Source organism: Patella vulgata, chromosome 8, assembly GCF_932274485.2.
Source record: "Patella vulgata chromosome 8, xgPatVulg1.2, whole genome shotgun sequence".
Taxonomy (NCBI): Eukaryota; Metazoa; Mollusca; class Gastropoda; family Patellidae; genus Patella; species Patella vulgata.
The window spans coordinates 54,748,600-54,866,578 of NC_065886.2; the positions used below are offsets into that span (position 1 = coordinate 54,748,600).

General features: G+C 34.0%; 6 protein-coding genes across 29 annotated transcripts; 3 read left to right on the plus strand and 3 right to left on the minus strand.

Moving 5' to 3' along the window:
- Positions 1-9,450: 9,450 nt before the first annotated feature.
- Positions 9,451-31,138, plus strand: LOC126829781 (dixin). 2 transcript variants are annotated; one of them, XM_056102989.1, is made up of 15 exons: positions 9,451-9,600; positions 18,848-18,977; positions 19,978-20,103; positions 20,646-20,782; positions 21,141-21,247; positions 21,583-21,800; positions 22,226-22,365; positions 23,542-23,583; positions 23,696-23,749; positions 24,087-24,326; positions 24,878-25,057; positions 25,801-25,882; positions 26,107-26,224; positions 26,861-26,969; positions 27,310-31,138. In XM_056102989.1, exons 1-15 carry the CDS (start codon positions 9,526-9,528, stop codon positions 27,391-27,393), a joined length of 1,842 nt encoding a protein of 613 aa, XP_055958964.1. In that variant the 5' UTR covers positions 9,451-9,525; the 3' UTR covers positions 27,394-31,138. The 2 variants fall into 2 exon arrangements, with proteins under 2 accessions (XP_055958964.1, XP_055958963.1); XM_056102988.1 differs by lacking the exon at positions 9,451-9,600 and adding an exon at positions 15,620-17,485.
- Positions 31,139-33,357: 2,219 nt separating this feature from the next.
- Positions 33,358-44,677, plus strand: LOC126830140 (uncharacterized). Of its 8 annotated transcripts, none has more exons than XM_050560405.2 (12): positions 33,359-33,532; positions 34,614-34,949; positions 36,081-36,398; positions 37,577-37,864; positions 38,846-39,199; positions 40,069-40,179; positions 41,143-41,205; positions 41,583-41,642; positions 41,909-41,983; positions 42,464-42,535; positions 43,090-43,144; positions 43,332-44,160. In XM_050560405.2, the coding sequence occupies exons 1-11, from the start codon at positions 33,472-33,474 to the stop codon at positions 43,140-43,142; spliced, it is 1,791 nt and encodes a 596-aa protein (XP_050416362.2). In that variant the 5' UTR covers positions 33,359-33,471; the 3' UTR covers positions 43,143-43,144; positions 43,332-44,160. The 8 variants fall into 8 exon arrangements, with proteins under 8 accessions (XP_055959038.1, XP_050416362.2, XP_050416363.2 ...); XM_050560406.2 differs by having other exon boundaries at positions 43,656-44,160; XM_050560407.2 differs by lacking the exon at positions 43,332-44,160 and adding an exon at positions 44,299-44,677 and having other exon boundaries at positions 33,360-33,532; positions 41,927-41,983.
- A 788-nt stretch (positions 44,678-45,465) lies between these two features.
- Positions 45,466-58,001, minus strand: LOC126829324 (phytanoyl-CoA dioxygenase domain-containing protein 1). 8 transcript variants are annotated; one of them, XM_050559120.2, is made up of 10 exons: positions 57,978-58,001; positions 54,609-54,696; positions 51,273-51,410; positions 50,174-50,320; positions 49,126-49,232; positions 48,386-48,437; positions 47,644-47,778; positions 47,037-47,149; positions 46,616-46,715; positions 45,466-46,010 (listed from the first exon to the last, which is right to left on the minus strand). In XM_050559120.2, the coding sequence occupies exons 2-10, from the start codon at positions 54,666-54,668 to the stop codon at positions 45,954-45,956; spliced, it is 909 nt and encodes a 302-aa protein (XP_050415077.2). In that variant the 5' UTR covers positions 54,669-54,696; positions 57,978-58,001; the 3' UTR covers positions 45,466-45,953. The 8 variants fall into 8 exon arrangements, with proteins under 8 accessions (XP_050415077.2, XP_050415071.2, XP_050415075.2 ...); XM_050559114.2 differs by lacking the exon at positions 57,978-58,001 and adding an exon at positions 57,689-57,794; XM_050559118.2 differs by lacking the exon at positions 57,978-58,001 and adding an exon at positions 57,703-57,770.
- A 160-nt stretch (positions 58,002-58,161) lies between these two features.
- Positions 58,162-84,110, plus strand: LOC126829323 (vang-like protein 2). 4 transcript variants are annotated; one of them, XM_050559108.2, is made up of 4 exons: positions 58,162-58,276; positions 65,256-65,324; positions 77,049-78,300; positions 79,743-84,110. In XM_050559108.2, exons 3-4 carry the CDS (start codon positions 77,085-77,087, stop codon positions 80,213-80,215), a joined length of 1,689 nt encoding a protein of 562 aa, XP_050415065.1. In that variant the 5' UTR covers positions 58,162-58,276; positions 65,256-65,324; positions 77,049-77,084; the 3' UTR covers positions 80,216-84,110. The 4 variants fall into 4 exon arrangements, with proteins under 4 accessions (XP_050415065.1, XP_050415068.1, XP_050415066.1 ...); XM_050559111.2 differs by having other exon boundaries at positions 79,788-84,110; XM_050559109.2 differs by lacking the exon at positions 65,256-65,324 and having other exon boundaries at positions 58,198-58,276.
- Positions 84,111-85,523: 1,413 nt separating this feature from the next.
- On the minus strand, positions 85,524-100,778 carry LOC126830042 (high affinity choline transporter 1). 4 transcript variants are annotated; one of them, XM_050560256.2, is made up of 11 exons: positions 100,609-100,778; positions 94,365-94,562; positions 93,100-93,290; positions 91,999-92,109; positions 90,725-90,880; positions 90,111-90,259; positions 89,259-89,384; positions 88,385-88,538; positions 87,449-87,562; positions 86,875-86,981; positions 85,524-86,186 (listed from the first exon to the last, which is right to left on the minus strand). In XM_050560256.2, exons 3-11 carry the CDS (start codon positions 93,284-93,286, stop codon positions 85,668-85,670), a joined length of 1,623 nt encoding a protein of 540 aa, XP_050416213.2. In that variant the 5' UTR covers positions 93,287-93,290; positions 94,365-94,562; positions 100,609-100,778; the 3' UTR covers positions 85,524-85,667. The 4 variants fall into 4 exon arrangements, with proteins under 4 accessions (XP_050416213.2, XP_050416215.2, XP_050416214.2 ...); XM_050560258.2 differs by having other exon boundaries at positions 94,441-94,562; positions 100,609-100,777; XM_050560257.2 differs by lacking the exon at positions 94,365-94,562 and having other exon boundaries at positions 100,609-100,776.
- A 1,985-nt stretch (positions 100,779-102,763) lies between these two features.
- Positions 102,764-117,448, minus strand: LOC126829907 (high-affinity choline transporter 1). 3 transcript variants are annotated; one of them, XM_056103004.1, is made up of 10 exons: positions 117,345-117,448; positions 114,806-115,051; positions 112,678-112,785; positions 112,327-112,482; positions 111,377-111,525; positions 110,337-110,462; positions 109,760-109,913; positions 108,326-108,433; positions 108,136-108,242; positions 102,764-105,468 (listed from the first exon to the last, which is right to left on the minus strand). In XM_056103004.1, exons 2-10 carry the CDS (start codon positions 114,981-114,983, stop codon positions 104,959-104,961), a joined length of 1,596 nt encoding a protein of 531 aa, XP_055958979.1. In that variant the 5' UTR covers positions 114,984-115,051; positions 117,345-117,448; the 3' UTR covers positions 102,764-104,958. The 3 variants fall into 3 exon arrangements, with proteins under 3 accessions (XP_055958979.1, XP_055958980.1, XP_050416030.1); XM_056103005.1 differs by having other exon boundaries at positions 117,330-117,448; XM_050560073.2 differs by lacking the exons at positions 111,377-111,525; positions 112,327-112,482; positions 112,678-112,785; positions 114,806-115,051; positions 117,345-117,448 and adding an exon at positions 111,337-111,351.
- Between the last annotated feature and the right edge of the window lie 531 nt (positions 117,449-117,979).

A 117,979-nucleotide genomic window follows, 5' to 3' on the forward strand; every position in this document is an offset into this window, starting at 1 on the left:
GAGAGCAATATGGGACCAAACAAGTAGGGAAAATAATTCACACCAATTACTTTATATAGATTGTAAAGAGAAATATGGGGCCAAACAAACTTTTATTTAAAGATAAATTGTGGGAGATTCTATAATGAGTTGGCAGTTCTCACTATAATAGTTAAAAACTAGATAATGTAAAGGCAATTTGCTGAAAATTTCATTCAAATTGATCCACTATGAACCGATAATTAAGCGATTGAAATTTCCACCTAGCCTCAATCATCATTACTAAAGTCAGTACGATAAAAAGCATAATCTCGATTATCCACTTAATCGTTAAATCGTGAAGGAAAGTTATGCAGTAAATCGGCTCATTATCCACTATAAAGGTCGCCGGAGCGATGCCATCTAGAGTTGATTATGGTCTGGATAGGTTAATTAATGTCTAATTAATCATTTAGATAACATTTCAGACCTAAAGAAAGACCTGCAATAGGCAAATTTAGCTGTTGAATAATATATGTATGTTTAAAGATACATTATGTAAGATTTAGATAAAGAACTAGCCATTCTTGGTATAATAGTTCGAAAGTAGATGATGTAAAATGAATAATTTGAAAATTTCATTCAAATTACTCTATTTTTTAACCCACGGTAAAACATTTTCAAGGAACTAAAACGGTGTGTTTCACTACTTTGAATATATCATCCATAGTCAGGCTGCAGCGATGAAATCTGGGGGGTTTTTTCGGACAGCCCTAAGGGTCCATTAATGGTTGTTTCGTCTGAATCTTTTTGAGATCCCAATACAAAAACAGCTTATCTTTTATACTGGGTCAATTCACAATCTTTGTAATCGAGCATGCTAATTCTAAAGACTATTGTGGATTTTACGACCAATGGAGTGAATTCTTTTATTCATGAAACACCGAGTTATTCATCTCTATATCTTCCGTGATTCGTCTTTGATATAAAGATCGAAATGTGATATATTTTCCAGAACAAGTGAACTTTGACATAGTGACCGTCGTTACCTTGAAGGAGAGGGGGATTCTGATTGCTAACTGGTTTAGCTTCTTTTTTTTTCACAGAGAAAAGATATTTGTATGTAAGAATATTTAAACGGTATGAACATTGGTATACATAGACCGAGATAAGAAAATAGATTTACTGTATTTGTAGTTTCACGACCCTTTGTTATTTAGCTATAACAATGAACAAGTAGGTCTTTATTGCCTCGAGTACCATTGTTTCAAGATGGCGCAGTGTTTAGACTATGTTTAAGCTTTATTTACGTATCAACAAACGAATACTGGAGGGCTTGATCAAGTGTCGAAAAGATGTGAACAATTTCCAATATTCCTTCTACATGAAAGGATTGAAAACGTGTCCGTAATTTACATCCCCCGGTCGTTACCCAAGGGCCACGGGAAACTGCGTAATACGTAATTAACGCGCTTGTGTTGACCTTTGCTTCCTTATTAAGAAATTTTAGTTAAGGGTGCAGACGAGCACCACTCGACCATCGCAGATTACAAAAGTTCATACAGTTTACACACGCTTACATTTTTAGTGTTTTGGGTTCAAAGAGATTATGCTTTCATTCTGCGGGACATCTTCGTTCTTCGGTTTCCAGGGTTTTTAAAGATCGACGCAGGGTGGAAGAGCAATAGATTTATCTCAAATGGTTCAAGTGGATGTTTAAAAATATTGGCGCCTGTTTTAATATTGAATGACCTTCAATCAAACTTGAAGGGTTCCCAGCTGTTGTTTAAATTATTGTTATGTTATTTTTATGAACACAAACCCCTTTATTCTACGCTAACATATAATTTTTAAAAGAAATTCTTGTTTTAGATGAAAATATTGATCTTATTGGCTTGAAGTTAAACCCTTCACACCATATGGTGTAGAGCTGTGGCTCTTATTTATTCAATGTTTTGTTTGGGATTTTGAAAAAATTATTTAAAATCCTTAATTCACAACGAACTCACGCATACTATTTCTGATAAAATTATAGATTTAAAAATGACAGATTGAAGGTCGATCATGTTGTACTGAAAATCTTAAAAGCTTTAGCTATGTTTATGAAAACAATATACTGGCATTGTTATAAATTTATACATTTGAATGAAGCTGTAAAATTAATGAGATATTATAGTGTTTTTGATGAGACGCCTTTGCTTTATTTGCTATGTTGTAGACCTTCTTTTGTTGTAAGACAAGGAGTAGGGTCGCCTGTCCAACCTCGTGGGTTTTCTCCGGGTCTTCCGAGTTCCTCCCACTGCTAAAGACCCCTACGCGCAAGCGAATTATTGACACAAAATTAAAAAAAATAAACCATATGTTAGTCCCGAAATGACTAGTTTGTGTCAAGTGGACGTTAAACCCCATCTCTCTCTCTCTCTCTCTCTCTCTCTCTCTCTCTCTCTCTTTTGTTGTACGCTTTATTATGGTTTATTATAAATTTAAATGAGACTTAAAAAATTCACAAGAGAGTTTGAGTGTTTTCGAAGGACGCACACATTTTGTGCTTGTATCCTTAAGAAAGAAGGCCTGGTTTAATTTGTATAATGAAGGTATGTAGGATGTGTGTTTAAGGAAATGGGGTGTGTATATTGGAGATGAAAGTCTGTAGTATAAACCACAATTAAACCAATGCTGAGAAATTCATCACATGTGGTAAGGTTTAGGATTAAAGAAAAAAATGCATACTGACTTTTCAGGTATCACGTTCGCAGTTTTCAATACACCCTTATAAGTGAAAGAATGCCTAAACCTGTGACGTAATGCAAGACTCCATGATTGATTATTTCAATGATTACCAATGAACGTGTTATCCATAGACAGTAGACGATTATCACTTGACAAATGTAGAAACACAATCTAGGCTATTGTCTTTCACAAATACAAAGAACAGGCTATATTTCATGCTGGTCAGGACAACGTGTTGAAATATTGGGGTTGAGAACGGGACGACCTAGTAAATGGACACTTTTAGAAATGGACACGCGCATGATATTCAAATGAACTTACTGTAGTAGTAGGAGGAGGGGGTATTAGGCTTATATGGTAAAAAAAACAAAACATTTTTAACATCCCCAAAGAAAGGCTGTATGTAAACACGACCTAGCAGAATGCTATTGGTTTTTGTAACGCATTGAATGAACTTGATCAGCACACATGAACAGATCTGAATAAACTCTATAACATTACACCACAAATACGTATACAGTGTACGTATCTTAAAGGCTCAATGCCACAAATTGTACTATTTTACAATATTCCAATTATTTGATGATAAAAATTTCATCTTGACACACCTAATTTTAAAAATTTGAAACGTAACGTAAACGTAAACCTTTTCAAATGTGACTTGGATTTAGAAATATTTTTGAACCTCTGGACAAGTAAAATAGGATTTAATGGATAATTTACACAACAGGTAGGACACTAACACATCTAGTACTTAGAATAAGGCTATTTTTTTATTTTCTGGAGCTGTCAAGCCAGCAAGAGTGTTATGTCCCTTTAATGTGTTATATGTGTAGATATAAAGCAGGTACATGTACGCGTATAATGTATAAACTTTTAAGTAAGATATCAAGTAGGATTATCTGGATTAATCATTGTTTCCCAGGTATTTTTACCTGTATTTACCGACGATAATGAATTGTTAGTGAAATGTCTACACGATTGCCTGGGGCTGATGACAAAAACACACAATAAACAACTCCACTAGTCACATTTAACAGGGAAACATTTAGAATTTTACCTTGATAGATATATTTGTTAAATGATTAATACGTTATTAATATGTCTTGTGGTATTTCAAATTAAAGAAAATATTTAGGAATTATTTTATTTTAAATAAAAAGATGGTCGATATTACATTGGAATACAGAAAATGTCCGTGATCGATTTGAAAGTAGATCGATTAAACATACATTATGACGTCACATTAATAATGATGTCATTGTAATAATCATATTAAACATACATTATACAAGAGCTAAATCTGCCTATTGCAGGTCTTTCTTTAGGCCTGAAATGTTATATAAATTATTAATAAGACATTAATTAACTGATCCAGGCCATATTCAAGTCTCGGTGGCATCGGATTTCCCCGATATTAAATAGATTAGAACAGTTCAGCCATATTTGGATTTAATTTAAAAATGGAGGAGCAAGATTTAGCATCGAACAATCAGTGCGGTTGTTGCAGTTATTGCACACACGTCTTGTCAAACCTTCAAAGGCTAATATTTTCCCTCGGAATAGAGTAATTTGAATGAAATATTCAATATATTCATTTTACACTATCTATTTTCGAACTATTATAGCAAGACTGGCTAGCTCTTTATCTAAATCTTACATAATGTATCTTTAGTTTTATAATATCCCATTCAATATAAACGCAGTCTTGTCTATTATGGAAACTCTTTGAAAACCATTGTAGTAAAATTCATACGAAATTTACGCTGGCAGTCTATAAATAGCCTCGTTTGTGAAGGAGTTCCCTGTATGCGTAGAATGAAATAAATGTATAAATCTGACGAATAAAATATAAAATATCCCAGTAAAGGATGGGTTAAATAATACCGGCGAACCTGATCTTCAAAGTGTTAAATACTCTTTTAAAGTGAAATAATCCATTGCTTTGCTGATTTACCTTAAAACCCTAAAGTTCCTGTTCTAACCAAATTTACCTTAATACCCTAAGGTTCATGTTCTAACCAAATTTTCACCAATACAGATGTTAACGGGAAAAGCAGGGCATGAATACCTGAGAGACTTGAATACATATAGATGTTGCATTATTGGTTTCTGTTTAATAATTCTCGTTTTAAACCCTCTGTTCTGAAAGTATAAAAGTTTAAAAATAATTATTTTTCTACAATCTCAATACTTTGTTTTATTCTGAAAATAGAAGACAGGTATATTTTACTGTGATATAAAGGGGTATTGTAGGTGACAGGTATATTTTGCTGTAATATAAAGGTATATTGTAGGTGAAAACAACCAACAGGTTATATTACAGGTAACACAGAAGAAAACACGGTGTAAAACAAGATCTCTGTTATAATAATTTTCCCAGCTTGTCTAACCTTAACAGTATACAATATCTAGTATAACTCAATGGTCAATATACTCAATGGTCAATAGAGGTGAAATTATAGAAACTGTCGAGAGTTGTGAAGTTGGCTGATTTATGTTTTCATGTGATAAATGGTCAGTTGTGGACATCCTGTGGTTTTATTTCTCTGGTCAGTTTCAAACTTGAGATATCGACTGACCACTGACCACACGCTGAGCAATTTCTCTTCCCTGACCAAAATTAATGACTAATTGACATTTGACCCGACAATCGTTGGGAGGAAATGGGCTCACTTTACGAAGTCTTGTTGTTAAAGATAATTAATGGTAGTTTATATTTTGTGTGATTTCGTATCGGGTTTTGTCAAGTGGTGTGAGTCCAGTTTTATGTATTCTGTTTGTTTAGGTCCAGGAATAAATCTAAAGGCGTAAATAATCAGATCCGATTACCAAAAACTTGCTAGAATTCTTGTACCGTTTTAATTGTCTTGCACCTGGATCTGTTAATTGTCTTGTATGATGCTCGCTGAAATGATAAATAAATTATTTTCTTTGCTCTGGCACTCGAGCCATGCCCTGAACATGAAAGTAATGGAGATTCCGAGTGCCAATTTCCTTAACCACTAATACAGACTTTAATTAATAATTAGTCTTTTCCTCGATCGGAGAATTTTATATTTAAATTAAAAAGTACAATTGCACATTGCGGCCATGAATATTTAATTAGAACTTGGCGATGTGTTTTTCGCTTACACGCATTTTATACAATTGTGTCAAATTTTAATTTTCAATTTACTGGTTTTCAAAGAGTTTAATGAACGCCTATTTGAAATTTATCCAAATTAATTATATTTATTTTGTTGGCGAGAGTGATAATGCCTCTTTCATTCTGTACACAAAGATCCATCAACTTCATACTTCGAGAATAGGTCTCTGCACTGAATGGCCGCCATATCCAAAAATTTGTCTACTTTTTTCTAATGCAGTTTTACTCCGTTTTACATCTGACAAAGACCAAATTAACATTTTTAATTTCATTTAATGGAAATGGAATCAATACTTAACAAATTTCTCGAGTTTTTTTTTTTACTAAAATCGTCGATTTAGGACTTAAAATGTCGGTCAACTAACCTATAGTGTCTGTTCTCAAGCGGGGCTAACTGTAGATAGACAGCCTAAGGTTAGTATGTACCTCATTAATACCATATATATGCAGCAAATATGAGATTCCATTGCATCGACAAATCATTATATTCGCTCATCAATATTAGAATAACCACAAGACCGGAAATTATGGATATTTATCGAGGAATTCTGATTGTTTGTCATTTGTTTCGTCAGGAACAAATAAACTCACTTATTCCTCGTTTTTATTATCATTTAACACACACAAAACAAAAATCAATAAATTGTATGAAAATATTTATTTATAATCAGGTTTCCGCCATCTCCCTGTAAACACGAAGATTTGATTAGAATACCGTCCACGTTGTTAGTACTATGTTCCGCTCCATGATGCATGTTACAACAAACCAACAACATTTCAGCCTTATCTGTCACTCTTGATGACCAAGCGATGTGGGTGCATGTTGTACGGTAAATCTATCAAGCATCTGTGTAATGTATCATGGCCAGAGTGGACCAGCTATTAATTTAATATGAAATTTTGTGACCATTAATGTCATGGACAGTTCACAGACGTGCATTTTCACACGCTGTACCAGATGTACAATTTCTTGTTTTATTTGATGGAACTTCTCTTTGTGAAGAAAAACAAGCTGTTGGGTGGTCTCCTATAAAATATTTCTTTAATTTTAGAATAAAATATTGAATAAAATAAATTGCTTTTGAAATGCAGTATACAGGTTTAAGTATCACAGTGGTTGTAAAAACTATATTTTGTATAGATTTTCATATAAAATAATTTATTTGGCTTATATCCCAGTATTTACAGCAGGCTCGTAGACCAGGGGTTGAAAGTGAGGCGTGGTAAAACCGATCCAATGTTAAATTGCCTCTATCATCGACCACAACGTGCACCCCAATCTACTTTAGCTTATTCTTATTCTTTATCACAAACGATAGCCTGCTATATTTCCCCCCCCCCCCCCAAAAAAAAAAGTATATTTTACGACCATTTACACTGCATATATAGAAGACGTAGCTGAAAACGCTGAGATATACTGATGTGCTTGATTTTAGCTACGATTTTGGTGCTTTTGGTTCCAAGTGGTAAACTCAATTTCTTTATTAATGCATGTAACATCTTAAAAATAAGATGATTTTATACTATTATGACTGTTTAATAATTATTTTGACTATAATAATTCAAAAATAGATGATAAAAAAAAGAAAATGTTGAAAATTTCAGTCAAATTACTTTGTTCTGAACGGAATTGTCACTTTTGGAAGTTTGGACTAGAAATAGGCAGGCATCAATTGTGTCTGCACCATCTATGAGAATTGGCGATCGTTTGATTGGCAGACGATAACTCCACCCACATATTCTCGATTATCAAGTAACATAATCAATGGCTATGGTAGCCTCGCTTGACAGGCCTTTCATCTCCAGTTTCCGGTAATGACGTCAGCGACTAACGGTAAACGTTAGCTTGGTCCGCCATTTATTGATTTAATCTTAAATGGACGACTGTTTAAATCCAAACTGATTGCAAGCTATCCGTGGCCTCCAGAGTTGATTTTGAGCTTGTCGTGTAAATAAAGGTCTAATTAATAATTTCTATTACATCTGAAGCCTAAATAAAGACTTTCAATAGGAAGATTTAGCTCTTGCATAATGTATGTCTTATCTGACGTACACCGTCATAAATCTCCCGTTTAAAAATGGTGTTCCTAGCAACGGCTTAACGCCTCCATTTTAAATACCGGTACGATGATTTATACCCGTTTCAGGTAGGATTATATGCGTAATAGTAATTGGATGTGGCAGAAATATTATAAATAACAATAATAAATCGTCGTTTTGATGAACAATATTGTCAATTTTGCTTATTGCTTACCGATGTGATTGCGTTGGGATTTGCTACGTGGAGCTATATAGCACCATGTCTTATCTCGAAACACGGAGGGTTGAGAGATGTGGTTTGTTATCTAAGAAGAGTTTAATATATTATAGTTTGATTGATATACAGAAGACTATAGTTACCTTTTCACCAGAAGAGTTTAATATAGTTTGATTGATAATCTAATAAATAAAAATGGATTCTACTTTAACCTTTAGCCTGAAGAAATGACCCAAATTATTTTAAACTGATTTATTATCAGAATGACTGACATGGTTGGTTAGGAAATATACCCAGCAAGTCTTTTTAATCTTTGTTCTGGTGCAACTGACATGGTTATACCCAATAATTCTCTTTAACCCTTATTCTGCCGCAATATTTTATTGAAATGAAATAAATCGGGTTTTACGTCTTGTCAACTTTGAGTGATCATCTTCAAGTGCTTGTTTAGTCTCTGTCACCCAGAAAGACTAGGAGCTTCTGGTTGAACGAGACTTGTGCTTGTTACAGTGCAAAAGCGGAAGTACGTCATTAAAACACATTCCTTTCTTTATATCCGTATTATTTCTAATATAGGTGTAAATTCACTACGTATATCTGATGGAAAAACAGTGTTTTTACCCATATAAAATATTTTTATTGAAGCTTCAACTTGCCAGAATAAATATTAAATGTATAGAGAGAGAGAGAGAAATGGGGTTTAACGTCCACTCGACACAAACTAGGTCATTTCGGGACTAACATATGGTTTAATTTTATTTACATAATTCGCTTGCGCGTAGGGGTCTTTAGCAGTGGGAGGAAACCGGAGGACCCGGAGTAAACCCACGAGGTTGGACAGGCGACCCTACTCCTTGCCACGTACAACCGGGGATTCGAAACCACGCCAGTCGACTCAATGACAGACTTAATGATACAGCGCGCGCACGCTAACCATTCAGCCATCCAACCCCCCTATTAAATATAGTGTTGTGACAGTAGTAACAGACTATTAAAAATACTTTACTGAAAAACATTTTAAAAACAAAAATTATTCCATTGATTATTTCAAAGGTACCGCCATTTAAAGTTTACATTAGTCTATGCAAATTTCTCGTGGTCAGATTTTGTTTTACTCTGATGTTTTTAATTGTATAATAATAACAATAATATTTACATAGTAAATGATGGACCATCCCTTTAATGCTACCAGTTTATTAAGTGGTTGTTCATAACATAGACTATTGGTCATAGTTTGTTAAGGATGTCTGACAATCCGGAAACATATTGTCGTATGTTGATATCGATATAGTTTGTCGTAATTTAATGTTAATATTATGTTGATTAGAAAGTCAACAGATTAGGAAAGAGACCGAACCAGTAAATCACGTTTGGTGCATTGAAATTGTGCGATACTTTTTAAATATAGCCTATTATTAACTGCACAAATATTATGATGTCAACAGAACAGTTTGTAGATTTGAACGTAGCCATTGAAAATATTACGGACTTGTCAACACCCTCGAAAGTAAGTTCTATTATATTGGTAAATGGATGTACATACGTAGTGGTACTACGTTTCTCAAATATAACCATTGGACATTATTTTAAAGTATAAGTTACGTTAAAGATACATTCTGGGAGATAAGATAAAGAGCTGACGATCTCATTATAATAGGTAAAACTAGATACTGTAAAGGCAATTTACTGAAAATTTCATTCAAACTGATCCACTATGAACCGAGAACTAAGCGATTGAAATTTCGGCCTAGCCTCGATCATCATTACTAAAGTCAGTACGATAAACAGCATAGTCTCGATTATCCATTTAATCGTTAAATCGTGAAGGAAAGTTATGTAGTAAATCGGCTCATAATCCACTAAAGATCGCAGGTTAGCGATGCCATCTAGAGTTGATTATGATCTGGATAGATTAATTAATGTCTAATTAATAATTTCGATAACATTTCAGGTCTAAAGAAAGACCTGCAATAGACAGATTTAGCTCTTGCATTATGCATGTTTAAGCTATTAGACTTATTAAAGCAATATGTTAAAATATTAATAGTGTCTATAGCCTGGTTATTTCCAATAAAACTATGGCAAATTTAGATATGGAAAGTAGAGACACCCAAACGTATTAGCAAAATACTGGACTCTGCAATACAATCTGCCTGACAATGGACCCCGTACCCCCCACTCCCAACAACTCCAGTAAGACTGTTTAAAATAGATTTTCGCGGCTTGGGGTAGATAAGTTAGTTTTGATATGTTTTAGTCCAAGTATATCATCGAATTACACAGTTTGTACGTGGACGTGGGAAGGTGCCTTTAAGCCACAAATTAGGCGTCGACGTTTTTATTAGCCTTTATTACATTAAACTTTTCATAACTTTGTTCGTATATATAGTTCACATTCAGGGCAAATTCTCTTTTAGGGTATTTTTATAATATTAATAACCCCTGTATTATTGTGATATTAAGTGTAACGATAATCCAGGGATTAGTAGGGGTGTGTTAAATCTCCCCATCTAAAGTCCTGACCATGACACATCTTTAGTACAGTGTAATTACCACCATATTGTAAATATACCTTTGAAGATTTATTACCTAGATTCTACACAAAGTGATTGTATTTTTAAACTATGATATGCAGAGATATAATTCATCGTATTTTATTCAGTATTTTGTGGTCACAGATGTGTTTGGGTGTGAATATTGGTTGTGTTTATTTATATTCAATGACACGTACATGTATAGAGTCTATTAAAGTCACGTATCGATGCGCCAAGCGTCTGAACTTCTGAGTGTGATGTACTGAATGTGAAACAACCGTCTAACAAAAAGCTTGGATGGCCACCATTCATAATGATTACTATGATCCTTTATTGGTTAATACTTACTCACTTATTAAAATAGTCTGAACTAAAGAGACCCAGTGATTATTGTAAAAGGTTCATACAAACAGACCAATATATTTGATTTATATAAAGAATTCAATGACGCGCTGTTATACTAGTCGACAGTTTATATAGTTCAAGGGGTAGTCATTAAACAGTTGCATGTACCACACGTACTTGTACACCATACCCACCAAAACTACTTCAAGAAAGTGCAGGTCAACCCGGGCAAAAAGTCTTTCCGATCGCTTCATAATGTTACAATATATCAATCCGGTGTTGTCGAAATTGATTTATAATTTGTCGTATTTCAAGATGCGACGTTCTGGTGACCGGGTAAAAGGTGTGCCCACAATTTCCCACTACCTAGTACCATTAAATTAAAATAGCATTATTTGAGATATATCGTACAACTCATCTTCCTCCATTTTATAGTTAGTTGATTGGTAATTTAATTTGTATAACAGACAAGTCTACCCGGGCAAAACGTGTTCCCGGGTTGTACCAGTTTCTGGGTTATTGCCGGGTTGTATCAGTATATTGGGATTACTGGGTTGTTGAAGGGTTGTACCGGTATACTGAGATTACTAGGTTGTTGAAGGGTTGTATCAGTATACTGGGTTGTTGAAGGGTTGTACCAGCATACTGAGATTACTGGGTTGTATCAGTATACTGGGTTGTTGCGGGGTTGTACCAGTATACTGGGTTGTTGAAGGGTTGAAGATATCGTGTCTACTTGTTATAGGTGGACATACCAGTTCTCTACTGACCAGTTGTCACATGTTACAAATTGGCCTGACTTGAGCTTATCGTGTAAACGATTTATGTTTGGGTGTTAGGACAGTTTGTATGCTGAACGCCTTGGAATTGTTGTTTTAATGGGTGTAATGTTGATGGTAGCATGGATTGGAATGGACATGTTATAACTTCTCTGGCATTTTTATACACATCCCAACATCACCTTCGTTTTTAAGGACTTGTGATGGACAACCCTTGTGCGATATATTATGTTATAGTTTAAAATGGCCGATTCTTACGTTACATGTTTCTAAATTATTGAACATCTTTTAAACTTATATATCATCTAAAATTCCGTGGTTAACAATGCCACTGCCCTTGGACAAAACTTAATACAAAAAATGAATTCGAATCTAGTCATCTTCCAAAGTTGAATTTTATCGACATATTCCTGATTTTGAATTAAAATGGCTTCATGGACGACAGATTATCGACTGCTCTTATAATTTGATTGCATGGCGATTGATTCGTATACAACTGTGTTTAATTTGTTAATCGGCTTGACATTTAGTTTGAAAGCCCTGATTATATTTATAATGGATTTCATATGGTCAGAATATTGATCAACATCAACACCTTGTATATTTACAAAATAAATGGAACTGGTTAGTTAAAACATTGAACTGCGTTTTGTATTAAATGCCGCGCAACCATACTTCAGTGTAAAACCTTGTAAAGGTACCAGCCAGATTATTGACGTATAGTGTACTATTTTAATGTAAAAACTGTTCTTATGTATGTAATTGTGCACGCTATTCTATATATATATATATATATATATATATATATACGGCCATTGAAATATTATAGTTATTTATATACTGGGGGGGGGGGTGGCGCGTGCGCGTTGTATCATAAGGTCTGTCATTGAGTCAACAGGCGTGGTTTTGATTCCCCGGTTGAACGTGACAAGGAGTGGGATCGCCTGTCCAACCTCGAGGGATTTCTCCGGGTCCTCCCGTTTCCTCCCTCTACTTAAAAACCCCTACGCGCAAGAAAATTATTGAAATAAAAAATTGAATCCTGTGTTAGTCCCAAACTGACATAGTTTGTATCTAGTGGACGTTAAACCCCATTTCTCTCTATCCATATACGGCCATTGCACTATTAATATAATTATCTATATCCTCGGCTTCTGGTTACACACGTGACCATATAAATGAAGTTTACCGTGTGTTAGTCTCAGAATGCCGGAAGTATGTGTTAACTTTAAATCTGATTTCATTCCAGTTCTAAAATCCTACTGCTCCAGATCATCGTTCTAGTAAGCTACATGTATCAGTAGTGACCGGTGTCGACACTTTTAATTTTTTTGATCCAGACATTTTAAGTTGACATGTTCGGAGATTTAAAATAAATCGTTTCATTATATTTTAAATAAATCGTAGGTACCATTGAATAAACCCAGGACTGTTAAAATGAGACATTTTATCTTATATCAATATCCAGGGGCGATTATATATAAAGCACTTCTCTAATGATAGCTGTTGGTGAGACCATATCGCAGTGGGTAGAACGATATGATCATTGCTTGTTATCATCTAGCATAAACAGTGTCTTGACATTCTTGACACCGACAGCTGACCATAGATATTAGGATCAAATAGACCTGATAATCACGCCTCAACTATAATGACCGTGTACCTACATATTGTAACCTATCACTCCTCATCATTCATCACATCTTTTATCAACAATATACTCTGCTAAACGAAATACTCACCTTGTATTGTATTATAAAATAGTTGGAGGTCTGAAATATCTCACCCTTTGAGTCTGTACCTGAACAAACTTCTGAATCATCGCGATGCTCATTTCTAAAGTATCGTGGACACTTTTTATACTTAGGCTTTTTTTTTAGACTAACGTATGTTAAGATTCATTTCTATGTAGTGCTAGGGAAAGAAGGTTGTCTTGACAACGTTTCTCCCAATTCCAACTGCCAGTTTGTACACCGGCCTGGGTTTAAGGCTAGACGAACTATTCATGTAATCCCGGCAAGCACCACCCCTGGGGAGGTCTTGTTGATTAGGGTCCAGTCAACTCGACATCTCGTACCTGCACCTAATCCAGAAAGCATCGTACCAATAAGGAGTTTTGTAACATTACCTTTAATATTTGGAGAAGAAAGTGGGCATCCATGGTGGGCATCACGAGTCTTGGCATCACCCGCTGTTCTATTTATATAAACAAGAAAGTTAGTTTGCTACATGAAACCAAACTATGAACTTACCAATTTTAAATAACTTTTTTTTAAAAAAAAGGTTACATGGTGCCATAATTTTGTTATTTGGTGCTGCATGATCCTAATTCGCTTGGCTTTTATTGTCTTCGTTGATCTCTATTTTAATCAGATTGTTATTGTATTTTTGGGGATGTTAGAAAAATGGAACACGTTTACCCTTTCTACACCGGGTAACATAAAAAAGCTAGTATACTATAAAACCAGAAAGTCTTTGAAAAGTCTAAGTTTATGACCTAAAATTACAATATGGACGTGTGAATAAAATTTAATTCACGAATTGAATCTTTTCTGATTTAACGAGATCGTATTTTAAGATTTTAATAATTTCCTGTTTGGTTCTCCAGCGCTTCTTTATATGTTATTGTGTTTTTATAGATGTCCATTATTTATTGCCTTGTTTTTATTGATCATAGGTGTTTCCTATTGTTCACTTGACCGGTTCGTCAGAAAATCCCTTATTTATGGGCAGTGATGACACCTGCCCCCCAATTGGGTGACGTCACGTTCACGCTTTTCAACTGGGTTAATGATGACTTGAATTTAATTAGAAGTCAGTCGAGTGTTATCAATCTGAAATCCTTCTGTCAGCTGTCTTCTTGAGCCTATAGTTGATGGGGCCTAGACATGACAATCAGGCTAATGATAGTCGGCAGGGTTTACACCACACTCTACCCTTAAATATTCCCATCGTTTGCTATAGGTTGTTGCTTTCTGAAAAATGTATTGTCCAGTCAACTCCACCATGTGTCTTGCTGGGTCTATTGTTATCACAAGTCGCTGATGTCATTCAACCAGATGAAAAGGAGAGTTATTATGCAATATAGAAAATTCCTAATCTTTTTAACAAAGCCTTCAATGATTTGATCCACATCTGCTATTAATAATCAACGTTTTATTTCTTAAATCAGCGTGGATTTCTACACTCTTTTATTGTTAAACTTCCATTAATTATAAGTACATTATAATCTCTTAGTGAAGTAAAAAAGAGAATAATATTTATATTGAATTTTTAAAGAACGTAATGCAGATATATGCAACATCTAAAAAACGGTCTGAAGGCCACTGATAAAATAAAAAGACATTGGAGCGTCAGTTGGAATCTTGTAAAAGGGGTACAATATTCGGTGCGTGTAACGAGCACGGTAAATGTGTATTGCATGCATATTTACGACATGAGGTCTGCTCCGAACTCGGTGAATATACATTATAACCCATACTTTATACATGTTATTCCCGAGATCCTTGCTGTTGGTATTGCACGATGGTAAAGAAATACATTATTTCACCATTTATGAAAAGCGTAACCCGTTAATATGGGAAGATGAACCGATTTCAGACATGTATTTTGCCGCAAATAAAATCTTTCAAACGTTTTTATTAGAAAAGAAACAGTTCTAGGCCAGGATGTATATAAATTTTTAATGACCAAGTTTCTCTATAGGCATGTTTATCATTGTTTATATTAAAATCGTCCGACAACAGCTGTTCTATGAGATAGATTGTCATAAGTGACTCGATTAACTTTTAAAAAAAAAATGAATGAATTACTCGATAACAAACCGTGACGCGCGACTGTCAATGTGACATCCGTGACCCGGAAATGATCGAAGACAATGACCATTGGCATTTCTCCGATCCGAATGTTCAATGTATAGAAATGCATTATTAATTTCGATGTGCGTTGAAAAATAATTCTAGATTGACCAGTAATATCTTATGTTGAATATTGGTGATTATTGCATTGAGGAGACACAGAAAATACTGAAAATAACCGGTCGAATATTGGGTTCGAGAGAGATTGGTTATCGCCATATTGGATAATTTATTTACAACGAGGACGATCGGTACGCTGTATTCAGACTATATTTTATATTTCGTGGTTTCCTAACTAAATATAATTATAAAATACACTAAAGTGGAGGATTAAATTAAGAACGAGCCAAATTATATCATGTTTAAATCTGCCATTGTTTACGGATGACGGCGCTCGAAATTATTATTTATTATGCGTGGTGTAGGAATTGATTATTGAAGAAAAAAGCATCGTCTGCTTTCAGTAAAATGGATGTCCATCATTCCTTTAGAAGATAAATAAGATCAAATAACGAGTTATCCTCTTCTGACTTTTATGGTTAATCGGTGAATTATATTATTTGCGTATGAGACAATTTATTTGCTTTTTTACAGCACTGTATAGGGATTTTATACTAAAGAAGTGACCGGTATTATTGACACAGTCAACAAAATTAAGCATTGCAGTTCTTCTCCAAATAAACAGTGCAATCCTGACCAACATGCTACTTTATCATTTCCTTTTAAGAAACTTTAAGCATCAACTTTCTGACCCTTGATTCAATACCCCTGTGGAGTTTAAAATATTACATAAGCCATAATTAGGTTGGGCTGGAAACATTTGGTTTCAATTAGTTTGTAGCAAGCGACTGTGATTTTCGTGTCTCAAGTGTTTGCGTTTGAAATGAACTATGTTGATATTGAATGTTTCGAGTGTGTATTCAATTTACCGAACATAGTTAAATTAATGGAATATTACACATAAAAGGGATTTTATTATTGAAAACATATGAATTCGAGAAGAAATATTTCAAAATAATTGAAGAATTAAACATTGAGATGATATACATAGCTTGTTACTAGTAGTTGAAGGATTAAAGGATTATTGTTGAATTTAAACATTAGTTATTGTATTTTGAAGATTGATTTAGATCAAGGATACTTTAAACTTATTAAACCATCTTTCAAGGCTGTGAATGAAATGATGCCTGATATCTATGTGTTATCATTAGAAGTATTATGTTGCGTGAAAACTGATATTGAATAAATATTGAAGGGATGTACTGTATAGATGTATATATATAGATGTGTAACTATGAAGTATCATTGATAATTTAACACAATGTAGTGTTTACATTGGTGGGGGTTTATCATGTAACATGATCATAGATATGATTGAAAACTGATATTACAAGTAGCTACTACAAACTTATATGCACTTAAATCATGTAGCTACTTGTCAATGGATATTGTTTAACTTTTCACATTCCTAACACGTTTAGGTTGGTGATGTAGTGAATTTTATTTATTGTATTTAATTTATACCTGTTTACACCTGTGATATTGTTTTTGATCAGTATTGGATGTTTTTGAATCATATTTAACAAAAGAACATTGTGCCGTTTTAGTTATATATTTATGAATGAAAACTATCAAGAGCAAGAGTAATCAGGATTTTCAGTATTCAATATTTAGAATATTCTACAACTGAAAGTGTTGTGATGTTTTGGAATGCAATAACATACTACCGACATTTTGTATTGTAATTTCATACATTGTGAACTAATCAGTTATATTGTGCAAATAGAAAAATCAATATGAATATCTCTGGATCCTCAGCTAGTTCTATTAAAAGTCCTGAACCAGATGAAGGTACACCAGGTTGGATTGAGTGGCAAGTAAGTTGATAGAATTAAGAAAATATATGATATACTAGCATAAAGCATTCAAATTAACAACCGACTACATATACATTCATGCAATCAACTAATCAAGAAAATGCAAAATAAATCAAATTATGCATGATATAATCGAGAAAATAAAAATAAATCACAAGTCAAGTGTGCACATTGTGTTTAAGAAGTACTTGATTGTCATTAATTCTAATTTTAATGTATTTATTTGTTATAGGAGTCATATTATTGAAATATAGTGTTATTTGTGATTCGGGGGGTTGGATGGCTGAATGGTTAGCATGTGCGTGTTGTATCATAAGGTCTGTCATTGAGTCAACTGGCGTGGTTTCAAATCCCCGGTTGTACTCGACAAGGAGTAGGGTCGCCTGTCCAACCTCGTGGGTTTTCTCCCACTGCTAAAGAATCTTACGCACAAGCGAACTATTGAAATAAAATTGAACTATATGTTAGTCCCGAAATGACCTTGTTTGAGTTGAGTGGACATTTTACCCCATTTCTCTCTCTATTGTGAATATTAAATTGATAAAATAGGGTATATATATATAAATTGTCTAACCTGTAATACATATGTGTCAATTTTTAATGGTATAAAGGTTTGAAGCTTGATTCACATGCGCATAAATTGAATGTTACAAAATGTTCATAATTTAAACCTATGTGTTATATTAAACAAAATGACATTTTGATACATTAAAATTGAATTCAATCATTCAGAAAAAAACTTTAAAATGTTTATATTGGTTGATCCAACTAGGCATCAGTATAACTAGGGGAAAGAAAGTAAGTTTCAGTAGAAAAGATTTTATTAGAAAACTGAATATACTTGACAATTAAATCTGAATTTGTGTATGAGCCACGGTGGCTCAGTGAGGAAGACACTGGCTCGCTAACATGGAGGTCACATGTTGGATTCCTGTATCAACCAAGAAATTCCATAGGGATTCTCTGGTGTGGTTCTCCCTTGTCAGCGGTGCAGTACAGAGGGCCTGGCAAGGAACAACATGTGGTCATTTGGATGGGACCCTTGGTGGTTGGAATTTGATATAAGAATAGGCCATAGTGCCGCTGCCCAGACAAAATTTCCCTCATAGCACACTGTATGGCATATGCCCATCTTCATTAACACAGTCGGAGTAGGACATTATACCTCATTTCATTTTCGAATATTAGTGTTAGCAATCCTGATTTCATTTCGAATATTAGTGTTAGCAATCCTGATTTCATTTCAAATATTAGTGTTAGCACTACTCCATTCTTCTAACTTAACAAATGTTGGTTGGATGAGATACAGCTTGAATAAAACATGACGATTGATGTTAATAAATATATTATTATATATTTCAGCAACAACTAGATGCATACAAGGCATGGGTTAATTCTCAATTACGTAAACGACCAAATACACGACCGATAGATGATTTACGACTGGATATTAGAGATGGTAAAATACTGGCAGAGCTTATTGAGATCGTTGGTAAGTAAATATTCATTTTAAAATGGCTCTTCATTTGATTTGACAGGTGCAAGACTAAGTGATTTTAGTTCTTTTGCTTCGAGCATTGAACATATTACTTGTACCATGGACGTGGCGGGAACCTTTTGGAATAGAACAGAAAGCAAGACATTAGTATAGACACTGACTGTTGCATCTAAATGGTCAAATACGTATGAAATTCACTTGCTGAACTGATAAAATCATCTCCTTGATTCTTCCTTTGACTCACAGACTGTATGGGTGAAAAGAAAATTCTCAAATTTTTAAACACTGATCATACATAATAATTATGTCTGTTTGAATGGTGCAGAAAATAAAGTATCGAGAGGAAATTGATAATTAACGTTGCTTCTGATTTGACGGAATAATTAAAGCTTGTGACTTAGATAGGAGGCAGTTTACCATTACTTTCCTCATTGGCTTTAATGCTAAAGATACTGAGTTGACAGTTCTCGCTATAATAGTTAAAAATTACATAACGTAAAAATTTCAGTAAAATTGCTCCACTCTGAACAGAGTTATTAGCAATTGAATTTGAGGCCTAGCCTTGATCGTCATTATGAAAGTCGGTACGATAAAAAAACAAAGTCTCAATTATCCATTTTGATGTTAAATCATCCTTCCCTTTACAGTTTGACTAATTAATATACAATTTTGTCATTAATAATTTAACTGGACAAACGAGACTAAGTCTCAATTATTCATTTTGTCGTTAAATTACGCTTGTGTTCTAATCCATTTAAATCAATGCCATCCGATGGTCTAGAGAGTTGATTATTGGCTTGTCATATTACAAAATGTCTAAATTATAGTTTATATAACATTTAAAGCTAAAATAAAGATCTGAAATAGACAGATTTATCTCTTGAATAATACACCTGTAACTGATCTATATTTCTATCTGGTGGAAGAGAAGTTACCAGGTATATATAATACACCTGTAATACACCTGTAACTGATCTATATTTATATTTATCAGGTGGAGAAAAGTTACCAGGTATCCATACATCACCTAGTAATAAAGATGAAATGATAGACAATGTTCGTAGTGTTTTACAGTTTGTACTACAACATAAAATACGTATGCATGAAATGTCTGCTATAGGTAAGTTTTACCTGTTTACATCCAAGGGTTAGGGTTATAGGGTCCCCAAGCACTGTTATTCTTCTTGGGGTAAAACTCAAAAAACAAAAAAAAGTATAAATCTCTACCAATTCAAGTACAATCAACATAAATCGTGGCATACTATTCCTTGGAGAATTACGCATTAATTGAAGGACTTTCATTTTTTATTTGACAAGATGGCGGAGATATCGTTATGTTCAGTTCCTGTTCTGTATGTGTGTAGCTCTGATAATAATGTTACAAGGTGGGATGCAATATGATATGATGAAATGCCAGTTAGTCACATCTTGCAGAATTCTCCAAAGACAAATTACAATCTTACAAATACAAAACATTAATGTGACACAATCAACAATAACCGTTAATATTTTATTTGGCCTACACCTTTTGGAGAAAGTAGACCGTAGGGAATTATTAATAACAAGTTTGTCCGAACTGTGCCACATGTTTTTGAACACAATAACTCTGGTTCTATTGATACTTTACAAAAATGTAACTGAATGTCATTTATTTCTGTTTAGATATTGTGGAAGGAAATTTGAAGTCTATTATGAGGTTAATTTTAGCTCTGGCTGCCCATTATAAACCTTCGAGTGTAAAACATTCTTCTTATCATCATATTAAATCACCTGCACATGATGTTACAGGTATAGCTCAGGTAAGTTATATATTATACAGAGTTTATTACTCTATCCGGTTACTAAATACCTCTAAAGGATTATTCAACTAGTCAATATAAACACTGAAATTCCACCCAAGAGTTTGTAACAAGGTGATATGTTACTTACTAAGCTCGGAAATAAAACTTGTCTCTTATGTCGTATAGATGTCAGTTGGCTTGAAAACCATTGTCTGAATGACAAAGACACATATACAAAAGTATTTTTATAAACAATGTTTTGGCCCCACAAGCATTCAAAACAATTAATTCTAACTTGAATAATGTCAATTTAAAGTTGTATTTATATCACTTGTGTTTAAAAATTGCATCAATTGTAAAACTATTGTAATTCTAGGATGCCGCTGTAGCGCTTGCTGAAGCCAGACGTAATGCTGCTCGTGCCGGACATAGACACAGGCGTACACGAGAATCTACAATAGCAGAAAGGAGGTACGGACACAGGTAAGACCATTTTAAAAGATCAGTAATTCTGCTGTCAAATTGTAACATTCTCTCCATTGGAAACAGAATTCATAATAAAGGGAGATAATATTGCATCAAGGGAGATAATTTGTATATTTTATTTCTGTTTAGGATCATCTTGGCAAGTAAGATTGTAGGTTTTTTAAACTGTAGAGTATTATTAACAGATAGATGATGTACATTTATTTCCTAATGAATGACATTGTGAGATAATAAACCCAAGAATATAAATATCACCTCTCCATTTTTTTTTATGGAACAAATAACAGTGTTTAAAAATTAAAACTAGTAAATTCATTACATGTTCATTCCAGATATCAAGACAGTAGTTCAGAGCAGTTCTCAGATTCCGATCACAGTCAGAGTGGTCATCACAGTAGAAGTCGGAGGGAATTACATCCACTAGACACTGGTAGTCATAGTAGTAGTCATTCTTCAAGTGCTCGACTTAGTCCCAGATGTTATAATACACCTACTAAAAACTTAGATTATTTACCACGTAGCAAGTCTATGTCAATTGATCATATACACGGTAAGATTAATAAACAGTTTTATTCCTTATTCATTGTGTGAATATTATTAGTTATATTTTAATTGTTAACTGGCGGTTCCAAGACAATGAGTGTGCCTTTTTATTGTGTATGGTCTGAAAATCCGTTTTTGTCGTTTGGTTTGAAAATGGAAATAAATGAAATGGGGTTTAACATCCTACTGTTCTGCTCCGACTGGGCTAATGAAGACAGACGTACGCCATACAGTGTGGTAGGAGGGAAATTTTGTCCCGGTAGCAGCACTACAGCCTATTCCTGTATCAAATTCCAACTGTCAAGGAATCTTTAAGGTGCACGCTAATGTGTACACAGGACTTCAGGTTGTTTGTCCCATCCCTTGCCAGGCAGGGATCTAACACAGAAGTTTAGTTTGGTATTTTAATGTTAAATATTTATGTAATTGTAGCTAAAGATAGTGGTGCTGAATTAGAAGATGCTGTTAGTGTTGTAGATAAATCACAATATGATGAATTATTACAAGAATATACAAATTTAGTTCATTCTATGCACGAAACTAAAACAGAACTTGTTATGTTACAGGAATTGGTAAGTATTTATCAACAGCAAGGCTAATGATTTAATTCAATTTGCATATTAGCATTTTTTTGTAAGATTTTTTTTTGATAAATATTTATACAAGTCTAATTAAAAAATATACATAAAATTCCCAGTATTATGAAAACAAAATTCAAAATACACATACATGTATTAAAAGCATGTTTTTATTATCGGAAATCTTGCCTGGTAGAAATGTAAACCATTTACTATATAACAGTTATTAAATGTAAACTGTTTACTATATTACAGTTATTACATGTAAACTGTTTTCTATATTACAGTTATTACATGTAAACTGTTTGTTATATTACAGTTATTAAATGTAAACTGTTTACTATATATACACTGTTTACTATATAACAGTTATTAAATGTAAACTGTTTGTTATATTACAGTTATTACATGTAAACTGTTTACTATATTACAGTTATTTAATGTAATCTGTTTACTATATTACAGTTATTTAATGTAAACTGTTTACTATATTACAGTTATTACATGTAAACTGTTTACTATATTACAGTTATTACATGTAAACTGTTTACTATATTACAGTTATTACATGTAAACTGTTTCTTATATTACAGTTATTACATGTAAACTGTTTGTTATATTACAGTTATTACATGTAAACTGTTTGTTATATTACAATTATTAAATGTAAACTGTTTGTTATATTACAGTTATTAAATGTAAACTGTTTACTATATTACAGTTATTAAATGTAAACTGTTTACTATATTACAGTTATTACATGTAAACTGTTTACTATATTACAGTTATTACATGTAAACTGTTTTGTTATATTACAGTTATTAAATGTAAACTGTTTGTTATATTACAGTTATTAAATGTAAACTGTTTGTTATATTACAGTTATTACATGTAAACTGTTTACTATATTACAGTTATTACATGTAAACTGTTTACTATATTACAGTTATTAAATGTAAACTGTTTACTATATTACAGTTATTACATGTAAACTGTTTACTATATTACAGTTATTAAATGTAAACTGTTTGTTATATTACAGTTATTAAATGTAAACTGTTTGTTATATAACAGTTATTAAATGTAAACTGTTTGTTATATAACAGTTATTAAATGTAAACTGTTTGTTATATTACAGTTATTAAATGTAAACTGTTTACTATATTACAGTTATTAAGAGGAGAAGATTCTGGTGATACTGAAGATGCTACTGTAAGTTGATTATATTACTGATATATTCAATAACTTATAGATAGTCTTATTGGTTCCTCTATCGTAATATCAATACAAATACACTATTTAACTATTGTTTTTATTATTACAGAATGAACTGATAAGACAATTACATTTAAAAGATAAATGTATAGCAGCCATGAAAGTAAGGATATTTATCATTATATATATCTGTCAGTGGTTATATACTATAACATTATATATATCTGTCAGTGGTTATATAACTATTATATATGTAATATTGTACTATATCTATACATGTGGTATTATACTATAATTATATATGTAGTATTGTTCTATAATTTAGAATATAAATCTATTTGAATATTAATGCATGCTGCAGTCCATGTTGGGTCGAGCTATAAAAACCTGTCATACAACATCATATAAGATTATATTTACGGTAGATAGATAGTTATTTGATTTAACTGTTAATCCACTTGGTGTAGAAGATAGAATAATTTATTTGTGTTTATTTGTAGCATGATATAGTTAAACTACAGGATGAAATAACGCTACAAATACACGAAAAGGAGAAAGTAACATCTGATTTAAGATCTGAAATACGTGATTTACTGGATCAGATGCATATAGTTGGTGCTACTGGTGCCAGTTTATCAGCTAGAGTAGCATCACAAGATAAAAGAATGGCCAGATTAGAAGGTAAAATATTCCAAGCTAATCCAGAAGATGGATCTCACAGTATTAAACCAGAATATCAGGTAATTTTAACTCTTATATTTATTAGGATTTAATAATCCATGGTTGGTTGAAGGATGGCGATGGGGGAATGACTGTATGGTTAACTCTAGTGTGACCAATTTGACCCAATTTCAAAATGGATTAAGAACCCTGGGGATGACTGTATGGTTTAACTCTAGTGTCAATTTGTGGATCTTTAGTTTGTCATTTATTTCATCTCATCATTGTAACCAGCAAGAATTAACAATACATATTGTATCTTCTCTAGTATCGATCATGCATTAGTCCCAAAAATACATTTAGTTCTTTATAACATTAGAATATATTTCATCTCGTCATTGTAACGAGCAAGAATTAACAATACCAGGTGTACTTTGTATCTTCTCCGGTTTCGATCATGCATTAGTCCCAAAATGATAGACTTTAAAATGTATTTCGTGGTTTATAACAATAGAATATACTTTCTATATTTTGAACGACTGATAAACAAAAGAAGATGGCTCTACTTGTGTCTACGCTTTATTTATTAATTTCTATTCCTTACAATTTACTTTCTATTTTTTATTTTCAGAGTTCAGCTACAGAGCTACACGTAGTCAGAGATTCCTTACAAAGTTTGCGACGTCATTTTGAAACGAGTTCTCCACACAACCACACGATAGATACATTAGAACAGAGTATAGCACTTTTAATAGAAAAACTTCATACAACAGAAACATCTCCTCTAAGTCATACTATAGCTTCATCCCGGGTAAGTCTGTAAAACAAATCTAATTATAGGTCTGTCATAATAAGATTGGGGGGTTGGATTACCAAATGATTAACGCGTACGAGTACATTTCGATTCCCCGGTTGTATGTGACAAGGAGTAGGGTCGCCTGTCTAGCCTCATCATATGATGAATATGACATAGTTCTTATAACAGTTGACAATTGTTAAAACAAGTGAAGAGAGTAATTCAGTTCAGTTGTCTTAATCACACCAACAGTGACAATCAAATGAATAGTGGACTGTGAATCGTGTGACAATATGTCTTATTGAGATAGACAGAAGGGGGATTGGATGGCCGAATGGTTAGCTTGTGCGCGCTGTATCATAAGGTCTGTTATTGAGTCAACTGGCGTGGTTTAAATTCCCCGGTTGTACGTGACAAGGAGTAGGATCACCTGTCAAACCTCGTGGATTTTCTCCGGGTCTTCTGGTTTCCTCCCACTGCTAAAGACCCCTTGCACGCAATCTAAATATTGAAATAAAATTGAATCATATGTTCATCCTGAAATGACCTACATATAGTTTGTGTTGAGTGGACATTAAACCCCATTTCTCTCTCTCTCAGATTGAAAGAACTGGTAAATTCTGTTCTAGATCACTCCTGTCAGCAACCCCTGAAATTATTGACTCACAATCAAGCAAGGTCTAAAAATTAGATTTTATTATATAACCAGTTTGTTAATATTTTATTGATAATTATTCTGTATTTTTCCTTTTAAATAGTCTTTGATGGATACGTCACCAAAAAAGTTAAATTATGATTCAGCACCGGAAAAACGTTCTTCCTCCAGTATAAATATGTCAGGTTAGTCGCGGTTTACTTTCCTCCAGTATAGACATCTATAAATTAATTTAAATTAATTTAGAAACCCCCTTTCTATTCAATATTTAGTCCCGAAATGACCTAGTTTGTGTTGAGTGGATGTTAAACCCCATTTCTCTCTCTCTCTCTCTTCAGTATTAATGGAGTAAAATAATATTGAAATGTTGTTTGAGAGTAAGGTTTTTTATTTTATGTTATATTTTTAGGTTTTCGAATGAATAAACCCAGTAATAGTCAGAGTAAAAATAATCCACCAAGTTCAACTAATGTTTTATATTTTACTGATACGTCAGTTACACCAAAAATATGTAAAATACAGAAAAAGTAAGTAGTTTATTCTATAAATAAACAGGGTAGCTCGGATATTTCAACCTGGTTTCCCCCTTCCCCAGGGACCCTGGCTAGAAAAAGTGTCTAGTTGTCCAAATAGGACAGAAAAAATGAGGTTTTATGTATACCATTGACAATCCTTGTCAGGCCCTCAGTCCTGCACCACTGACAAGGGGGAACCCAATGAAATTTCTCAGCCAACACCGGAATCGACCCCTCGATGCTAGCGAACCAGCATCTTACTCACTTAGCCACAGTGGCTCCCTTAAACTCAAGGCATGTTGGAAGAAAGTCAATGAAGAACATCTTATAACCTACACAGATAATAAGCTCAATGAGAAATACCTGTATAATTTGTATAACTTAGTGAGAAATACCTGTATAATTTGTATAACTCAATGAGAAATACCTGTATAGTTTGTATAACACGATGAGAAATACCTGTATAATTTGTATAACACGATGAGAAATACCTGTATAATTTGTATAACTCAATGAGAAATACATGTATAATTTGTATAACTTAGTTAGAAATACCTGTATAATTTGTATAACTCAATGAGAAATACCTGTATAATTTGTATAACACGATGAGAAATACCTGTATAATTGTTTAATTGTGTATTGTAGATTAGGTGATATTAAACTGGGAGATTTTAAGAAGTTATTTGATCGACCATCTATATATAGATATCATTTTAAAGCTTTAGATCCAGAATATGGAACTGTTAAAGAGGAGGTAAATACAACATTCTCATCATCTCACCTGTATCATACCTGTTGAAATAAATATATATGTATACAATGTTAGTCACAAAATGACCTGTTATTGTCAAGTGGATTTTAATACCCCATTTCCTGAACTATTTATGATGTACTTCCATCAGATTCTCATTTTACACATTAGTGTGATTTAAGTGGTGGAATTAATTCTTTTGGTAATTTTGTCATGAACTGAGAAGAAATTTTGCCACCATTGACCATAAGTTTTTAAATTGAAGCTTCTGTAATTACTGTCTGTCTTTATGTTCCAATACCTTGATTTGATATACACCTGTATGATGTTTATATATTTCCAGGTAGCTAATGATGATGATATAATACCTGGTTGGGAAGGTAAAATAGTAGCATGGGTAGAGGCTGATTTACAAACCGAGTGCTGATATTATTGTACCTATTACTTATATAGTGCTATATACAAACTACACTTATAAACCCTGTGCTTTAAATATTTCTACTCATGGAGATGGTTAAAAATAGTTTCACTATTTCATACAATTTCTTATTTTATGGATATTTATGTTGGATCCAAAAGGTTTCAAATGTGTTCAACTTGAAACCCAATTCATTTTATGTGACACGGAATCTCTGGAACTGGAAGCTTGGAATATTCAAATACTGGAGGTGTAAGCTTGGAATATTCAAATACTGGAACTGGAAGCTTGGAATATTTAAATACTGTAAGCTTACAATACTGGAGGTGGAAGCTTAGAATATTAATGAAAAATTGTTTTAGAATGACCATAGTTTTATTATTCCTGAAATCTTTTTTCAAATTGTGTTCAATAACTATTCCAATCAAAACATACTGCAGCTCAAGTAAACAGTTTTATTTAGTTCTTTAATCCTAATTTTGTTGTGATATAAACTTTAATTTGTGATGGAGAGAAGGAATAAGAGGAGAAATGATATTAACTAATGTACAGTTGTTTATAGGGGAGAGAAAGATTGAGTGAATGAATATTGAAGGAGGAATGAAAGTTGTTAAGTCATAATAATTTAAAATCTTTCACTTTGTATGTTTTATTTGTGTGAAGTATATTAATCATCTAAATCTGTTTTTAAACTGTTTTATTTTTGTTGAAAACTGGTCATGTTAATTTAAAGTCTGCACATAAAAGGGCATTGAAGATTTGCACATTAATAGCTGCTTGCTGTAGACATGAAAAAGATTTGCTTTTGACAAGTTTTTTTTTTACATAAAAAGATTTAATTGCTTTAGCCATATTTTTTCCTATTGAAAAATTTGCTTTATATATTTTTTTAGATCAAAATATTCACTTTGAAAATGTTTATTTTCATCACATCTGAATGCTTTAATTTATGATGATAAAAATGACTGATAATCTTTTAAATGTATTATGTTGGGTTCTAGTCTCTAGGGTTTTATCTTTCATACAGGTATATTGTATTAATGGGGGGGGGGGGGTATCTTTCATACAGAAATATTATATTAAACTGGTTTATTTGTAAGCTATTTATTTATACACATGGAGATAATATTTCAACTACTGATACCGTATCATTATTGAATTATATTCCACTATACTAGTTTTAAATCTGAAACTTTTCCCATATCTTTAAACTGTTATAAACTGTTATTATGTTCGCTTGATATACCATTGAGCTTAATGCAACCAGATATATTCAGGATTCCTGACAATTTTTCAGTTAATATGGAAAATCCACAATGAAAGGGTTTCACAGAGATAAAATTAGAATGAAATATACTTTTTAAATCGACCTCTACAAGACTTGGATGAATTTATAGTTCATGGATAATATAGTACCTGAATTGGGAACCTTTGTGATAATGTTTTTTTCGACTGATAATGTTGCTTTTCTCTCTTGTGGCCTTATAGTATACAGTATTATTAAAATAAAAGTTTATAATTTTTCTGATTAAAGTTAAGAAAATTCTTGACAAGTATATAAGTAGGTTTATATATAATTCTATATCAAAAAGAGTTGGTCCATCTGGTTATATATTCGTTCAATATGGCATTCCCGATGTTTTTAGTAAATTGGTCAAATTAGTTTATTTGTGTGACAGAGTTATCTGTTTGTCGCGTTTATACCTTTTCCAAATAGCAATAGTTAGTTCTGATCGATTCCACAAGTGATGTCCCAAATGGCAATAGTTAGTTCTGATCGATTCCACCCAAATGGCAATAGTTAGTTCTGATCGATTCCACCCAAATAGCAATAGTTAGTTCTGATTGATTCCACCAGCGATGTCCCAAGCACAATCTTTAATTTAGTGTGGCTTTGAAAAGGGTTGTTTAGGAAGTTTGTACTTGTTGAATCAAGTTGAGGTCTATTGTTTGTTATCTGTTTGTCACGTTTCTACCTTTTCCAAATGGCAATAGTTCTGATCGATTCCACCCAAATGGCAATAGTTAGTTCTGATTGATTCCACCAGCGATGTTCCAAACACAATCTTTAATTTAGTGTGGCTTTGAAGAAAAGGGTTGTTTAGGAAGTTTGTACTAGTTGAATCAAGTTGAGGTCATTGTTTGTTAAAATATAAAACTATGTGGACCATCTCTTTTAAGGCTTATCAATGTTGTTATCACACTCGAAATATATAATCAACATTATTAATATATTATCTATGGAGACCTAACCATAGATATTTGCGAGATGCTAATTGTAGGACGGTTGGGGAGGTTCGGGAATTTCCAGTCCAAAATGGCTGCTTTATATAATTGAGTATTTTGAGGAATACTAACCCTAACCCTTTTTAGAAAGGTAAACTTGGATCTAATTTACCTTTAACCCTCTTAAAAGGGTTAGGGTAAGGATTAGTATTCCCAAAAATACTCATTTATATTAACTGGCCATTTTGGACTCCGGAAATTCCCAAACCTCCCCAACCTACCTACAATTAGCATCTTCCGAAGAGTTTAATTGACTAGCCTGTAAACCCATTTCCATGATATCATCTATGTATTAATGTTATTAAAGATCTCATGTTTCAACATTCACATGTATTTGTCTACCTCTAATCTTATCAATATATTTTATTTATTTTACACATTTATAATTTTTGTCAACATCTTTAACAAAACATCAGGGCCCTGTTTCTCAAAACCTTAACTAAAGATCAAATCCAAATTTTAGTAGATACTTCAATTTTGATTGGCTAAGCACTAAAATCAACCTAATATTATCCAATCAAATTACTAAAATTTGGATTTTTATCTTAGTTAAAATTTCGTGACACAGGCCCCAGATGATTAGAAAAGAAAATGGCGATATTTGTGTACTATGCATGCAGATGTTGTTGCTAATTAATCGTTACATTGTTTGCTTCCAATTAAAAACTAAAAGATATCTCCACGCTGCCTTATATTAATATTTTACAACCATTTGCTTGTAGTCGTAATTCCTCAATATATTCCATATATTTGATGTTTTGACATTCCAGTTGCAAACTTGTAATAAAAATATTTGTGTCGTTACTGTGTGATTTTGACCTTATTTCTATTAAGGTCATCACCTATAAATAATATAAAGGACTAGGTATACTGTTACTAATGATATTTGATAATTGAAATGGATATACACACAGTACATAATTCTATCGACTATAATATTACTGATTCCTTATTGTGAATTAGTAATTATATTCCATGGAGTTGTGTCCCTTGTATAAACGAGGCACTTGTTCCTCAAATTTGATCTTTATATCTAGACAACGCAAAACACCTGGGCCCTTATTCACAAAACTTAATAAGATACAATCAAAATTTTAAAAAATACTGCAATTCGATTGGCTGACCAGTAAAATCAATTTCCATATTGGTCAGCCAATCGAATTGCAGTATTTCTTAAAATTTTGATTTTATCTTAGTTTAAGTTTTCGTGAATAAGGGCCCAGAATGAGAAGTTATGTTTTTAAGAATTTAATGTGATATGGTTAAAGTTAGGATTAATTAATGGAAGGTATGATCTTATGTGTATTTATCTAGCTGTCTCATTGTTCTGGTCTACTATATACAATCAAGGCTTATTGTTTTGGTCTATTATATACAATCAAGGCTTATTGTTCTGGTCTATTATATTTAATTAAAGCTTACAGTACAATTTATTATTTTAATGTACCAGTATTCAAAAATAAACTTGTTTTTGAAAATTGTATTTTGTTTTATTTTAACCTATAATCTTAGTTTTGCTATTTATCCATGCTGAAGACCCATTGATCTGATATATCTGACCCTCAAATGGCAGAACAAGATGGAATGGTACTATTACTGTTGCTATTTGTGAGAAGACACCTAAAATTGATCCTAGTTTGAACCCTGCTCAAACTGGTCTGTTTCAATTTTTTTTTTCACTTTAAATGTAGCTTTAATGGGGAAGAATTATGCACACTGCCCATGATGGATAATATATATTTTTATCTACATGTTTGAGAAAATGTCTAGGTACAAGAAAAGTTTAAATTTGTTGCTGTGGGGCTGAGGCAATCTGATTAAAACACAGATTCTATTTTATAATTCAAAATTTCGTTTTACTTGTGTTTACTACACTAGGACTTGAAAAGTTGTTATATAACCCCTGTTCTGGATGATGTGAGGGATTAGCCAATGAAACATTCTGTTATGGTGAGTTTTTGGTGTGAGGTGCACAGAACTGTGGGTAACCTACTAGAAACATCAACGCTGATTGGTTAATCAAATGTCAGATGTCATAGAGTTAAAAACAACCTCCCACTACAACCGGTCAGATCTTTATGTAGTAGAGGCCATCAAAAAGTATAAAAAAGCGAAACAAAATAGAGATCTGTCTCAGATTGAGGCTGAGAAAATTCATTAAATGAACAAACCTGAATAATGTCAGACCATCTAAAGCAACAAATCTGCCAAATGTGGGTTTAAACAGCCACAGTGACTCAGTGAGTAGGCCACAAGCTAACTAACCAGGAGATCTGGGTTTCAATCCCAGTGTTGGCCAAGAGTTCCCAGGAATATTACAGTGTTTAACATCCACGCGACACAAACTAGGTCATTTCGGGACTAACATATGGTTTAATTTTTTTATTTCAATAATTCGCTTGCGCGTAGGGGTCTTTAGCAGTGGGAGGAAACCGGAGGACACGGAGAAAACCCACCTGGTTGGACAGGCGACCCTACGAAATATTCATTGACAATCGTGACAATCGTAATTATAAATAAGAATAGGCTCTAGTGCCACTGTCCACTTAAATTTTTTCGTCTTCATTTTCCTAGTTAAACACTATTTAATTTTTATACGCCCACATTTTCACTTGGCTGTATATTGTCGTTGCCCCTGTCCGTCCGTCCACAATTGTTTGTGGACACTCTACAGGTCACAATTCTTATACGATTTTGATGAAACTTGAAATATAGGTTTATCTCCAAAAGATCTCGGTTGCTTTCGATATTGGCATGTATCGGACCGAAACTTCATGGATTATGACCCCTGATTGTACGAAAAATCATGTGTTTAGTTTGTGGACCCCATAGAGGTCACAATTTTTATCCGATTTTGTTGAAACTTGAAATATAAGTTTATAACCCAAAGATCTCAGTTCCTTTCAATATTCGCGCATATCAGACCGTAACTTCCTGAATTATGGCCCCTGATTGTACGAAAAATCAAGTTTTTAGCTTGTGGACCCTATAGCGGTCATAATTTTTATGTTTTAAAAAACCGTTTGAATATATCACCATTCCATCATAATGAAGGTTGAATTTGGATTTCGGGGAAAATCGAAATGAAACTGCCCGACAAAATGGTCGCTCTTTGAATGCAAATTGTGTAAAAGTATGCAATACGAAGGTTATGGACCCTCTAGAGGTCACAATTCTTATCCGATTCTGATGAAACTTAAAACATATCTTTATATCCCAAAGATCTCAGTCCCTTTTGATATTTGGGCATTTCAGACCATAACTTTCTAGATTATTGACCCTGATTATACAAAAAATGGTTTTTGTTTTTAGCTTGTTCTCTATCCATCTCTTGCAAAATGTGGGCGTATCCTGTCTGGCAGCCGCTGGTTGGAAAATGTTTCAGTATGTTAATTGATCCTTCTGCACCCTACATTATAACAAAGCTATACCTGAGCAACATACTTAATAAATCAGGTTGAAATTCATCAAGTAGTAGGTGTCATTATATCCAAAAAGTACTTTAATATCTCAATTTGCCCCTTAAATGTAGCCCTGGTATAGAAATGAACAAATGTTTTGAAATTCATTTCATAGAGCAACCTATAAACATTTCGATATTTAGATTTAAATTAAATAGACTCTATTGTTCTAGTTTTCTATACTGTTTGTAGTGTTAATATATGAGAGCTTTAAGAAAAATGAGACAATGATTTGAAGAGTGACATGTGGAACAAGGAAGTAAATTCTTACTAGATTTCCTGTCATCAGACTATAATAACACTATAGTATTAAATATTTATAGTAGTTCAAGTAAACATCATGATAAAATTATTCTCTGTATTTCTCATACTGTTTAATCAACAGATTATTCTGAATAGCGGTGAGTATAAATAATTCATTCAGTCATCCCATGAGTTGAAGATAAGTAGGCCTACAATACAATAACTTTTTTTGAATGTTTGTCCTTTGGAAACACTACTAAAATTCAACAACTTTTTTTGAATGTTTGTCCTTTTGGAATGACTATTCAAAATCTGCTTCCTTTTCTTGGAAAATACTTGCTCACCCTACCTGCCATCACACTGATCCCCTTCCTTAAATAATAGGAGGGTTGGGTGGCCAAATTGTTTAACGCATGCAGTTTAGATCATAGGGTCTGTCATTGATTCCCCGTCTGTACAGAGCAAGGAAAAGAGTTGCCTGTCTAACCTTGTATAGGTTGTCTCCTATTTTCCTCCCACTGCTAAAGACCCCTACTCACAATCGATTTATAGAAATCAATTGAACCATATGTTAGTCCCAAAATGACCTAGTTTGTATCAAGTGGATGTTAAATCCCATCTCTCTCTCTCTCTCTCTCTCTCTCTCTCAAATAATGCACCAGATAGGATCAAAATAAGAAATAGTAAGCCGAACTAGGATTAAAAATCTGGATCCCTGTGGTCCAAATCAAAAATGAAATGAAATGAAATGAAATGGGGTTTAACATCCTACTGTTCTGCTCCGAACTGGGCTAATGAAGACGGGAATACGCCATACAGTGTGCTATGAGGGAAATCTTGCCCGGGCAGCAGCACTATCGCCTACTCTTATATCGAATTCCAACTGCCAAGGGATCTTTTACGTGCATTTCAATGTATACACGGGACCTTGGTTTTTCGTCTCATCTGAAAGACTAGACAGCTGTCCTTGTCAGGCCCTCCGTTCTGCACCACTGACAAGGGGAAACCACGTTGGAAAACAAATCAAAAACAAAAGTTACCAGTTAAATATATTATAAAAATGGACAGCTGTTTATGATAAGATCCTTATAATTTCTAAAATAATTCTAACAGTGTTCAAATGTTTATACATGTATTTTATTATATTAACTGATGTTTTTCATTTCCAACCTACGTATTAAATGCCTTTAGAAACATTCATACAAATTTATTTTACTGGTACCCGGTTTTTTTTTTCAGTTTCGGGAGGTCTTGTATTACAAGGAATAGGCATTCCTCTAGAAAATAGAGAATTTCAACTTCGATGTTCCAAGTCAAGTTGGTTTTCATTTTCATTAAAAAAAGCTTCATTTTACAGAAATGACACAGAGATTGCAACTGTAGAGAGAGATGGACTGCTGTCATGGACGGCCTGTGAATTAATCAGTGAAACCGAGTTGGATTATGGATGTAGAGCAACTTATTACACAAAAACATTGGTTATTAAGATGCTTAATATCACCAGAGATTCAAACACAATATGGACGTGTAGAAATCAAGGTGATCGATCAAATTATCATCTACTCAATGTTGAAGGTACTATTTAAATAAATTATTGTTTTATTATTATAATACTTATTTCTTATCAAATACATTTTACATTGTGTAATATCAAATACATAATAATCTTCATTTAACCAGATTCATAACATAACATCCAAACTTGCATTCGGAGATCCAACTGCGCTTTCAAAGTTATACACCATACTACATTTCATTTCAGAGAAAGAGAAATGGTTTAAAGTCCACTCGACACAAACTAGGTCATTTCGGGACTACATTTCATTTCAAGACATCAAATTATTATGAAATGGGGTTTAACGTCCTACTGTTCTGCTCTGACTGGGCTAGTGAAGAGGGAAATTTTGCCCAGGCAGCTGCACTACGGTCTACTCTGATATCGAATTCCAACTGCAAAGATTGTTTTACGTACATGTCAATGTATACACGGGACCTTGGTTTTTCGTACAATCCGAACAACTAGACAGCTGTCCTTGTCAGGCCCTCCATCCTGCATCACTGACAAGTGGAAAACATGTTGGAAAATCCAGATAATCTTTCTCAGCCAATGCAGGGATTGAATACGCGACCTCCATGATAGCTAGACAGTGTCCTACCCTATTTGCCATCATGGCTCCCCATTTCAAGACATATGATTAGACCTACCATGACCAAAAAGTCTATGTTATTAGGAACAACCATATAGTTGTGCACAGAATAATATTTTGCCAGGGTGGTAGTAAAATGTAGGTCGTGAGACAGGTAGTTGGGGACTTCTGTTTTGCGGGGGGGATTATTTTAATGTTAGAGATCCTGCAGGGGTAAGGGCCTGCTCTTCAATCTCCAACTGTCAGAGTTTCTTTTACATATACATTCTCAGATATTGTATTATCCGAATGACTAGTAGAACAACCACTGATCCAAAGGGGCGGCAGGGGGTGCCAATCTCCTTCCCTCATTGTTCATGTTTAATTTAGGGAGACCAGATACCAAAATACAGTGTTCAATTTCTCGTGAATTGTCTCTACAACAGTTCAGTATGGAGATCTGAAATTTCTGGAGCCCACTCACTCCCATCTCCTGCTAAAAGTACTGAATGACTAACAGCAATTACACCTACACCCCTTGAAAGACCACAATATAACTAGACCTACTTATTTCTTTCAGAACAACCTAAAGATTGTGATCTAAACACCATGATTACCCATAAATACTCCGAGAATAGAAACGATCAACACAAAGTTCTCATACTAACAGAAGGCAACGACCTAGAGCTGAACTGCACATCAAATACAAATTATAATGACAAAGAAATATCGTACAAATGGACAATTTATCGAGAGGGAGAGCAATCCATTACTACAAATAAATCTTTATACTTAAAAAACAACATTACCAAAGATGATGGTGGAATGTATGAATGTAATGGAGGAATTAGAAATAATACATGTGTTGATAATGATGTTATCGAAATACAAATGAATTGTAAGTAATATTATATTTATATGTCTAAACAAGCCAATAGTCTGGGTGTGTACAGGTACAAGGTGGTTATTATTGTTTGTAGTGTTTATCGTCCACCTGTCAATAGTCTGGGTGTGTACAGGTACAAGGTGGTTGTTATTGTTTGTGGTGTTTAACGTCCACCTGTCTTATTTTGTTGTTTTTTTTCATCTTAGTGCACACCCAGGGGTCTTTCCCGGAGTAAACCAATGAGGTTGAGAAGGTGCCCCTATCACCATGACACATACTGTCACACCAGGGATCCAAACCATGACCAGAGGTCATCGGCTAACTAGAGATCAAAACGTGACACTCTAGATCATCTTAACTCCCTGTGGGCCCTGTGTGTAGATGTGTGTAACATACTTATATATAGTATGTTTACTAGAACAAATGATGTTCAGATCAAACTTCATCAAACCCATGCATAACGTAAGGATAAGTAATAAGAGACAGAGAGAAATGGGGTTTAACGTCCACTCGACACAACCTAGGTCATTTCTGGACTAACATGTGGTTTAGTTTTATTTCAATAATTCACTTGCACGTACAGGTGTTTAACAGTGAGAGGTAACCGGAGAACCCGGAGAAAACCCATGAGGTTGGACAGGCAACCACACAACTTGACTTAATGACAGACCTTGTGATCATGCATTAACCATTCGGCTAACCAAGCCCACCCTCTCCACCTTATGTAATAAGTCTAAAGTCTATTGTGTGACCACAATAATGAAAGGCACCAGAGAAACTCTACCTGACAAAATCTGAAATTATGTCTGACCATGACATTGATATCTTGATTTACTCAAATCCACCATTATTTCAACTTCTATTACAATAATTTAAATAATTTACCTTCTTTATGCCAAATGGTTTTTTTAATTTGACGTCCATAACGTTTTTGTCTTCAAATGTGGTTTTGGTACAAGTAATGTCCCTTGGTTATGACTTCCAAACTTGCTACGATTTTAAATTAAAAATGACACTTTGGCATAAAGAAAGGTATATTATCAAATATTGATATAAATTATTGTGATAAGAGTTAAAATAATGGTGGATTTTGGTAGATTTGGGTAAATCGTGCTACCCATGACATGTATGCCTACTTTATTTATTGCAGTATTACAAAGTTAATAGATTCATATACCTCTTTTTTACAGATGCCCCTAGATTAAACATAAGTTTAAATTCCACAGAAGATAGAAGTGAAATGACTTGTATAGCTGATGGTAGCCCAGTTAATTATACTATCAATAACTGGAGACATTATGTAGATAATCAGTTTATAAGAGAACTGAATGGAATCCAGGAAGAACATCTTACAACTCTATTGTTAGATAATATAACAATACTAGATGAAGGAATATATGTATGTAATATTAGTAATGGTATCAAAAATCTTAAAGGATCTGTATTTCAAACGGCGCAAGAGTATCTTCAAATACAGGGTAAGAACTTGGGGGTTTCTGATTTTGGTTGATCAAGGATAGGGTACAACAGTTTAGCAAGCCAGACTGGTTATCAGGTAAACTAGTGAGTCAGACTGGTAACCAGGTAAAACTAGTGAGTCAGACTGGTAACCAGGTAAAACTAGTGACTCAGACTGGTAACCAGGTAAAACTAGTGAGTCAGACTGGTAACCAGGTAAACTAGTGAGTCAGACTGGTAACCAGGTAAAACTAGTGAGTCAGACTGGTAACCAGGTAAACTAGTGAGTCAAACACTGGCTTACTGACTAGGAGATCAGTGGTCTATCGGATGGAACAAAAAACCTATAGGTTATATGTACGGTAACTAACTGTCAAATCCTGTGTTCATGTATAATAGTCAGTCCAGGAGGACAACACTATACACTAAACAATACCACTAAGACAAACACGTGGACAAGATAAATTACACATACATTGTAAGAAATAAACATCAAATATCAAATCAATTCCAGTTATAATAGGTAGAGACAGAGAGAGAGAGATGGGGTTTAACGTCCACTCGACACAAAATAGGTCATTTCGGGACTAACATAATATGGTTTAATTTTATTTCAATAATTCGCTCGCGCGTAGGGGTCTTTAGCAGTGGGAGGAAACCCACGAGGTTGGACAGGCGACTCTACTCCTTGTCACGTACAACCGGGGATTTGAAACCACGCCAGTTGACTCAATGACAGGCCTTATGATACAGTGCCCACACGCTAACCATTCGGCCATCCGCCCCCCGGGTACTGGTAGAATAGTGAAAGGTAAATTCTGCACTGGTTTGGTACACCAAAAACATCATAGATATCTTCTATTTCCATAGAATATTACCTTTTTTTTACTATAATTTGCCAGTATTGTTGGTCTGGGTAGCTGACAAATCACTAGTTGATGATAGATAATGTTATTAATAAGTTTGTACACTATAATTTAAACTTTAGCCTTTTTTTTTAGCACCTCCAAAGTCACTAGAAATTAACAATGAAATCACAGAGAAGCCTCAAGGATCGAACATTGGACTTAAAGCAACATTTCTGGTCAACAGAAGTAGTAGCATGAACACGACATGGTATCAAGTTAACACAATAACTAAAGATAAGACGTTATTACCTATCGAGACAACATACAGCACATTAACGAGAACAATGAGAATATATAATAACGATATTGATCGAAAGGTTACAGTTGTATCATCTAGTTTAACGATCACAGCACCAATTGATGAACTTAATTTTACAGTAATCGTTTGTAACCAATACCGATGTACAGAATCTGACCAGGTTATCATAATTATATTTGAAGATAAAGGTAGGGTTAGGGTTAGGGTTATCAAATAATCCAACACCTCAGTCACTCATTACTCAAATAGTAAAATATTTTATACAAGTACTTCTCAGATTCAGCTTCGTAAGGGGCAATTAAAAACCCCAGAACAATTCTGAATTAAAAATGGGCATGATAAACACAACATAAATAGAAGAACGATAAGAGATTAAGAAATTGAAAAGATACAATGGAATGTAATAAAATGGCCAAATTATCAAAAATACAAATGGCAGGTGATCTCAATGAATTTCAAGAAGGGTCTTGTTAAGGGCCCAATAAATAATTCCACCAAATTCTGAACAATTTTAATTTAATTATTATTTTTTTACATGAGATTTGTGGGATTTCTGGTACTTTCCCAAAAAGATACATATTTTTATATATAATTTTTTTTTCAAAGCAAAAATACTGACATAAGCTATTTTTTTTAATTTGCATAAAAATGGGACTTTTTTATTTCTAAGCTAGTGAAATGACTACAGTTGAAAAATGAAAGAGTAGCTAAAAGTCTTTTTAGGGTAATATAAGGAATCAGTAAGGCCTTAATGAGTACACATCCCAGCTGTGTATATGATAATTAAGGAATCAACATATCTAATATGTATTCCGTCACTGGCGTTTAAGGGGATTAAGAGTGTTTTCAATAAATGGCAAAGTCGTTTTATGGTAGGTCTATATTTGGGACTTTGAGTGGAAGATAGCTGAAATAATTTTAATCAGATTGGTGTGAACTTGACCTGTAGTGTATATAGTTACCACTGGCTATAAATACATTGTTTTATCTTTTGAACAATTGATATCTTTCAGAGAATATTTACCAATATTTACCAGTTATTATTGATATCTTTCAGAGAATATTTACCAATATTTACCAGTTATTATAGGAATTGTAATTGTAGTGGTCATTATAATTATTATTATAATATTGATAATACTTAGAAAAAGATGTAATAATGTTAAAAGTGAGTACATGTATTATTCTTTCTATCACCCTATTGACTTTTAAATCACTCCTTAAACATGCCTTATATAAATCTACCAATTGCAGGTCTGTCTTTGGGCCTTAACTGTTATATTAACTATTGTAGACATTTATTAACATGACAAACTTACACTCTCTAGACCATCGGATGGTCGAGATTCAAACGGATTAGAAGACCTGCGAGATTTAAAACTGTAACGATATAATGGATAATCGAGACTTAGACTCGATTGTCAGGTACCATTTACCACAATAATAAACAATCTACGGTTACGGAAAATGAACTGACGGATGCTATTTGAGCAAAATCAGCAGAAATAAGAAATTTGATTTCTGGATGAAAAAAATATGAACCATTTGTTTATGTAAGCTAATGTGAGTTTGTTGAGACTTGTCAATCTGGCAAAAGATAATTTGACATTTTTTCTTAAAACTATTGGTTGACCTGCAAGTTGAGAGTGAAGTTATCATACATGTGAAATGTTAATGATAGATTTACAATACCTTTTGAATTATTTCACTGATAAATAGTCCCAAATACTTTTCAAATCCATCCAGTTAAAGAAATGTAAATAATGTACAACATGAAATCTATGCGAATAATAAACAGGTGAATGATTGAAACGTTCAGAAGATAATCAGAACAAAAGTGATATAACATGATCAATAAATTGTTTTAAAATAGGTTCTGCATGAAAACATGGAACCAAATCGACGTGTAAATAATGACAGAATAAACATTTGGTTTCTTGTTTTAATTAGAAGCTATTTTAAAACAATTTATTGATCATGTTATATCACTTTTGTTCTCAATCGCCAAATGCCACATAAAGTTTATGTAAATGATGCATGGTTTTATTAAGAAATCAAGTTAAACTAGGTACCAAGTGAAACCTGGTACATGTATATCAATATAATCAATATATATTATTTTTACCAACAGAAGAAGATAATGTGTATGTAAACCAAGAATCAATCCGACAACAAACCAGGGAAAACACTATGGGTAATATAAACTTTTATATAAAAACTTTAGATCATAAGGTCAAGTGGATCCAATACTTGTACGTGACAATAAGTAGGGTCGTCCGCCACTCCAGTTTCCTCCCACTGCTAAAGACCGCTACAAGCAAACAAATTATTAAAAACAAATTCTACCATCTTAGTCCCAAAATGACTTACTTTGTGTCGAATAGACATCAACCCCCTTTCTCGTTCTGGTTTCCTGAAGATTGTATTATACCAGAAATTCTAGAAGTTTTTAATATAAGTAATTATAAACCTACTAGTAATTTATATTTTATTTATATTTTAATGATAAGTAATTATAAACCTACTAGTAATTATATTTTATTTATATTTTATTTATATTTTAATGATAAGAAATATTAGAGAATGATCTGTATATAAGTGCTGATGATGATCAACAAGATAATCCAACAGGTAAGTTTAATAATAAACCCCTAACCTGTCTTAAAATGATCAACAAGATAATCCAACAGGTAAGTTATATTTAATAATAAACCCCTAACAGCCTAGTTTTAATAAATGTTTTAATTTAAATCAGCCATTTTCAACAGAAATTTTAAAAGTCTGACAGTGTGCAATAAAACACATAATTTGATTGGATAATTTAAATCAAAGAAATTTTAAGTCTGTTAGTATGTAATAATTTCATTGGATAAAAATCACTTTCTATAAATAATCAGATACCAATGAAACTGGAGCTACTAATGAAACTGGAGCTACTAATGAAAAGAAAATTATCTACATGAATGAAATGGGTAAGATGTCTTAAAAATTAATACAATTTATAATATTTACAGTATAGATCATCCTCTTAAGGGAACTCAAGATGTGAAATTCTTAGAGAATATTTTAGCACAGATAAGGTTAAGTGCCATTCTCCACACAAGTCTCGCTATCCAGCATTACTACAAGGGAAGACAACTCTGTTTGGAAGATTGGTTAAGTGCATGCATGCTCTACCCCCAATAGTATGGTCAGAAGAAGAAACTTTTGATGCCATCTTCATGGTACTAATTCCATCTGCAACATATTAATAGACAATCGTGTATCCTGATAAAGTAATGTTTTTCTGACCTTACAGAGCATACCTTGTTCAGTGAATCATATTCTATTAAGACTAAATACAAGACTTACCTGGTTTTGGTGGGGTCCAAATGTAATTAACACCTGTCAAATCCATCAGGTGTAGTCAGTCAGTCACCAATTATATTTATTGTGATGAATTAATATTACAGAAATAATAGAAAATGATCTTTATGTTAGTGGTGATGATGATCCACCAAAAACCATCAATATTCAAGAAATGGGTAAAGTTAAACATTGTTTTATTTTATCTTCAACCAATCGGATTATTTAATACTAGTACACAGTTCTATAACATAACAGACTGTTCAGATATTCATGACTAATTATATTATTGGTAGAAGTGGGGGAGTTGAATGGCCGAATGGTTAGCATGTGCACGCTGTATCATAAGGCCTGTCATTGAGTCAACTGGCATGATTTTGATTCCCCAGTTGTACATGACAAGTAGTAGGGTCGCCTGTCCAACTTCGTGGGTTTTCTCCGGGTCCTCCGGTTTCCTCCCACTGCTAAAGACCCCTACGCGCAAGCAAATTATTGAAATAAAATTGAACCATATGTTAGTCCCAAAATGACCTAGTTTGTGTTGAGTGGATGTTAAACCCCATTTCGGTCTCTCTCTATGTACAGTAGAATCTGTATGAGCAATGTCTCTCCTTGTAAGTGGTCACAATAACCCCCCCCCCCCCCAACGATAGTGTTGCAGTTGGATGAACTGTTGATTATTGGACTGTATTAACTGGTTATCTGGAATTCATTAAGTTTTGTTTTTTTAAAGAAATAATGGAGAATGAACTGTATATACCAGCTGAACTAGATACTCGTATATAAAGGTAACTATTTTATTATATATAGTATTTATATTGTACGTACTATTTACATTAAAAGAGATTGATCACTTGTTTCTATTTTACTTAATCAACTTTCAGAAAAATTCTCAAAGTATGGTGACCCCCTTTCAAATGATACCCATTCAGATTGATATTGTGTGTAGAAATTAAATGAGTGAGTTTTGTCTAGCTATTGTTAGAATATAGAAAGACAAGATGGATTATCACCTTTAACTCAGTTCACTTCTGAACACCATGGCGGGATTACTCAATTGTCACGATGGAATTATAATTCAATGACACAGAATTTAATCCTGAAAACAGGTGATATTGTATCATATTGAACTGGTACTTGCCTTGTCATCCAACGTTTATGTCAATGGGGTACTAATATAGAAAATTTTCAGAAAGGTGTAGCTATTTGTGATTATTTTTATGGTAGTAACATACATTAGCCTATCCTCCATAACAAATTACCAAGAATACTTTTTGTTGAAGTCTGGTTATATTAAAGGGAATGGCAGCCTACTAAGATCTCATTTGACCCAATTCTGGTCGGTTCATTTCAAAATGGAATAAGAACTCTGATACTAACTGTGTGAAAAAACATTATGAGAACCTCCAGGAGCCAATAACTCAATCATTATAATGTAGCAAGCTGATGGGCTGGTATGCATGTACCCATTTATTGAAACATGCAGTATAAAGTTGCCCAAGTGTATAATAAAAGTGTAAATTAAAGACCCTAGTGTATAATGAAAGTGTAAATAAATAATCCAAGTGTAAATAAAAGACCCGAGTGTATAATAAAAGTGTAAATGAAAGACCCTAGTGTATAATGAAAGTGTATAATGAATGGACCAAGTGTATAATGAATGGACCTAGTGTAGAATAAAAGTGTAAATGAAAGAACCAAGTGTATAATGAAAGTGTAAATAAATGGACCTAGTGTATAATGAATGGACCTTAAGAAATGACCCAAGTGTATAATGGAAGTGTAAATGAAAGAACCTAGTGTATTAGTGTACATGTATAATGAAATTGTAAATGAAAGAACCAAGTGTATAATAAAAGTGTAAATGAAAGAATCTAATGTATAAGGAAAGTGTAAATGAATGGACAACAGTAGGGTATTTACATCATCGTGTATATTGCAGATTCTGACCATTATACTACTCGATAAACTTGGTATACAGAAGAAAACTCTTTGTGTGTAACTGATCATTAAAGAGGAATTACTACTTTTAAAAAGAAAAGAAACTGAATTCATTAAAACCATTGGGTGTTTGACTTTGTGTGTGTGAACCCTGTTAATTTATAAAACAACAATCCATATAAATTTTGTATCATAGTTTTGGAAGTTGCTTGGTTCTCATCTCCTGTTAATTTTCTCGTTTAGTATTAATAAGAAGCACAAACATTTATGCCCACCATTACGATGCTAGGGCTTCGAAAGATATTAATATGTCCCTTTATATTAATTATATACATTGTATATATATATATATTCAATTGTTCAAATTAATTAAAATTTTTAATCTGTATATTTATTTGTTTATTTAAAGGGGCATTAGGTTAAATTAGATAAAGAGATGACAGTTCTCCCTATTATTGTTAAAAAATAATGATAATGAAAAGGGAATATGTTGAAAATTTCAGGCAATATAATTACAGTGTAGTCTTGATTTAAACATTGTTGGGATGGCAGTGAGTGGTACCGTCTAACACATGTGACTTTATATCAAAAGATCTGTCATGAATCAAGTGGTGGTTTTTCAATCCTAAGCTTGTATTTGACTATTTGACAAGGAATAGGGTTACCGGCTCATTTTGGTCTCCTGGTTTTCTCCCACTGCTAAAGATCCCTTGCAAGTGAATTACCTCCCTGATATAGGTAACCACATACAATAAACACCAGTATCATGGTTTCACTCGGTATCTAGAATTGACTTGGTTCCTTGGTACATTAGTTGTATGCCTATAATAGGTTCTCTGTTGTAAAACAGTGGAGATCAAACACCTTGATTCATTGTTTAACACACTCTGTTGTAAAACAGTGGAGATCAAACACCTTGATTCATTGTTTTACACACTCTGTTCATTATCATCTAAGATTATTATTACTAAAAGAAGAAAGGTACCAAGCCAAACTGGATACCAAGCGAAACTGGATACCAAGCGAAACTGGATACCGAGCCAAACTGGATACCGAGCCAAACAGGGTACCGAGCCAAACTGGATACCGAGCCAAACTGGATACCAAGCCAAACAGGGTACCGAGCCAAACCAGGAATCCCCAACATGTAAAATAAACATGTGACATGTATACATTAATTCCATTTTATTCAGGATTTACATTAAAATATCTGTTCTGTGCATATTTTACTTTATAAACACATAGCAGTTAAAATTTAAATCAAAGCCAGCAGTTAATATAAATATTACTTTGTAACAACATAACACTAAAATTTAAAACAAAGCCAGTAGTTTGTATATATATTACTTTATAAACACATAGCAGTTAAAATTTAAATCAAAGCCAGCAGTTAATATAAATATTACTTTGTAACAACATAACACTAAAATTTAAAACAAAGCCAGTAGTTTGTATAAATATTACTTTGTAACAACATAACACTAAAATTAAAAACAAAGCCAGTAGTTTATATAAATATTACTTTGTAACAATATAACACTTGATATTAAAAAGCCAGCAGTTAATATAAATATTACTTTGTAACAACATGACACTAAAATTTAAAACAAAGCCAGTAGTTGCATCTTCTCACAAAGTTTAAAAACATTATAAATTTTACATCCATTTTGGATCAAAAACAATTGGGTATAAATCGCCCTCCATCTTTTGTCCCTGAAACATAATTTAAAAAAATGTTTTAACAATTTGGACATTCTTCTAAGAAAAATTAAAACAACAGAAATTAGTAATAAATTAGACATTTTGAAAATATTTTCTGATGAATTCAAATTTGGATCAAAAACAATTTGTTCTCAAAAACGATAAGGGAACAGATGTTGAACTGTCAAGAAAATATTTCTAAATGCTGTACGACCTGTACAAACCACTGATTATTTCACATATTGTAGATAATCTACTTGAGTAACAGAGAGAGAGAAAGAAATGGGGTTTAACATCCACTCGACACAAACTAAGTCATTTCGGGACCAACACATGGTTCAACTTTATTTCAACAATATGTCTGCATGCAGGGGTACCCAGCAGTGGGAGGAAACATGAGGACCTGGAGAAAACACACAAGGTTGGACAGACGACCCCATTCCTTGTCATGTACAACCGGGGAATCGAAACCACGCCAGTTGACTCAATGACAGGCCTTATGATACTTCGCGCACGCGATTACCATTCGGCCATCCAACCCCACCACTCAAGTAACAACAATGTACGTTCACATTAAATGTAGGTGTATCAACCAAGTTTGTTTATATTTAATTTACCTTGGGTATCTTGCTACCTTTCAACAATTCTTCATTGGTATTTGATTTAACACCATCAGCAAAATAATTTAATACAGCCGCTCTTCTCGGACGTTGAGACCTTTAGATATATAAAGAGAAAATTAAATCATTGACTTTTATACAGTTCACAAAAACATTCAAATTCAAACAGTTCCTTCAAACTGATTTTTAAGGTATTCGTTATTTGAAGTCAATTAAAACTAATTTCATCTTGTCTCCCAAATGAAATATTTATGAAAGCAATAATAACAAAGAACATTTGATAAGTAAAATCGGTATTAAATGTATTCTGTAAATTTTCCACACATGGATCTTATATTATAAATTGAGGCGTAATGTACGATCCAGAGACTCATATAATGTGAAATCTGGGGACCTACCTATTACCATATGAACCTACCTATTACCATATGAACCATGTACAGCCAGTGGATGATGAAAACTAGCTTCACCTTTCTTTAAATTACCACAAATAGGTTTAAATGCTGCTTTTTCTTCTTCTGTTAAAATAGTCTATATTAATATAAAAACTATCGTAATACACTTTTTTAATAACCACAGTTCTAGATTGTAAATTCTACCTACAGTCCTTACAGTGGTGTGATTACGAGAGAACAGATTGAATATATACATAACAAAGTTACAGTCCTTACAGTGATGTGATTACGTGAGAACAGATTGAATATATACAAGTATTAGTCTTGTATAATCCTGACAATAACATGGTATATCTTTAATTCAATAATTTGAACCTGAGCATCCAAATTGAGAAGTAAAACCTTGCTAAGTATAAAAGGGGTGCATATAGCTCTTTGTTTAGTTCTATACTCCTCAAGTTCTAAAGACGAAAATAATTGATAATTAAATTAGTTCTATACTCCTCAAGTTCTAAAGACGAAAATAACTGATAATTAAGTTAGTTCTATGCTCCACAAGTTCTAAAGACGAAAATAATTGATAATTAAGTTAGTTCTATACTCCTCAAGTTCTAAAGAACAATATCAGACCTGTATTGACTCCATATCTTTAAAATTAAAATCTGTCACTGGTAAGGGAAGACCATTTCGATTCCAGTTATGAGAGCCAGGAATATAATGTAAGGCACCATTTTCAGCTGACTGATCATCTAATGCTATATGAACCTGTATAAAAACAATCTTAAACATAACAAAATGTATCTATTTCTATATGTACCAGTTGAAATATTACTGAGAAATATTTCCCAACAAAAATTACCTCCCTTGACACATCAAGGGGAAACAACTCTTACAATTGTCTGTTTTTGGTTGTTTTAATATTATGTATTAGGCTACTGGTGCTGTAAGTATTTAGTTTTAACTGCTGCTAAACATTAGCCATTTACCAATAGCAGTAACAATTGTTTTTATATTAAAATGACGATGTTCTATTTCTTAGTGAACTGACGTTAATACGTTTATCTGTAGTTTCTATTTATAGTTTCTTTATTTCTCAAGTAATTATCACAACAAATAATGCGTTAAATTCATATTAACTTGTTTCAATTTGATTTTGACAAAACAGTAAACCTCTTTCAGATATTTAAACCTGTCGCGACATTATTTATTACAAGCAATAAATCATTTGAACAGTTTCTAGCCATGTTATATACAACAGGATACAAATATCAGGATCAGTTGTAAATTTAACTAGTTTGGGAACAATTTGATTTTAAATTTAACAAGTTTGGGAACAATTTGATTTTAAATCAAAGTAAATTAATATACTAACAGTAAGATGTTTCATAGGAGCTGTTCGGATCCAATAAGAATAATCTTGATGCCTTAAAAGATGAAACCAACAAAATCTTAAAAGCAATCACAAAAAGTAAAAGATGTGTACTGTTTGGATAGGAAAATTTTACACAAGTGCATCCATGTGTGAGAGCCATTGTGGCTCAGTGAGCTAGACACAGACTCACTGAACAGGAGATGAATGTAAAATCAGTAGAAATTTATGGTTAAAATCTAGGTTATGTGAATTGATCATAACACATGACACAATTATATATAATACAAGTTACGTCAAGGATTTATTTCTGGCGATGTTTCGACGAGGGTTCTGATCGTTTTAAATAATTTTTGTACCAAACTGTTTTGTAAGACTATGTTTGATTATGTGTGGTCTTAAACTTTTATTTGGGTGTGTTGAGGACTTAAATCTGTTTCTTTATCTTACTGAATACCGAACACACTCACAGTCACCAACAAACCAGTCATGTACAAACTGAAAGCAAGTACCATCACCAGAGTTTTGCCAGCTTAGATGTACTAATGACCTTAAATCCAGAACAACTTCATCTGATGATAATCAGTCGATTGTCCCCAGAACATGATGCACATAGAACATGGTTGTACCTTCGATTGTCATCTAGGAGGACCATGATTGATACTTACCACCTATATTAGGAGGTTAAGCAAACAGCTGATCATGTCAGAAACCTATCTAGGAGGACTATGATTGATACTTACCATGCCACGCCTCCACCTATATTAGGAGGTTTAGCAAACAGCTGATCATGCCAGAATCTTACTGCTTCTTCTCGATTATTTTTATCCAGAAGTTGGGAAGCAGGTACCTGTTAATTTATATAAATATTGTTAGTATCCAGGAGTTGGGAAGCAGGTACCTGTTAATTTATATAAATATTGTTAGTATCCAGGAGTTGGGAAGCAGGTACCTGTTAATTTATATAAATATTGTTAGTATCCAGGAGTTGGGAAGCAGGTACCTGTTAATTTATATAAATATTGTTAGTATCCAGAAGTTGGGAAGCAGGTACCTGTTAATTTATATAAATATTGTTAGTATCCAGAAGTTGGGAAGCAGGTACCTGTTAATTTATATAAATACTGTTAGTATCCAGAAGTTCGGAAGCAGGTACCTGTTAATTTATACAAATATTGTTAGTATCCAGAAGTTGGGAAGCAGGTACCTGTTAATTTATATAAATACTGTTAGTATTATATCTCGGGAAAATATGTATTTAATTTTAAAGAGAGAGAAAGAGGGTTTATGGTTTACTCATATTAAACAAAGAGTATTCCGCGATAAAACACCTTAGTTTACGTACATGTGTGAGCTTGAACCCATAGATAACAGACTTTATGATCATAGCACACCATCGCCAATCCCCAGAAATTAATGTAAACGATAACATGAACAATTATTACAAGAAGAGTAGAACATGGTCTCGATCGTTCAAGCTCAAAATGTCTCTGTATAAATTATAACAATTACTGGTCTGGAATGTTGATTGTCTATACAGTGTTAATGTTAATGGAAAATTTTTTATATCTTACTATTGGTTCAGAAGAGAAAACTAACTTTTCATTGGACGAAAGGAAAATGCATTGTTAACTGGTGGATTGAGACAAAATTTTCTTTGTTGTCCAGACATTTATTTATGGCAAGGGGGGACAAATTAGGCTGGAGGGATTGAGACTACTGTAGGTAGAATGTAAAAACTTACTTTTCTTATATTATAAATAAAATGAAAATATTTGAAAAATTGCTTACCACTACATTAGGTAAAAAAACCAGGTCATGAAAATGTTCCGTAACTCTCCAGTGACCTAAACAATGCATGAGAACATTATTAGGATCTCCACTTTGGTTGCTATGGAATTCATATAATAAATCCTTTCTTGGATGACTTTTATCTGTCTGTAAAATAACATAAAAACAACATTTATATAGCTATGGAATTCATTCAATATCTTTGACCGTATATATTTCATCAATTGGACAGTGATGAGGTTTGTCACCACAGTAATCAATCTAACCAAAGTTTTTTATTTATTTTTTTAATTCATCTTTATGTTTCTGAATTTCTGAACAACATAAGTGTCTGGTGTTTCTATGGCGATATATAAAGAGTGGCTGGTGTTGCTACAGTGATATATTGAGAGTGGCTGGTGTTTCTATGGTGATATATTGAGAGTGGCTGGTGTTTCTACGGTGATATATTGAGAGTGGCTGGTGTTGCTACGGTGATAATGTTCTGCATTATATATGTACATGACTTTAATGAGTTTATACATACATTGGTGGAGAATGTGTTGTTTTCATTGGATGTTTAAAGTACACAACACACTGATAAAACTCATCAAATGTTAATTAAATTGGGTCGGGTAAACTACCAAATATGGAATATAAAACAAAAGGAAATGAACAACGAATTAAAACAAATCCAGTAATTGGATTATTTTTAGACTAATAAATGGTCCTATTTTCCTACGTGAGAGTTGTATGGCTGAATGGTCCAATGTGTGAGCTTTAAATCATAAGGTCAGTCATCAATGCAGGTGTTGTGGATTCAATCCCACACTTCTAAGTATGTGTCATCTTCCCAAACTCATGAAGTTTCTATAGGTTATCTGCATACATGTGGATGCTTTATAACTATCCTCTGAGAAAAGACCTCTTCGGTTTTCTCTGGGTCCTCCCACTGCTAATGACACGTACTCACATGCAAATTATTGAAACAAGATTGCACCATATATTAGTCCCGAAATGACTGGGTTTGTGTTGAGTGGACTTAAACCCATTTCTCTCTCTCTCTCGGAGAAAAGTTGAAGAAATGAATTTTTATAAAATAAAAGATGATCGTACTTACTAAGAAGTAAATATAATCTTGTAGAACTTTATCACATTGTTCTTCTGTTAATACAGGAATATTTAATAAAAAACCATCTCTCCAAAACTCTTCAATCTGTTCATTAGTTAGTTTAAACTTACTCCATTCAGATTTATCCTACAATACATTCATCAATATTTCCTATCGTTAAAATATTTTGGAGTTGGGAACATGAACAGAGATAATACTGTAGTTGTTTCTAGACATGCTTCTAACTGACTCTGTATACAATCATTAACATGTCCATAATCTTGTTGTTTATGTATGATTTACATTGTCACTTTGTAAAGTGCCCCTGAACATGTTATATGAAAGGGCGCACTATAAATATACTATTCAAAAAAAGTAGGGGATATTTGATTTTTAAGTGTTATTAAAGTCACCTAATGAAACTGACGAAGAAACAAATGACAAAATGAAATGAAGTTCACATTCATCGATTTATTCCAAATGATCGTTAGACTAAGTAAGGCACAGACTGACCATTATAAGGGTAAAATGATACCCGGGGTCAAACAGCAAAGTTACCACAGCATCACAACCAAGTCAGTAACGGGTAAATCCTGCTCTGTTTGCCAAACAAGCATTGATCCGACGTGGCATACTCCTAATGAGACGTCTAAGGTCATTTTGGTCCAGAATGTCCCATTCCTTTTGCAACACAGCAGCAAGTTCTTGGACATTGGCAGGACGTTGTTGACGTTGACGTAACCTCTGTCCAAGCATGTCCCAGACATGCTCGATGGGGGAGAGGTCGGGACTCAGTGCTGGCCAAGGTAATGTGGTGATGTTCTGTTGATGGAGGTAACCTGTAACGATCCTGGCCCTGTGACATCTTGCGTTGTCATCCTGGAAGATGAAACGGCGGCCATGACGTCGTGCGAACGGCACAACATGGACTGCCAAGATGTTGTCCCGGTAGAACTGGCCTGTAACACGCCCTGCAACAACATGTAAAGCCGTTCTTCCAGCAACAGTGATGCCTCCCCACACCATAACAGAACCACCCCCAAATCGATCATGTCTGATGACGTTAACGTCTTGGAAGCGCTCGTTTCGACGACGCCACACCCTCCTACGTCTGTCCAAAAAATCAACAGTGAACCTTGACTCATCTGAAAACATCACATTGCTCCAGCGTCGATTATCCCAGTGTTGACGATCCCTACACCAACGACGTCTTGCCTGAATGTGATGATCTCTCAAACAAGGGATCACGCGAGGACGTCGGGCGCGAAGGTAACCCCTATGCAGTCGATTCCGAATCGTCTGGCCACTCACTCTCACGCCAGTGTCTGTTTGAAGACAAGCGCTGATCTGATTTGCTGTGATGACACGATTTCTCAAGGCCAAGGTACGGATAAATCGATCCTGGGCTTGAGTTGTCGCCCTTGGTCGACCTGAGCGTGGTCTGTCCTGTACAGATTGTGTATCACGGTATCTGGACCATAGCCTGCTTATGACAGACTGAGAAACATTCATCGTCCGCGCCACAACCGCCTGTGTTGTTCCGATCTGTAGCATGCCAAGGGCACGTAACCTTTCATTTTGGGTAAGCCGACGCATATCAAAATTTGTTTTCTGGTCACTAAAACAATTAAACTGATGTTTCCACCCTGGAATTCAATGCCACAATGACTGTAACATTCAAAGTCAGAGTCGTGCAAATCTTGGTTTGGACCCCCATGATGATCCCAAGCATCACCTGCATTCCATGCGGTAGCTATTGGTGCGTTTGGGCGTCACATGTAACTGGAAATGTTTCTTCTGTTAGGTTCTATAGTGACTTTTTTCGTAGTCATTTGCATATTTTAGTATTATGCCCCCAAAATCAAATATCCCCTACTTTTTTTGAATAGTATATGTTGTAATAATAATAATAATACATGCAGTATACAAGGGGGAGAATTTGCCCAGACAGCAAGATACAACTGCTAATGTGTACAGAGATGAACCCCTCAGCATCTTGTCCTATCTGAATGATTAAGCAAACTTTCCTTGTCATTCCACCAAGGCAGCACCCCTTGACAAGTGAGATGGTTCATCTTTACCCATCCTAGTGTTCCATCTAACAATCACTACCATCCCCAAAAGGTGTCATGAAGATTTGACCATGACATTGAAAGATCTGCTTCTTCAATAATGCTGACAGAATTTTCAAATGGAATGGATGAGCTACTGTGCACAAATTTAATTAAGTTTTCATTCAAGATCTATGAAAATTGAAAAAGGTTGTAGCAAAATCCTATTTTCAGTAAGAGTTTACATATCTCTACAGTCCTTTATACTACAAATATATTTTAGTGTTGAATGTTGGTAACACAACCACACATTATTTTCACGTTAATAAACCAGTAATTGTTATTATATAAATAGTGTTTAATGTGTTACTGTTCAATTACTTAATGACACTTACAGAAGAAACACTACATATTCTGTTTTTTTTAATATTTTTATTGTCTTATATCCAGTGCCGGACTGGTGGGCCGAAGGGCCACCTGTCAGATCATTGACCAAGGCCAACACAAGTACGTGCCGAAGGAGCACGCAAGCGTCGGGGGGGAAAAATTTTGAAAATTGACAACCACAAACCCATTTTCCAAGCATTTCAGATCAAAGCAGAAGAAGGCAAATTTTTGATTTCCTGATACAATTAGATAACAGAATGACCTAAGAGCACTATCATTAGGAAAGAAGGAAGGAGAGGACAGGACACAGCCTCTCCTGTCCTCTCCTTCTTTCTTTTCTTTCCTCTCCCTCTCATTTCTTTCTCTTTTCTTTTTTCTTTTTCTTTCTCTTTTTTCTTTTTTCTTTATAGGCTTAGGCCCACTTTTTTTTAATGAGCTTAGACCCACCTGTCACGGATAGGTGGACAGCTGGGCCCAGTCCGGCACTGCTTATATCAAGTAAGATACAGTATGCATTTGTTTTCCAGAACACTGGATGTCACTTCCCTATCATTTTAGTCTCTCAACAAAAATGACATCAATCATAAAGTGATTGTATTGAACTATATTTCACAAACCTTGATTGGATCATACAGAACTCCCAGTGGTTTATGTATTTAACTGTATTAAACAAACCTTGATTGGATCATACAGAACTCCCAGTGGTTTATGTATTTAACTATATTAAACAAACCTTGATTGGATCATACAGAACTCCCAGTGGTTTATGTATTTAACTGTATTAAACAAACCTTGATTGGATCATACAGAACTCCCAGTGGTTTATGTATTTAACTGTATTAAACAAACCTTGATTGGATCATACAGAACTCCCAGTGGTTTATGTATTTAACTATATTAAACAAACCTTGATTGGATCATACAGAACTCCCAGTGGTTTATGTATTTTACTTAGATCCGTTGTCATGACGTCTACAAATCAACTCACAAACTCTCTGAAAATAAAAATAAATTTGAAAAATCAGAGAAAAACAGCATTCAAATTATTTTTGTAAATGAAAGTAAAGATCATTAAAGTCCACTGTTTAAAAGGCGTAAAGCTAAATATTATCCTGAGATTTTGACACATTGGTCCGTTCCAATCAATATGTTATCTTACCATGAAAATATGGCATCCTAATATCCTGTATTAAACATGCATTATGCAAGAGCAAAATCTGATTATTACAAGTCTTTCTTTAGGCCTGAAATGTTATCTAAATTATCAATTAGACATTAATTAACTTATCCAGACCATAATAAACTCTTGATGTCAAGGCTAGCCTTCGATGTTGGCTGGATTAGATTCTTATATGCAGCAAACGGCCGTTGATAATTAAATCAGAAAAAGTGGATAATCGAGACTATGCTGTTTATATTAATGATTTTAGTAATGATGACCAAGACTATGCAAAAATTTCACCCGCTTCTTTTTCGGCTCATAGTGGATCAATTTGACAGAAATTTTCAGCAAATTACCTTTACACTATCTAGTTTTTAACTATTATAGCAAGAACTGCCATCTCTTTATCTTATCTCCCATAATGTATCTTTAAAGACACACAGAACAATTTTAAAATCAGTTGGTGAGAAAGTGTACTCTATGCTCTCGAGTGCTTTTTTTAATGAGGCACATTGATGAACGAGACAGAACGTTAGTGTAAATGTCAAACCATACTTCTGATGTCGACTGGAATAACCAGATACAAGCAACTGCCATTCAATTTGGACTGCTCACTTATTTTAACAAAGAAAACTTATTTGAAATTATCAGTTTATATACATTCATATTACATCAATATGTAATAGAGTCATACGCCCTATAATATTACATCAATATGTAATAGAGTCATACGCCCTATAATATTACATCAATATGTAATAGAGTCATACGCCCTATAATTTTACATCAATATGTAATAGAGTCATACGCCCTATAATATTACATCAATATGTAATAGAGTCATACGCCCTATAATATGTAATAGAGTCATACACCCTATAATATTACATTAATATGTAATAGAGTCATACGCCCTATAATATGTAATAGAGTCATACGCCCTATAATATTACATCAATATGTAATAGAGTCATACGCCCTATAATATGTAATAGAGTCATACACCCTATAATATTACATTAATATGTAATAGAGTCATACGCCCTATAATATGTGCTTTTTCACCTCTTTCATCTATTTAAGGCTCCAAAAAATAGAGTCATACTTCCTTTAATAAGTTTACAGATTCTAAAGAACTAAACTAAAAATAACATCCTACTTCCAGGAATTATGATATCCTACTTCAAGGAATTATAATATCTCACTTCCAGGAATTATGATATCCTACTTCCAGGAATTACAATATCTTACTTCCAGGAATTACAATATCTTACTTCAAAGAATTATAATATCTTACTTCCAGGAATTATGATATCCTACTTCCAGGAATTACAATATCTTACTTCCAGGAATTACAATATCTTACTTCCAGGAATTACAATATCTTACTTCAAAGAATTATAATATTTTACTTCCAGGAATTATATCCTACTTCCAGGAATTATATTGTTAAGCTGATGATCAATCAAAAACTGCAGCTGTCTTACTCAGGAAAATTTGTCCTACAATTTATTTTATACACTTATCGACTGATAACACAATTATGATAAAACTTAAACCAAGGTTATAATCTATGGTATACGTCATATACTCTACTTTATAAAAATAGATAAAATGAATTGAAAAACTATGACATGAATAAATACATGTAGTGAATTATATGATAAAAGATGGACATCTCAAGGAAATCACTTCAGAAACTTTAAATCAAAATTTTGACATATTAAATACTAACAGACTAGCTCATGTAACGAACTTAATGGATACCTTCAATATGATTATATCCCTGTAATTAAATCCAACTCCCAGAAATTCAAAAAGGTAATCCCAGATGAGGCACAAAAGAAACAAGATAGGTTGCCAGGCAAGACAATGAAACAGACACCCACAGCAGCTTTTGTAGGTTGCAGGACAAGACTGTATACTGATAGAAGGTTCACATGGTTCAACAAAGTTAACCAAGGGCCATAACTGTAGACATTATTAACAAAAATTGATCAAATAGACTTCTTTGTTTTACCAATCTCAATAATGCATTTAAATTTGAATACACATCGGATGATAAATTTGTCATTAGAGCATTTACAAGGGGTTCAAAGTTGGAGAGAGAGAGAGAAATAGGGTTTAACGTCCACTCGACAAACCAGGTCATTTCGGGACCAACAAATGGTTCAATTCCATTTCAACAATTCGCCCTTTAGGAGGACCCGGAGAAAACCCACAAGGTTGAACAGGCGACCCAACTCCTTGTCACGTACAACCGGGGAATCGACGCTCATACTAGTTCTAGCGAGGTAAGTAAGGTCTTATTTTCTCACTAAGATGTTCATTTATATTGTTCAGGCATTCACAGGGACTGACACATGACCGTTAAACAGTAAAAAGTTGCCCAGTAAAATTGACTGGGAAGTGATTTCAGTTTAGCCAAGGATTCAATAGGTCAGTCCCTGAATGTACAGGCCAAGTGTAATGAGACCTACATTCAGAGCTGAACTACCCCTCTGCCAGCTCATCGTAATATTATAGCAAGTGAAAGACAGCTACATTATTAGGAACTGAACAGTCTCTGATCTGACGATGTCTTCTCTTGATTCTTTATTAAAATGACAATATGCTACATACTAGCACATAGTATTTGAATCCATTTAGAAAGTTGCATAGGTTGTAATGGTGTTGTGTATATCCCTTCCGGGTCAAACTATTTTAATCGTCGGATAAGAGACCATCTTTAAAAGTAATATATCACGACTGTGACGAGAGTGCATGGGCTTTTTAATCATTGTCATCACATGTATATAACCTATACTTGTAGTTTAATGTTATACCATTCTACAATTACATGCTTGAAATTTATAGATGTCATTATGAATGAAGAATGAATAAAATCAGACTAAATCAATGTGATCAATCGCATTTGACGCCATTTTGAAACCAAAGTAATGTCACGTGATGAAATAAAAATCAACAATTAAACTTGTAACACACAAATACTGTATTTGCTTATTATAAATGTAAATATGAGGGTAAATTAGCGAAAACTTATAGTTTAGTGTCTACTAAAATAATTATAAGATTGCAAAAACCATTTCATTTTAAAAATCTGATCTCAATTACCCACTTCCTGTGGCTGTTCCACAGTCCTCCCTCGTTTGTTTCCTAGCTAATTAAACATTTCAGCGCAAAATATTTATTTAATTTCCTTTTTTGTAGTGATATTTCTAAAAAGTCTATCCAGTCACTTTATTTAGTACATGAGAATTTATTTTTCATTTTAATCATGATAGTATCAACAGGAAAATATAATTTCGAATAACAAAAACTTTCTAGGGAGGTCATTGGATTCGCCAAGTTTAGAGAAGATTGTTTGAAAAATGGGGGATTACACACCTTTAGAATGAAGTGATTTATTTCCCGTAAGTATTGTTTTTAGTGCTAAAACAATAGGCTATTCTTTCCTTGTATTACGTATGTATATTTAGAAAGAAAGCATTAATGCAACTTGGGTATAAGAGATGCGATTGTTGGAAGCGAAAGGTGAAGTCGTAAGTTTTTTTTTTTCGAAGCCCCCGCGAACCAGTATTTTGCTGCACGATTTCAACCTTCGTCTGATCAGCTTTGTTTAGATTTTCTTACCGCCAAGCAGTGTCAGGTGCGGTACGTGCTTCTTTGAAGTTTAATCATCCACAGTTCTTGTAAAATAATCGGTTTATATCCGTCTTTTGAGTTTAATTCATTACAAAAGTGGAATTTTTAATTCCTGATTATTTCCACAACATTTTACTGTTCACGTCTGTTGTCTCCTCCTTTACTCATATTTATTTATGGTCACTACACATCCAACATAATGACTTCTATCAAGACTGAGAATCCTATAAAATACATGTACCTATAATTATTTTTAAATGTACCACTTAGAAAATGAGCAGAAAAATATTGTGCTAATCATCCCATCGAATATTAGAATCACAAAAGTTAAATTATAATTAGGGCTGAATTCCCTCCAAGTTTCTTACTCCCGTCTGCTGGTATTTGAGACCAAATCATAACATACATGTATCTGGGAAAAATTACAAATAAGCAATAGGATATATTAATATGTGCCGTAAATGTTTAAAGGAGCTAAATCGCTATTCTTTGCCACCTAGAAATTGACACAAATGGGTCGCAACGCATATAATAATGTAATATGAATGTATATAAACTTATTTACATTCAATCGTTTCTGTTATTACTGTAATTTCTAATCAGTTATGTTCGATGAAATCGCAAATAGTCCAAATTGAATAGCAGGCTTTAGATTCTGGTTATTCCATTCTACACTGGTAGTATTCCCCTGTGGGGTATGTTTAGCCTCGTTCATCGAGTTGGTTTATTACTGTGCCAATTCTAACATGTTCATTTTGCCTTAAATATTGGATATCAGAAGCCCATCTTTTCACAGTAAGATCACAACATCAATGTTGATTTAAATTGACAAATAATTCAATGTTGAAGAGTTTGGATGAGAATGAGTTAAAGACTTAGCTACTTTAAATTGACAAATAATTTGTGTTTTTAATGTCGAAGACTGTGGATGATATTGAGTTAAAGACTTGGCTCCTTTAAAACAATTAATATTTAACTTTTTAGCGACATTACAATTTATTTGAAAATAAAACAATATGGTAGGCTACATGTCGTAACAGTAATACACTTCATTAAGACCAGTTTCATATGAACGAAAATACTGGTTAGTTTTAACAGACTTATTAATTACCACATGATGTTTACAGACAGAACATTCCTCTACACAGAACTGAACCACCAATATTTCATACCAGCAGATTGACTCTGTGTTGATTGCTCTACACAGAAACTAAACCACGAATATTTCATAGATTAATACCAGCAGATTGACTCTCTGTCGACTATTATTATAAGATGTTGCTATTTGACTCATGTAACTAGTCTGTTGTCATGTAATGATATTTGTGAACAAAGACATCAATTGATGACATTCCTATACAAGGTTCACTGTTAAGGATGAAAGGCATATAACTCATCTATTCAATTTACTTGATGATTTTATTCAATAAAATTTCTACATTAAGATACTGATATAATTAATTGTTCATCGTCTATTTTAATTTTACTTTTTTTACTGCACCTGCTGTAATCACCTGCTGGTTCAATGATTTACCTAGTGGCTACATGTAATTACTATCTGATTAAACATTACTAATAAAATCATTTCTGAAATGAGATAGAAAAATTTACATTAGAACGGTTTTCAAAGAATTAAAAATATATCAGCAAGATGTCAAGAAATTTATAAGATTTCTCAAATTTTCCAAACTATGTTAAGATTTCTGCCTCGTAAAAGATATTCAAATCCTCTGATATTGTATATTAAAAAATCTGTTTCTAAGAAAAAAAAATATAATCACTATATCTTGGATAATGACTTTGATCATTTGAATTTTAAAACATCATCACTTGCAGTGGATTCTAGACAAAATTTGTAGATATTCTGATTATTTGCTTGAAATTTAATGTTTTTACGTCTACATGTTTTTACGTCTCATGATGTACAGGCAAGTTGGTTTTTACAAATAAAACATTAGTTCAGATAAAAAAAAACTGCATTCAGGAACATCTAAGCATTCTGTTTTGTTCAATTTCATCATGAAAAACAGTCATTTTGTAGCAAAGATGATTATATTAGACGATATTAAAAACATATAATCTAATATTGGTGGATAAAACTGGTACAGATAGAAAAGAAGACCATCCTTTGATGATTTGTTATCTTGGGAGAACAAGAATGTTAGTTACAGAATTTCTGTCTTGTGGATTTATATGCATGAAGCCAGTTTGCACCAAGTAATCTAAATGTCTTCCTTTGAAGTTGGGTTGAATATTGATTTGACATTGGTCTGAGAAAACTAAATATGAAATATCTGTCCTAAGAGATGGGTTTTATAACTAAGATAAAAGTGAAAAAATATTAGCCTAATATTTTTACGAAAAACAGTTTTGAATAATAACAAATGAGCCCACAATGTACACTTAGTCTTAGTATGATTTGCTTGGCTTACATACATGTGTGTATAGAATATTTTATTAAAAATAAGACTTATTAAATACATTTCACGATTTGCTACATGTATATTAGTTTATTAGTTGGTTATTGTCTTAAAGTCTTCTGGTTCTAGATGTAAGTTTGGCAGGGGGGGGGGAATGGCCGAATGGTTAGCACGCGTGCACTGTATCATAAGGTCTGTTTATTGAGTCAACAAGGAGTAGGGTCGCCTGTCCAATCTCGTGGGTTTTCTCCGGGTCCTCCGGTTTCCTCCCACTGTTAAAGACCCCTACGCGCATGCAAATTATTGAAATAAAAATTGGACCATGTGTTAGTCCCGAAATGACCTAGTTTGTGTCGAGTGGACGTTAAACCCCATCTCCCTCTCTCTCTCACACTCTCTCTCACGCTCTCTCTCTAGATGTAAGTTTAACAAAAATGGTTTTACTACATTTGAACATCAAACAGTTTTGGTTCAGTATTTAAAAAATAAATATAAACTAAATTCAATGAGATGCCTGACAACTTATATTTCATTGACTGATAGGATCAAAACCACTATTCTATTTCATTAAATAAACATTGCATAAAGATCAATTTATGATCCTTGTCAGGTTTAATGTAAACAATCAGTTTGTCAAAGTCCAGACTTGTATTATTTCGGAAGGATTTTACAAGAGCTTTGTATAAAATATTGAAATGTTTTTATAGTTGATTGCCTGCTACACATGTGGGTGTACTAGTATATTCAAAACAACTGATTCAATAAAGTTAATAACTCAAGAATCTAGAATAAATTTTAGCGTCAAATATTGAAATTGTAATCTAGAAAAGAAAGTGAAGTTTGGTATTGAAGTATTGGTCTATATGTACATGTCATTAGGAAAGAATGTAAGTTCATATTATTTACATTCTTCAAATCTAATAAACAAGTAAAATTTGTTAGAATTCCTTCTTGTAATAAATCTTGATGGTTTATTGTAATACAAATTCTGTACAACTAAGATATTTTTATGTTACATGAATATTCGGTCTATACATGATTTAAGGAAATTTCTGGAAAATCTTTGTATGTATTTGTTGTCACACTGTCACTGTTAAAAAAGGTTTGTTTTAAAAAGAATATATTTAATAGATATACCGGTATATGTATATTGTACAGTATGTAAGTATTAACTGATGCATTAAAAACACTCATACATCAATTTTCTTTTATTCATGTATATGAAAGCCCAGTTATATTTGATATTTAACACAGTTGTGTTGTATATTTAACTTTAATTGGTGGAGACAGTTGTCAATTTTACAAAATATTAGACTCTTATCTAAACTTTTGTACATGTACATGGTGTGTTTCTTTTACCATAGATTAAGATATGTAGATATTATGTTTTAAAAAGTAAACATTGACCAGATTTCATCCTGGTTTAATAGAGGTCCCACACGTGTACTTGTACCACTGGTAGCGGGAGAGAGAAATGGGGTTTAACGTCCACTTGACACAAACTCGGTCATTTTGGCCTAACATATGGTTCAATTTTATTTCAATAATTCACTTTCGTGTAGAGGTCTTTTAACAGTTGGAGGGAATCGAACTACCTAGAGAAAACTCGCGAAGTTGGAAAGACGACCCTACTCCCTTTCACGTACAACCAGGGAACCAAAACCACACCAGTTGACTCAATGACACACCTTATGATACAACATGCACATGCTAACCATTAAGCCATCCACCCCCACCCCCACCACCACCCCCACCACCACCACCACTGTTGGCACAATATAGATCCAATGAAATTGAAAATGGAAATAGAGTAGACTGTAGCACTGCTGTCGGAGAATATTTCCCTGATAACACACCGCATGGCGTATAGTCATTAGCTTGGTTGCGTTAGAAAAGTAACGTGTAAAATTTGTTTACTAATGAAGTACTTAGAGAATAGTTTTTCTGTAATAGAAGTCAGTTGATGAATATAATTTATATACCAGTACAGCCATTTTACAAAGGTGAAGATAAAAGCTTTTATTCTCTAATTAAAGGTGTGTTGAATCTGTAATGGGTTATGTTAAGTAAATCATGATGACTTTTTTTTATGGTTGGAAGGTTTCACATTAATTTGAACTCCGTGGGAGATAAACACTATTTTAAGAATTTCATCTCCAAATTCCAATCATTAACAGTATTAAGTTGGGTTGAGTTTTGTTTTTATACATTTCATATATTTTTGTCACCACTTTTCACAAGTTATAACTCATGTACATGTATGATGCCGTCATCAGAATGGAAGAGATACATGTATATTAAAGAACCAAATCTACAGGTCTTGATATACATGTACACTGTAAGCTTCAAATGATATAATAACTATTATTTAGACATATATGTGTATTCAACAAGCCTCTAGAACATCGGATGGTTGAAATTTAAATGGAATAGAACACCAGCGAAATTTAAACATTTAACGCTAAAATGGGTAATCCAGTCTTAGCCTCAGTTGTCAAGTATCGTTGCTATGGTAATAAACAATCTACGCTACATCTTCAAACACTCATAACTTTGTTCAGAATAAAGTACCGGTAATTAGAATGAAATTTTCAATTTTGGAACTACATGTAGGCCTACATGTATAGTATTATAGCAAGAACAGGCAACTCTTTATCTAAATCAGTGGTTCTCATCCTTTTTTTTGCCAACGGCACACCTTGGAACACATGAAAAAATAGCTAGCACCTGGTTAAATATATATGATTATTTGAATTTTGCAAAATAAAAACATGGCAAGTTATAGACGACATACAACCGTAAACAGAGACTATTTTAATCATAGACACATAGAAAGATTCAAACTAAATAAAGAAAAACACAGCTATGAACACCAGTGAATACTCAATTGGGATCACATACATGTAGTTTTTCGCATTTTCTTAGTGAAGAGTTCACTTACATGTAGGTAGATGCCACGGCACTCTGGTTGAGAATCACAGATCTAAATCTTTGAATATTTAATGTGATATTTTGAACATATATTATCTAGTTCATGTGTACAGGCATGTATTGTAAATTATGAATTTCATTAAAGGGGTATTACATGTATGGAGGATTTGATATCGAGCTGACAGTTTTTGCTATAATAGTTTTAAAAAATAGATAATGTAAAGAGAATATGTTGAAAATTTCAGTCAAATTACTTCACACTTGAGTCAAGAAAAATTCATTTAAAAAACACTGTATCCTCAATTGTCATTACTACCGTTGTTACAACAATAACAAAGTTGCGATTATCCATCAATTAATCATCAACTGGCATTGAACCTCAGATCTGATTCAAATCTGTTGAAAATCGGACCCATCAGATGACATCAAGAGTTTATTGTCTAGTCATGTTTATTAATGATAAGATTTCAGGCCTAAAGAAAGACTTGCAATAGGCAGATTTAGCTCTTGTATAATACATGTTTAAGAAAGACTTGCAATAGACAGATTCTTAGCTCTTGTATAATGTATGTTTAATTAAGAGTTTTACTTTAAGTACTGTGTTAAAGATAGGAGTGTTATACATGTATTTATAACTATGTGAATTATTTGGAACTCCTTGAAGCACCCTGTTTCGATTTTGTTTAATAATTAGTGTGCTGTTCAAATTAAGACACATGCAAGCTCATTATTGGTCTGTATAGTTACATCAACTACATGTACATCCGTCAATAAATAATGTAGACACGGTGGCTAGCCTGGAGGTCACATGTTCGCTACTGTTGTTGGCCACGAAAGTTCTTCAAGAATTTCCAGCGTGGTTTCCGCTTGTCAGTGGTGCAGGATGGGACAAAAACCTGAAGTCCTATGTACACATTGGCATGCACAATAAAGATCCCTTGACTGTTGCAATTCGATATAAGAGTAGGCCGTAGTGCCGCTGCCGGGAACAATTTCCCTCACTGCACACTGCATGGCGTGTGCCCGTCTTCATTAGCCCAGTTGGAGCAAAACAGTAGGATGTTAAACCCAGATTTCATTTCATTTAAATAACGAATTTGAAATTAGTGGGTTTGTTGAATATAACTAGAATACTGTTTATAAATCCACGCTAGAATATACATGATGATTTTAATATAACATCAACAACAATCTCTTGACTGTAATTTACAAGGGATCGTACATCCCAATAATTACTTTCAGTAGTTTACAAGGGATCGTACATCCCACCTAATTACCGTCACTAGTTTTAAGGAAAGGCTACATGTATGTCATTATTTTAATCATAATAGAGAATGTTGAATCATGTAATACAGACTGGTTGGTCTTAATAAAAATTTAATATTTATATTTATAGGTTTAAATGATATATAATGGTGATTTATGGTGTTTGATAAGATTGTTATAAGATTTAACCAATGTACAGGTTCGTATAATTATTTATAACATGTACAGTTTGTTCCATAACCGTGTGAATACAATCAGCAAAACATCACTCAAGCTTCCTCGGTACCTGGGTATTTTGAGTTGTCTAAAATTGTGATGTGGTTTCAGACTCTCACTTTAAAGTTTTGCATTCAGTGAAATAGTCAGACTACTTTAAATAGTCCATATTTGATAATTGAGGCAACTTCATGTCACAAATATTTTTTTGAATAATCATGTTATTGCCCAGTACGAACAGTCTTATAACCATGTGGAATTATTTGAGTAATTTAAAGGGACAATAACATCTTGCTGGCTTGACAGCTCCAGAAAGTAAATAATAGCCTTATTCTAAGTACTAGATGTTTAAGTGTCTTACCTGTTGTCTAAATTATCCATTACACCCTATTTTACTTGTCCAGAGGGTTCGAAAATATTTTTAAATCCAAGTCACATTTGAAAAGGTTTACGTCAGGCTTTTCAAATCATTTAGTTGGATTTTTCCAATTTTTTAAATTAGGTGTGTTAAGATGAAATTTGTGTCATCAATTAATTGGAATATTGTAAAATAGTACAATTTGTTGACCAGAATAAAGATTGGGACATATTATTCAGTTACAACAAGAGTGGTATTGAGCCTTTAAATTATAGGCTTTAGCTGAAAATCTATTTCTACTGTAAAATGATTTCAGTTATTTTATGACAACGGAAAATTGAATAAAAGTGGGATAATGACTGGACTCGAACACTAACCATATTTACTGGAGGTTAGAATGTACGGATGTTAAAATTTGAAAATGTCCCATCCAAGGATATATTGGAATATTTGACAAGACTTGGTGGTATAAAATATATAAAAGATTAAATCTGTATGATATATAGAGATCTCTGGTCTATTCACTTGTATATTAAACATTGAATAGAATCTGGTTTTATGACCATATAAACGACTACTATACACAAAATACCTGGTACTTAACTTCATTGTTTTCTTGTAGCCTGTTGATACAGGTTGTTGATAGATCTACCCAACTATTATAATCATGTAGTATCGTATAGATTGATAGACAGATCTAAACTTACCGTCTTCGTGTTAGAAATTTTTATATGGTAATGGTCCCTTTGGTAGATATTTTACATATATGAATAATTTAACATGTAGAACATACATGTAACTTGGACCCCTCTAGATGTAGACCCCATCCAATAGTGTTTATGTCTAGCTCCTTAAAATATACATTTCCGCAACAATCACATGCATGTTACGATTATTGATTTAGAATTCTATTCAGCTAACCGGACAAATTGTTTCAATGGCATTTAGTAATTGAACTAGAGTATACAGGCCACAATTCTATAGAATACAATTACTGCTTATTACTGAGCAACGTTTCTTGATGTTGACTGGACAAGCCTAGTCGAAACGTCGTTCTGTAATAAGCAGTAATTGTATTCCATAGAATTGTGACCTGTATATTATCAGTATCAGGACAAATATATTTGTTTTCAAAATCATCGTACATGTGCAAGAAACTTTCAAAAGACAATGAACACAATCCATGGATAAAAACAGCAGCCATAGTAGGCTATTTAATATATTTTGATATACAATAGGTAGAAATATGTTTCAAGGGCTGAACACATGACCTACATAAATACAATAGATTGCGTGTAAAGTTAAATACATGTACATGTAAATTGAATCCTAGGACAGTTCTGAAGCGAAATTACCATGGAATACGAATTTATTATTGAAAATTACCATACATGTTAAGAATGGGACATGTATGTAATTTGCCTTTAAAGTAACGACCCGTAAGACCTTATATTGTATACATATATTATTTAACCCTTATTTAATGGATCTGAACACCTGAAGCATAACATTTCTTTATATGTCTATAGTAAATTGGTTGTTAGACTTACAGCATGTAGAATTTATTGAGTTGGGAGAAGACCACTACATGTACAACTAATTTCTGTGTTCACTCAACTTTGAAAGCTGAAATTGGATTACTGTCTTAATTTCATAGTTTCAAATACTAGTTTCTTTGGTTTTTATGACAAATAGATTGTGAAGGCAGGCAGAAGATGGTTTTAAAATGAATACAACTTTAATCCCCCTCTATATGCTTCAATAAGCACACAGAGCAGCTTGTGTATAGACAACTATCAAAGGGTAGGCAAACCAAGAAACTCGACAATGGAGGAATTTTTTTTTATCCACCTTGTGTACCGAATGTGACTTGCCATTGTTTTGTGGAGACATTAAGGTTTAATATCGACTACAGTCAATTCTTTATTTAGTAATTCTTTAGTAAAGTAAACAGCCTACTTCTGTATGGGGGAAAAACCGTGGTGTTAGACTGTCGATTAGGATTCAAGATGGAGTACGCTTGTGTTTGTAGCTGTAAATTGTGTTTATCATTTGTTGGGATAATTACTTGAAGTTTTAGAAGTAAAACAACGAAAGTTTAAAATGATGTCAAGTAAATTAATACTGATGGTAATTCTTTTATGTATTAATATGAATATGTTTTTAAATTCTCTTTGAAGTACTTAGGCTCTATTGTTGGATAAAATCATTGTTGCTTAAGGAAATGTATCTATTTGACAAGGTGAAAGGTATAAATAAAATAAAACCAAGTACGAACAATCCAAACCATTAGACAAAATTTGAAGTCCTAAAAAAATAGTGTAATCAGCATATGGACTGTTCACCGTGTACAAAATACACGACAAACAGTGGTAACAGGTGTCCGGAAGAGTAAGCTTACCCTGCCTAGCACCACACCGGCCATAGCTGCATCCAAACTATTAGGCGAAATCTCGGTAAAATAGCGTGATGTATAATCTATGTTTAAATAGAAATTTAAGGGACACCATGTTTTTATAATTGTTAAAATTAGTAGGTACATGTATGTTTATAAACGCATTGACATAGTTTAGTTTATTTGATTGTGAATAAAATCCATCTAACTTCAGATGCTTTGTGATGTCTATACAATATATTAAAACATTGTACATTAACAAGAAACAAACATTCCAGTATAGATAAAACTAATTTTTTTTTATTTAAAACCATCCCATAGAATATTTTATTAATAAGCTAAGAATTGTATGGGCCTTCTTTAAAATGAATAATAATTGAAAATCCTGGTAAATGATAACAAGTTTTGTCTGTATGCTGTCCTATGAAGATCGAAACAATCTTTCTACTACATACATGTATACATGGAATACTGATGTACACTAAGATTACAAGTTTAAATATAGATATACTGGTATAAGATCGGACAAGTAACTTTATACAAGTTGACATAATCCGATAGTCAGTATATTAAATTAAAGCTTATCACTGATTTAAATATTGCTTGAGAATTTTAACAACAATATGTCATCTATTATTAAGTTACATTCATCAACAGTTACATACCTGTATGTTGTATGATCAACAGGTACATACCTGTATGTTGTATGATCAACAGGTACATACCTGTATGTTGTATGATCAACAGGTACATACCTGTATGTTGTATCAACAGTTACATACCTGTATGTTGTATTATCAACTGTTTAATACATACCTGTATGTTGTATTATCAACTGGTACATACCTGTATATTTTATCAACAGTTACATACAGGTACATACCTGTATGTTGTATTATCAACTGTCAAAATTAAATGAATATCAGTACTATTAGAACTAGTACTAGTATCATGTCCCAACCGAAACAAGGTTTTAGTCTTGGGGCGATATTTTTAGTAGGATTCTTACAGGCCACAGTTCTAATTAAGTGAGAGTGATGAAATGTAACTTGGTGTATAGTTTCATTACATCAATACCTTGACTAAGTTCGATAATGAGCATTTTCTGCTCAGAGTAAGCAGATTTGATTGGTAAAGACTTTGGAACATAATGACTCTCCTTTTAATTGAGGTAGAATGTTCAAACTTGGCGTAGGTGTCTATTAGGGTGAATGTCTTGACAAAGTTCGATCATTCGCACTTTTCCTGCTAAAGCTAAGTAGAGCTAAACAATTTCATTGGTCAATAACTTTGATTCTAATTAATGGAGAGTGGTAAAACTTAGTGTATAGTTTCACTACAAGGTACATGAAGTGAAAATTTTATGCTTAGACTAAGTATAGAAAATCAGTTTGATTGCTCGATACTTTTGAGAAAGATCAATGTGCAGTTAATTAATATGTGTTTTCTATTTATTTTGGGATTTCAGTGAGACTCATCAGCCTCACTGTTGGCTTGTAATAAGTTGGCCAATTAAAATTTGATCAGTCTTTTTGTCTCCTGTCTGAAGTATTTAATAGTGAAATTAATTAATATTCAAAAACACAAGTCTGTAAATGTTTACAGTGAGGTTTCTGACAGGATTTTTACAGCAAACCTACGCAGGTATTCTAGTCTTGCTGTAGTCTGCTTATGGTTTTATAAAGGGAATCGTTTGTTTGGAATACACGTAAAACGTGCTATTGTTGACAATTCTAAACCGATCTATCACACATCCTTGATATGTGAGGAGTAGAAAATTTAGTTTGTTGCAAACGACAATTAAGTTGTTGACTATGAATAAATTAATGAGTGTGGCGATGTGCTGACAATTGTAGATGTACCGTAGGTATGTGACAAGCATTAAATGGGTAAAATCAAATACAAGTTTTGTGAGTTTTACCCTTCTTCTAAACACTAGTTTGTAGATTATTTTCAGAAAAAGTAGAACGTCAAACCTGTTTATATTTGACAAATATCTGGTTAAATATGTAATATATGGCTAGATATCTGGTTAAATATGTTATATAGGTAGATGTCTGTCAGAGAAAGTTACTGTATTGGTTTTAAGTCTGACATGATTATAAATGGACACTTTGTATTTGTTGGTGTATCATAGGTTGACTGTTGACTGTAATCTATTGCTATTTAATACACAGAATTAATTTCTGATATTATGATACAATGTATACATAACATAAATATGTGGGTGATTACCTGTATTTATTTCTTTAGCTACATGTACATTATACAGATACATCATGGATAACAGGTATACCATACTAATATATTTGGTAATGTTTGGAAGAGTATCCTCAACGTTGTGTCTGTATTACAAACTATATGTTGGTAGATTAAGCTAATCTTGGATTCAAGTATAAATTGATCAGCTCCATTCAAAGATTTTATTATTATTTAAAGATGTATCATGTAAGATTTAAATCTGCCTATTGCTGGTCTTTTCATGGATTTTGAATTCAAATATTTCATAAACTTTTATAAAGACATTTATTAATATAACAAGGCAGAGATTTAAATGGATTAAAATACCTGCAAGATTTAAAAAGTTAACGATAAAATGAATAATGGATTGTTTTATTATATGATAGGATAATTAACAATCTACGCTACATTTTCAAACAATTATAATGAAATAATTTGAATGAAATGTTCAATTTATATTCATTTAGCATTAATTAATTTGAACTATTAAAGTAGCTAAGTCTCTAACTCAATATCATCCAAAGTCTTCCACATTGAAAACACAAATTATTTGTCAATTCAAATCAACATTGATGTTGTGATCTTACCGGGAAAAGGTAGGCTTCTGATATCCAATATTTAAGACAAAATAAATATTTTACCATTGGTACCCGAATTGTGTACCATAGTGCGTTTTAGCGTCATTTGTAACAAGTGACCAGGAAGAACGAGGCTAGACATATTCCACAACTCATATCATGCGGTGACGCCGTATCTTATCTAGAGAACGTGCGCAATAGACTGGAATAACCAGATGCTAGAAGTTGCCATTTGGATGAGACATGTGCTGTATTTCGCTGGACAAAACTGATTTGAAATTAGAGTCAAAACGGAAACAATTGAATGTAAATCAGTTTATATACAATCAGATTACATTATTATATGCATTGCGACCCATTTGGGTCAATTTCTAGGTCCCAAATATTAGCGATTTAGCTCATTTAAAGCAAGAGTGGCCAGTTCTTTATCTAAATCTTATAAAATGCATCTTTAAATCGAGGGCGATTGTACAATACAAATGTATAAACTATTTAAAATGTTATCGTCACCAACACCTTTCTGTCATTGTCATTAGTGAACCAAAATAACAGAATCTCAAAGTCACTTAATACCTTTGAATTGCTTGCTAAAAAAAAAGTTTAAAGCCATTTTGTTTTTTGTTCTGCATCTGAGATTGACTTTTTCCATTTGTGGAAGCCGGATTAAGTTACATGTACGAGTAAATCCACCTGTCAGTTAACCTGTCACCTAGTAATGTGACAAAACCCTGTAAAAATACGAGATGACTCATTTTAACGGATCAATATTCATTACTTTACCTCTTTTCTTACTTAACTAATCAATATTATATGTGAAATAATCTGAAGCTCGTACAGTTCTACCGATAAAAATAGAGATTTTAAACCGTTATTTAAAGATTTATCATTCCCTAAGTAGTGATTATCATCAATATTACTTTATAAAAATAACTACCATTAGATTGTACAGTTGGTACGTATGATTCATCATCAGTTAAAATATAAAACACACAATACTCTTCTCTAGTTAACCATACATTATGCCAGAGCTAAATCTGCCTATTGCATTTCTTTATTTAGGCCTGAAATTTTATATAAATTATTAATTAGACATAGGCCACTATTAACAAGAGAAGACCTTAATCAACTCTCGATGGCATCGCTAACCTGCAATGTTTATTGGATTATGTTCTGATTTGCTGTTAGACTTCCATTCATAATTAAATCAAAAAATGGATAATCGAGACTATGTTTTTTATCCTACCGACTTTAGTAATGATGATCGAGGCTAGCCCCAATATTCAGTCACTAAAATCTTGGTTGATAGTGGGTCTATTTGACTGAAATTTTTAGAATATTCTCTTTACGTTATCTAATTTTAACTATAATAGTGAGAAGTACCAGCTCTTTATCTAATCTAAAGCGGTGGACACACTAGCCGAATGATTCGGCCGAATCAATCGGCGTCGAAATTCGCCTAGTGTGTCCACTGTCATTCAGCCAAATGATTCACACGAATCAAACAGGTTTGATATATTCAGCCGAATTATATTCGCCTGGTGTGTCTGCTTCGCCGAAGCATTCGGCCGAATGTAGAATTCATTAGCCAATCACCACTCATATAGAGAAGTCACGTGATAGTTTGAAGACATAGACACCGCCATGTTTAATCATGTGACATGAAAGGTGATGCAATCGACTGGTGAATCGGGCGAAGCATTCGGCTAGTGTGTCCACTCTTTCGGCCGAATAAAATTTGGCGCCGATTGATTCGGCTAATGTGTCCACTGCTTTACATAATGTATCTTTAACCATAGTTCAAACTGTTCATTACCATTTCATGAATTTTTAATTCCCTGTAAAATTGGTGTAAGACCAAAAATGGTTCAATTCTGTTACATACATGTAGGTGTGGTGAATACAGAATTTTATAACATTTGGCATCTGATCGCCAGACGATCTAAACGATATAGCGCCATTTAAATGTCTGTTTGAGATCAGATCTTTTGATGCACATCTCTTTAATTTGTGTGAATTGCAAGTTGGGAGCTTATATACAGATGATATTTTATTTTTTTACAAGATCCATTAAAAATAGTATATTTTAGTGTCTATTAAACTTAAACAGTAAAAAATTAGATCTATGTATGTTTTTTTCACATGACAAAACCAGAAAAATCTAGATCATTCATGATAGAAACTTGTTTAACTAAAAGCATATTTGTCCAAAAATTGTTAAAATAATCAGTACTACTTAATAGAAATTACGACCATCCTAATTCCCCATTACTTTCTGTCCGCCATCTTTATTTCTGTATAAATATCTATTTTTATCCTCAAAAATGATGTTGATAATTCTGGTTTCCTTAAATTATTATCTAAAGCACAAATTTTAAACAGGAAAATATCTATTAGTCTTCTGGCACATTGAGGTTTTAATACGTAGACGAGACAATGCTGAGTGCTAAGACTAACCTTGTAAATGTTAAAGTGGATGAAGCTGTTACAGCTATTAACAAACCACAGGAAAACATCCCCTGAGGTACTGCATTGGATGCATCTTGTTAACGAACGACATTACTAACTGATCACACCAATCATAGAGCTTGTTACAAATCAGTGCTAATCTAAATTTGTTCCTAAAAGAAATGAAATGAAATGGGGTTTAACGTCCTACTGTTTTGCTCTGAACTGGTTTAATGAAGACGGACAAACGCCATACAGTGTGCTATGAGAGAAATTTTGCCCGGAAACTGGCATTACGGTCTACTCTTATATCGAATTCCATCCGGCAAGAGTTGATGCTAGTCAATAAAAATGAATGTTAAAACTTTCAGTTGTGGCGATACATCTATATGTAAATAAATCCAAATTAACCTGTGTGTGTCTTGGACAATGTCTATTGGTTCATGCATGGGTATATATAGAAGTACCTGTACCCTTGATAGTTTGAATTCAATATAGTATATGGGTGGAAACACCACAGTTCGATCTCCCCCTCACATTACACACATGATTTTAGAATTGATGTTAATTTCTAAATGACCAATGTATTATCGCTTCTTTACACTGTATAAGCCTACATTGAACTTAAATATTACGGACAATATATTTTGCGGCTAATAAATAAATATTAGAATATAGAATTGAAATTAAAAAATGATAATATAATGTATATGGCCCAGACATCAGTAATAACTGCCTGGCCGACTATATGATATCATATTGAAATATAGGAGCATGAACATACTGTGAGTTAAACAGATTGTTGAAGTTAGAGAATAAATTATGTTTAAATATTAAAATTGACATGGAAAGTCGTAAATCTTGTGACAAGCTAATATACATACTGTAATTTGATAATAGACCTGTATTAAAGCAGATAAGAGATGTAATAAAATTAGATTTATTTTTTTTTATATGAAGAAATTTTAGTGGGGTGATGCATTATTTTGATTTAATCAAATATTCGAATAATGACTTCTACTAGTAAAATTAGCATTCAATGTTATCAATAATGATTTGATTCAAGAATGATCATACATGTAAGTGCACTATATTTTAGTTTTCTATCGGTTCTCAGAGTTTCTTTCTACAAGTAAGAAAAATATTAAAATGTACATGTTGTTCCCAAATTGACATGAGGTGTGATTGTTCAGTTTAAAAACTTTTATTTTTATTCAGTACATTTTCAGTATATTTGTGAAATAAGGGAGAGATTAAATAATGTAACCAGTAGTTACACGTATATAATATAATAATTGTCAAAATAATCTAGTCAGTAGGTATATAAAATCTATTTTAGAAATCATTGTTCTTGATACAAGATACAAATCCATGGTTTCTCTTCTTCAACATGTGAAAAATGGTAGATAATTTAAAGATATGATTATGTGTTTATCTGGTGGTGTATTTAAAAAACACACAAATAATGTTTGAGATAAAACAACAGAAAAAAATCTCAGCTTTGATGTAATTCCTGCTTTAATTTTCACCATTTAAATGATAGCTACCTGTTGTGTTGTTTTTTTACCTCCACACCTGGCTTTAAAGAAGAGTTCTGATTGACTCAGGTTTTTGTTGGCTGACCTGGATCATCCATTATTCACAGATGATAAAATGGCCGACTGTTTCATGTTTAGCCGTCTGTCTGTATGTATCTTTTACATCACTTGTTTTAACTTGTGTTGTTGGCAGTTTAATCATCTCCTTGACATTTTACCTGAAAGATATTCTGTTAGCACTTGAAACAAAAGACTATTGCTAAATGTTTTCAGTACATTTATAAGACTATTACCTATCACATTAGTCATACGAGTGTGCTATGATGTCACACAGTGCAAAGAATCAAAATAATTTAACATAATCAGAATGTTCTCATTTAGTTATGGTATGGGTAATTAACAAAAAGAAATTAATTTGCCAGAACCGAAACTGTTATTGATAAGACTCTGTAGATAGCCTATTGATAAATATTAACATACATGTAAGGCCAGCCTATATATAAATATTAACATAAGGCCAAACAGAAATAATATTTCTGATTCTCAGATGATAAAATTTATAATGTTGGAGAAAGATGTTTTTTTTGTATTTTTATTTTGTCAAAGGATCAATGAGTAGAAATGAAATGAAATGGGGTTTAACGTCCTACTGTTCTGCTCCTAAACTGGGCTAATGAAGACGGGCATATGCCATACAGTGTGCTTTGAGGAGAATTTGGCCCGGGCAGTGGCACTATCGCCTACTCTTATATCGAATTCCAACTGCCAGGGGATTTTTTATGTTCATTCCAATGTATACACGGGACCTCGTTTTTTTGTCTCATCCGAAGGACTAGACAGCTGTCCTTGTCAGGCCCTCCTTGTCAGGCCCTCCTTTCTGTACCACTGACAAGGGGAAACCACGTCGGAAAATCCTGATGAACCTTCTCGGGATCTTTAGAAATGTATGATTATCCTGTATGATTTTGTCAATAACATTTATCAAGGTTATATACTTGATAATTGAGTCTATGGTAGGCCTACACTTATAGTTCCATTCTGATATTTATGTGAATAATTAATGGGACAGTTTTTATACGCCCACATGAATATGTACATGTAGTCGTACACTGCCGATGCCTCCATCCGTCCGTCCACATGTCGTCCACATTTCTTGTCTACAGACAACATTGATCATCTGATTGTTTTGAAATTGATATATGTTGTTCACATTAGTGAGATGAGAAGCCTATTTAATTTGAATAATTACCGTTAATTTCTTCTGGAGTTATGGCCCTTGTTTCACTTTGTTGCATCGTGTGATCTCTCTAATGACAAAAGTTATCATCCGATCTGTGTGAATGCATTATTTAGATTAGTGAAACAAAGACACCTATTGAATTTCAGCAATTTCCGTTAATTACATCTAAGAGTTATTGCCCTTGTTCACTTTGTTGAACCTTGTGAACACTCTAACGACAAAAGTTATCATCCGATCTATATGAAATTAATATGCATCATATAAATTAGTGAAACGAAGAAGCCCATTTAATTTCAGCAATTTCTGTTTCTTACATGTACATCTAGACTTATGGTCCTTGTTTCATTTTTTTGAACCATGGTGAATGCGCAATCGACAAAAGATATCATCCGATCTGTATGAAATTTATATGCATCATTTAAATTAGTGAAACGAAGAAGTCTATTGAATTTCAACAATTTCTGTTAATTACTTCCAGAGTTAACGCTCTTGTTCCATTTTGTAGAACCATGTAAACCCGCAAACGATAAAAATTATAATCTGATCTGTATAAAATTGTCTTGTAAATGTTCCCAATTACCTACAAAACAATAGATATGTCGACTGCTCGGATAATTTAGCTGCTGTGGGCATATGTGTCGTTGCCTGACAACCTATCTGTATTTTATGCTGCCCTAAGTGATGTGAGAGCATCTCAGAAAGCTAATTTTTATATATACATGGCCTTAACTAAATTATATTAAATATACTACCATTATAACTTTATTATAATACCACTAATATATTTATTAGTAACATGAACCTCTTCTGTTCGTTCAAAATGTGTGTGGTATTAAAAGCTCTTGTAATTTACTAAACTAATATATTTTGATATCCATTTCATCCAGTTAAAGATGTGTTTCTATATTTCAGATATTGAATAGCAAATTGGAAAGATAAGAAAGAGAAATGGATGGTGGGGAGTCTGTCAGGTCAGGTCGCAGCGAAAGATCAGAGAGGTCACATCGTAGTCATGGCAGCTCGCATCACCCTCGACAACATCATCATCGAGGTTCGAGTGGGCGACCAAACAGCAATCATAGAGACCGCAGAGAAAGAGACCGGGATGATCGTTCGGTAACGATAAAGACGCCAGGTCAAGGGTCGGATGTTGAAGGAGAAGAGAGAATACAGGTTCAAGTTATACAACAAGATGATAACTGGGGCGATAACACCACCGCCATTACTGGTAATACCAGTGAAACCGGCTTCTCCATGGAAGATATGAGAAAATTCGCAAAAGAAATGGATGACGGTTATAGTGTAGGCTTTGATTGTGCTCGTTACGTTGGGACAGCTTTAGCTGCCGTTCTCAGTATCTTTGGATTTTTGTCTCCAATTGCTATGATTGTCTTACCCAAATTAGGTATTTTTGAGTGGAAGGCGCTGACCTTTGGTACTGAAATAGACCCTATGCAGTGTCGGCCGGAATGTGAAGGCCTCCTCATCAGTTTTGCCTTTAAACTTTTGATTCTACTGCTGGGAACGATTGCTTTATTTTTCCGACAACCAAAAGCCACCATGCCAAGAGTTTTTGTATTCCGTGCTGTTGTTTTATTTCTAGTGTTTGTATTGACCTTTGCCTTCTGGCTATTTTATGGTGTTCGTATCTTAAAGGCGAGAGAGACTCATTATTACGCCATTGTTCAGTTTGCCGTATATTTAGTTGACGGTTTACTTTTTATACACTACCTAGCAGTCGCACTGCTAGAAATACGGCAACTTCAACCTCAATTTGTCATCAAGGTCGTAAGGTCACCTGACGGCAAATCACAGTGTTACAACATTGGATTATTGAGTATTCAAAGAGCAGCCGTCTGGATGCTGGAACAGTATTATAAAGATTTTGAAGTCTACAATCCATATTTGGAAAATGCTACTAAAAAGCCTGCCAAACTAACTGGATTTAAAGTTTACGATGTTGATGGGGGACCAAATCAGACAAATCAACAAGGTCGTTCTAGAGCAGTATTTGCTGCTGCTGCCAGAAGACGTGATGCTAGTCATAATGATAGATTTTACGAGGAAGCCGAGTACGAAAGACGTATTAGAAAACGTAAAGCCCGTTTAATAGTAGCAGCCGAAGAAGCTTTTTCTCATATTAAACGAATGCAGGAGGAACAAGGTATGTATTTTACTATTTTCCTGCCAACTCTAAAATTGTTTTCTATTGTATATAACATTGATTTAATATGAAAGTGCTGAGTTGAATATTGTCTAAAGGCCTGGACACATCGAAGATTATTGGTCTTGAGGTTTCGTCAGTTATGGCAGACAATCCATCAATGACTACCCATCTATATTTCTAAATGTATCTGATGAAGGCAACTGTGTTTATATGTATAAATCATGATAGAACTTAAATATAAGCCATGGAGACATGAGGAAATTGTTGTGGATGGTGTTCACTGATTGTTTTATCCTATAGGTTAATCCTTGGTGTGCACAGGGCTTACTACTAATATTTGTTTTGTCATCTCATTAAACATAACACCTTAGATGAGCACTTTATTTCTTAAAGCTACGTGTAATTTAAAGAGATCCAGCTTTTTTAAACAAGTGCATGAACATGTATGTCTACCACACCTTAGTAATTAACAACTCTACAGTCAGTGAATTGGGACCCAAGGTGTGGAACTTAAAGACACATTCCCGGGTACAAACTGGGTGGTTTGATGGTGATTTCATGATATACATGTATTTGGACTAAAAACATACTCAAATTAATTAATTTATCATAATTTTGCTTCAAATCCTTCTCAAAACATTGCAATTGTCGGGAATAACCTGGCTATAAAAAAATCACCAAAAGAGGTCCTGTTTGTGTCATGTGACTTACGTGTACCCACTCGGTACCTAACAACGCAAGCGAAGTCGGAGGAGAATTCATTGCCTACACAAGACGATGTTGTCTTTAATCGCTGACTATTTATTACAAATATCGAAGCCTAATTAAATTTTCGGATTATCCACTGCCTGCATCTTTTTCCGTTTTTATCTCAGAAAGTGTTGTACGTCTAATTCTTCAAGTTTATCAAAATGTACATCAAGCACTCAATCTCCGCGTGCAACCTTCGACGTCACGCGTGCAGACACTCCTAATCGTCGGGCTGTTGATTAGGGAAACCCTTACATTTTTGTCCTGTATACGCTCCATGAGTGTTTTCAGGGAATCCAGTATTTTTCTAGACAGATTGGATATTTCTACTTTCCATACATACCAAAATATGTGACTTGTTCCCATTTAGTGGGCAATTAACTTTGTACTTGTTATCCCTTTATTAATTCATGTCAAATTAGGAATGCACATGCAAGTGAAATACATGTATTTTATGCACATGTCACACTGGTTTATGCACATCACCCTTGCACCAATTGATGTTGTATTAGAAATGGTTTGGGGTTGTAGAAGTAGATACATGGAGTAGAAGTAGATACATGGAGTAGAAGTAGATACATGGAGTAGAAGTAGATACATGTACGTGAAGTAGAAGTAGTAGTCTCTGTAGAATAGTGTTTGATGTGTTTAATTGTTAGATAACATGAAGTATTTATTTATTATTTCAGGCAATGTTTGTATAACTAGTAAATTATTGTCCTCTGTTTTAACAGGACCAGCTATACCAATGGATCCGCAGGAAGCCGCTCAGGCAGTATTCCCCTCCATGGCTAGAGCTCTACAGAAATATCTGCGTATCACACGTCAACAACCTCGCTACACTTTTGAATCGGTGCTCAACCATTTGGCCGTGTGTATCGGCCACGATATTAGTCCTCGAGCATTCGTAGAAAAATACTTAAGCCAGGGTGCTGTTATAATGAATGAAAAAGACTATAAATCCATGCAACGGTGGGTGCTAGTGTGCGATCAGTTGTTAACGCGCGAAATTGAACACGGAACATACTTTCAACTTCGTCAAGGCGAAGTTTCACTTCTGTGTACAGTGAGGAAAATCCCACATTTTAGTCTGACAGAGGAAGTTATAGATCCAAAAAGTAATAAGTTTGTTTTACGTCTAAATTCAGAAACTTCAGTCTGAGTTTTAGATTTTTTTGTGACTTTTGTAAATTGTAGTTCATAATTAGTTCATTTTTTTTTTACATAAGAAATATAATGTGCAATTTATTTGCTGTGTGGTTGTGACGATGTTAAGTCTATCTGATCTCGTGATGAGTTGGGTAGATCATTAAGTCTATCTGATCTCGTGATGAGTTGGGTAGATCATTAAGTCTATCTGATCTCGTGATGAGTTGGGTAGATCATTAAGTCTATCTGATCTCATGATGAGTTGGGTAGATCATTAAGTCTATCTGAACTCGTGATGAGTTGGGTATATCGTTAAGTCTATCTGATCTCGTGATGAGTTGGGTAGATCATTAAGTCTGTCTGATCTCGTGATGAGTTGGGTAGATCATACAAATGTACATGTAGATCATGTCTGTTTATCAATTAAATTACTACAGCATCATTAAGTTGTGCAAAGTGTAGTCTAGATTCGAGAATCTGATTTGAGGAAATAAGCCTATTTTTCTGTTCATAATATCTTTACGCAAGCCCCCGTGTTTTTTTTATTAATCCTACGTCTACCGATACATGTACCCATATTAAAATAATTTAGTGCAATCTACAAATTGTCTTCTGCTGTCATCTTTAATGGCTGACGTTTAATGATTAAGACTATGAATAAAGACTAATGTTTCCTCAATTCATTTTCTAAATCGTAGACTTCTACATTAATCAAAAGCTTCCAAAGATCCTTTTTTTTTGTATAAAATTTTTATGTTGTCCTATTGGAGACTATCATCTCATGTTGTCCTATTGGAGACTATCATCTCATTCTCATAGTAACTTCCATATAAAATATAAAATCAGAGAACTTCTTGATTGTCTTCATAGTGATTTTTACTGGTCAGAGGTAGACATGGAAAGCAGCCCCTGGTTGCCAAGTTGAACCAATGTGAAGATAACTGATTAATTCTCGGATTATTGTTTTTCTGTGTGAATATTTTTATCTCTTGTAAAATATCTGTACATAATTCATCTTTATTTCATTTTATTTTATACGTTTACCTTCTTTCATTGTGAAAATGAACTTTTTGTAATCGAATTTGCATCTGAAAATCATTCAATACATTTATACATTTGAATTGTTTCATTCATAAGATATGTGCTAAATTTCATTGATATTTTGATGTGTCACATGTATTTGATATAATGATTGTTGCATGAACTAATACGCTGATCATTAATCTCTAAATCGACCAACTTTGGCAATTTTTAATTCAGTAATTTGTGAAAAAAAAAAAATAATGAAAAAAAATATCTTCATGGACCAGATACAGATGTTTTGTGTTGGCTTATTGTTACATCATTTGTCAGTTCATCTTTTACACAAATTCCAAAGAAATTTTATTGTTTACATTAAATATACCTACATTTTTACTAACATGTATGGACAAATAAATATATAAAGCTTATCAACATAGAATAAGAATAAATTGAATTTTATTGTATTTGTAATTCGAGTAATGACCTATATATGACCTATATAAATGTGGACTTATATTGGACTTCAATTTTGTCTGCGATATCAAGGGACATTAAACTCGCCCTCAAGTCAAGTGGACTTATCAGGCCTTATCCAGGTACATGTGTATAATCCTCATTGGAATAAAATCTCTTGTATTAAGTCACATTTGTGATGACAAATATCAAATATAGAGTTCTACTCCTGAGAAACTAACAGAAATATGTATCATATGTTTCTAAAGGTACAGCAGTATGAATTCAGAATCAAATTGTATTAGATCAAAGTTGTGATGACGTTATCAAATGTATTGTTTTTGCTATACCCGAAATATACATGTACATGTACAGGTTACTACATGTATGATGTAGTCAAGTTTCTGTGTACTTGATAACAATGTCTATAGATAAGATTAACTATGTTTATGGATCTCTTAACTTTATAATCACTACTACATACATGTACAGTAGATGGTTATATTTAATAAGCATAATATGTAGATATCTTCGTCTAATCTCTGGTGGTTTCCCTTCATTTATAACCTGGGACCTTATGTCAATGTTAGATTTGTCTTATTAAAACTATCCAGGTCATATAATGTATTTGTGCTCCACTTCAACCAGTACTTACAGTTAAATATGTAATCTCTATTATTTTCATACACCCACATTAAAATGTAGTACAGTAGATGTATTTAGGTGTCACCCCTGCCTGTAAATACTCCTGATGCTAAAGTTATTAGCTAGCCCAGTTGATGCAGAAAAGTGGGGGACATTTCTAAAATATCATTTCGTTGACTCGTACACAGGGTTTCTATGTTCATGAGACTAAGAAGTCCATTGAATCGAAAAATATGTGGACGTGCGAAAAACCCATTAATTTCATTGTAAGCGAAGTTATACCTGTTTGAAGATGTGGCTAAAATCTGTGCTATCCGATGAACTAGAGAGTTGATTATAATAATAATAATATGTCTAAATAATAATTTATAAAACATTTGAAACCAAAGTAAAGACCTGCGATAGGTAGATTTAGCTCTGCCCTAATGCATCTTTAATCGCAATAGGTAGATTTAGCTCTGCCCTAATGCATCATTAATCTTGTCTCTCATCTTTGTCTATAGCAACGTGGTATCAATAATAGCGGATTCACTTTGAATTTTAAATCTAAAATGTTGTCGAGACAGTGTTTCTTTATTTGTAAACATGGGGTTTAATTGTTTTTTTAAATGCTACAGGTTTAAATTTTCTTGACCGAATCTCTCCACCTAAAAAATGTCTGGACTGTAAGTGGAACTACCATGTAAAGTCTGAAATTATTTCTATTAAATTACTACCGATTAAAGGTGTGCAGGAGATACAATGATCTATGTGCATGCCTTATCTAGGTTATTTAAACCATCAAGGATACACGGTTGTTACACGTTGATTATTATGGGATATAAGTCAAGGTTAGATATAATAAACACAACTGTTTGTTTCTTATCTTAAAATTCATATTGACATTAGGGTTTATCTAAACTGAGGTTTCCTAATTCATATTGATAAAATCAAAACCATATCTGGATTATACATGCTAATATCAGCCCACCATTCATCAGTAGTGGTGTTTTATTAAAGGGAGATAAATCATTCTGTACAAAATATGATTAATGCCCGTTGCTTGGTTTGTAATTATTGCTGAATATCCAGTTTATCAGCTTTCATTCAAAATGCGTTTGAATATGAATTTTTGCTAATTATGTTATTATTGATATATATTATTTTATTAGGCAGATTCTGAGAGTGAACGTTGCCTTGACAAAATTTTACACAAACTTTGATATTTCAACTAGATGGTATTGTATGAAAAATTCTTCACGTAAACACAAGTATTTTGTTAGTATTGGATAACAGGAATGTTGTACCAAACAATTCTAATATGATTTGATGTTTTCACAAATATTCCTTGATCAGTTGGGACAGTATGTTTTTAAAGACAAATATAAAATTTGAAACGACTTCCATCCCCGTACATGTAAAAATTATTTTAAGAAACTAGGGATATGGGATCTCCTTAATAATAGAGAACACGCTGGATTATTTGTTTTATCTCGTTTTCATTAACCCCCATTTATATTCACAAAACATGTGTCATTTTTAATTTGTTCTTCACAATTTTTATCTTTGAACTGCACCACATTTTTTTCATATTTGTAAATTAAATCAATAAATCAATATTAATCAAACTGCTGTAAATCCATTGTTTATTTTTATGTCAATGAATATCTACCTGTATATCATCATCATTTATTTTACCTGTCATCAAAGTGTCTAATAATTGTTCACTATGTTCGTGTATTGGGCTTTGGATATTTTAGGTTATCGTTTTTTTATGATTTGTAATAAATCCCAATATTTGAGGAAAAGTTTTGTTGTCTTGTTATTCTAAACATCTTGGAATTTGTCTTGTTTAACATATCTATTTGGGTGGGATGGAAATCACAGGTCCAGACACACGTGGCCATAATTTATACATTAAAATAATAATTATTATTATTATTATTACAGCATATTTATAGTGCACCCTTTCATATAACATGTTCAGAGGCACTTTACAAAGTGACAATGTAAATCACACATAAACAAGATTATGGGCATGTTAACGATTGTATACAGAGTCAGTTAAAAGCCTGATTAAATAAATGTGTTTTAAGTTGTTTTTTAAAAGAATACAGAGATGTACAACATCTTAAACTAAATGGTAGATTATTCCATAAAACAGGTGCTTGATAACTAAAAGAGCGCTGACCATAGGAGACTAGTTGAACAGTTTTGGGTACGTGTATATACATATATGGAAACAATAGTGGTCTGCCTGAAAGTGACAATAGCAATAAAGGCTAATTTTCTTTCAGTAGTAAAGAATGAACAAACTGCATGATTTGGACTAGATCCCACCACAGTCCTTAACTTTGTATCATGAGAAGAATAAAACGATACAGTTCAAACAATCTTTTAATTTATATTGGCGAGTGACTATGGGTGGTGCTGGAGGGGGTTCGTGACTAGAAAGAGGTTGATAAATTGGTGGAAGTAAGAGGTAGTTTTATGGGGAGCAATATTCATTAGCATGCTGCTTGTTTTCGTATCCTTTAGACTGTACAATTGTGTGATTATATGTAATTATATTGAATAAAATATTGTTTAAATCATATGTTTCAGATGTGTACATGTAGCCCAACTTTGGCTGCATGTTCATGAAGCAACGACCGCGAGTTTTACAACATCTAGACGTTGTTCGACACACCCCTCCGCAATTCACGAACTTATAGCTACGTTATATCCCTTTAACGCAGGCACGTGAAGGACAGCGTCCAATCAGATGTTGTGACACAAACATACTCAAATCACACACGGCGATTTCAACAGAAACCTTGACAATGAACGAACCTTGAACTTTACAACTTGATTATCGGGTAGACATTTTAGCTGGAAAGCGTGAGACTTGGTATTCACGATGGTCGAGGAATCTGATAGGGTCCCCAGCTGGGTCAGTAGCCAATTGAAATAAGTGCCGAAATATGCAGGCTATTACGTGAAGGACTTGATAAAATGTACGGAGTTAAAGCGAGATCAAACCTTCTATTGAATATACTTTGGTTGGTTGTTTTTACCCAAGCCCAAGTTTGCGTGGTTTTATCCGATGTTCTGGAAGGCGGAATAATATCCTGTCTCAGGACAAGCTCCATTTATCCAGCAAGGTGACAACCCTTAGTCTTCCGTGCTACCGTGGTTGTGTTTCGTTGCCTGGCAACCGATATTTATATAAACGTGGCTGGTTTATTAGGAACAAATCTTGAATTTATTACATAATTTTACAAACTGTATCAAAAATAGAATAAAACATTAATAACAACATGGTTCTCAGTAAAAACTCAAAACATTCTTCAAAAAAAAAACAAACTTGAAGTGAGCGTGTGTAATCACCGTACTCGGTAACTAGAATCAGTAAACGTTTCCATGGTAAATAGAGGGTTGTCTTTACTAAGATCATACTTGACGCTTCCATGCTCTAAAACATTAAATTTATCCCAACTATTCGGTAAACATCCACACTTAAAAACAGATCTCATAATATAAGAAAACACTATCAAAACAAAAGTAGATATCACAAAGGCAAAAACACGATATGGAAATAATTGTTCATTAGTTTCATAGTCATAATATGGATAAAAAATAAAAGGTTGAAAGTTCAATGATTGTTCTCCTGCACCGAGTCTCAAAACAGTTCCAGCAAAAAATGCCAATATGGCACCATAACCATTTGTCTTTGATAAGAATAAGGAACACGTAAGTTGTGGTAAAACTATCACGAACACTATATCCGCTGCCAGGACAAAAAGCCCCCATATAGTATCAACATATATAGACATTGCTGTTGCTGCCGCCCCTATGAAAAATATAGCAACTCGCTGTATCCACATTAGTTCGGTATCGCCTGCCTAAAATAAATTCAAAGTTTTGTATTTAATATATTCAGTTTGTTCAGGAGGAAGGGCAAGTTATATCCCAGCAACCACCACCACGTCTCATGGACGGCCCGGAGCTGAACTATTATGAAATTAAGAAAACGTAAGCATGCTCTCCAGATCAGAATATGGCGTCACCGTTGCATATGATTTTGAATCTCTTGTTACAAATGGCGCTGAAACGCATTATGGTACACGATTCGTGTACCATAGGTAAAATGTTTATTTTGTCTTAAATATTGGATATCAGAAGCCCATCAGTTCCTGGTAAGATCACAACATCAATGTCGATTTAAATTGACAAATAAATTTGTGTTTTCAATGTCGATGATATTGAGTTAAAGACTTATCTACTCTAATGTCGTATACAAAGTTGACGCTATTTTTATCCAGTTTAATATTCGATGGGATCGAAGTGGAGTGCTGTAGTCGACGAAAACAATCAGGAATGGTTCGAGTCGACGAAACCAATCATGAATGGTAAGAACAAATTTGGTCCCAAGGTCAGTTGGGAGTATCCAATATCAGCCAAATCATGTCCTGTCAATTTACAGGTAAGTCGAAAACTATGAGTTAAAACCCATTCATTCATCCATTCATTCATTCATTCATTCATGCAAGGCAAGTGGTTAACTAGTTATTGTCAAATCCAGATACGTACCTTTCTTCTAAATATAGGTTTATATATATGATGAGTAAACATAGAACTAGATCCTAGAATTGAACTATCCACTGATGACATCACAGCCCCACAAATAGCACCCAAAACTGAAAACACAAATAGTAGCATAAAACACTCTTAATTATTAACATCAACCAAAACGCCAGTAATATAACAACTCTTCCAGATCCTAGTGTAGTGAAGACAAGTAAAACGAAATTTTGAACTAAAGAAAACGAAACAAAATAGGATCTGTGTTTTAACCATATTGCGCCTTCCCCAGCAATATTGTTAGACAATTTTTTACAGGAGGTTTTCATTAATGTACAGGTTGTGACTCTAGGTCAACATATCAAACAAAATCCACGATACGGACCATTCTACTGTCTAATCAAGGTCATGGTCAAAAACCACGATACAGACAAAGTGAAAGGCATTATTATGTCGTCACATGCAAAGAACTAGCTTTTATCAAACAGTCTTCATTCTCTGATCATACGATATGATTATAATTAAATTACAACAATCAATGTTGAATTATCGTTAGGTATAGATGATGAAAGGTGTACTATACCTATAATAGCTACAGGTAACGGTGTAAATTCGTGTATCATTAAAGGTAATACCATAGAAGATACATTAGCCGCTACTGGATTTAATCCCGATGTTATAGAAACATTACTCCAATCTGAAAATAAGGATATATACATGTAGAGTTGATGGGAAATATAACATCAACACGACTATATGTAAGATATAACAAGACACACGACTATCTGTAAGATATAACAAGACACACGACTATCTGTAAGATGTAACAAGACACAGGACTATCTGTAAGATGTAATAAGACACACTATAAATGGAGATATGCATTTTGATAGGGTGCTTCTTTACAGCCAAATGTACAATCCATGATAACAACTGTAATATGTAGAGATCGACGTGAGTAAATTGGTTAATCTTCGAACTACCCGAAGCTTTGTGATATGTTGCATGTTATTGTAGCAAGTCATTGTGATATGTTGCAGATTATTGCAGCAGGTCATTGTGATATGTTGCATGTTATTGCAGTAGGTCATTGTGATATGTTGCATGTTATTGTAGCAGGTCATTGTCATATGTTGCATGTTATTGTAGCAAGTCATTGTGATATGTTGCATGTTATTGTAGCAGGTTATTGTGATATGTTGCATGTTATTGTAGCAGGTTATTGTGATATGTTGCATGTTATTGTAGCAGGTCATTGTGATGTGTTGCAGGTTATTGTAGCAAGTCATTGTGATATGTTGCAGGTTATTGCAGCAGGTCATTGTGATGTGTTGCATGTTATTGTAGCAAGTCATTGTGATATGTTGCAGGTTATTGTAGCAGGTTATTCGTCCGGTATGAATAAAACTGTTCGTTACAGACTCCTGTATAGATAGACAGTTGGATAGATTTCAGTGTAATGTGAACATCAAAAAATAATAATACGAAATTTGTAATCTAATTCTGACCGTTTTCATACCTGTTGCTGTACTGAAAACACCAATTAAAAATGGTGGAACAGCAAACAATAAAGATCCAAATCCTGCTATAATAGATAATATCTTAGCCTCTTTAACACTTCTTACTGATAAAACTCTCTGGAAATATGACTGCCATGGTATGGTTCCTAATATCTGTAATAGAAATGAAATGAAATGAAGTTTAACGTCTTACTGTTCTGCTCCTATGCTGGGCTAATGAAGACAGGCATACGCCATACTGTGTGCTATGGTGGAAATTTTGCCCGGGAAGCAGCACTATTGCCTACTTTTATATCGAATTCCAACTGCCAAGGGATCTTTTACGTGCATTCCAATGTATACACGGGACCTCGGTTTTTTGTCCCATACGAAGGACTAGACAGCTGTCCTTGTCAGGCTCTCCGTCCTGCATCACTGACAAGGGGAAACCACGTCAAAAAATCCTGATGAACTTTCTCGGCCAATGCAGGGATCGAACACACTACCTCCAGGCTAACCACCTAAACACCAGACCTCCAGCCTGGCGAGCCAGCGTCTTACCCACCTAAACACCGTGACTCCCCTCTGTAATAGAAGGTCGTGGAATATTTAACATGAAAGAGGAAAGGGAGTAGGTTGAGGTTGTCGTGAGGTAGGACGATGGCCTTTCAACTAGAATGTTCATTTTTCAATTATTAGGGTTTCATGTATTTGGGTTTATATCATGGGAAATATTGATGTATTGGGGTTTGACAAAATTAAACAAGCACAGCCATATGATGGGAAATATATAACTATACACCGGAAAATACGATTAATACTGAGCTAAGTTTCGTCCAGGGAACTTGCAGGAAATAGAAGCCATATATCAGAATTAAAGGTGAAGTTACTTACCATAGCAATAGCCAGATCTACCCAAGCTACAGCCCGTGTTTTATCTATAGATCCTATCCATACATCAGATGTTTCTGATACATTTCCAACAGAATCGTTTAAATACAAAAACGGAATGGCGATAACCTGAAATATATATACATAGCTATAAACGGAATGGCGATAACATAAAATATTAAAGAATTTTTGAATTCACCAAATATATATAGCGAAAAAAAAATCCAGCGCTGTTTGCATTGTTACAAGGTCGACCTCACGCTCTCATATCAATCCATTGTTGAAAAAACTACATTGGTCATCTGTTCAACAAATCAAGATCAAATGTTTGTTATTGTCCAGATGGTAGTGGACCGAAGTACCCGACTTTCTTTGGGCATTATAAATTCCATCTAATACGCTATTATCATTTAATCAATAAACAACTATGTGTTCGTCGGGGGATGTTAAAAGCCTTTCTAAGACGTTGCACCCACAGATTTGAATAAACTATCTTTCCACCTCTACGGAAGTCCATCACTCAAGCACTTTAAATTTATCTTGAAACTAATCTGCTTTAATTGAATCATATGAGATTAATGAGGGGGTTAGCACGTCCGTGCTGTATCATAAGGCCTGTCATTGAGTCAAGTGGCCTGGTTTCGATTCCCCGCTTGTGCCCGACAAGGAGTAGCATCGCCCATACAGCATCGTGGGTTTCCTCCGGCTTCAACCCACTGCTAAAGACTCCTACGTTGTACAAACGAATTGTTGAAATACAATTGAACCGTATGTTAGTCCCGAAATGACATAATTTGTGTCGAATGGACCTCTCTCTCCCCCCCTCTCTCCATGTAAATAACTGTGGCTACCTACCAGACCAACAGCAATGAAGAAGAGTTGTACAACATCTGTATAAGCTACGGATATCATCTGACCAATCATTGTATATAATACAGTTACACCAGCTGATACCAAGATAGATATTAACCTGTTTAAACCAATAATAACACTGATCGTTGACCCTATAATATATAAAACAAGGTTCCTTCATTAGTCCACGATTGTTGACCCTATAATATATAAAACCGGGCTCCTTCATTAGTCAACGATTGTTGACCCTATAATATATAAAACAGGGCTCCTTCATTAGTCCACGATTGTTTCTAATCCCAATAAATGATAAATTAAATCCACTTTGAAAACTTCTCTACGATATCACCCCAAGTGAGGTGGACGTAAAACTCTAGTAACTAACTAACACTGAAATTCAGTTGTCGGTTGTATAGGAATGGTCTTAAATATTTTCGCTTGTGCATCAAAGTAAACGAAACAAGTAAAATTACAAACATTTACAAAAAAATAATTTAAAAAAAACGTGAGAGTCATATGAATTTCCCAAATACGCTGCATTGGTTAACTTCCTTTCAGATGAAAATGAACATTGATTAAAATATCTGGGAGTCTTAATAAAATAAATTTGACCGTACCTAATGCATTGAGTATTGAAGCTGTCCAGAAGAGATCCCCTGCTAGAGAAGCTAGATACACCAAGAAAGCAGGTAAACGACCAAAATTCTCCACCATTGGTTGTAACATGGTTACATATTGTCTATCTCTCATACGACCAGCATATATTAAACCACCTGTAAAATATAGTTACATATTGTCTATATCTCATACGACCAGCATATATTAAACCACCTGTAAAATATAGTTACATATTGTCTATATCTCATACGACCAGCATATATTAAACCACCTGTAAAATATAGTTACATATTGTCTATCAATCATACGACCAGCATATATTAAACCACCTGTAAAATATAGTTACATATTGTCTATCAATCATACGACCAGCATATATTAAACCACCTGTAAAATATAGTTACATATTGTCTATCTCTAATACGACCAGCATATATTAAACCACCTGTAAAATATAGTTACATATTGTCTATATCTCATACGACCAGCATATATCAAACCACCTGTAAAATCATCAAATTTATACTGCCCAGTGTAAACAAGAAAGGGAATTATATTACTTTGGGAGTTTTTAAACAAACCATCTTGCTATACATTTGCTATACATTTAGAAAAAATCAGGATAACTCGTTTTTGAAAAACAAAAATTTAGTAACTTCTATAATAAATAATAAGTGGTATGAATTGCACTAAACCAGTAAGATCGACACATATTACCAATGTAATTGTAGTTTGGGCTTGTAATTGTAGTTTGGGTTTGTAATTGCAGTTTGGGCTTGTAATTGCAGGTTGGGCTTGTAATTGTAGTTTGGGCTTGTAACTGTAGTTTCTTGAAAAAATAGCTTTAGTGACTTTAGTGGTATCAGTTGCACTAAACCAGTAAGATCGACACATATTACCAATGTAATTGTAGTTTGGGCTTTTAATTGTAGTTTGGGCTTTTAATTGTAGTTCGGGCTTTTAATGTCAGTTTGAGCTTGTAATTGTAGTTTGAACTTGTAATTGTAGTTTGAACTTGTAATTGTAGTTTTGGCTTGTAATTCCGAATTCGAAGCTTCTTATAGTAATAGCCATTAGATGTTTCACCAGCAAAGTTGTCTAAATACAGAAATTATGTCTAACTTTAAGGTCCATGGGTATGCGGACTTCTTATCTGGTTTCAGATGTTCTAACGGGCGTGATTGAACTTTTTTTTTAAATATTCATACAAACATCTGCAATATACAAAAATATTGCTATAAACAAGAATAATATCATATTGATATTTGCTTACCAAGTGTTAATCCAACACAGATGGCAAATGGTGAAATAGTCCAGGCTAAACCACCAAAGTTTATAATAGATTCTGATGTTCCATTGATAAAACCACCTCCCACAGCAGTTGCTGAAAGCAGAAATTAGTTATTCAATAACAATTCGCTTAATCTAGCTTATAGGTGGGTTTAATATTTCTGTGCTTCTTGAGAGGTTGCACAAATATCAATTTTTTAGCACACAAAATAGGAGTCTGACTCAAGTCGGTTATAGTAGAGCTGCTTACTATTATAATTTCTACTGCTTGGTCTTTAATTATGACTTTACCACAATGGTGTAAGTCCCCTTCGGTCCTCCTTACCTTTTCTACAAGATATATTTCCCCTTCCCTCCTCCTTGCCTTTTCTACAAGACATCTGTCCCCTTCCCTCCTACTTACCCTTTCTACAAGATATCTGAATACATGACACGTCTCCACTAGATATTATGCGATTCGATCTATTCTAATAAATACATTTCGAGTAAATATTAACCCGATTCCGCAACCATTCAAATAATCGTAGAAGGTAATCGACAACTTCCAAGCTACTACCCACCTCTCTGCCCGATCATTTTCAACATTACAAAATTCATCTGTGGTGTCAATCGTGGAGGATAAAAATGATATCCGATAAAAGAATATGAATCTCAAAGGATGATAATTTGAAATCAAAGTGAAGATCTTGTTACCAGCAAAATTTAGCGTCCACTCAACTAATTCATTTCGGGACTAACATATGGTTCAATTTTATTTCACTAATTCGATTGGGCGCAAGGGGTCTTTAGCAGTGGGAGTAAACCGTGGGACCCGGAGAAAACCCATGAGATTGGACAGGCGACCCTATTCCTTGTCCTCTTAAGGACAGACCCTCTGACCCAACGTGCACGCGTTAACCATTCCCCCCGCCCCGCCACCCCACATCAAAAAGAGGTTTATCTATAACCTCAAGATATCCTAAAATGAATAATAAAGATCTGATAAAATTCAGATTTTTCTGATGACATGGTTAAGATCTTTAATTTAAAATATTAACAGAATTACGAAGTTTAATTTATTTAAAATATTAATAGAATTACTAACCAATCATAGTTAACGTTCCAATTACACCATGTAGACTTCTACCAGCCAGCACAGACTGTTCACTTTTACTTGTATCGGTATCTTTATATTTTACACATTTTGCCGCCAAGATTCCAACCAATAGGATGACGACATAGAAGACGATGACAGAGATGAGACCAGGCAGATTAATATCGCTTATATCCATTTTACTGTAAAATATTAATTTAAAAATCATTCCTTATCCTTAATAATTAAAGAGGCATTTGTACCCACTCTCAACTAGGGATGGGTGTCAGATGGGGCCCCTTCTAAAAGATTTTGAAATTCATCATGTAAAACATACAGGGGGAAAATGCCCTCTTTGACCCCCTATCGTGGGCCCTTGTCTTGTCACTATGTTCATTGTTCAGAGTTCGCCCTGGTCGTAGGACTTTTTCCTAGAAAACTATTTTATCAATTTGTTGAAAAGCTGAGAAAAATGGCAGTTATGTTATGAAGTAGGTGGATGAAGTGGATCTATAACCATATTTACTAAGATAAAATGTCAACATATCGGGTCAATAATACACCTTATATAAAAATAGAGATGTTTCACTATAAAATATAGGTTTAACAAGTGCCTTTCTAAACTGAAATTATGTAGTTATGAAGATCTTGTCTCGGTTAGTTAAATCCACTCAATGACAATAACCCACGACTTAAAGTAGGTTGAAATGACATTTATATAACAGACAGTCTTATATCTAACTGTTGTAGGTTATTATATATAATACAAACAATATATATATATACAAGATGCTATAGATAATAGTTGTATTTTACATATACCCTGTAATATAAGAAATAAAAACTAAATTATTAAAACTTTATTAGGGTCATCATTCACAGAAACAAACATTAGGAAGAACTCGATTGTTCAATTCGAATCAGGGCCTTTAAACAAAACGCCCCCCCCCCCCACTCCCGCAAAAAAAGTCATCTTTTGCTGCGTCAGGTGTCCTCGGAATACACAGAAACGAGAAGCATTCTTCAGTCAGTCGCTAAGTGAAGGGGATGGAATGGGGTATGCGGTGCGGGGGGGGGGGGGGGTTGCACCCACCCCCTGAGTTTCTGCCCCCCCCCCCCGCACCGCCCCCTGGAGTTCATTCTGATCTTCATCACTAATTAATCATATTTCTTGACAAGTGTCAAATATATGACGTGGCTAAGATATGGTACAAATCCACCATAGCATGAACTATTGTATGAACTAGATGTAACTATTGGGCTTTTCGTGGACCCACCCTCGATGTTGTTCCTCGTGAAGAATCAGTGATCAACACGACCTGACTTTAATAGATATTAGCCGAAATATCTCACCAACACAGAGCCTCTATTGGATACTGGTCACAGATTTCCTCGCTGTCCAACACGTCACAAAATATCACATAATCCGAAATAACGATCTATAGCGTCCCCAATCAACATTCATAGGCAGAATTCTACAACATAACAAATAGATTTAAAATATTACTCGCCTTACCTATGTCATTTAGAAATAGCCACATAACACGTAAACAACCGTTTATTTTATCGTTTTACATATTACAATAAACTGTAAATAGCACATGTATATAGTTATAGGTGTATTGTACAGGTATCGTACAGGTATTGTACAGGTATTCATATAATCCATTCACTGCTGTGCTCTATACTAGTGTCTATAGGTGTATAAAAACCGATATAGCATGGTATAGTAGTAATACAACATTTATAAAGGTTTAAAGAGACGGTGAAATGAAATGAAATGGGGTTTAACGTCCTACAGTTCTGCTCCTATACTGAGCTAATAAAGACGGGCATACGCCATACAGTGTGCTATGAGGGAAATTTTGCCCGGGCAGTAATTGAATTTCAACTGTCAAGGGTCTTTCACGTGCACACCAATGTACATGTGACCTCGGTTTTTCATCCGAACGACCAACCACTGGCCTTGCCTCTTGCACCCCTAAAAAGGTCAAATCACGCTGGAAAATCCCAGAGAACATGGGCTAATACCAGAAAGTGTCCACATTTACATAAGCAAAGTAAAAATAACTTCGGCGGCTATGATCATTTGAAGTTTACATTAGTTTCTTTTGATTCCATGTCACCATCATTATGCATCTATAATCATTTGAAATATCTTTGATTTGTATCCGCTATCATCGAAGTCAAAGGATTACCAAGACTTATTAGTCCCAATTGAAGTAATGACTTTTTTGTAGGTTGACTGTTTGCCATGTTGCCTCCTTAACATCTCCCGTCTTCATTAGCCCAGTCGGTGCAGAAAAAAAGAGGGCTAAACCGCATTTCCTTTCATTTCATACAACCTTTCATTTTATACAGCCTTACAGATTTGATAAATATTGGAAGTTTTATTATAAACGTATTGTTAAAACGACCGCCACTTTTAAAGCATGAGTAAGATGAGTCAATACCGTGTATTTATAATTAAAATTTAATTCCTCGCGGTGTGGTATAAGGTTCAGTTTATTATTAATCACGCTATAAGCCAAACGATATGATGATATATTAGTAAGAAGGTCACGCTATAAGCCAAACTATATGATGATATATTAGTAAGAAGGTCACGTATATGAGCTAGGCTATTTAGAAAGTTGAATAAAGTATGGGTCAACGTAAGATTAACACGACCACTTAAAATCAAAAATAAATAAATGTTTTCTCTGAGCAGATTTTAAACTGAGAATATACACGAGTTCACTGGGCGTTATAAAATGTTTCAAATTCAAACCAATCTGCATTAGTAGGATTGAAGATTGACCCTCCTCACAACTCGACCTAACTTGAACAGAAAGGGTTCATTGTCAAATTATAATACACAAAGTTTCAACACTCCCATTCAATGAACATCTACGCCAAGTCTGATCATTGTACCTCAAGCTGGTTTATTATATTCCAAATATCAAATTGCTTAACTTTAACAGAAGATTCGCGTCGTCGAACGCAGTCAACATTCTACCACAATTAGAAGCAGATTTATAAACACGTATGAAAGGCTGACAGTTGGCTAGATATTAAGGGGGCCGGGGTGACTCCGTGTGTAAAGCGCAGGCTGCCTAAATATGAGGTCTTGCGCCCCCCCCCCCCTCCGGCGTTGGCCGAGATAGTTCCTCGGGTTTTCCGGCGTGGTTTCCCCTTGCATGTGACATAGGACGAAGGGCCTGACAAAGAACAATGTCTATTCGTTCAGATGTCTGTCTGGGCAAAAATTTCATCACCTTAAACTGCATGGCGCGTGTCCGTCTTCATTTACCGATAATCTGCAGCTTTAACATGGTGCGCTAGAAACACCCAAGGAATGGAATTAATTAAGGTAAACATTATGTCGTGTTGAATAACCAGCTATAGAAAATACAAAAGTTAAAAGGCCTAAAAGAAGTACATCTACTTCATTTTGTCAATATTTTTTTATTTTTTTTTTTGAATATTTGATGGGAAAGTTTTTTTAATTTCCTTATACATAAAACTAGCACATTCGGTAGTACCATAGTTAGACTAGAACATCCAGTAGTACTATAGTTAGGCTAGAACATCCAGTAGTACTATAGTTCGACTAGAACATCCAGTAGTATTATAGCTCGACTAAACACAATTGTCAACCCCTTTCTCATCTAATAAATAGTGAATAGTTATCAACCTTTTATGTTATGTCGACATCAGCTTTATACCCGACATTATTCTAGCCAACAAGCTGTATATAGGGCCTTTAATATACCACTCCATGCAAAGGTGTATATAGGACCTTTAATATACCACTCACGTGCCAAGGAAACAATATATTCAACCATGTCTGTTATTCGGACTGTATGAAACTGTGTAGAATTTAAAATCAGAAAATAAATCAAATTTGGCACAATAATTATACTCAAAGCAGCCTGTTTTGAAAATAATTGATACAAATCGAATCTGTAGTTAGTATGGTATAATGATAGCCATTTTCTCTATGGCGCTGAATCTAAGATTATACAACCTAATCGTATGTACACGTATAACAGTCGACACAACCAATTATAGAGAAATGTAACTATATCTGATTTAAATAAATAGCCGATCAGATTTATAATAATGTAGATTTATATATAAAGCATATTAAACATGATAGATCATATTGCAAATATTACACACCACCAGAACTGATATTCTATTAGACGTATAATTTAAATATAATATATAACGACCGTTGATCGTAAAGATTAAAGATACATTATGTAAGATTTAGATAAAGAGCTGACAGTTCTTGCTATAATCGTTCAATATAAATATATTGAAAATTTCATTCAAATTTCTTTATTCTGGGCAAAGTTATGACTGTTTGAAGATGTAGCGTAGATCATTTATTATCGTAGTATCAGTACTTGACAAATCTCGGCCATCCGGATGATCTAGGGAGCTGATTGTAGGCTTGTCATTAAATAATAGTTTATATAACATTTGAAGCCAAAAGAAAGACCTGCAATAAACAAATTTAGCTTTGACATAATGCATTTTAACGCTCTGTGATAGGTTTCTACCCATTCTTCATTAATTTCTAACTGTGTACATGGATGGATCGAACCGCTATAGCTGACGAGTGGTAACCAGGCTTGAAAAATCCCAAGTTTATTCTTGACCTACCCACGCCGGGATTCGAACCCGGGACATTCTTACCGCTAGAACCACCGCCCCTCAGATGATATCATCATGACACATGACGAGTTGATACAGTACAATATAAGTATTAATATATAAATATATATCATATATTATAAATCAATAACTACCTGACAAAATGTAACAATACCTATACCCGACAGAATGTAACAATATCTAGGACAGTTTGTGAGGAAAGCTTAACGTTTCGTAAACTCAATATGTTATTTTAAGACTAGCAGACAGTTAATTCTATTATATGGTATACTCTTCATTGATCGGGAAGCATGTTTCTCTTCCGTCCCTGCTCTGTATTAAAAAGCATAAACGTCTTTTGAATCTGGCGGCTTCGATCTGAATGTCTCCGTAATACTTTTTTCTGACAAATAGTACTTCATACCTCTCGTATCACTACGTATCTGGAGATAAATTATTATCCTTTAAATACGGTTCACTGAACCGCAGGAAAATCTATTTACCGTCTATACCGTTCATCGAATTATGTCAAGCGATCTTTTACATCCAGACAGGTGTGCACATGGGTAGACCTCTTGTTTACATTCAGACAGGTGTGTACATGGGTAGACCTCTTGTTAACATTCAGACAGGTGTGTACATGGGTAGACCTCTTGTTTACATTCAGACAGGCGTGTACATGGACAGACCTCTTGTTTACATTCAGACAGGTGTGTACATGGACAGACCCCTTGTTTACATTCAGGCATGTGTGTACATGGGTAGACCTCTTGTTTACATTCAGACAGGTGTGTACATGGACAGACCTCTTGTTTACATTCAGACAGGCGTGTACATGGAGAGACCTCATGTTTACATTCTGACAGGTGTGTACATGGGCAGACCTCTTGTTTACATCCAGACAGGTGTGTATACGGACAGACCTCTTGTTTTATATAACATCTTAAAGGAGCTAAATCCCTAATATTTGGCACCTAAAAATTGACACAAATGGGTCGCAACGCATATAATAATATATTATGAATGTATATAAACTGATTTACATTCAGCAATGCTCACGAAAAGTGGGAATCGGGCGTTTGTTTTTATTACAATGACACTCACTCTTTGATCAGAGTAGAAAATAAAATTGCTGATTTTATGCACCGATTCCCACTTGTCAGAGTTGTCGCCTGCTAGGTTAGACAAGGGAGTGTGTCTAGTCCTTCGAATGGGGGGGATAAACACTGCTAATAAATCACACGAACGCTGCGAGAAATGTGTGCTTAAAACGTGCATTGACAGAATACAAAGAAGGGAAAGAGGTTTTTTCCTCCAATATTTATATACTGGTTTTATTTTAGTGGTCTAATCTGTTCTGTGAAATGAAACACCCTAACAGATCTAAATCATCTTCTCCAACATGTTACAAACACTGAGATTTCTTGTAAACACATAATGGGTTATAATAAGAAGCAATTCCAAGCAAAATATTGAATTTGAGCCTAGGTCTCCATGATCCTTTAACGTAATCGATGATAAGAGTAAAAATATGAATATAAAAACCAAGTTAAATAACAGTTCTTCATGTAGATTATTCAACAATATCTAACAATCAATATTAAAATACTTAGTTCCAGTGGTGCAGCTAGGCGGTGCTCGTGGGGTTGAAGAAAGGGACGCAACTCTTCCTCTGGGCTCCAGTTTATAATAGTTATGCCCATAGCGTTTTATCAGGTTTATATTTCTGACGATTAAAATGATGTTTGTTATAACATTTATAATGTTTTGATTCCCCGCTTGTATTTGACAAGGAGTAAGGTCACCTGCCAAACCACGTGGGATTTCTCTGGGTCCTCCGTTCGGATACAAACAGTTCATCACCGACCGCTAACAAACCAAAGATATACAGGTGGCAGGTGATGATAATATAAAGAAAATCAAAAAGTCCAGGGGAGGATCCAGAGGAATGGGGGAGGTGTGAGGGGGCCCAAACCCCACCCTGCTCAGCTACATATGAAAAATTGTAAAACAACACTTTATGTGGAAAGTCACGGTTGTGAGATGAGATGGGCATTCAAAGCGCGATATTATGATATAGAAATGTGTGATATCACAATTAATTCTTTGCATCAATGAAATTGAATCACAATGTGATCGTATTAATTCATAAAAAGCTCAATGTGTATGTATTCCTAATTGTCAACTGTCAAATCTCCTTAACAGAAGCCTGGCAAACCCCCTCCTGCAAAAATCCCTAGATCCGCCCCTAAGGTCATGGATGTCGAATGAATAGTAATAAAAGAAATCGTTCTCTAGAATATTAAAAGACGACGATTAAATCTATAAACTTGTTTAAACATCAAAAGTGCCTGGTGGGGAGAAGAATGTTGAATTATTGAAGAGCCATAAATAACGACAAATAGCTCAATTAACAACTTATACTTGTACGGTTAAAGAGGCATCATCACTCACACCAAAACGGTTAAACAGCATTCATCACTCACACTAAAACGGAAAAAAAATCTCATGGATTTCAAATTGATATTAGACTCATCTCAGTATTATCGTAAATTGATATTAGACTCATCTCAATATCGTAAATCTTCTTGATATTAGACTCATCTCATTATTATAGTAAATCTGATTTGAAGTTGAAGACCCGCCATAATAAACTTGTATAACCTGTAGTACAATCAGCCAAATAATCCAACACATAAAATGTCTCTTTAAGTAAAGAAGTTAAATTAGACCTAGGCTGCTTTGATAAAAGAAACATATACGAATGAAACTATCGGGTTTCTAAAATTTCAAGCGTTAACGTAAACATATCAATATATGGACCATTCCAATAACAATCTAATATCTAAGTTATTTAGATGAATATAATTGAAATACCTGCTTTAGTCGACCATTAGTTGTTTTATATAAGACATTGACATTTACTATCACAGGTGAAGCATCTTACATCTATATAAACAATGTCTACCTGACAACACTTACTTCCCACCTGTATATACGATGTACCTGTATACACGTCAACACGCGCCATACAGTACACAGATTGTAGAAAAACACTTAATACAATTTCTATACACAGCAAGAAGGATGTTAGAAGTACGAGGAATTACCTGGTTAATGTGGTAACTCAGGTGTGAAGCTAGCCATCACACAATATAATGTTTGTATTCATTTGTCATATGCTTTATTCAACAAACGGTCACAGTTCACAAACTTTATAATTCATAAAAAATGTTGTGGCGTTGTCAAATTGAGCTGTTCGAGTCAAAATTTAATGTTTTAAATATGCCAGAAACAATCTTAGAAGGTTAAAAACAGGGTTTTTAGACCAAACAAAATTAAAAATACTTCTATTAAGAAACGTGTTGTTCAGAAATTAATCAAACTAATCAATTATTGTAGGGTCAACTGAGTGTTGTATAGTTTAATATGTAGGCTTGCTATTTACATACTTGTAAAAATATCAATAATAATGTATGTGGCGGCGGCGGCAGGATTTATATTTGCAAATAAACCCAGTGATGTACGCGATATTGGGGTATGTCCTGGATAAATAATACAGCTAACAGAAATAATTTAATTAATCTAAATCACAATCTACCCATTTAATAGTCCCTTGAAAACAGTTTCATATTGCTCCATTGAGGGCTATATTGGTGTGCCCTCTCCAATGCTAGAAATCTTGGTCACACTAAAGTCTAGCTTAAAGGGAATACACTTGCATGTGTTGTTTAATTTTGAATAATAATATGTGATGTGTTGTTACTTTGGTACGCAGGTTGGTTGAGTTTAGATAATTAATCAATTAGAGCATGCAAGATGCTGGTTGGACCAAATATTGGTAAGATTAACTACGTGTTCAATATACGGGTGTTGTTGGAAGGGTAATGGGGGGGGGGGCAAATCTCATACTTCAAGGGCAAGGATTTTTATGCAATGGGTAATTTTTGCTATAGTAAGAAGTGGGGTAATAAGAAGCAGTTTGAGAAGGAATAAACCTGTAAACCTAAGCACATGGCCTTCACATCCTAAATATATTCCGGAACATTTCCTCCTGCCCTTGGTGAGACAACCTTCCTATACATCCCTATTCCCCAGTTCTTCAGATTCAAATTTCCCTCACAGAACACTGTATGACGTATGCCTGTCTTCATTAACTTGGGTATATTTCAGGTATCTATATGGAGGTCATCATCCTATTTCATCCAGTTTCTTCCCACTTCTAAAATCATCTGGTAACAAAAGAATTATTGTATAGATGTATTAATTATATATGTTTGTGTCTTGTAGAAAGAGACTAAGGCTGCGAGGTTTGATAGATGAGTTAAAACTAGCTGTTATTAATGACTATCATACAAATAATTACTGGTAGGTAACAGGAGAGTACCTTTATGGCGAGGAATTTATAATTATATATCCAGTCTGCTTCTATACTATCTCATACTGTTATTTTATGGAATGGTTCCTAACAAAGTGAGTAGCTTAGCAGTGACAGTGATTAATATGCATGATTTTCACATTTTAATAAAAAGTTAAAATATCTTAGACTTTTTACCTGGAGCGCAAATATAAGTTATTTTTTTAATACACAGGAACTAAAGAGTGAATTTAAAAACCATAAAGGCTGGGGGGTGGGGGGATGGCCGTATGGTTAGCCTGGTGTGAGCTGTATCATAAGGCATGTCATTGAGTCAACTAGCATGGTTTCGATTCCCCAGTTGTACATGACAAGGAGTGAGGTCGACTGTCCAACCTCATGGGTTTTCTCCGGTTTCCTCCCACTGCTAAAGACCCCTACGTGCAAGCCAATTATTTAAATAAAATTGAACCATATGTTAGTCCCTAAATGAACTAGTTTGTGTCGAGTGGACGTTACCCCCTCCCACCCTCTATAATTCCTGTATTATAAACAACTATATATTTTAGATAATAATGCTTATTGTAACATATTCTATATCTAAGATTTCTGACAACAGAATTGAATGAGATTTAATATCTTGTAGAAAAGAAAAACGGCTGACAATATAGATAATAATTATTTATTTTAATTTGGATTTTATATAATCGCGTAGCACTTATTATAATGTTACCATTTCTAACAGATATATTCATTCAAAAAAATTCATATTTAAATACATTTAGATATTTATACAAACAGATCTATTGTAAACATAGTACATGATATTATATAAATATAAAAATAATGATCAATCTGGAATTCGCTCAGCTACATGTCGCTTGTAATATATGGAATAAGTAGTATGTTTCACAATCTACTCCAGGTACACATACTTTACAAAATAGGTGACTACGATTCTAAACCAGCGGCTGCCAGGCAAGGTACGCCTACATTTTGCAAGAGATGGATAGAGAACAAGCTAGAAACAAACTGGATTTTTTGTACAATCAGGGGCAATAATCCAGAAAGTTATGGTCTGAAATGCGCAAATATCAAAAGGGACTGAGATCTTTGGGATATAAAGATATGTTTTAAGTTTCATCAAATCGGATAAAAATTGTGACCTCTAGAGGGTCCACAACCTTTGTAGCATACTTTTACACAATGTTATACACTATTTGCATACGAGGGGCGGCCATTTTGTCCGGCAGTTTTGGCCAAATTTTCACAAAATTCGAACTCAATAAACATCATGGTTTAACGGTGATATATTTGAACGTTTTTTTAAATCGGATAAAAATTATGACCTCTATAGTGTCCACAAGCTAAAAACGTGATTTTTCGTATAATCAGGGGCCATAATTCAGGAAGTTATGGTCTGATATTGGTGAATATCGAAACGAACCAAGATCTGTGGGTTATAAACTTACATTTCAAGTTTCAACAAAATCGAATAAAAATTGTGACCTCTATAGGGTCCACAAGCTAGAAACACGATTTTTCGTACAATCAGGGGCCATAATCCATGAAGTTACGGTCCGATACTTGCCAATATCGAAAGGAACCGAGATCTTAGGGAGATAAACCTATATTTCAAGTTTTGTTGAACTCGGATAAAAATTGTGACCTGTAGAGTGCACAAACAATTGTGGACGGACGGATGTCCGGACGGACAGGGGTGACCTGGGTGAAGACAATATATGTCCACATGAAAATGTGGGCGTATAAAAAAAAGGGACCAGTGAAATATGATGAATTGACTAATAAGTTACCTTCTTACCAGTTGTTGTGAGGTACCCATTATTGTAAACAAGGTCTACTCTATTCATATAAAAAAACAAAATAAAACCTGATCGGATATGTAAATGCCTTTGTCTATACAAACATTTGTAAATAGATATTTTGATTTTACTGTAGAACAAATTAATATCAGACTAGGAGTAGAAATTAGTCAATTAATATCAGACTATGTATGAGTAGAAACTCGCATTAGAATTTAGTCAATTAATATTTATATCACACTGATGTACATTTATTACCAATAATAAAATTACAAGATGAGGAACATTTTCTTAAAATGGTCTACAGTTAACCATTTAGAGATTCGAAGTAAGAAGATAATTTGAAAGATTATGAAGGAGTTTTTAATCCCTTCATTCTACATCCCTGTTTTTCATCTTAACTATAAGATTCAAGAAATTAACTATCAAAAAGACGTCCAAAAATAATATTTTGACAAAGTACAAGTTACTTCCCTTTGCCAACTCACAGAAACTACTCATTTTAAAACACATAACACCAATTTTAAACATTCTAACTCAACTAGAAGATGCTTATCTCTGCTTAACTTAATTAAAAGGAGAGAGGAGAGTTATTGTCTGAAAAAATGTGTGACAGACGAAGAACGAACCAATTTTAATTCAAATTCAAACTTTGATAACAGGAAATGGTCTTATTGTGTTAATTTACAGATTATCGCACAAGTTATACAAAGATATATTAGTAACAAAAAATAACAATTTCACATTAAAATATGTATCATACTATATACTATCCAACAAAAACACAACCATACAACATTTTTACAAAAAACATAACAAATTTATAGGACTACTGAAACAAGGCATTGACTAAAATATAGGATTACTGAAACGAGACATTGAACTAATTACGTCAGCTAACTGCTACAAGCTGATATATGAAATGCCCAGCAGAAGCTTTTTCAAAAAAGAAATAAAATACCGGGTATATTATCTGGTGAACTCAGTCATTTTGACAGGGACCACAGTGGATTCACCATTGACAAGAATAAAAGGAAACAATGTAAACTATAATGAGGTTAATTCTTCGAGATCATCTGATTTAACATGACAACATTTTCTTGATTTCGATTCATCCACGATGTTATAATTATATTCTGTATTAGACGAACTTGAACACGAACAGACAGACTTTCTTTTAATCAATTGTACTAACTCCGATACTATCACAATAGTTACAAATGAGCACACCATGGCGAAAGTCCGGAAAGGAAAAAGCTGTCCAAGTTCAGGATCATATTTAGGATAGAATATAAAAGCTGGAAGCTGAAAATTTGGTTCTCCAGCTCCCACACGTAAAATGAATCCTGCTAGAAATCCACCGATAGCTCCGTAAGTATTGGTTCTTTGTAAGAATATAGCACACGTCAGTTGTGGTAGGACGATGACAAATACCACATCGGCTGCTAATATAAATAATCCATAGAGTATTGGTACTGATAGAGATATCACTGTAGCTAATGATCCTAAACATATAATAGCTAATCGTTGTATTATTTGTAACTCCACTTGACTAGCCTGCAAAAAACAAACATTTCATTTACTTTATTAAACAAGCCAACAGTGAGGCTGATGTCCCCCGCCGAAATCCCAAAATAAATAGATGACACATATTAATCGCACATTTATTTTTTTCAAAAGTATCAAGAAGCAATCAAACTGATTATCAACTATACACTAAGTTTCATCACTCTCTATCAGATAGAATCCACCAAGTTTCATCACTCTATATCAGATAGAATCAAGGTTATCTTGTACCAAAGCATCCACCAATGAAATTGTTTAGCTCAGCTTGGCTTTAGCTCGAAATGTTAATCATTGAACTCAAAGTCAAGACATTCACCTAATGAACATCTACATCAAGTTTAAACATTCTACCTCAATTAAAAGCAGAGTTGTTACGTTCAAAAGTCTTGACCAATTAAATTGCTTAATGCTGTGCTTACCCTGAGCAGAAAATGGTCATTATCGAACTTAGTGAAGGTATTGATGTAATAAAACTATACACCAAGTTTCATCACTCTCACTTAATTAGAACTAAAGTTAATTTGTCCCAAAGCATCAACCAATCAAATTGCTTATCTCTGCTTACCCAAAGCAGAAAATGCTCATCTTCAAACTCCATCAAGGCCTTGACCTAATAAACACCTACACCAAGTTTGAACATTCTAGCTCAATTAGAAGGACAGACAGAGGGACGGAGAGACAGACAGACGAAGGAACCCATTTTAATAGTCCCCTGCTTTCTTCGAAAGGTGGAGGACAATAAATTACATCAAAATTTATGGCATACAGTAATTAACTCTTTAATGGCACAGCACTAGTAAACCAAGAATATTTGTGTGCTGAATTTACAGAACACAGTAAGTAACAAGTTTACTAATTGTGCAATCTGTTAAATGAAAGTATAAAATAGATCACAATAAAATTAACGTTTTACCCTAATAATATATAAATATCAAAAACTTACAACCATCTTAAAAGTATATAAAATTAGTCAAGGTATTACTGTAATGAAACTATACACCAAGTTTCATCACTCTCACTTAATTAGAACTAAAGTTATAGTGTCCCAAAGCATCAACCAATCAAATTGTTTATCTACTTAATTAGAACTAAAGTTATAGTGTCCCAAAGCATCAACCAATCCAATTGTTTATCTCTGCTTACCCTAAGCGGAACGGACAGACAAACAGACAGACGGACGAACCCATTTTAATAGTTCCCTGCTTTCTTCGAAAGGCGGGGGACAATAAGCATGAACATTTACTCAATTCGAAGATCAACCAATCAAATTGTTTATCTCTGCTTACCATAAGCGGAACGGACAGACAGACAGATGGACGAACCCATTTTAATAGTTCCCTGCTTTCTTCGAAAGGCGGGGGACAATCAAAGTAGGAGAGTTATTGTTTTCCAAAGTCTCGACCAATCAAATTGCGTATCGCTCTGCTTACCCTGAGCAGAAAATGCTCATTATCAAACTTAGTCAAGGTATTACTGTAATGAAACTATACACCAAGTTTCATCAATCTCACTTAATTAGAACTAAAGTTATCGTGTCCCAAAGCATCAACCAATCAAATTGCTTATCTCTGCTTACCCTAAGCGGAAAATGCTCATCTTCGAACTCCATCAAGGCATTGACCTAATCAACACATACACCAAGTTTGAACATTCTAGCTCAATTAGGAAGAGAGTTATCGTGCCTCAAAGTATCAACCAATCAAATTGCTTATCTCTGCTTACCCTAAGCGGAAAATGCTCATCTTCGAACTCCATCAAGGCATTGACCTAATAAACACATACACCAAGTTTGAACATTCTAGCTCAATTAAAAGTTATCGTGTCCCAAAGCATCAACCAATCAAATTGCTTATCTCTGCTTACCCTAAGCGGAAAATGCTCATCTTCGAACTCCATCAAGGCATTGACCTAATCAACACATACACCAAGTTTGAACATTCTAGCCCAATTAGGAAGAGAGTTATCGTGTCCCAAAGCATCAACCAATCAAATTGCTTATCTCTGCTTACCCTAAGCGGAAAATGCTCATCTTCGAACTCCATCAAGGCATTGACCTAATAAACACATACACCAAGTTTGAACATTCTAGCTCAATTAGGAAGAGAGTTATTGTGTCCCAAAAAGTGTGACGGACAGACAGACGGACAGACAGACGGACAGACAGACAGACGGACGAACCCATTTTAATAGTCCCCTGCTTTCTTCGAAAGGCGGGGGACAAAAAAACCTAAAGAACCTTTGAAGAGGTAAGTGAAATGTTTTGAAAATCAAGAAATCCCAATAAAGGGAGTGGACGGAGCAACTGACAGAATCGTGTTAATCCTAAAGAGAAGCACTGAACATCAATCACAATTTACAATTAACCAGAGACATTTCTTTTTTTTACAATTATGATTTACCTGTTGTTTACAAGGTATATAACGTTTTACCTGTTTACCAAGTATATTATGTTTCACCTGTCACAATTCTATAGAATACAATTACTGCTTATTAATGAGCGACATTTCCGCTGTCTTTATCAAACTCAGTAATAAGCAGTAATTGTATTCCATAGAATTGTGACTGTTTATTCCAGTTCAATTACTAACTATGTTCTACCTATTTACAAAGTATATGTTTTACCTGTTTACGGAGTATATAATTATAGATGTGACTTACCTGTTTACGGAGTATATTAGAGTATATATTATGAGTAAACATTGATGATGATCCTAATATAGCACTATCCATTGATGACATCACAGCTGCTGATATAGCTCCTAATCCTACAATAAAATAATACATTTACTATAATAATAATATGATGCTGGGCATGTTGGCTGTTATAATAATATAGCTGTTGACTTACCTAATAAAGATATAACAGGTGGTGTAAATTCTTGTAATACATAAGGTAATACATCACTAGATTTATTTAATACCATTGGACTATTACCTAATGATGTACTGTTCCAATCTATAATATAAAAACATCAATTTAATATATTGTTGGAAGGTTTCAAATTACCATAATACAAGAAATCACAGCTAGTAGACAGTGTTGTTATCAATATTTTATCTGCAGTTTCCCCATTTATATGGGGGGGTTGGATGGCTGAATGGTTAGCACGTGCGCGCTGTATCATAAAGCCTGTCATTGAGTCAACTGGCGTGGTTTCGAATCCCCGGTTTTACGTGACAAGGAGTAGGGCCGCCTGTCCAACCTCGTGGGTTTTCTCTGGGTCCTCCGGTTTCCTCCCACTGCTAAAGACCCCTACGCGCAAGCGAATTATTGAAATAAAATTAAACCATGTGTTAGTCCCGAAATGACCTGGTTTGTGTCGAGTGGACGTTAAACTCAATTTCTCTCTCTCTCCCTATTTATATGACACTTTACTTATTGATACAAAACTTATTTATAAGACACTTTTCTTATTAATATGACGGGAGCCACGGTGGCTAGGTGGGTAAGACGCTGGCTCGCTAGCCTGGAGGTCGGGTGTTCGATCTTCTATTACAGAGGGGAGTCACGGTGTTTAGGTGGTTAGCCTGGAGGTCACGTGTTCGATCCCTGCATTGGCCGAGAAAGTTCATCAGGATTTTTTGACGTGATTTCCCCTTGTCAGTGGTGCAGAACGGAGGGTCTGACAAGGACAGCTGTCTAGTCCTTTGGATGAAACAAAAAACCAAGGTCCCCTGTATACATTGGAATGCAGGTAAAAGATCCCTTGGCAGTTAGAATTCAATAAAAGAGTAGGCGATAGTGCCGCTGCCCGGGCAAAATTTCCCTCATAGCACACTGTATGGCGTATGCCCGTCTTCATTAGCCCAGTATAGGAGCAGAACGGTAGGACGTTAAACCCCATTTCATTTATTAATATGACACTTTTTTATGCCACTTATATGATTATTTATATAAATTTTATATGACACTTATATGGTTAGTTATATAAATTTTATACGGTTTATGCCCCGGAAGTATGGGATAAAACAAATGTTAGATCTAAATAAAAAATGAAAAAAAAAGAAAATGAAATGAGCTTTAACATCCACTGTTCTGCTCCGACTGGGCTAATGAAGATGGGCATTCGTCATACAATGTTCTGTGAGGGAAATTTGGCCCGGACAGCAGCGCTACTGCCTATTCGCATATCGAATTCCAACTGCCAAGAGATCTTTTACATGCATGCAAATGTATACATGGGATCGCAGTTTATTGTCCCATCCGAACAACTAGACAGCACCACTGACAAGGGGAAACCACGTGTCTGGTAGATATAAATATAAGATGAAGGATACTAACTAGCTGATGTAGCTACAGCTCCTATAAATATAGATGGTAAAACTAGAATTAAAGCACCAAACGCTCCAGTTATTGATAAAATCTGAGCTTGTTTTCCACTTCTTACTGATAAAACACGCTGAAAATACGCTTGCCATGGTATCGTACCAAAAGACTGAAATAACAACATTTAATAACAAACTTGAAGTCAATGAACAAAGATTAAAAGAGTACTAGTGTCTAAAATATTCAAATAGTGATAAAATTTAACCTCCACATAAAGATTTACTCTTCTGATGTTCAACATTCTACCTATCATCGCATTTCTGGTGAACCGACCAATCTGATATATTTAAAGTATTGAGAATAATGCATATGAAATTTGCATTCTGTTTTCTCTGTAGCCATCAAATAATAACATTTATGTAAATGGTGTTCGGTGTCCTGATGTATATGTATGAAATATTAAATCACAAATGAATGTTATTATTTGATGTCCACAGATTCGCCAGAAGAGTGATGCTATATTACCATCAATTGAATTAACAACAAGATAAAGGAGATAGCTATCAATTATACTGTGTAAGTTTGTTATTACCATGGCAATAAGAAGATCTATCCATACACCACTGTCTTTAGCTTCCATATGTCCTAACCAATCACATGAGCTGTTACTGATGTTACCTGTATTTTCATTGGTAAATATAAATGGTAAGCTGATACCCTGAAAACAATACATTCTGTTTTACTGATCAATATAGTTTTATATAATAGATCATACATTAACCTACACCCATGTAATCATTTGTTGATATGCCATAGGGCTGTCAATGTGATGAAAATCCACTTTATGTCAATGAAAAATGAAGTCGTAGGTATTTGTATTGGTCGATAGATTTACTTAAAGTATCTGATATTGGTTTTATCAATAACACCACTATTGACTAATCTCTTAATGAAAATCCAGTTTACCACTCATGTTCTGATCTTATGCGGACTAGAAACTCAGAACCACAAATAAAATAAATAGTTTTAATCAGATAGCAACTATAGGACATCACAGTATGGACCTGCCTACCTACAATCTGATTATAATACAGATCTATATTTCGTTTCGTTTTTTTATATTTTCAATGGCCTACACTACATGAAGATCTGACAAGTTATAGCGATAGGTCACGTCAGGGGTCAAAAGACCGATTTATGACCCTATGACGTCAGACATTTGATTAACCAATCAGCATTGACGTTACTAGTGGATTACCCACAGTTCCGTGCAAAACACGCCTATAGCTCGCTCTGTCAGACCGTTTCATTGCCTTATCCCTGACACCATTCAGAACACGAGTTAAATAACAACTCTTCCAGATCCAAGTGTAGTAAAGACAAGTAAAACGAAATTTTGAACTATAAAAATGAAACGAAATAGGATCTGTGTTTTAACCAGATTGTGCCTACCCCCTTTTTATTGGAATCCTATTATAATATCTAACCCTATGGAACATCATATCACTGCCTACTCCTGTTGTATTGAAATCCCATTACAATATCTAACCAAAATCCATTCCTATTCAACTAAAAAACATCATTTCACCCACCAGACCAGCAATTATAAATAAAAAAAATCATTTCACCCACCAGACCAGCAATTATAAATAATAACTGTATTATATCCGTATATGCTACTGCTATCATCTGACCAATCATTGTATAGATAACAGTTATACCAGATGAGACACACACAGCTATTGGTCGATCAATGCCAGTCATTACAGCAAGACTTGACCCTTTAAAAAAAGAAGAAAAATTACACACATAGATATATTTCTACAGAATTAAGAAAGTTAAATCAGAGACTATAAAAAACTTTCTGGTAAAAGTTGAAAGAAGTGTCAAATTTTATGAGTGATATCACTTTTGAAAAAATGAGTGAATACTTTCATGATGGCCCTTTATTACACCCAACAGATTCCGATTGTTGCATATTATACTCTAAAGGTAAACATTGTACAGAAATATAGCCACTTTAAAGGCCCATCATGTCAAGTTTAGATATTTATTACACTGACCATATTACACAAGTTATTTTACTTCAAACATTATTCAAATCAATCAATTTTAACTTAATTAAGTTACGGCCATTTATAAGATATTGATTCAAAACTGCCATATTTAAGTTTACTGCTTAGCCCTTGTAACATTTCGACAAAGGGGAATTTTCAAAGTACTATTTTTCAACATAATTTAATCCCTTGTAAATTTGAAGCCTTGACTTATACATCATATTATTTATATATATTATGTAATAATTCTCCTTTTTTTACAAGGTACTCACCCAATGTTGAGAGTATAGAACAAGGTACTCGCCCAATGCTGAGAGTATAGAACAAGGTACTCGCCCAATGCTGAGAGTATAGAACAAGGTACTCGCCCAATGCTAGAGTATAGAACAAGGTACTCGCCCAATGCTGAGAGTATAGAACAAGGTACTCGCCCAATGTTGAGAGTATAGAACAAGGTACTCACCCAATGCTAGAGTATAGAACAAGGTACTCACCCAATGCTACAGTATAGAACAAGGTACTCACCCAATGCTGAGAGTATTGATGCTGTCCAGAATATATCACCACATAAAGAAGCTAGATAAATTAATATCACCACTACAGATCCATATCTTTGTTGGAAAGGATCTAACATTGTTAAATATTTTTTCTCTCTCATTCTTCTCGCATAAATAACACCACCTATTAAATTAACATAGAGATTATATATCAGCCATTTTTCTTTGGAGAGGTCGACAGATTGTTTAATCAAGTTTGGTGTTAATCCACGAGCAAAATAACGTTAAGATGTGTTGCCTAGCAATGAATCCTAGGCCAGTGCCACAATTATAATGTATTTAAATTTTGAAATGAATTTGTACTGAAAGAGATTATTACCTGCTATAAGACCAAGGAATATTCCTAATGGTGCTAGAGTCCATACTATACCACTTGTAGCTACAGATTCAGCTACACCATTTATATAACCACCACCAACTGTTGTAGCTGGTCAAATATATCAAATATATCATTTAAACATACAACAGCTAAATCTATCTATCACGTCTTTCTTTAGGACTTCGAATTCTGTCTTATGGTTTGGATTGTTCGTACTTGGTTTTATTTTATTTAGCACTTAAATATTATATAAACTATTAATTAAACATTATGCAACAGCTAAATTTGCCTATTGCAGATCTTTCTTTCGCCCTGAACTCAAATGTTATCTAAATTATTAAACATACATTATGCAAGAGCTAAATCTGTCTATTGCAGGTCTTTCTTTAGGCCTGAAATGTTATCTAAATTATTAATAATTAACTTATCCAGACCATAATCAACTCTAGATGGCATCGTTAGCCTGCGATCGTAAGTGGATTGTGATCCGATTTACTGCATAACTTTCTTTCTCGATTAAACGATTAAATGGATAATCGAGACTATGCTGTTTAATGTACTGACTTAAAGGAGCTAAATCGCTAATATTTGGCACCTGCAAATTTACACAAATGGGTCGCAACGTATATAATAATGTGATATGAATGTAAATAAACTGATTTACATTCGATCGTTTCCGTTTTTACTCTAATTTCAAAGCAGTTGTGTTTGACGAAATATGCCAGAAGTGTCAATCTCTAGCGTCTGGTTATTCCAGTCTACACCGATAGCATTTATTGCGCATGCTCTCCAGATAAGAATATGAGGTCACCGTTTGACATGACTTGTGGAATGTGTCTAACATCGTTCTTCGTGTCGCTTGTTACAAATTGCGCCGAAACGCATTATGGTACACGATTCGTGTACCAATCGTAAAATGTTTATTTTGTCTTAAATATTGGATATCAGAAGCCCATCTTTTCTCGGTAAGATCACAACACCAATGTTGATTATAATTGACCAATAATTCGCGTTTTCATTGTCGAAGGTTTTGGACGATATTGAGTTAGAGACTTAGCTACTTTAAGTAATGATGACCAAGGCTAGGCAGAAAATTTATTCGCTGAGTTCTCGGTTCATAGTGGATCAATTTGAATGAAATTTTCAGCAAATTGCCTTTACGTAACGTTATCTAGTTTTTAATTATTATAGTGAGAACTGCCAACTCGTTATCGAATCTCCCATAATGTATCTTTAATTAGACATTTATCAACATGGCAAGATCATAATCAACTCTTGATGCCATCTTATGTGTCCAATTTTCATTGGATTTGAATCCGATCTGCTGTTCAATGCTCATTGATGATTAACCGCAAAAATAGATAATCACGACTTTGTTAATTATCATGACAGCGATAGCAATGACTTTAAAATAAGGTTTTCTCAGCTTAGAGTGAAGCAATTTGACTGAAATTTTCAGCATTTTCCCATTACATTATCCAGTTGTAAACATTTATAGTGCGATTTACCAGTTCTGTATCTAAACTTCCATGATGCATCTTTAAATTGTATAAGCGTCATTTAGTAACTGGATGAGAATAACACATGACACAATTACATGTATATGGAACTGGATGAGAATAACACATGACACAATTATATGGAATACAAGTTACTTGGAACCGTTTATTTCATGGTACGTTTCGATGAGGGTTCTCTTGTTTTTATCAAGCAAATAAACATTTAAGTGACTTGTATTCCACATTATTTTGTCATGTGTTAATAAACATTTACATTATCTAATTCTATCAAAATTAAAGGTGCGGTAATGTCTTATTATAAATATAATTCAAGACTAAAACAAAAAAATGTAGGTCTTGATGTTTGCAAATAAAAATCAGTTATTGTTCAGACATTGAAAAATGATTACAAGAAATTAAAAATGGCAGTGTGAAATTAAAACAAATAACTGATTTGTGAACTTTAGATTACCACAACACATTATGTATAAAAGCTTTTGTACCAATCTACTTTTTATTTTATATGATCTGAAATCCTTTAATTGCTAAATATTCTAGTCAACTGGGCCTTTACATCCCCATTTTAGTCTATTCCCAAAGGTAAAGTATTTATTTTTATAAAAACTTACCCATCATTGTAAATATACCAACGCACACGTTTAGATCTCTACCTGCAACCATATTGGCTTCCAATGATCCTTTCTTACAGTTGTTTAACTTGACTTTACGACCAGCTACTATACCAACTACTAGTATAATAATATAAAATACCGCCAGAACGGCTAATGCTGGTATATTTACACTCATATTTTGGCCTTAAGTGGGTTTAACATCTTTATTTCAACATCTTGGCTTAATAAATTAAAGTTTTCTACCTGGAATAAAGACAGCAGTAAAGATAAGTCCATAATTTAAACAGCCAAGACTTGTATTTGTAAGAAGCAATCTACTTTCTATCATTTACGCTCTAAAATTTTTACTGCTTAGAATCTCTTTTCTAAATATCATTGAATTCTACGAGAGAGAGAGAGAGAGAGAGAGAGATGAGGTTTAACCTCCCCACCTAGGTCATTTGGGGACTAACATATGGTTTAATTTTATTTCAATAGCAGTGGGAGGAAGCCAGAGGACCCGGAGAAAACCCACGAGGTTGGAGACAGGCGACCCTACTCCTTGTCACGTAAAACCTGGGATTCAAAACCACGCCAGCTGACTCAATGACAGGCCTTATGATACAGCGCCAAGTGCTAACCATTTGGCCATCCAACCCCCCTGAATTCTACTAAAGAATCTTGGCAGGTAACTAGAAATGATGACAGCTAGGATACAACCTGATAGTAATTATGTGTTAACTATTACACTTAACATAGGTTACTTAAAAACTCATACAAGGATCACATCCCCTTTACAGTAGTATTACTATAATCTGTCAGATGTTTACAGTATTACTATAATCTGTCAGATGTTTACAGTATTAATATAATCTGTCAGCTTTACAAAATCATGACCTGCGTTTTGGTTTTATTATAATAGAGGTGTCAGGTGTCTCACTTCTTCCGCAGACTTGATGAAATGAAATGAAATGGGGTTTAAATCCTACTGTTTTGCTCTGAACTGGGCTAATAAAGACGGGCATATGCCATACAGTGTGCTATGAGGGAATCTTTGCCCGGCCAGCGGCGCTACAGACTACTCTTATATCGAATTCCAACTGTCAAGGGATCTTTTACATGCACGCTAATGTGTAAACAGGACCTCGGTTTTTCGTACCATCCGAATGACTAGACAGCTGTCCTTGTCAGGCCCTCCGTCCTGCATCACTGACAAGGGGGAACCACGCTGGAAAATCTGGATGAACTTTCTTGGCCAATGCAGGGATCGAACACTCGACATCCAGGCTAGCAAGCCAGCGTCTTACCCGCATAGCCACCAGGGACTCTGGTAGTTAACGACTGAAATATAACTTTTAGATACGGTTGTTCTTCTGAGTTTTTGTTAATCTTCAATTGCAAAGCCAAAGCTTGTTAATTGTGAGAATGAATAATTCTCAACAAAACCATTTAATTTGATGGTAGCCCTACTAATGGTAGGGTGACCCACCATAAATAAATATCTCCATATATCTCGACAATTACGCCACAATATTTATATATATGCCAAGCCTCAAATCAGTTTCACACAATTATAGTCACTAAATAAACGATCATGTTGTACTTAATAAGCTATGACCATTAATCATGTATAAATAATAGACTGAAAACTGGTTCCAAGAGTCGTCCATAACATCCAGACACTTTTGAGTAAAAGATAGGTTACGTGCCCTTGTTTTGAAATTAGTCTCGCTTAACCAGTCTATCGACCATTCTACGTCTGATTGACAGGTCGTGATAATCAAGACTACTTTTTTACGAAACGTAACAGAAAGCTAGAACAAGAAATTGAATTTAGAAATAAGCACGTTAGGTAGCTCAACAATCGTTTTAAGAAGCTTGTAAAAGTAAAATGAAACTACTGCTAGTATCATGTTCCTGCATAACCCGAGTGATTCAGATATATTATTTGTACTAAACCAAAAGATGCCGCTCTTAACGGTACAGTTAATGATAAAGCGATTCAAAAAATGGAACGAACGTAATTTCTAAATCTGCCGTAATAACCAAGAAGCTTAATTTAACTGCTATCCAAAATCGTCAACAATAATTTTTTTACGGCTGTAATAGTTGATAGATTTGTAGAGAATTGCACGTGCCATGGCTATTTATAGTATCATACTGTCAGAAAGTTGGTCTCGGCACGGCGAATGTGCACGCTTCAGTGGTAGTCTCGAACTATCAGCGGTGGACTGTATTTCTGTGAGTACATGGGCCACCCTACTAATGGTTGGGCATGAATAACTAATTATATCAGTACTGTTTTTACTGTTAAAGTTTTATACAGGTTTAATTTTTTAATTAGGTTCCAGACGGACAATATTGGCCCAGAGATATTGGTTCTAAGGCTGTCCAATTATCGACTTACATTTTGTTAAAATTTGTAGGTGAAGGGAAACAACTCCATTCAAATTTTGATGGCGTCGAGATTTTTGAGTAAGAAAAATTCTGAACAGACAGAGAGAAACAAAAATAAAACGTTATAGAGTATAAAATACGAAACTGTTTCTGATCATACACTTTTAATGACGTGTTGGTCGTTTCATCTTCAAGACAAATCCATTTCTTTTCTTCCTCACAGTGACACGGATAAAACCTCGTGGAGCGACAACACTTTACACTTGGTTATCCAGCGGAAATAGCCAGCGCGAGTAACCCACTTTTTATCTAGACAGTAAAATTCTCCTGCCACTCGAATGACTCATATTCTTAAAAAAGATACAAACTTTCAATTTGAGCGGGTTTGTTCTATTGAGTCAAGTGGCGTGATTTCGATTCCCCGGTTTTATGTGACAAGGAGTAGGTTCGCCTGTCCAACCTCGTCGGTTTTCTCCGGGTCCTCCGGTTTACTTCCACTGCTAAAGACCCCTACGCGCAATGAATCGTTGAAATAAAATTGAACCATATTATTATTTTAGTCCCGAAATGACCCAGTTTGTGTCGAATGGTCGTTAAATAACTATTTTTAGTTATTTTTCTTTACATACGAATACCCAGCCATATCAATTGTTAAATATGCATATTAATTCCAATACCAGTTGTTAAATATGCATGTTAATTCTAACAACAGTTTAAGCTCCAGTAGTTTATAGAATAATGTCCCCGATTACGTCACTTAATGGAATTGTAATAATTATGATACAGATTACTTTT

Coding starts and splice junctions, on each gene's coding strand:
- LOC126829781 (XM_056102988.1), top strand. CDS start 17,405: ATGAATATCTCTGGATCCTCAGCTAGTTCTATTAAAAGTCCTGAACCA. Junction 20,783..21,140: donor ATGTTACAGGTATAGCTCAG/GTAAGTTATATA, acceptor TTGTAATTCTAG/GATGCCGCTGTAGCGCTTGC. Junction 22,366..23,541: donor TTGTTATGTTACAGGAATTG/GTAAGTATTTAT, acceptor ACTATATTACAG/TTATTAAGAGGAGAAGATTC.
- LOC126830140 (XM_050560405.2), top strand. CDS start 33,472: ATGATAAAATTATTCTCTGTATTTCTCATACTGTTTAATCAACAGATT. Junction 39,200..40,068: donor AATTATATTTGAAGATAAAG/GTAGGGTTAGGG, acceptor GATATCTTTCAG/AGAATATTTACCAATATTTA. Junction 41,643..41,908: donor TCAACAAGATAATCCAACAG/GTAAGTTTAATA, acceptor ATAAATAATCAG/ATACCAATGAAACTGGAGCT.
- LOC126829324 (XM_050559120.2), bottom strand. CDS start 54,668: ATGACAACGGATCTAAGTAAAATACATAAACCACTGGGAGTTCTGTAT. Junction 48,438..49,125: donor ATAGGTGGAGGCGTGGCATG/GTAAGTATCAAT, acceptor TCATCTTTTAAG/GCATCAAGATTATTCTTATT. Junction 47,779..48,385: donor CTCCTATGAAACATCTTACT/GTTAGTATATTA, acceptor GTTTTTATACAG/GTTCATATAGCATTAGATGA.
- LOC126829323 (XM_050559108.2), top strand. CDS start 77,085: ATGGATGGTGGGGAGTCTGTCAGGTCAGGTCGCAGCGAAAGATCAGAG. Junction 78,301..79,742: donor ACGAATGCAGGAGGAACAAG/GTATGTATTTTA, acceptor TTATTATTTCAG/GCAATGTTTGTATAACTAGT.
- LOC126830042 (XM_050560256.2), bottom strand. CDS start 93,286: ATGGATATAAGCGATATTAATCTGCCTGGTCTCATCTCTGTCATCGTC. Junction 90,260..90,724: donor TTCAATACTCAATGCATTAG/GTACGGTCAAAT, acceptor TATATATTATAG/GGTCAACGATCAGTGTTATT. Junction 89,385..90,110: donor TCTTCATTGCTGTTGGTCTG/GTAGGTAGCCAC, acceptor TATATATTTCAG/GTTATCGCCATTCCGTTTTT.
- LOC126829907 (XM_056103004.1), bottom strand. CDS start 114,983: ATGAGTGTAAATATACCAGCATTAGCCGTTCTGGCGGTATTTTATATT. Junction 112,786..114,805: donor TGGTATATTTACAATGATGG/GTAAGTTTTTAT, acceptor ATATTTGACCAG/CTACAACAGTTGGTGGTGGT. Junction 110,463..111,376: donor TATTTATAATTGCTGGTCTG/GTGGGTGAAATG, acceptor TATTGTTTTCAG/GGTATCAGCTTACCATTTAT.